Source organism: Dendropsophus ebraccatus, chromosome 4 (assembly GCF_027789765.1).
Source record: "Dendropsophus ebraccatus isolate aDenEbr1 chromosome 4, aDenEbr1.pat, whole genome shotgun sequence".
In the NCBI taxonomy this organism is placed as follows: Eukaryota; Metazoa; Chordata; class Amphibia; order Anura; family Hylidae; genus Dendropsophus; species Dendropsophus ebraccatus.
Window position 1 is genome coordinate 102,083,299 of NC_091457.1, and position 111,564 is coordinate 102,194,862.

General features: G+C 45.6%; 5 protein-coding genes across 11 annotated transcripts; 1 reads left to right on the forward strand and 4 right to left on the reverse strand.

Moving 5' to 3' along the window:
- Positions 1-936: 936 nt before the first annotated feature.
- On the forward strand, positions 937-39,485 carry RNF123 (ring finger protein 123). Of its 3 annotated transcripts, none has more exons than XM_069966502.1 (39): positions 937-955; positions 7,636-7,724; positions 9,030-9,114; positions 12,721-12,797; positions 13,179-13,282; positions 13,361-13,415; positions 13,787-13,872; positions 13,962-14,048; positions 14,135-14,202; positions 14,280-14,405; positions 16,164-16,278; positions 16,509-16,613; positions 17,667-17,792; positions 18,970-19,062; positions 19,145-19,218; positions 19,461-19,578; positions 19,938-20,037; positions 20,109-20,170; positions 20,533-20,604; positions 20,875-20,995; positions 21,081-21,182; positions 21,256-21,362; positions 21,453-21,645; positions 22,044-22,189; positions 22,262-22,345; positions 24,424-24,531; positions 24,784-24,961; positions 27,222-27,296; positions 27,380-27,467; positions 27,639-27,726; positions 27,962-28,046; positions 28,327-28,466; positions 28,570-28,758; positions 29,227-29,302; positions 29,381-29,465; positions 33,971-34,113; positions 38,486-38,580; positions 38,917-39,002; positions 39,099-39,485. In XM_069966502.1, the coding sequence occupies exons 2-39, from the start codon at positions 7,640-7,642 to the stop codon at positions 39,196-39,198; spliced, it is 3,927 nt and encodes a 1,308-aa protein (XP_069822603.1). In that variant the 5' UTR covers positions 937-955; positions 7,636-7,639; the 3' UTR covers positions 39,199-39,485. The 3 variants fall into 3 exon arrangements, with proteins under 3 accessions (XP_069822603.1, XP_069822601.1, XP_069822602.1); XM_069966500.1 differs by lacking the exon at positions 937-955 and adding an exon at positions 7,168-7,223; XM_069966501.1 differs by lacking the exon at positions 937-955 and adding an exon at positions 7,211-7,264.
- Positions 30,505-32,876, reverse strand: AMIGO3 (adhesion molecule with Ig like domain 3). Its single transcript, XM_069966508.1, has one exon. The coding sequence runs from the start codon at positions 32,687-32,689 to the stop codon at positions 31,115-31,117; it is 1,575 nt and encodes a 524-aa protein (XP_069822609.1). The 5' UTR covers positions 32,690-32,876; the 3' UTR covers positions 30,505-31,114.
- Positions 39,486-46,006: 6,521 nt separating the features above from the next.
- GMPPB (GDP-mannose pyrophosphorylase B) lies at positions 46,007-53,000 on the reverse strand. Of its 2 annotated transcripts, none has more exons than XM_069968655.1 (10): positions 52,841-53,000; positions 49,941-50,074; positions 49,771-49,851; positions 49,645-49,693; positions 49,289-49,431; positions 49,040-49,198; positions 48,688-48,766; positions 48,484-48,611; positions 48,153-48,335; positions 46,007-46,543 (listed from the first exon to the last, which is right to left on the reverse strand). In XM_069968655.1, the coding sequence occupies exons 2-10, from the start codon at positions 50,067-50,069 to the stop codon at positions 46,412-46,414; spliced, it is 1,083 nt and encodes a 360-aa protein (XP_069824756.1). In that variant the 5' UTR covers positions 50,070-50,074; positions 52,841-53,000; the 3' UTR covers positions 46,007-46,411. The 2 variants fall into 2 exon arrangements, with proteins under 2 accessions (XP_069824756.1, XP_069824755.1); XM_069968654.1 differs by lacking the exon at positions 52,841-53,000 and adding an exon at positions 52,654-52,824.
- Positions 53,001-55,882: 2,882 nt separating this feature from the next.
- On the reverse strand, positions 55,883-75,485 carry IP6K1 (inositol hexakisphosphate kinase 1). 4 transcript variants are annotated; one of them, XM_069966515.1, is made up of 6 exons: positions 75,388-75,485; positions 62,409-62,750; positions 61,664-61,871; positions 60,766-60,947; positions 60,494-60,669; positions 55,883-59,508 (listed from the first exon to the last, which is right to left on the reverse strand). In XM_069966515.1, exons 2-6 carry the CDS (start codon positions 62,629-62,631, stop codon positions 59,077-59,079), a joined length of 1,221 nt encoding a protein of 406 aa, XP_069822616.1. In that variant the 5' UTR covers positions 62,632-62,750; positions 75,388-75,485; the 3' UTR covers positions 55,883-59,076. The 4 variants fall into 4 exon arrangements, with proteins under 4 accessions (XP_069822616.1, XP_069822614.1, XP_069822617.1 ...); XM_069966513.1 differs by having other exon boundaries at positions 75,288-75,421; XM_069966516.1 differs by lacking the exon at positions 62,409-62,750 and having other exon boundaries at positions 75,288-75,396.
- Positions 75,486-86,357: 10,872 nt separating this feature from the next.
- Positions 86,358-109,324, reverse strand: CDHR4 (cadherin related family member 4). Its single transcript, XM_069968656.1, has 19 exons — positions 109,258-109,324; positions 103,671-103,864; positions 99,008-99,170; positions 98,673-98,764; positions 97,315-97,407; positions 96,827-96,930; positions 96,545-96,675; positions 96,266-96,449; positions 95,220-95,370; positions 92,120-92,222; positions 90,738-90,950; positions 90,038-90,183; positions 88,732-88,876; positions 88,332-88,546; positions 87,935-88,074; positions 87,544-87,600; positions 87,312-87,405; positions 86,617-86,644; positions 86,358-86,516 (listed from the first exon to the last, which is right to left on the reverse strand). Exons 1-19 carry the CDS (start codon positions 109,322-109,324, stop codon positions 86,461-86,463), a joined length of 2,376 nt encoding a protein of 791 aa, XP_069824757.1. The 3' UTR covers positions 86,358-86,460.
- Between the last annotated feature and the right edge of the window lie 2,240 nt (positions 109,325-111,564).

Sequence of the window (111,564 nt, forward strand, 5' to 3'; positions counted from 1 at the left end):
TACCACCATACTGTGACTGGATAACACCATCATATCAGACCTGACCAATACTGCCATACTGTGACTGGATAACACCGCTATACCAGACCTGACCAATACCACCATACCGTGACTGGATAACACCGCCACACCAGACCTGACCAATACCGCCATACTGTGACTGGATGACACCCCCATACCAGACATGACCAATACCGACACACTGTGACTGAATAACACTGCCACACGGGTAAATACAACCCTGCAGGTATACAGGACACTACAGGTATACAGGACCCCAAAACTATACACTACAAGTGCACGGGACCTCCACAAAACTATATACTACAGGTATACAGGACCCCAAACTTTACACTACAGGTATACAGGACCCCAAAACTATATACTACAGGTATACAGGACCTCCACCAACTATATACTTCAGGTATACAGGACCTCCACCAACTATATACTACAGGTTAACAGGACCCCAAACTATACACTACAGGTATACAGGACCCCAAAACTATACACTACAGGTATACAGGAACTCCACCAACTATATACTACAGGTATATAGGACCCCAAACTATACACTACAGGTATACAGCACCCCAAATATACTACAGGTATACAGGAACTCCACCAGCTATATACTACAGGTATATAGGACCCCAAACTATACACTACAGGTATACAGGACCTCCACCAACTCTATACTATAGTTATACAGAACCCATTAAACTATTTACTACAGGTATACAGGACCCCCCAACTATATACTACAGGTATACAAGACCTCCACCAATTATACACTACAGGTATCCAGGACCCTCAAACTATAAACTACAGGTATACAAGACCTCCACCAACTATACATTACAGGTATACAGCACCAACTATATACTACAGGTATACAGGACCCCCAAACTATACAGTACAGGTATACAGGACCGTCACCAACTGTACACTGCAGGTATACAGGACCTCCCTCAACTATACACTATAGGTATACAGCCCCCCAACTATGCACTACAGATATGCGAGACCCCTAAAAACTATAAATTGTGGGTATACAGAACCCCTCCAACTACAGGTATACACTAATTCCACTGATTAACTCAGATGAAACAATACCTTTAGCTTGGCCTCCTGGGCACCTTAGAACAAATCTAATTAACACACTGACACTTTAAACCCAGGCAGCGCCGGGTACATTTTCTAGTTGTACATAATTGTGGACTGTGCACAGAACGCATGAATGACCCCATATACTCTATCTATGCTAAGGAACCATACGTTGTACATTGTACACATCAGTTGGAGGACTATCTCGTTTTTTCAGCTGAGGTTTGCTAGACAAAATTATAAGTATTGAATCCATATTTGTGGATCTGCAAACAAAAGGGAAATGTGTTTACATAAAAATGAAATGATTGTAATGATGCCACAACCTGGAGTTGCCAGGTAAACGATACGCAAATATGGTTAGCATACAGAGTCTGTATGCCGTTCTCATTTTTTTGAGGACCCATTGACATAGACCCATTTGTTGAACAAATACAGTTAGCATAAGTGCATAAGCTATTTTTATGTGTGCAGACTGGACTTTCAAGAGCTAAAACAACAGGGGATGTGAAATAAGATTAAATTTTAAATGCTAACGTGTTGTCCCTTATTCAGTTTCTATGCAAGTAAAGCTTAGATAGAAGATGGCAAAAATGAAAAAAGATGGCAAAAAATGTAACAAAGTAAAGGATACAAATTCCAGAAGTCAATCTTTTCATTAGTATGCATAGACTTTATTCCGTATCGGTGGCAATGCAGGGAAGGGATGGGGTATGGTGCAGAACGTGTCTCCTAAGGCTACAGCCATTTCAGGCGTTAAGCCCTTCTTCCGACCAGGGGTGTGCAGAATGCCTAAAACAGCCGTAGCCTCAGGAAACGTGTCCTGCAACCTAACCCTTCCTATCCCTGCATTGCAAAGGATAAAGAATAAAGTCTATTACTACTAATGAAGAGTGGTGAATGCTGGATTTTGTCTCCTCTACTTTGTTACAATAATAGGGTATTCTAGTTCCTGTGTGCTAGCAGGACAAAAGGAATATTTAATAGTACAGGCTAATTAATACAGGTGTAAGCACCTACTCCTAGGCAATATAAACAATATATGGTGATTACTTCCCTTCAACAGTGAGTTAACTATAACATACAAGAAAACATAATAAGGGCAGGAAGCTTGTGCTGCTGATGGACTAAGGGAAAAATCATTAGCATTTCATATGCAATATTCCCATACGTCCAATCAACGGCAGAACAGGGATTTACCACATAAACCCCCTATGGGAGAGCATCATGCATTACTGAACTGAGTACAGAACTAGGAAAGGATTCCTCCACAGAAATTAAGGATCTGATCCAATAGTGAAGAAAAACGGTCCTAGGAGTTGACTAAGAAGCAGACTGACAGATCTATTCTAAAGATCTGTCTGACCGAGTAGTTGCCACAGCCTGAGTAGAGTAGGCCCTGGTAAATTCCAGAAGTTCTTGATTCTAAAGTCTATAGCAAATATAGCCTAAGGGGAAGGTGCTTACTCCTGTAGTAAAGTTTCACTGTCGTTATAATTTTCAAAATCTAAATCAACCTTAGATGTGATATAAAGAAATTTTTTTTTTTTTTTAGTTGTCATGGAAAACACGGCACAGGGCGCCAGGAGACTAAGGGACATGGGTCGCTGGGACAAAGGCGCCAGAGGGACATTGAGCATACCCCGGGGCAGAAGGGAACACTGCCACACTGTGAGACTGGCAATAGTATTTTCCCAGTGGAAGAGGATACCAGCACCACAACTGTGCCAGAGGCAGCAGCTGCTGGGCACACAGTTGCCTTGGTCACACACTTTGGTCCTCAGTTGCAGAGTCCAGTGCCCAGTCCTGCCATCATCCTCTCCAGCAGCCACCACACAGTTCTGGGAGTTACAGCGGGTCGTGATGTCACAATTTTAGCAGGACTACAAGACTTAATGCACTAGTAAGCGCAGGGAAAAGAGCACTTCATGTGCATCTCCTGTAATAAGTTTCTATTGGTAATTTGTATATCTTGGGGGGGGGGGGCAATACAATACTTTATTAAAAATGTTGGCTGAATTTCTCCTTTAAATATTCCTTTTATCCTGCTAGCACACAGAGGCAGGAATACCCAATATTGTGCCACTGACAGGGCCAAGGAAAAGCATGTTTGCAATTTGCAATGGTTGGGAAAAGAAGACAATAATTAATGTAAAGTGTAAACTTGCTTTATATCACATCACCTGTTGATTTAGATTTTGAAAGTTACAATAACAGTGACAGTCTAAAATATATGGAGCATGGAAAAACCTGTTGTGTGCATTGCTCTATAGAGATCAATAGGTTATATACTGTCTGTAATAACTAACAGTATACTGATAAAAATATACAATTATGTGAAGGAGGCCTCATATAGATTTACGCTGAAACTGATCCACAAGATCAGTTGCTCACTTGATTTGATGCTGCGCTTCAGGGTCACATGTATAATTTCCACACATCGGAGGTCCAACCGTAAAAGGCCAAGTGTCTCAAATAGTGGCCAATACAGCGTAAGGCTGGGTTCACACAAAGTATATTTCAGTCAGTATTGTGGTCCTCATATTGCAACCAAAACCAGGAGTGGATTGAAAACACAGAAAGGATCTGCTCACACAATGTTGAAATTGAGTGGATGGCCGCCATTTAATGGCAAATATTTGCTGTTATTTAAAATAATAATATTATTGACATAATGGCAGTTATTTACCGTTATATGGTGGCCATTCACTCAATTTCAACAGTTTGTGAACAGATTCGTTTTCAATCCACTCCTGGTTGACTGAAATATACTGTGTGTGAATCCAGCCTATGTCTCAATACTGTCCAAAATGTATCCTGATGTATACTGTGCTACAGCCATAGGATTCAGCTGCCTACTCGTCTCTGCATAGGCTAAGTTCACGTTAAGTTTTATGGGGGCCCCTAACCTGTAGTGATTGACAACTGGGTGGAGCTACTTTCTTAACCCCTTAACGACTGCGGGCGTATATTTACGCCCTGCGGTCGGTAAGGACGTTTAGAGCGGGGCCGCGCGGCGGCCGCGCTCTGAACCGCGGCGGTCCCGGGTGCCGCTTGTAGCCCGGGACCGCAGGTATTAGCGGGCACAGTCCGATCGCCGTGCCCGCTAATACAGTAATCGGATGCAGCTGTCAAAGTTGACAGCTGCATCCGATTACCGGACGCAGCGTCATCCCTGGTGTCTAGTGGGGAGATCGCTCCTCCGGGATGTTATCCCGGAGGAGCGATCTCCGTAAATGAAGCCGGCCGGGGACCGCTCCAAGATGGCGCCGTCCCCGGCAGCCGCCTTCCGTCAGCCGGAAGTAAACGAGTGCCTATCTCATGGATCTCTGCAGCATATGTATGCTGCAGAGATCTCTATGAGAGATCAGTGCACTTATACTAGAAGTCCCCCAGGGGGGCTTCTAGTATAAGTGTAAAAGTAAAAAAAAAGTGTTGTTATTAATAAAAAGCCCCCTCCCCTAATAAAAGTCTGAACCACCCCCCTTTTCCCAGGTTATTAATAAAAGTAAATAAATAAATAAATAAACAAACAAACATGTTTGGTATCACCGCATGCGTAATCGCCCGAACTATTAATTAATCACATTCCTGATCTCGCACGGTAAACGGCATCAGCGCAAAAAAATCCCAAAGTGCAAAATTGCACATTTTTGGTCGCATCAAATCCAGAAAAATGTTAATAAAAAGCGATCAAAAAGTCGTATATGCGCAATCAAGGTACCGATAGAAAGAACACATCATGGCACAAAAAAATTACACCTCACACAGCCCCATAGACCAAAGGATAAAAGTGCTATAAGCCTGGGAATGGAGCGATTTTAACCCCTAGACGACCCTGGACGTAGGGTTACGTCATGGAAGTCTGTCCCCAGACGACCCATGACGTAACCCTACGTCCTGGGTGTTTCTCCCGCTATGAAGCGCGCTCCAGAGCGGAGCGTGCTTCATAGCAGGTGGGGGCCGGCTGCAAACAGCAGCCGGGACCTCACCGGTAATGACACGCTGCAGCGATCGCGCTGCCGCGTGTCATTAACCCCTTAAACGCCGCGCGACCATGGCGTTTAAGTGTAAGTGACAGGGGGAGTCCCTTGTCACTTACCGATCGGGACCCCCGCAGTGTGACTGCGGGGGTCCCGATCGTTGAAACGGACTGCCGGAGGTCTCTTACCTGCCTCCATGCGGTCCGATCGGCGATCTGCTACACTGAGCCTGCACAGGCAGGCTCAATGAGCAGATCGCCGATAACACTGATCAATGCTATGTCTATGGCATAGCAATGGTCAGTGTAAAAATCAAACTAGTGTATGTACAAGTCCCCCAAAGGGACTTCAAATGTGTAAAAAAAAAAAAAGTTCAAAACACTATTACACTACCCCAAAACCCCTCCCCCAATAAAAGTCTAAATCACCCCCCTTTCCCATTATATAAATAAAACATATAAAAATAAATAAATAGATAAACATATAATATACCAAAGTGTGCGTAATTGTCCGATCTATTAAAATATAACAAGCGTCATTGTGATCGGTAAACGGCGTACACGAAAAGAGGGGAAAAAGTGCGCAGATTACCGATTTTATGTTACATTATATATTTAAAAAAATCAATAAAAAGTGATCAAAACGTCCGATCTTCACAAATATGGTATTAATAAAAACTAGAGATCATGGCGGAAATGACACCCCATACAGCCCCGTAGGTGAAAAAATAAAACCGTTATAAGCGTCACAATAGGCCCATTTTATTAATATTTAATTGCCAAAAAAAAGGATTTCATAAAAAAAAAAAATACATATATAACATTGGAGAATCTGTGTAACCTGCATATGGTTGTGTTCGGACTGACCTATAGAATAATAGTATCATGTCGCTGTTACCATATAGTGCATTACGTAGACACAGGAACCCCCCAAACATTACCATATTGCATTCTTTTTTATGATTTCACCTATTTATATCTTCATAAATAATATATTTGGGATTCCATCATACATGTTATGGTAAAATGAATGACGCCATTACAAAGTACAACTATTCCTGTAAAAAAACAAGCACTTACATGGCTTGTAGATAGAAAACTGAGAGTGCTAGAGCTCTTAGAAGGGGAGGAGGGAAAAACGAAAACACTAAGATCAAAATTTGCACGGTCCACTGGGTCATTTTGGGCCTGGTCCTCAAAGGGTTAAGGAACGTATATTTGTAAACAATGGTTTTATTTTTTTACAGGCCATCAGATACAAGAAAAGTTATACATGTTATATATCGTTTTAATCGTAACGACTTGTGAAACATATATAACAAGTCAGTTTTACCCCAGGGCGAACGGCGTAAAAACACATATCCACTAAAAACACAAAATGTGGGTTTTTTTTTCAATTTCACCACACATTGAATTTTTTCCTGCTTTTGCAGTCTACTTTCAGCAAAAATTCAGCCTGTCATTGCAAAGTACAATTAGTGGCGCAAAAAATAAGGGCTCATGTGGGTTTCTAGGTGAAAAAATGCAACTGCTATGGCCTTTTATGCACAAGGAGGAAAAAACGAAAACGCAAAAATCAAAATTGCCCCGGTCCTTAAGGGGTTAAAGGAAATATAAGATAAGAAGTGCAAACCAAAGAAGCAGCATTTTGCAAGCTGTGGCTCCCCAGCTACTGTATTAGTACAACTTCCCATGGTTGCTGTAGTCTTTACAGCTGGATTGCTGCAGGATGGGGGGATGACCGCAGTAAAGGAGGTACACAAAGCTGTGACATCTTTTGGGGCGCATAGCCTCCTCACATCTACATATAGCGCAGTGTTCCGACTCATTCAATATGTTCAGGGGTGAATTGGTTGTAGAACTACAAGAACTAGTTTGGAGCCTGTGTATCCACACACCGTACAACCGTCTATATCTACAGCAGCTACGAGCACCTGGCACGGCCCCAACGGGTGAGATGTATGGTGAGAAACGCACAGATACGTTTTTTGTCAAGTGCACAAGATGAATAAAGCTAGTTGAAAAAAAAAATAAAAACATCGAACAGGAAGTGAACGGAGGGGCGGGGATTGGGGAAGGGGGTGGGGTCAGACCTGTCTTGTGGAGAACATAGCGCTGGTTGACCCTGGAGAGGGTGAGTCACCCGGGGGGCGCTGGGCTCTGCTGCCCCTTGTAGTGAGTCGCAGTATATGTGTGTGAGAGCAGCTGCTGCTACATGGTGTCTCCCTCATATTGCGTGCAGCCATTACTGTTCCCTCACACCTGTTACATTGTTCCTCATCACTGTGCATACAGGGGGGTTAGCCATTGCATTGGGGGAGTAGGTAAATAGCATCAGGGGTTGTGACTGGTGCCACTAATGTGCCAGCCACACACAAGTAACAGGGTGTGTGGGAGGGACTGGTGAGGACTGTGCCCTGTCCTATAGAGAGTGTATTAAGGGGCTGTCAGTGTCACATGGGGCAGTTCATGCAGAGACCACTGTCATGTGTGACCCTCTATGCCCCTTGTGTGTCTGCTGATAGTAATGCTGATGTTTTCCTCAGGGTGATGGCTTCCAGGGGCTCTGGGGGGCCATCGCTGACTAGAAGGAATTACCGACTATCCACTGAGCCGGAGAAGACCAAAGTAACAGGTAACGCACACTGTGTGTACAGAATCCTCTGTAAGGGGGGAGCTGTCATTGAACACTGTGACAGGTGCTTCTCAGCATCCAAAGGCTGATATAGTCACTCATGTCATTTGCTGACTGTCAGTGAATATGAACATTTACATAGCTGAGGAGTTGTTACAGTGTATCACATAAACCCGATGAGTCCAGAGCAGAAGATAAATCTATGCTGCTGTTGTGAAAATCTGTCCAGTGAAAATTTTTATTAAAGTATTGTATTGCCCTCTAAAAGTTATACAAATCACCAATATACACTTATTACGGGAAATGCTTATAAAGTGCTTTTTTCCCTGCACTTACCACTGCATCAAGGCTTCACTTCCTGGATAAAATGGTGATGTCACGACCTGACTCCTAGAGCTGTGCGGGCTGTGGCTGCTGGAGAGGATGATGGCAGGGGGATGCTCAGTGTCCTTCCGGTGCCCTGTGTCCCTCTGTGTCCCCCTGCCATCATGTTTCCATAGACAGCAGCCACCATCTGGCTGGTATTGGTGAATATACCACAGAAATGAAGTATGGAAAAGCATAGTAGCATTACTATATTCCATTCCTCTGATCCTTTAAAGTGGTAGTCCTAGTTTGGTACTCGGCTATCTTTGGCAGCACTCCATGTTATGAAGAATGTTAGGGGTTTCCCAGCTGACAGACCTCCTGAAATCTGTGGACAGGGGATAAGAAATTTGAAAAGCCCTTAAAATCAGATATGTCACTCATCATGGGCATCCATCTAAAACAAAGATGGGGAACCTTCAGTCCTCCTTCTAAAACAGAGATGGGGAAACTATAACTCCCATCATGCCTGGACAGCTTTGGGCCAAAGGTTCCCCATCCCTGATCTAACAGAATCCTTAGGAAGCTCCAGTGATGTCGCTGTCTATTTACGGATATTATCGTATATAGCCAGTAACATCTTCAGAGCTTCCATGGGTCTTAACACTCAGAGGGGCTGTGGGGTACATTGTGGAGTACATTGCAACTTTAAATTAGAGTTATATTCAGGAGTCCACTCAATGTTTCTCTTCACCAGAAGGTTTAAAACGCAGTATGAATTGATCCTTACAGCTGAGGGTTTGTTACAGTGTACAAGGGTTGATAAAACTGTGTAAGCAAAATATTAGAGCAGCACAGGTGTATCTCCTGTCCTGGACTCCAGGTTTATACTACTTTCTTGTGTTGCGCGTGGCCCCTGAGATAACTGCTCCTTACAATGCTAGTTCTCATGTTTTCTGTCTAGTGGTCTCTGTGTCCTTGATGTTTCTTTTGTTTCAGGGATTGTAAATGAGAGGCTACTGAGTCAGTACCTGCACAGAATATTCCCGGGCAGTGACAAAGCACAACATGGAGCCACATACAGGTAACTGTACCCACAGCCTAGAAGAACATGAAGTGAATAGAGATTGGTAGCCAGGACACCTGGAACAAATGTTCTGCCACCAGCCTATATCTAAATATTCGGAACAAGGCTGGGTGACTGGTTTACACCTTCCGTCACATCTGAGCACGTACCCTGAGTGCCGCCTTTTCAGCTAAAGTCCCTACACTTTGGGTTACTGGTGGCTAATTGTTTGGCTGACAGGTGCCCTTACCCCAATACAATTGCATGCTCAGATTGGCTGAGCGTACATGTGTTCTCAGGGGGGAGAAAGCTGCCACTAGAAACCCCTAGTAGTGGTTTATCTACCATGACGATTAAAGGTTCAGGTATGTTAAAATTAAACTACTGGATCCTTCTTTTCCGCAACATTTGCTATCAGTTGGGATGCACCTATATACTTATAGTTAGTGGGCATGTACCTGCCAGCTTATCTCCCTGAGAACAAAAGAATATGGCAGTTGAAGTTGAACTTGCCATATTTTTGCTAAGGCCCTATTACACCAAACTATTATTGGCGGTAATTGCCAGATAATTGTTTGTTGTAATCGTTTGCATGTTAAAAGACTGTAATCAGCCAACGTGCACAATGTCAGTGAATTGTGGTTTTTTAACACGGCCTCATGTCAGCGGTGGTCTACTGCACAACGCTGCGTGTAATAGGGAGTGGGGCAGCAGACTGTTGCTGACTTCAGTGGGCTGCCTGGAAGATCCTTAGCTCCCTGCGGCCCCTCCCGCTCACTGTCTGTGCGTGTAATAGCGGGAATGAGGAGGAAGTGAGCACTAACCTGACAGGACTGTGCTGGCTTCCTTCTCAAAGTTGTGCCTTGTTATGGCCTTTACCCCAGACATTATCTGTTAGGGGAAAGATGGAATGCCCCATATATATCAGTCAGCATGTTCAGTGCGCACATGTCTAATATGTATGAAGGCTGAACCTGCCGACCGAGCATGTCTGGTTTCTTTAGTACCTGTCCCAATAAACTGCCCAGCTAAGTTCACGGTAACTGAGGTAAAAAAGGATTGAGGATGATGTTAGATATCATGGTTAGGTGCTGCCCTGCATGAGTGTACAAGGGTCACATACTGGCATTTGCTCCAAATTTAGTTGGCTGATAATTGGTCAGAGTTAGGGGTGTGGTCAGATGATTATTAATATACAGTGGTACCTTGGTTTAAGAGCGTTTTGCAAGAAGAGCCCAGTTTTTCAAAATTGTGACTTGGTTTAAGAGCTTTGCTTTAAAGGGGTACTCTGGCGGGGGGGGGGGATTTTTTTTCCTGGGACCCGCCGCTGGAACCGGGGAGATGAGTGGACGTAGTTTCCCTCAGCCACCTCCTCCCCGGTTCCAGCGGCGGGTCCCGCATCCCTGCGCTCCGGTCCCCGGTTCCCGCCTGCTTCCTGGTGTCTGACGCGGGCCCGAAACGATACGTCTCAGGTCTGCTCAGCAAGTCAGTGACAGAGGTGGGATCTGAGCGGATTTGAAACGGATCCCGCCTCTGTCACTGACTGGCTGAGCGGACCTGAGACGTCAAGTCTCGGGCCCGCGTCAGACACCAGGAAGTGGCTGGGGACCGGAGCGCCACGATGTGGGACCCGCCGCTGGAATTGGGGAGGTGAGTGGACGTCGTTTCCCTCAGCCACCTACTCCCCGCTGGACTACCCCTTTAAGAGCTCCCTGTACTGGGTGCGAGGGTGAGTGGGGGAGGGGTATGGTCTGCATAGTGGGGTCTTCAGCACTGTACTCGGGGGACAGGACTGTGGAGGTAATCTCTTCATAGCTGTAACCCCTCTCTCCCCGGACAGAGAGTGCTGCATGTATGTGCCCACATCTGCCCTGCTCATTCCTTCATGCTCCCTGCAGTCTCTCTCAGCCCCTGTGTTTCCCATCCTCTTTATTCCTGCAATAATGTGCCAGTACTTACTCTCTGCTATACACAGTGCTGCGATAATGTGCCTGCACTTGTACTCAGCTATACACACTGCTGCTATAATTTGCCTGCAATCACACTCAGCCATTCATACTGCTGTATAGAAAAGTTTCTTTCACTGTCCTCCTGCACAGTTCTGTGATTCTCACTTCCTGATTGGTCCATGCTGAACACCCCCCCCCCCCCCCTTCCCTATTGCTGTCATGTGTACTACACAACTGCATTGTGGTGATTTGCATCTCCATTCTCTATCTACAAACTGCTGCTGTGTTATCAGGTTTATGCGGTTACTATACATTATACTCCACATGCTGATTGCTATACTGTACAGGAACTTATAATATCACGTATTCAGCTGTTTCTCATTGTTTGTCTGTCACATCTGTCTACATGTTATTGAGGATAAAAAAAAATCATTATTTTTGTGGTGTGGAACCAATTGTCTGCATATCAGTGATTTCTTATGGGAAAATTTGCTTTGCTTTAAGAGTGGATTTGGATTACAAGCATGGTCCCAGAACAAATTATGCTCTTAATCCAAGGCACCACTGTATACATATAATTCTAGTTATAGCTTTGTATGTTTTACTGATGAACATTTAGATATGTGCCCCTAAAGGGTTTTGCAGTTTTTATGTCATTAACAGAGATGAGCAAACCTCGAGCATGCTCGAGTCGATCCGCACCCGAACGTTCGGCATTTGATTAGCGGTGGCTGCTGAAGTTGGATAAAGCCCTAAGGCTATGTGGAAAACATGGATAAAGTCATTGGCTGTATCCATGTTTTTCAGACAACCTTAGAGCTTTATCCAAGTTCAGCAGCCACCACTAATCAAATGCCGAACGTTCGGGTGCGGATCGACTCGAACCCGGTTCGCTCATCTCTAGTCATTAAAGGTAATTTCTATTGAAGTGAATTTAGCCGAGTTGTAATATCACACACAACCTGGGGACTGGTGTGGCGCTGTTTTAGGAAGAAAGCAACTACGTTTTAGTTTTGTGTGTTTTTTTTTTTTTTTTTAATCCTGGATAAACCTGTGCCCTCCGTCTTGACTCTTGTACTGTTTCCTCATGATGGGGTTCCTTCTTCTTAGGGCTGTGGCCTCATGACTGAATATGAGACGAAGTGTCTTGTATGTTCATAGAGATTGGCAGCTGCTCCACCTGTACTTTATAATCCTATAGCAGTTCTGCTCCCAGGAGAGGATGTTGGCTCCTCTATAAATAACCTACAGTGTCTAATCCTCTACTCCAGTTACAGAAATCTGCTCCTCCCTGTGTCCTCTTAACCCCTTGCTGCCCACAGCCACCTTGTTACCCTCTTCTGTTTTATAAGAATATGCCGACTTGCGAACTACTAGTTCCTTTTTGCATTATATTTAGACTATTTAGACTTGCCACAGAGTTACAGAAAGCTGAACTTTCGGAAGACATATTGTTGTCACCATCTTTTTACACCTAACTTATTTTTATTTTCGGGTAAATGCGCTGTAATAATATCTGAAGCCACTTTCCCTGCCTCGTGTCCAGACAGCCTCCATTTTATAATGTGTCTGGTCTAGTTGCTTCTCAGTCCATTTGAAAGTTATAACATGGCACTCATGAGAGGCACTTCTGTACATAGTACTTACTATGTCTCTTCTCTGGGTCTCCACACAGAAAACCTCTCACTTTCCAGAATCTGGAGGTGCGACTTGAGCGTCTACTGTCCACAGTGGAGACTGAGGAGAATGCAGGTAAGAGCCACAGTCGCACGTCTGGTGTGGGGTATGACTTAACTGGAATCTATGATATAATTGTACAAGACAAACCCATAAATCCTCAGCTCCCTTACTCCTGATACAGGATTAGTCTATTGCTACCGGCATTGGGAACGCAATGAAAACAGGTTTCAAAAAGCGCCAATTAACCTCAAAACTAGCAGCATATATGTGTATGTAAGTTAAGTTCCCTAGCTGTGGCTGCAGGCAGACAAAGGTTATTCTGTAGTTCTATGTCTATGGAGTGTATTGTTCCCTAACCTTAGCCTGACACCTGTTAGTCGGTCAGTCTCCTAGTGCAAAGTTGACATTCTCCAACACTTGATTGGCTGACATGTTTCCCTCTTCTCTCTCCAGCTACAGACCAGATTGTGGACGGGCGTCTCGGACCCTCCACGGTTGTTCTGGATCACACTAGCGGCTTTGAAGGGTTGTTATTAGTTGATGATGATCTTCTGGGGGTGAGTACATGTTTTTTGTCTGCACGTGGATCCCCTCTTCACTGATCTTTGGTGGCTAACATGGTTCTTTGCCTGCAGGTGATTGGACACAGCAACTTCAGCTCCATCAGAGCAACAACCTGTGTTTTTAAGGGTAAGACCTGTGGAAAGAGCAAAGTGTGAAGCAGCTGTTCGTTGTACAGTACACACCAGCTAAGTAAGCTGATTGACTGAAGGGGTTAACGTTTATCTGTTCAATAGACAATTAATTGGATACTACAGAGGTCTGCGGCCTGTGGCTATCCTATAATTGTCATATTACTCCTATTATGTTCTTATAGCCTAAACACCTGAAATACATGCTTGAAACTTCTGGGTAGCCAAAGGTTACAGCTCTCTGTTATACAACTTTATAATATAGGACTGTACTATCTTTTTTTTTGGGGGGGGGAGGGGGGTCCCAGTTATACATGTCGCAAGGTTATGAATTAATTTTCAATCTGCTTATTTTTCTTATATCTTCAGGGAAGTGGCTGTATGAGGTACTGATCTCTTCACAGGGCCTCATGCAGATTGGTTGGTGCACCCTGAGCTGCCGCTTCAACCAGGAGGTAAGCCCCAGATACTGTGCCTCAGTGGTGTCAAGGAAAGTGAGAGTTCTATGTGGGCAGGTGACAATGTTCCTTCTCATATCACACAGGAGGGGGTTGGTGACACACCCGATTCTTATGCCTATGATGGGAACAGGGTCCGAAAATGGAACGTGACTACTACCAACTATGGGAAGGTAAGAGCTTAGAATGTGTGTATATGGAGGTAATAGGGTGCTGCTCAAGCTTGTAATCTGTGTGTGATCCTAATCTGTTTCCTCAGTCCTGGGCGGCCGGGGACATTGTCAGCTGCCTCATAGACCTGGATGAAGGAACCATCTCCTTCTGCCTGTAAGAAGACACCGGTATCTGGTGAGAGCCCCATACTAATGACTGCCCAGCTACTTACCACTCTTCTGTCTTCACAGGAATGGTGTGAGTCTGGGCACTGCTTTCAGTGATATCTCCCGGGGATCTGGCATGGCGTACTTTCCTGCTATCAGCCTTTCTTTCAAGGAGTCTGTAGCATTTAATTTCGGATCCCGTCCTCTACGATATCCTTCACTGTGGATAGTGCAGTTACTTGGACAGTTAGAAAAGTTCCAATAAACTAGGAGTCCTCAAAGAGTCATACTGTAAAATCACCAACAGCTTTCCAATGTATCAGTGTAGACAGTATTCACACAGTCTGATACATGGTAACCAGCTGTAAGGGCATAAGAGAGATGTGTGCTGATACTGAGGGTGATTTCAGCCTTGTGGACTGGACTCATGATAAGCGCCAACAGATTCCGCAGTGCTTTTTTTTTTTCACAATACAGGGGTTGCATTTACAAAGACCTATAACAGAATTAAATGGTTAAAATAAAAAATACAAAAGGACTCAATTAGAACACAAATTTCTCCTATGATCAGCTGTGTGCCTCATAATTTGCCAAATGCGTGTTTTTTTTTTGTATTTTTTTATATTTGCAGTTAAGGTAACGCCTGTCAAGCTCAGAAAAGATTAACACCTGTTAGGATAGCCTCAAATGTGGTATTAGGGTGCATTCACATACACAGAATCCGCAGCAGATCTGGAGCAGATCCGCAGCAGGTTTGATGGTGCAGATTTAATGCTGTGTTCAGTTATTAAGATCAAATCTGCTGCAGATTCGCACCATCAACTCCGCTGTGATACCATATGTGTACTGGATATACAGTATTGGCTATAGAGTGTATAGTATATCAGACATGCAAGGTGATAGCTTCCCGGTGGATTCAGACAAAACCTCCCATAACTCAGGAGTTTATTGACAAGATGAATAATTTGATAAGGCTGGATTGTCTACATTAAGAGGAAATGTATGGCAAAGTTTGAAAGAATTTGGGGTAGATGGGTAGATACCCCGGGACTGCTGAGTAGGATATTAAGGGAATGTTATTAGAAACCGCATGCAGCGTTTCCTTAATCAGATGGCTAGCCGTTACTCTAAATGTGAAATATTTGTATAAGGAAGGAGACTTCCATAGTTCCCAAGGGTACCCTTGATTAAGAGTGCGTTCACTCATAAAGGATCTGCAGCAGATTTGAAGCTATGTTCAGTTATTTAGATCTGCACCATCAAACCTGCTGCAATACGGTATGTGTGAAGCTACAATAAGTCCTTTATCACTGTATTCTTTATGAACACACAGTAGCTGGGCAATGTACTATTTTAAACCAGGTTTTTTCTTCTCCCGTGATACATTATTTTTGTTGGAGCTGCTTGTTGTAGCTCTTCTATGTGTTGAGTATTACCGCTCCACTAATGTGTGTTAATTAATAGTATTATGAATGCTTTTAATTAGTATTATGACATGCTTTTGTAATCTAGCCATTGCATTGAGTATGCTATTACATTGGTGCAGAATGGACATGTAGAAATACATGGAACAAAATACATGGAATCATTTTTTTGTTTTATTTTTATTTTTTTGTAAAAATGCACAAAAATAAAGGGGTTGTCCAGTGAAAATCTTTTTCTTTCAAATCAAGTGGTGTGAGGAAGTTTTATACATTTGTAATTCACTTCAATAAAAAAAAAATCTCAAGGCTTCCCATTATGATTTTTTAATAGAAATAAATTACAAATCTATATAACTTTCTGACACCACTCGATTTGAAAGAAAAATCAAGTGGACAACCCCTTTTAATAATAAAAATTATCTGATAAAAATAATCACACATTTTTTTTAACAAAGTAGCAGTAAGTTTCATTGTACAGTAGTTGAACTTTATGTACAGGAGGCTGTGCCGGCCCTTTTAATTTTTCCTTAATGATCCACCTTACATATCCGGTGGAAGGATACCGTCCCCTACAGGATCCTCCCACTGTTGATCTACTCAAGGCCCAGAGGCTGCTGGGGTACCTAAAAAATGTCCTAAGCACTGGGATAGATTCGCAGGTAAATATCTATTACAAAGATGTTATACATTGATGCAGAAATTGTTAAACCGGGGTGAACTGAACCACCTCTGCATACAGCACTGACTGACAGTGACTGACAGGTCACATGACATGGTGACATCAACTACATATTATTTGGAGGGGATCATCACATGCTTCACCATAGCTGTTGTGTGTATCATGTAGAGAGGAAAATCTAATAAAATCTTTTCATGGTTTATCTGACAGGAGGGGAGGTTGCTAGACAAGGACCCTGCTACATGGCAGCTGCAGGGAGAGCCGACTGTCCTCATTACACTGGCACACATATTCAACCACTTTGCCCCATTAATGGTAAGTCTACTTTCTCTTTCTGGACAGAACCCGGGGATAACATGTAGGGTGCTGCCATGTTGTTACTTGCTATTATGTGTTTACAGTGAAATTCCACCATTATGGGAATCTGGCAGATGAAATTGATTCTCCAGACTGCTCATGCTGTTAGATAGCTATTAGAGCAATTAGATACCTGATACCTTTCATATATCAGTCTGTGCTTCTGTACCATGGAGAAATTAATTTCTTTGGTCTGGTGCAAAGTGTCAGAGATGCTTTCCCAAGCTCCTGAAGTGCTAAAGGCTGGAATATCTCTCCCCCCCCCTGCAATCTCTGTTCCTCCTTGATTGACGGTCAGAGGTCAACCTCCAAATCTTGTTTTAGGGCTATGCATATGAATTATGCAAGATTTCCGAACAGGGCTCAGCTTCCAGTTGACTGTCAGTCACATATAGGAAAGGAAGCATTACAGCCCTAAACACTTTAGGGGCTTGGGAATGCCTGTTTGACACTTTGCACCAGAGAAATAGAAGCATTTTTCTATGTTTTGGAAGCACAGACAGATATGAGTGGTATCATGTGTCTCCTTAACCTAATGTATTAATGTCAACAGAACCTGAATTACATCTGACAGAATAAGGCTGCATTCCCACGTTCCGTGATCCTGACGGATCACGGACGTGGAATGCATGTACCGGAGTCCCCCCGCGCCCGGACAGCATCTGTAATTAGATGCTGGGAGCGGGGGAGACTGTATTCATAAGCGCCGCGCTGTAATGAATCAGCCGCGCGGTGCTGTTGCTACAGCGCGGCGCTTATGAATACAGTCTCCACCGCTCCCAGCATCTAATTACAGACTCCGGTACATGCATTCCACGTCCGTGATCCGTCAGGATCACGGAACGTGGGAATGCAGCCTAACTTTTAAGTTCCATTAATTTAATTGTGGGTGTAAATATTCTACATATTACAGGTGCGTGCTGGCTCATTGGTGCCCACTGATATATTTACATGTTTAAATGCTCTGATGCCAGGAACTCCCTTATCTTATGACTCTGCTTTTCTCTGCAGTGTAAGGTTTATCTAGTGGAGGATGTCCTAATGAACTTTCTACTTGGGATTCTGGAGGGCGGGGGAGCTGTTGGGGAACACCCCCTCATTCAACATCTCCTGGACCTCATGTGGCTGCTGATGGAGGTGAGTATGTTCCCATGTAGTGGGACTAAGGGCCCTATTCCACGGGCCGATCAATAATGTAAACGAGCGCCGATCTGCTAGATCGGCGCTCGTTTACTGGGCCTATTCCATGGCCCGATGATCATTTAGTGAGGGCTACAGGGACGTTGTTACCGATGTCCTTGGAACCCCTTGCAGCATACATTACCTAGCAGGGCTTCTCCTTCGCTCCGTCTTCATCCCCGTCCCGCTCGCAGCATCAACACCGGAGCGGCCTGACTGAGCTGTCAGACCACTCAGCCAATCACTGGCCGCGGCAGTCCCGGCCTGTGATTGGCTGAGCGGTCTGACAGCTCAGTCAGACTGCACCGAAGCTGCTGCTGCGCTTTGGACCCGGGATGAAGACGGAGCGGAGGAGAAGCCCTGCTAGGTAATGTATGCTGCTCAAATCGCGGTTGCTATTCCACGCAGCAATGCGCTGTGGGTGACCGATGATTTTAGGTTTGGGCCTAAATAAACGATCAGACGATGACACAATCATCGGCTGATCGTTTTCTCTATTCCACCGAGCGCTAATCGGGACGATTTATAAGAGCCAAACGGATTCACAGTGATACTGCCTCCAATTGGTGGCACCAGAGGGCAAACTCTTTTACTTCTAGGAGCTACTTTGTGTGCCCTTTAGTGGGGAAGGTGGAGGTCCTGGTGGTTAAAGGATATTCCCATTTTAACTACTATAGTTAAACTTGTGAAAATTGTGAAATTTTTTATATTTTTGTAAATACATGTACTAGGCTAACTTGCATCCTACCCCTGCTATATGTGTGTATAATATATATATTAATTATGTACACACACAGCATATCAGGAGTATGATGCAAGTTTGCCAAGTGAATGTATTTGCCAAAATATTTGGCGATCACTGCTCCCTCTGCAGAGACTGCCAGACATCGAAATTGTGTCAGGCAGCCTCTTTCCCCTGTGTTCTGTATATAAGGATGGAGGAGGGGGTACAAAGTAATATAACTATAATAAGGCAATGTGCTGGCAAAAAAATAACACTTTTTTTACATCTCTGGAGTACACCTTTAAAGGCTTTCATTGAGTGGGTAATGAGAGAAGTGTTAGCAGTTAGTATGCCCTCTAGAGGCGGTTTGCTGCATTTATTTACTAAGCACCTCTTTTTATGTCCCTGTAGGACTATGAAATCCACGAGTTTCTCAAGCAGCTGATGATGTCTCTACTCCGAGCGTATCGCTTCTCACCTATAGTGCCTGACCTAGGACTGCAGGTACCTGGCTAAGAGCTGTAGCACTGTCACAGAGGGATAATGTGACTTTCATGCACAGTAACCTGCCATCTTGTTTACACAGATCCATTACCTGCGTCTTACTATTGCAATTCTAAGGCATGAAAAGTCACGGAAATATCTACTCAGCAATGTTCTGTATCCTTGTCTCTGCTCTCTGTGTAATGTGTAGTATTTAGATTCCAGCCTGTATTACTGATGTTTCTGTAAAGGGACTCTGAGAAATTTAGAGAATATCCTATGATGGGGCTTGAAGCATTCAGGAATAGGTGTTTTATTTGTATATGCATCAGGGTGCTAATGCTTGCATGTGTATGTTCAGTGCTCTCCACTATCTTGATAGAAGCTTGTTGGTTCTTCCTTAGTTTTTTGAACTGTAGATTTGATGTCCTTCGATCAGTCGTCTTTTTCTTCATTAAGAGCCCATTGCGGGTGGAGGAGGCCGGACTGCAGGAGCTGATTCCGACCACATGGTGGCCAAACCGCTTCAACAAAGAGGTGAGCAACTGCTTTAAACATCACATCTTGGACACATATTCCCCTCATGCAGCAATTCATTATCAGTGGAAGTTAGGGTAGCCTTTACACAGAGATTTATCTGACAGATTTTGGAAGCCAAAGCCAGGAATGGATTTGAAAAGAGGAGAAATCTGTCTTTCCTTTATGACCTGTTCTCTGTTTATAGTCTGTTCCTGGCTTTGGCTTCAAAGATCTGTCAGATAAATCTCTCTGCGTAAAGGCAACATTAGTCATTGATTTCTGTTCTTGCTCTGTATTTTTTGGATGTGGTTCATTGTCTGATTGCACTTATTTCTACATGTATGAGGCTAAAAAAGTTAGTAATTGTTCTTTTTAAGGGAAAAGAAATCAAGGACCCAACAGAGGAGAGCGGTGAGGAGCGGCTGAGGAGGAGAGCATATGAGAGGGGATGCATGAGATTGAAGAAGAGGATTGAAGGTAGTGGCTGATGATTAACAATTCCAGTCAGTTTCTTGTTGGGTAAATTCATTTCTGTATTTATATTTCAGTGGTGGAAGAGCTGCAGGTTCAGATTTTGAGACTTTTGCTAAACAACAAGGACAAAGGAGGGGTGAGTGTGTTCTGCCATGTCCCTACCTACACCAAGGGAGAGACTAAAGCTCCAGCCTAAGGACTGTATTACACGGCACAATGTGTAAGGTCGGCGCTTGCTTCCTTCTTATCAGGTCATCGCTCTTTCTCGTTTTCTGCTTGCTGTCTGAGCTATTAAACACACAGACATCAAGTGGGGGTGGCCCATTCAATAGAGCAATGGCAGCAGACCATTGCCATAGTGATCGTTTTCATAGGTCATGTCTGCTTATCGTTGCCTTTAAACACGACCTACGATTATCGGCCAGAATGGCTGATCATGTGGTGTACTGATCAAATGTTCCATATCACAGACTCTAAAAGGTTACTATGTCTCTGCAGGGTGAGGCATCTCGGTACATATTTCTCAACAAGTTTAGAAAGTTTCTCCAGGAAAATGCCAGTAACAGAGGGGTGAGTAGAGCATGTCCTTTCCTTTTTCTTGTATAAGATGCTGTCACCTAGTCTAGGCGAATAAAGTTATATAAATATCTCTGAGAAAGCAGACTGAACACATCATCATTAGCATTGCCAGGTATCTCTCACCATCATAATGGCTGTAAAGGTCATTTCTATGTTATAAACAGTGTCTGCCTATCATCAGGGAGGAATGTCTGACATCTCTTAATCTAATAATGGCAGTCTAGGTATCATTGGAGTTCTGATTCTAGCCTCTTCCCACAGAACCCAACCGTTTTGTGCCCCCCAGAGTACATGGTGTGTTTCCTGCACCGTCTCATCACTGCCCTAAGATCCTGCTGGGATGACTACCAGGCCCGATGTCAGTCGGCACTTTGCAGTGAGGGTATGATGAGGCTCTGGGTACATTGATGTGTTTTGTAGTACATTTTCGTTATATCAATTCTCATCTTGTGCTATATTCCCTACAGAAGCATATGTGCCACCCCAACTCTTTTACAATGGGAAAGTGGATTACTTTGATCTACAGAGGCTTGGGGGGCTTCTATCTCATCTACGAAAGACGCTAAAAGGTGGGAGTGTAGAACATGGGTCTTCCTGTTGTGGTCTGGGACATCCTACTCATTACTTTTGTTTACTTTTTAGATGACCTTGCCTCCAAGGCTAACATAGTAATTGACCCCTCTGAGTTGCAGGCAGTCACTATGGATGACCTGGAGGAGGAGGATGAGTCTGCAAGCACAACTGCCCAGGTGAGTGAGGGTGAATAGACTGACTGGAGCTCAACGTATAAGTCTTCTGCCCAACCACAATGAATCTATGAATCTTTCTTCCCAATTCAGAGGGCCTCCGCTGCACTAGCTATTGGTGGGGCATTGGCCCGACCCAGCTGGCTGAGCTCACCAACTCTAGGGAGAGCTAACCGGTTCTTGAGCACTGCAGCAGTGAGTTTGATGAACCCACGACGGCCGCTTGGAGCCCTGGAAAAAGTCAAAGTGCGAAGCCTCAGTGTAGAGCAGCGCACGGAAGATGATAGTAAGTTACAAGGAAATGGGGGTGGGGAGAGGTGTGTCAGGTGAGTATTCTATACTGTTTAAAGGTCATGTTGAATGTCCCAATCCTGTATGTAAATTAGCATCGATCTCTGTGATCAGCAATTCACAAGGCACAATCATCCAAGCAGCCAGGCTGTGCAAACCGTGCTGGATCATTCATGCATTTTGTGCTATCAGCTGTCAGCCACAATCAGCCAACAAACAATGAGTCTGCTTATTCATCAACTGAACGCTGGCTGTATTATACAGAGTGATATTGGCCTGTTTGGTTTACAATCATCACGTGTTATAGCATTTAAAGATATGATGACCCATCTTTGTCAGTAAGATGACATGCTCACTGCTGGAATGAGATTGCAATTTTTTCTTCTATTGCAGTTGAAGGGCATCATGGGAATGAGGGCCTGCTTCTAGGAAGACCCCTAGAGGAGGCTGAACTTCCCATCACTGAGAACTCTCTGCTGGAGATCTTGGATGGAGCTGTGATGATGTATAATCTGAGTGTGCACCAACAGCTGGGGAAGGTGAGTCCTGATCAGTCCTTATAAGCAGATTCCCATCCAGAGCACCTCTTTCCTAATGTCTTATCCCTGCAGATGGTTGGAGTATCAGATGATGTGAATGAATATGCCCTGGCTCTGAAAGACACTGAGGAGAAGATAAAACGCTGCCCCAAGAGAGTGAGTATATGGCTGGGCCTACTTTGCTTGTAGCGAAATGCTGGTGGCATTTCTAATAATATATAAAAATGAATGGAAAACAGGCAAAATATGTTATCACATAAGTTAGACAAGTTCCTAATATACACTAATTATGAGAAATGCACATATAGTGCTATTTCCATTGATTTAGTAGATTAGGCAGACGATATTTTCTACTTAAAAAAAGTGCCTGAAGTGTCCAGCAGGGGGCGCAGTATACGTAGAAGTCTATGTAGTGGAATCAGTGCAATCTCCCTCTGACGCGTCCTGTGCTGCCTGGTGCTTTTGTGATCTCCCTCCCGTCCCGTGCTGCCTGGTGCTTTTGTAATCTCCCTTTCTCCCTCCCTCCCTCCCTCCCTCCCTCCCGTCCTATGCTGCCCGGTGGTTTTGTGATCTCCCTCCCTCTCTCTCTCCCGTGCGATCTCCCTCCCAGCCCAAGCTGAACAGTGCAGTGCAGCGGTGTGAGCGCTCCTTATCTGCCGCTCACCCCGCTTCTCTGCATCAGGCAGCACGGGTCTGGAGGGAAAGAGGGAGATCACAAAATCACTTGGCAGCACGGGACGGGAGGGAGATAAAAAACAAACAAACACGGCAGCACAAGATGAGAGGGAGGGAAAGAGGGAGATCACAAAAGGACCTGGCAGCCCTGGATGGGAGGGAGGGAGGGGGAGAGCGCACTGATTTCCACTACATCGACTACATATACTGTGCCCCCAGCTGGACACTTTAGGCACATACACCCAAGTCGTGACATCACTTTTTTTTTGCATAAGCTAACAAAGTGTGGCATGTTACAACAACTCAGCTTAAACCAAAAAGACATCGCCTCCTATACAAGAGGCAGTGGGGCACCTAGAAACCCAGTCTGGGTGTTATAGCTTTCGTACTAGTAACACTGTTTATGAATTCAACAGACAGTTACTTCTTTGTGCAATAAAGCAACCTGCCGAGTAGTACTACGGTAATGCATGCCTTACACAGCAGACATACACATAGCCCTCTCAATCATACCATGATACACTGATAAAGACTATGTAAACTCACAAACAGACACGGGGGAGGGGGGATGAACTGGTTTGGATATTTTCTCTGTCAGGCAACATGTAATTTAGCTAAGCTCAGTTCTCTTTAGCGGCTTGCTTGAGTCGTCGTTCATTGGCATCCAGCCACTCCGTAGCTGGCTTTGATTCTTCATAGAAGTGGACAGAGCCCAATTCAACGATTCTGAGCCTTGCAGGGTAGATCATGGAATAGACACATTTAAGGTTCTCAGTCTCCCCTTAATGTCCAGAAACTGTACCCTACGCTTTTGGACGTCTATGGAAAAGTCAGGGAAGATAGAAATGCGAGACACATGGATGGTTAAATCAGGATGATCCCTTACAGCTTTCAATATGGACTCTTATAACTGAAATGAAGTATTCTCATCAGTAGTGGTCTAGGAGGGGCCCCCAGTGGTGGCTTACAGGATGGCACCCTAGGTGCCCGTTGAATAGCAAACAGTATTTTTCCTTTATCCAGTTTTCACAAATGTCAACCAGGTTCCTTCCCTCAGTTTTTTCTGGAACACCAATAAATCTCAGATTGTTCCTTTGCATCCGGTTCTCCAGATCATCAGATTTGCATATAAGTAAGGAAACAGCAGCACCATGTTGCTTCTGTGGCGTTTCTGTTCCGGCCTCCTTGTTGCGGGTGGATTTGGTGAACAGTGTTCTGCTGTGGGCAGGATGGTTGTGCAGATATTCGGCAGCAGCTCACTAGCATGCGACTGCTCACGCCCCGTCGCTTTTTTTTAGAGAAATTAAAGACTACCTGATTTACGAAATTGAGGGAAACAGCACTATATATGCATTTCCCAAAATTAGTGTATATTACATATTTCCTTATGTAATAACATATTGAAAAATACATTTTTGCCGGAGTTGTCCTTTAACACAGGGAGGGGGCAACAGGTGGTCAGGGTGCGGGTGCGTCTGCTGGAGTATCTCCAGGTGCCCATTACAACTCATCTGTGTCTGCTTTACTGCAAAATTCAAATAATATTGTGTCCTGAGCAGAGACCTGATATCCTGGAGGAACTACAAAAGAGTCAACAAGTGTTCTTGGAGAAGCTGAACCACCTGAGCCGGCGTCTGGCATGGATCAATGTCACCATCTACTCAAAGGTACCTAATTCTTGCTGAAATGTAGATAAAATATCTGTTGCCTCTACTCTCCTGTATTCAGATTGCCCACAGTAGAACTAGATAAAATGGTATTTACAGTTTTGCAGGGAGGGCAGCAGGGGAAGCATCATCATGTTTATTAAAGTGCATACAAATTTCCTACCATTGGCATAATTGTAAATCCACAATAAATTGGGCATTTGAGATAAATCATAAAAATGTGATAAATCTTACTGTGTCCTTTGCCCACAGGAGAAGATGCAGGATATTTACTGGTTGCTGCAGGTCTGTTTGCGCACCATAGAGCATGCTGATCGCACCGGATCACTGTTTGCCTTTATGCCAGAGTTCTACCTTAATGTGGCCATGAACAGCTACAACTCACTAAAGAACTACTTTAGCCCCGTCAGCAGCATGGAGGAGCTTCCTGGTATGTAATTTACATACACATTGATGCCACCAGCAGAATAAAGAGTGCTGGTCTGGAGTATAATACAAGCTGTATATTAGAATCAGTACAGGATAAGTAATGTATGTACTCCTTGGTTGTGTCAGAATGGGCTGAAAAGGGCCCACCAACACAAATGATTCTGGGGGCCCGCTTTACTTGATATATGTAAATGTTACTTGACTCCCCACCTGGCCAGTGCTTTCTCCATACACTTCAGTGGCAAGGTGGCTGCACATGTAGGTAGCCATGTCTCCACTGCAGTACATAGAGAATGTGGTGGAAATGGACCCCCATTCTCCTAAAAAAAAAAAAAAAAAAAAAAAATGAGCATCATGGTGAAAGGAGCTCTGCTGGGGAGGGGGAGACAGAAGCTTATCCTGTTAAAGTAGGGAATTTAAGGTGACAGGGGTGCTATAAGGGCTAATGGCCCTATTCCACGGGTCGTTTTAGAGGAGCAAACGAGCGCTATTAGCGCTCGTTTGCTCCTCGCTCGCTGCCGCCGCTATTCAACGCGGCTGCAGCGAGTGGGTGAGTGCGGGAGGGGCGGCGGGGAGCTGCGGGGGGGCTGCCCGGGGGATCGCTGATCGTCCGGGCAGCCCATAGGATATAGCAGCATCTGCTGCCGACGCTCCTATTCAACGGAGCGACGGCAGCAGATCGCTGCTATATCAGTCGCTTGTTTTTCAACATGTTGAAAAACAAGCGACTGCAACGATCAGCCGACATGAACGATGTCGGCTGATCGTTGCACTCTATTCCACGGAACGATTATCGTCCGTAGCGGTCGATATCGTCCGAAAACGAACGATAATCTTTCCGTGGAATAGGGCCTTAAAGGTACCAGGAATTTGAGAGTACTCTGAGGTGTGGCGGGTTAGGGTCATGGCTTTTGTGGAGGGAAGATGAGCCAAAGGTGCCAGAGCTCTGGAGGGGCAGAGACATAAAAGACAAAATGGCAGGGCCCATTTAGGACAGATGGCCCAGAAGTTTGTAGGGGGACTGTTTAAGGGCCCTATTTCACGGGACGATTATCGTTCGCATAATCGTTAAGGATAAACAATTTCAAACGACCGCTGTTGCGAACGGCCTATAATTGTTCACCCATTTACATGGAACGATAATCGTTACTTACGATCGTTCTTGAGGTCATCTTGTCGTTGCTATTGCATTCGTTGCTACTGCGAACGACCGAACGACATCTTATTCAATGCAAACAATTACTATTTGCGAACGAGCAATAATAAAAATAGGTCCAGGTCTTATTAAGCGATCAACGATTTCTCGTTCGTTGTTTAATCGTTAACTGCTATTCAAGCAAATGATTATCGTTTAGATCCGAACGATGTAACGATAATTCGAACAATAATCGTCCCGTGGAATAGGGCCCTAAGTCAGAAAATTGGGAAAAAGAACGTGGGTGGCAGAAGGTCAGCAGGTGCCAGACAATGTTAAAAGGAGGCAAGGCCTTGCCAAAAGGTAGGGGGTTGTTTTAGGTAAGGGGGGTTCTGTGGGAACACAAGCATTAGAGGGATAAAAGGGAAAGACACACAAAGTTGTCCTCTTTCGTGGTGATCTAATTCTATGATAACTAAGAATGTACATTTACATGTGCTGAAATTTGCTGAACAAATGAAGATTTAAGCATTTGCTTAAATAAGTGTTTCTTTTTGGAACAAAGCAGATAATTGTGAAAGCTGTGGAGTGGCTGTGGTAAAACAAACTCATACTTCTACATACTTATTATTTATTTTTAAAGTGCCCCAATTCCAAAATGTCAAAATGTCTTTCCCATGCCCCTGAAATGCTGCAAACTGGAACACCTCACTCCCCCTCCCATCGCTGTCCGTGTTTAGGGCTCTTTCCAGTTGACTGTCAATCAGGCAAGGATAGGGATGGGAGGGGGAGTGAGGAGGGGTTGCACAGGCACAATAGAAGCTTGGGAAATCCCCACTGACCTTTTGCACAGCAGAGTGACAGCATTTTACTAGGTTATAGAAGCACAGACGGATATTTGTAAGGTAAAGTGTCACCTTACCGTTACAGCTACCAAACAATCGTATCAGTTTGAAAAGCTGATGGATTCACTTTAAGTATGTACACAGTGACTTTTCTTTATTTAAAGTATGGTTCCACAGCAAGAAACATTTACTGCAGGAGTTGGCCTTGGTTGTTTTAGGGATGTTAATTAGACTGTATTGATCCCTAAATGTCCGATAACAAGATTTTTCACTGTCTGTAGGTTATGAGGAGACCCTGACGCGTTTGGCAGCAATTTTGGCCAAACATTTTGCTGATGCACGCATTGTAGGGACGGGTGAGTATAAGTAAATGCAGGCTTATTATGTGTTTCTTTCACTATCCATCTCCACCTCTGATTCTGTTTTCCATTCTCTATAGACATTAAGGACTCCTTGATGCAGGCACTGGCGAGCTATGTGTGTTACCCCCACTCGCTGCGAGCCGTGGAGCGGATACATGAGGAGCAGTGAGTCTGATTCCTTAGTCTATATGGGGGTCTTTTAAGGAGTTTAGTTTAATGCCCTTTGGGTCAGGGATGTTCAACAAGTTTATAAATGGTCTGGACTTAGGACCTCTCCTCCTACCCACCTATTACCTTCTGGGGCATACTTGTGAGTGACTGGCACCATCTCTCCAGGCAGATCAGCATGATGAAGAATCTCTTGGCGCCATATGAGCAGCGGCCATGGGCTCAGACAAACTGGATTCTCGTGAGACTTTGGAGAGTGAGTTGTGGGACGAGAAATAGGAAGACTATATTGGGGTGAGGGGTGGGAATGAGAGCATTTCATAATGTTTATTGGTGAGGGGAAGGCATAGCTTTTGTCTTAATGAATGTGGTTGCAGTAAGTTGTATTCTTTTGTTTTTAGGGTGTTGAGTTTTTTCAATTACCCCCCCCCCCCCCCACACACACACACACACCCTGTTCTTCTGTCTGACCAACACTTTATTCTTTCCAGGGCTGCGGCTTTGGTTACAGATACACAAGGCTCCCGCATCTGCTGAAAACCAAGCCAGAGGATGCAAACCTGCCCAGTCTGCAAAGTATGTATGTGAGAAAATCTGGGATGTATATTCTGAGCACTGTGTACAATGGCCCATATATTAAACTCTATTAAATTGGTCTAGAACCAGGTCATAGCAACCAATCACAGCTCCACTTTCATTTGACTAGAGCTGAAAGCTGAGCTGTGATTGGTTGTTGTGGGCAGTTTCTATTTTACACAGTTTGATAGGCCTAGATCTATGTATATTGCATTTTGCATGTTGTATTCTGTGTGACTGCCATGTCTTTGTTGTCTTGGACTCTTACCTGGTTTTGCAGAGCCTTGCCCATCCACGCTGCTGCAGAGTCATATGGCAGAGTTACTCCGGAGAGACCCAGAACTGGCATCCAGCTTTCTGAACAGTGTCCTGAACCAGCTAAACTGGGCATTTTCTGAGTTTATTGGTATGATTCAGGAGGTAAGGTCAGGGAAGGGGAGGGATAGGGGAGATATTGTGGGAAGGTTGGTCTAGGGCATTCTTGGTTCTTCTGGTAGTTATCTGAGCTGCACCTTCACCACAGATCCAGCAGGCTGCGGAGCGGCTAGAGAGGAACTTTGTTGACAGTCGACAGTTAAAAGTTTGCGCCACCTGCTTTGACCTGTCTGTCAGCCTACTGCGAGTCCTAGAGATGACTGTCACACTGGTCCCTGATATTTTCCTCGACTGGAGCCGGTCATCTTCTGAACTCCTCCTCCGCCGATTAGCTCAGGTAGGATACTGTACATTCTAAAAATCCTTCCAGTGGGCAGAAATTTGTGAAACCAAACTTCCCACCATGAGCAGTAGCTGATAACTGAGCAATAGATTTTGTTTTACTGTCCAACAGTCTGCCTCTCGCCAACATGGAATGGCCTTTGCTTGCTCTCTGTGAATAGGGAACATTGTTGTCTACATCCAAAGGCTGGAGACCTATGGTGATCGTGTAATGCTCTTGCATAAAAGTATAAACCATACAATCAGCTAGACAGCAGAAGCACAAATCTCTCCTGTTTTATAGCAGTAACAAGCCCTAAGCTATTTGCAGGAATAAAGTCAGGATGGATTTCAGCCATTTTTTTTCATGATTACAATGATGAAGCTTTATTTATGTTGGACTACACACGCTCTTTAACACTTGTATAATGTTCTGGTCTCAGGATTTGAGGCTTCAGGATTTAAATGTATCCTCTATTTACAGCTTCTCAATCAAGTCTTGAACAGAGTGACAGCTGAAAGGAACCTGTTTGACAGAGTGGTCACACTCCGGCTCCCAGGTCAGCAAAAACCCTTGCCCCAAGCTCCCCATTAACCCTCCACACCCAACTAATGCAGTGTCCTCCTTTTACTGCTAGGTCTAGAAAGCGTTGACCATTACCCAATTCTGGTGGCTGTGACTGGTATTCTTGTACGTCTGCTGGTTGAAGGTGAACCTCAAGGGTGAGTCTTGCCCTATGACCTGTTAGTGTAACAATTATTTATTTGTGGTGTTAAGCATAATTTATCCAGTCTGAAAATGGTGTATTGGAGTGCAGCTTTAACTCCTCTTGAGGTTCATATTCTTTATTTCACTATTTAAAATCTATTTATTTGCTTATCTCAGGAAGTCTGAACCAAGCAAAATGGTGACAATTGCTCCTTGGCATTAGTCTCTAGGCTGACCTAATCGGTGAACACACCATGACAGAAATGCATGCAACCTCAAATGGATCAGAATGGAGTTTGCACATATTTTTATTATGGTGTGTTCATAACCATAGATACTTCCACCCACAAAATGAAGTTCACCCCCAATTGGGAAAGCAATTGTGGTGACAGGTACACTTTAAGACGAGAATTAAGTCAGAATTTAAAGTGAGTCTGAACTTGCACTGTTTGTGACGATTTAAGTGAATGGAATATGAACTGGTTTCATACTCCCTACACATGCTGCCTGATAGATGATGTGTATGATGACTACATAACCAGAATGTGAATGTTGCAGTACCCAGCATCCTTTTTGGCCTTCAGAGCGTGCACATAGCTGTACGGTTTCTGTCTCCTTGATGCTGGGGAAGATGCAGGGTGAGGTCCTCCCCGGGGATTCATCCCTAATGTAGGAAAACACTTAAGCACTTAGAGCCTGAGCCACGGCTAAGGTGTGAGAAGGAGGATTATTGCTGACGCGGATTAGCACAGGGCTGTGAGCCAAACATCACCGGGGCGCCACCGACCAGGTGACTGCAAAATAAATAAATATATATATATAAAACATATAGACATTTTAATATAATCTAGCAGGAGAGTTGTTGCATATGACCTGATACCATGAAAAGACATAACACGTATTACTAGGGGCACACTCTTATATAACATGGCGGTATACATAACCCACCACTGGAGTCTTTTGTGACCCAGTACAGGAGGTACATATAACACCAGAGACATGTATGACTTTAGAGACTTATCTAATTAAACACAAGAAACTCTTCCAACCCATCACTGGGGGTACAGCTAAAACCAGGGGCACTTCCAGCATCACTGCAGGAACATATGTCACCAAGGGTACACATATAACAGCAGTGGCAAGTCTAACCCATCCCATTTCCTATTCTAGTTTTTACAAAAGTGCCCCAATGTATCTGCCATATACATGCATGTAATCTACCAGGGGGGTTCCCACCCTGTGTGACACATGTACCGCTGAGGGAGGGCCCAGGAAATAATCTGTATCAATTATCAACCAGCAGTGACATCACAGAGGCACACATGACTGCAGAGGCGTCTGTGCAGAAAGACTCAGAAACCTTTTATTAATGTGACAATCTCCAGGGCGAATGGCGCAGCCTAGGGATCACTGTGACCACAAAACCCCAACCTACCCCGGGGTCATCAACAGCCCCATGCTACATCTGCTGGGACCTGTGGCTACTTGTGCCATGGACTAGGGACCTGTCATGCAGGACATTGCTGCGTGCACCATGACCTTAAATTACAGTGTGGAACAGTTTGGGAGAGAACAGTTCAATGTCAATACCTGGTACAAAATGCAGCAAATCTGGAGAGGCGTGCACCCCTTGCCATGCAGCATGCCCACCATGGCCACGCATCTACGTCTGCATTATTGGGTAGTCTGAAAACACAGAGTTGGCAGAATCCGAGTCTGACCGCAGCTGTAGGATCTTTAAGTTCTTTTCAGATCGTCCTTCTTTTATTGGCTCCAAGAAAACAACATGACGACTGGCTCCCACTTTGCGGCTGTTGGGTCCTTCGCAGACTGGTGGGGTTCCGCACAGTATGGAAGACTGAGCACTGCTCTCCTGGGGAGGGCTGGGCGTCTGTGGGGGCTTGGAGCAGCAGCGGAAGCACCGACATGGAGTCATGTAGAGGTAAATGAAGACCAGGAGTAGACTGACCACACAGCCCAAAAGGGTGGTGAGGCCAGTATTAAAGGACTCTGCCTCATGCCTAGGGTAGTGCACGGTCACATTCACCTCATGGGTGGCATTATAACTTAGCTGCCTGTTCACTGCAATGCACAGATAGACCCCCGAATTCCAGGGCTGTGCCTTGTGGATCTCTAGGCTGCCATTTGGATGGATCCTAAAGCTTTGGTTACTGGTTCCAGGTGGTAAGATGAAGTCATAGGCAGGTGAGATCCAGAGGTAGGTAGTGTTCTCCTGGGGCAGGCTGGTGTTACATGTTACCAGGAGCCTCCTTCCTACCAGGACTTTCAGGCCAGGATCGCCAAGTTCTTGCCCAAGTCCAGTAGAGCAATTGTCCAGGCCATTCTGGGACTCAAGGATGCGGACCACAGCTCGAGGTTTGCCCATGTAGAGGCAGGTGTGCTCCTGGGAGAACTCCAGGACAGAGGAGAAGCCTCGCTGCCTCCACTGGCTGAGCAGGGTGTAGAGGCCACAGCTGCAGGTCAGGGGGTTACTGTGCAGGTAGAGGCCATTCTTGATGAAGGCTGGCAGGGAGGACACCTCGGCCATGGGCAGCTCCAGGAACTTGTTGCAGGACAGGTCCAGGGTGCGCAGGTGCGGGTGGCTCAGGTTGTGCAGGGAGCTGAAGGAGAAGTTGCTCAGGTGGTTCCAGCTCAGGTAGATCTTCCTCAGGTTGCCCAGCTTGGTGAAGGCCGCCTCCTCCACCTGGCTGATGTGGTTGTTGTAGAGCAGCAGCTCCTCCAGGCTGGGCAGCTGCTGGAAGAGGCCGCGGTGGATGCTGTGCAGCTTGTTGGAGGACAGGTCCAGGTGCCGGAGCCGGCTGGCGTTATGGAAAGCCCCGGGCAGCAGCCATCTCACCTCATTGTGGTGGAGCCGCAACACCTGCAGGACGGGGACGCCGGCCAGCCACTGACTGTGCAGGAGGCTGAGGCTGTTGTGGCTCAGGTCCACGGTGACGGATGTGGAGGGCAGAGTGTCGGGGACAGAGGTCAGGGCTGCCCGGGTGCAGCTCAGCAGGTCAGCGGCACAGATGCAGCTGGAGGGGCAGCCAGAAGCGGACGAGCCCCGTAGCAGCATCAGCAGGAGAAGCAGAGTCCGCGCCGGCCACCTCCTCACCATGGTGCCTGATGCTGGAGAGGCTGCTGCACATGGACACGGCTCCGGCCACCTCCTCACCATGGTGCCTGATGCTGGAGAGGCTGCTGCACATGGACACGGCTCCGGCCACCTCCTCACCATGGTGCCTGATGCTGGAGACGCTGCTGCACATGGACACCGGGCACAGGGCTGCTCCGATCACAGGCGGCTTCCTGACATTCCCCCGGTTCACATGGAGAACGTGAACTTGGGCAATGTGTGCCGGGCAGAGCGTGATCGATATGTGGCGGTAAGCGGCGGCTCCCGGGGATAGGAGACTGTTCGCACGGCGCTGTCAGAGCAGAAAGACTTTGTGGAGAGTTGAATCAATGCTGAAGCGGCTGACAGCCCCCTGCCCCCGCCCTGATTGGCTGCTCCGTAGTGGATGGCGGGGGGGTCAGTGCCTGATCACTTCTCAATGGCTGCTGCCTCCGCTCCCAGACGCTGCCGGGCACCGACCTCCTGCTGGGGGCAGCGTGGGAACTACCCGGGGGCCGGGGACGCTGCCAGGGACTAATGCCAGGACCAGGCCGCCCTGGGGGTGATGGCCGCTGTGCCATTGAGGTGTAATAAACTATTAGCCTGGGTGCTAAGCTGCCCACACTAATACTAACACTACTTTCATTTCCTTCTATTGCGGCTCTGAGGTTACAGGATAGATGGGGTTAAACTTCATGTGAGGTTGCATCTAAGGGGATTGAGGGAGGGTTGAGGCAGGGGTTAAAAGGCATGCGCCATCTCCTGGAAGGGGATAAAAGGCATGCGCCATCTCCTGGAAGGGGATAAAAAGCATGGGCCATCTTCTGGAAGGGGATAAAAGGCATGCGCCATCTCCTGGAAGGGGATAAAAGGCATGCGCCATCTCCTGGAAGGGGATAAAAGGCATGGGCCATCTCCTGGAAGGGGATAAAAGGCATGGGCCATCTCCTGGAAGGGGATAAAAGGCATGGGCCATCTCCTGGAAGGGGTTAATTGGAGTTGTCCCAGGGGTTACGGCTGAGTGTGTCTTCTGTAAAGGGTTAAGGATAGGACTGACTCCCAGAAGGGGTTAAGGCTGCGGTGGGCACTGCGCTGTAATGTGAGTATTGCTCTCTCGCTCCCGGCCTCACTCTGCGAGCAGATAATGGACAGGAGATCTGAGCGGCGGATCCCCTGGGCGTCATTTTATTTACTTTTGCTGCAGGAGAGAGACCCAGAGCAGGAAATGTGATCCGATCTCTGCCTGTCAGTGCCAGCTCTTGGCTGCTCACTCACTTTCTGTAATTCCTCTCTGCCTGCTCAGAGTTGTAGTCCAGCATATCCCGACTTTGATGTGTTTAGTTCATGAGGTGCTGTTACTCTCATCCCTCTTAATTGTTGGCAATGTCATCTGTTTCCTCCCAGGATCCAGCGAGCAACCAGCGTCTTACTGGCAGACCCTTGTTTTCAGCTGCGCTCCATCCACTACCTACTGGGACAGACTGAGCCGAGTACCGCAGGCAGTGGACACCCTCCTGCTGACAAGAAGCATTTCTCCCTGCAGGCTTGTAAGTACCCGGCCAATATGTTACTGACAGCTGTGCCTCTCTGGGGTTCACATCTAACTGCTGTGGACAAAGCGGTGCAGGTCTGGTGCAGAGTGCGGATCTAAGGGTCCTATTAGACTAAGCAATTTTTTATTTCCTTCAATTAACGATAAACGACTCCTTTTACCAATGACCAGAAATCATAAAACATGGAACAATAGTCATTAGTTACGATGGCAATTACGATTGCTTCTATACTCTAGTATACGAACAATAGTAATAATGAACGAATGGTGTGTACATACACCGAAAGATTTGCAAGTGATTAGCGAACAATTCTGATGTGATCAATGACACACAAACACATTTTTTTAGTTGTTGATCGTTGTCTGCATACACACAGGTCTGACATATAACGATTTTTCGTACAATAATCTTTCTCTGTAATGGGCCCTAACCCAGAAGAAAGGGGACCAAAATATGTGAACATAACCATCTACCAATATGTTAGAAGTTGGAAGGGCAGAGTGTCAGGGGTGCACCTAGCATTCCTACTGACTGAGGGAAGCCGTAAAATGACACCAAAATGAAATAAAATCAGAGCACCACTTTAAAGACACATTATATAATAACAGCCGTTGTTTTAAAATGACAGCAATTAATTGCCATTAAATGACAGCCATCCACTACATTTCAACAGTGTGTGAACCTAGCCTTTCTGTATTTTCAATCCTCCTGGTTTGGGTTGCAAAATACAGACCAAAATACTGAGCAAAAATACTGTGTGGGAACATGGCCTAAGGCTACATTCACACGTCTGTAAAATACGGACCCATACATTTGAATGGCCATGTTCACACGTCCGTATGTGTTACAGAGCCTTTATAAGGACTGTTATAGCGGCATAGATCACTACGGATGCATATTCTTAGTGCTGTCCATAGCTAGGGGTCCACAACTATGGAGATGTGAATGTACCGTAAGGCAGTGTTCCTACACGCATTTTCTTTTAATACATAATTAGACCCTAGATTTTCTGTCTGGGCTCCGCAATTTGATTAGCATTACCAGGATTGTCAGATGGTTTATAATAATAAGTCTGTGCTATGGCTGTTTTTACACATTTTCATTGCAAATGTGGCTGAAATCACACTCCCATTCTTTCCTAAATAGCTAGGCAATGTATATAAGTCCATCGATATTATGCAGCTAGTGGTGAAGAAATGGGGCTAGGCTGCAATGCACTTGGATGGTCGGGACCTTGGGGAGCGTTAAAGGGAATCTGTCAGCAGCCAGGCCCTACCATTATTGCTGGCAGTCCCCTAGGAGCATGGTACCTTTGTCCGTGCAGTGGATTATGCATAATCTTGCGTCTCCTACTGTAATGAAGAGTCAAAGAGGAGTTGTGGCTCAACGTTTGTGTAACATTCTGACACTCCTCACCACTCCTTCCTCTCCTTCATGAATAATCAATGCTGCTCAGCCTCCTGCTCACTGAGCTGTCAGTTGGTATCTGCCTACAGAGAACTGATCTTCAATCAGATATAGTTGAACCCCCTGCCTGTGTTGGAGCTGTGGTCTAGGGGTAAGTCACATGTTTAGAGACCACAGGAAGGTCTTTTTTTTTGGTTCGAATCCCCTGATGGAACTGAATTTTTTTAATATATATATATATATATATATATATATTTTTTTTTTTATTGTATCATTTTTATATATGCAAAAAATTCCCAATAAGGTCGAAATTAATTTAGTTTTTTTAATACAATGATGGAAAGAAAAGAAAAAAAAAAATTTCTAATACAATAATACAAAAATAATTTTAAACCCTCTTCGGACCTCTGGGAATTGATGAAGGGAAAAAAGAAAAAACAAAGACCTATATTTCATTTCCATGAGGGGATTCAAACAAAAGAAAAAACTGCTGGTGGGCTCTACACAGGTCATTTACCCCTAGACCACAGCTCCAACACATTTGGGCTGAGAGTCAACTATATCTGAGTGTTTCTTTCAGACATAAACTGCCTACAGAGGACTGCTCTGCAATCAGAGACACTGGCTGACAGCTTAGGTAGCAGGAGGTCGGGCAGCATTGATTATTCATGAAGAATAGGGAGGAGGAAACAGGTAAGGCATGCGAGAGTGTGGCACAAACACTTAGGTAGAACTCCTCATGGACCCTTCATTACAGTAGGAGACCTGAGATTGTGCATAATCCACTGCACGGACAAATTACCAAAAGTTACCATGCCCACTAGGGCTAACTGCAGCGCACTCAGGTAGGGCCACTGTGTGCCATCTTTAACACCACCTGAAAGTTCTGGGTCATGATGGATATGGTGACACAGCAAGACTGTAATGCATGTGACCCCCCAATTGCATCCAACAGGGTTCGCTCGTATTACAGTCTCTCCCTATTTGCATACAAGAGAAGACTTGTCAATCAAGCTGAGCTGGGCGGGGGGAAGATGACACATTTTTTCCATGCAGGTGTTTATTTAAATATTTTTGTTTTCAATACCTGTTGAATATTGAATATCCTTTTAAAAATATAGATCTAACAGGCTTGGGCCATCTCCTAAAATATAGATTGTCCCTGTATGACGTGGCTCTATTGTTTCAGCCCCGGCCCGGTACCCGTGGATAGAATGGCGTGGTACACTGGAACCGGGCTGCGGTTCCAAAAAACTTTTTTTGAACCGCGGCACCCGCTTCCTCGTGACAGCGCCATTCTGGGGTCACATTAAAGAGCATGTACCTTATGCTGCATCCTCTTTCATCTATGCTGTTGCCGGGGTGGGGGTAGGAAGACATAACAGTGCTATATATTTACATGTCCCCCGTTCTTGCAGTTTTCGTATCCACAGGAAATGCCGCTCAGCATAGACTGCATGGCAACCACGCCAATTAGCTGTTAAGCACCCGCACTACACAGTGAACAGGGTTTGTTCACAGTGTAGCGGTGCTGACCTGTGACTGCAGCTTGGTAACCGCTCACTTGAATGGGACTTGATCGGCAGTTGCACATCACAATCACTACACAGTGAATGGAGACAAATGGAGTCCAACCCCATTCACCAAACAGCGACTGTGGATAGCTTATCAGTCTATTTTGGAAAGAACACCCCTTTAACAACCAGGTCTTTTTGGGCCCTAATGAACAGGAGTTTTTTATGGTCTTGTGCGTATATACACTTGGCAGTGCCCACAAGATGATCAGTATGAATATATTTGTCATAATGCAGAAACTGATATCTGCTCATGATTGATGTATGCATTGGCCATCAAGCACAGAAGCAGAGCAGTGTTACAGAAAAATAAAGGTGAAGGGAGCAAGGAGGAGGGAATTTAACCCCAGGAGGGGTCAAGTGTTGGAGGCGCTATATGAGACATTAGGGTGCATAAGATAATGTACATTAGAGGTTCCCAAACTTTTGTCCCTTGTCAGCCACAATTTAACACAAGAACCACAATAAATGCAGAAGATGGATTAAATGTAGAGAAACTAAAAATTATGAATTTGAAATTATTTGCTGATTATTATTTAATACCAGTAGTATCATACAATGTTTGGTGGGTAGGATATGTGTTGGTTTACATTAACATATATCTAATCCATTGAAGATTTTGTGACTTAATCAATATAGATAGCTGAGATCTGTAGCAGATTACGTATGTGTGAACATACCCTTACACTGTATATTGCCAATGCATATAGTTATAAGTCACAGCTTCTATTGTGAGCACATGGCATGGGGTTGTGATCCATGCATGTCTCCTGAGCCACTAGGGAGCACTGATTTACAGGATAGAGGGGAGACACATTGGAGGAAGTTTAAGGCTGGGTTCATAGGTAGTATTTTGGTCAGTAGTATGATCAGTATTTTTTTGTCAACCAGAAGTGGGTCTGAAATGTTTCTAAATATTTCCATTATAGTTTAATACAGCTTTTTTTTTTTCTTTATAAGGACTAGGCTCATACGTTGTCAAACGTAATTTATCCACCCCTTTAGTTGGCTCTTCACTTCATTGTCTTGGGATGCACATCACTGTTCTCCATAGTTCGCCCTTCTCCCTCGAGTTCTCTTCATACCTTATCTGGGGAGTAGTGAAATTGAGGGATATTTTATTAATGTGCAGAGTATTTATAGGATCGACTATTTCTGGACACTAAATGACTAAAGGGAGATGAAAAATTCCCCAGAGCAAGAATGCAGCTCAGGGTCCGGCTCTTGATTTCTCTGTTAGTAACCCTTGAGTGTCTAAGGCTGGGGAGCAAGAATATTATGCAAATCAGATTAAAGACTGTTCTGGTGACAGCTCTAAGGGGTGTGATACATGGTGGCTCCCTGATGGGATTTTCTAGGACTGACAGCTTTTTTGTTTCCTGTAGACACTGATTACATTAATGCAGAAGAACTCAACAAAGTAGAGAAGATGCTAAGCCACCTGAATGAGGAGTCCAAACAGGCCGCTGCGACCACTCAGGTGCGTTTACATTCCCCTTCTGCGTTTTGATTCTTTCACAAGCTTGGTGGGCGGCTTGACTTGCGCTTACTTATGTAATGTGTCTGGACCGGATACGTCTTGGAGACGTACTGACCTTTCTTGCTGATGAAGCGATCAGTTTACTGCAGATCGGCATAAAAATAGTTTTCTGGACAGAATGTGATCCTCGCATGGGAAGTGACTGCTGCATTATTAATGGCCATCTGCATCACCTTCCAGCCTCTGTCCTGAATGTGCAGAGCTTGGGACATGCTGCTTATTAAGTAAACCCCAAAACACATGACTAATTATGCTTTCTTTCTTTATATGTTGAAGCCCACCAGTGAGGAAGATCTGTGCCCCATCTGCTATGCTCACCCTATTTCTGCCATATTTAGACCCTGCTCACACAAGTCCTGCAAGTGAGTATGACTCCACCCCCTGCGCTGCAGCCATGTCCTCTAGTTTTTCCAATCAGCCCCTTACTAATTTGTGTTGCTGGTTTTAATCTTTTGCAGAGCGTGCATCAATCAGCATCTCATGAATAACAAGGACTGTTTCTTCTGTAAAGCCACCATCACGGGTGTAGAGGACTATGAGAAACCCCCTGCCACCTAGCACTGCACAGCATCACAGATCGGAGGACAGCGGAGAAAGTTTACAGCTTTATTCTTTACATGTGCCGGTTTCCTGCGTGGTGGCAGTGACGTGAGAGCCAGGATTGGAGCGTGCTATATATTAACCCTCACAACACTGCTGCACAGGAACAGCCTGACAAACACCCAGTGCCCAGCCCGCACTGCTGGGAAATTTGCACCGTTTACAGCAAAGATGTGTTTTTATGATTTTTAACCGTGCCTAGTGAAAGGTCACAATAACAAGGATTAAATTATTTATCCACCCAACATGTCTGATACATTATACTTAATCCTTCCCTCAACTTCTGTCTGCATGTGGCTGTTGACATTGAGGGAGACCTGGATTTAGAAGTTTTATGGCGGGAAAATCCCAACTGGTCCTTCCTTATGTCTATCCAAAGATAACAATAAATAGGAAATATCATTTGTTTATCCATGGCCTGCTTAACCCCATTAATCTATGACATTACCTCTATACCTGGCGGCTGTCCACCATTAATAAGTGGCGTTACCATCATTTTAACTACTTAGATGTTGCTGTCAGCTTTTAAAAGTTACATTACACATTGGTGTGAAAATAAGATTCTGGGCCGCTGATCTGTTGTCAAGACAGCCTCTGTGGCTGCCATTACTGATCTGCTTTTACTGCCAAAATTACACCCCCCCCCCCCAAATAGTTCAAATCGACCCCCAAACATTTGGTATCGCTACATACAGAACTGCCAGAGGTTACAGAGGAATAAAGCAAAATGAACAAAAAATGGCAAAGTTGTGGTCTTTTTGTCACATTACATGCTTATTCTTTATATTTTATCTGTTTGTTTTTTATTCTTTTGTTAAATAATGTTAGATAATGTTGAAAAGAAATAAGCCCTATTTTTTTAAAGTAGTAAAAAAAAACTAAACAAGTTGGGTATTACTAACCACACTGACCAGAAGAATACAGATAATTTGTCAGTTTTACCGCATACTTGACTTCACCAGCTTAATGCTTATTATGCCATCTCTTTGTTGTATGAAAATTTGGATAAAGTAGGATTCTTTAAGCGCATTTTTGTTCAAAAATTGCAGTATGTTACATTTCTACAATACCATTATATCCAATGACAGGGATGTTTCGGTCACTGAGGACCTTTGTCAACCAGGTAAACTGGGTAGACAGAGGAAAAAAATAGTGCCTATGGAAGGAACCTGTATCATTCAGAGTATGTGGCAAATGGCGGCCAAAGCCACATCAGGCCTCTATAAGGAACCTGTATAATGAATAAGAGTATGTGGTTTTGGCCGCCATTTGCCACATACTCCTATTGATGATACAGGTACAGATAGCTGGTACAGATAGCTGGTTGACAAAAGTCCTCAGTGATGGAAACATCCCTGTGATTGGGTATACTGGTATTGTAGAAATGTAACATACTGTAATGTTTCAACAAAAATATGGCTACGGGTCCTATTCCACGGGCTGAGTAGGGCCCAATCAACGATGTAAACGATGTAAACGAGCGCCGATCTGCTAGATCGGCGCTCGTTTACTGGGCCTATTCCACGGCCCGACAATCGTTAACGAGGGCTGCAGGGACATCGTTACCGATGTCCTTGCAGCCCTTGTTTCATACATTACCTGTCCAGGCTGCAGGTCTTCTCCTTCTCCCGGTCCTGCGCTGCAGCAGCTTCGCAGCGGCTTGTCTGAACTGACAGACCACTAAGCCAATCACTGGCCGCAGCGGTTACGGCCAGTGATTGGCTGAGTGGTCTGTCAGCTCAGACAGGGCGCTCCGAAGCTGCTGCGGCGGCACAGGACCGGGAGAAGATCTGCACCTGGACAGGTAATGTATGATGATTTGAAATCATCGGTCGCCCGCTATTCCACGTAGCGATGCGCGGTTGGCGGACGATGATTTTAGGTTTGAACCTAAATGAACGATCAGCCGATGACACGATCATCGGCTGATCGTTCTCTCTATTCCACGGAGCGATAATCGCTCCGTGGAATAGGTCCCTAAAGAAGCCTACTGTATCTAACTTTTCTCACAATAAAGTGATGGCATAACAAACATTAAGCTGGTGGAGTCGAGTGTGGCTGTTACCGGCACCAATCAATGGAGTGCACATACTTGCTTCTTTCTATAGTACACAGGTCAAACAGGACCCTGCTCTGCATAGTGCTGTTCATCAGTGCTAGGACGGAGTAGGGTATGAGGAACTTCAGGGGAATAGCCCTGCTGTTCCCGACACAAACATTGGTGGCAACAGAAGGGCCCTGTCCCCACTTAACCCTTTGGGGACACAGCCAGTTTTGGTGTTTATGACAGCCAAATTTTTCAAATGACCTGTGTCACTTTATATATTAATAATTCTGGAATGCTTTTACCCATCCTTGTGGTTCCAAGATTGTTTTTCGTGACATGTTCCACTTTGTTAGTGGTACATTTTGGCCGATAACTTTTTTTGTGAAAAACTCCAAAATGTTGTGAAAAATTTTAAAAAATTGCATTTCTCCAAATTTGAAAGTCTCTGCCAATAAGGAAGATAGTTATACCACATAAATTATTGATTAATTCATATCTATAATATGTGTACTTTATGTTGGCAGCATTTGGTGAAGATGCTTTAACTTTTTTAGGATTTTAGAGACCATAATAGTTTAGTAGCAATTTTCTAAATTTTTGTGAAAATTTAAACTTGGAATTTTTTAGGGACCAGTTCAGTTTTGTAGCATATTCCAGAGGCCTGTATACTAGAAACCCCCATAAATCACCCCATTTTGAACTCTTCACCCTCTGAAGTATTCAAATTGACATTTTAAAAGTAAGTGTGAAAAGTAAAAATTTCCATTTTCTTTGCAGAGATTCCAATTCAATCCTATTTCTTTCATACCACACCAGCTATATAAAGTGAAATGCAATAAAACATTTATTCCTCTGAATCTGCAGTTTTTAAAAATACCCCATTTGTAGACATAGGGCCACATGTATCATCTTGTGAACGGATGATTTTCGGCGGAAAGTGCCGATTTGCGTGTTATTTTATACGCAAATGGGAGATTTGCGAATAAAATATTCACAAATCGGCATTTTCCGCCGAGTACGCCAGGGGGGCGGAAAGGGGTCGTGTAGTGGGCGGAACGGAGGGCGCGGACTCAGCGTCCGTGCGATTTACCATCCGTTCCGCCCAAATATACGCCGAAAACCTACTCCAGTCCTCAGCTGGCGTAGGTTTTCGGCGGTGCGCATGGGATTTATGTAGAGGCAGTCCGCCTCTACATAAATCTCCGTAGCGCCGGAGCTGCGGGGGCATTTTTAAGTCCGGCGTAAAAAACGCCGGACTTAATAAATGCCCCCCATAGTGTTGTGCGGGCGCACAACAGGGTTTAAAAGAGAAGGAGCACCCTTTAAATTTTGGAGTGTGGATTTGGCTGGAATAAATGTAGGAGACCATGTTACAGTTAAAGAACCCCCCCACAAGTGACCCCATTTTGAAAACTACACTACTAAACTACTATTATTAAGGAATGTAACAAGGGTTACAGTGAACATTTGGACCCTATAGGTTTTTCAAAGTTTATTGCAAAAGTGGTTGTGAAAATGAAAAATCAGATTTTTCACACTTATACATTGGTAAAACCCCAAATTTTTCAAATAGCTTGGAAAAGGAAAAGCCCCCCAATATTTGTAAAGCAATTTCTCCTGAGCACAGAAATACCTAATTTGTGAACGTAAAGTATTGTATGGGCGCACAACAGGGCTACGAAGAGAAGGAGCACCTCTGTCAGTGTCAGTAAACGTCTGAGCACACACAAACGGACACTGACTGATGCTTACTCACGGACGTTGACTGACTATTACTAACAGACGCTGATTGATGCTCAGTAACGGACACTGACGAACTCTTACTAACGGACGCTGACTGATGCTAGCTGACACTTACGGAAGGTGACTGACACTTATTGACACCTGCTAATGGATGCTGACTGACGGACACTAAGATCTCCCTTATTACTGGGAGATCACAGGGGAGGGGGTACTTTTTATTATATGTGTGTGTGTTTTACACTATATATGGATGCAGGCTCTGATTTCCTCACTCCTTCTCCCTCCTCCTCCTCGCAGCATTGGCTCTCTGGTCTCGGAACTCACTCTGAGCTCTGGGATCCGGCGAGCCAGTGCTGCCAGGAGGAGGGGGAAGGAGTGACCTCCTTCACTGGGGAGGGAGGAGAATCCGAAGACACTGCAGCAGGGGGCGGGGATTGTGCTGCAGCAGCTTCCCCCGGATCCCGAGAAGCAGGGAAGACCAGGACCGGGGGTTTACTGCTTGCTTCACCGAGATCAGTGGATCGTTACTAATGCCGGTGATCGCCTGTGCTAGACCCCTTCACGGGGTCCAGCAGCAGCTACATTAAGCTATCAGCTGACAGTTTAGTTTCGGCTCCCGGTCACTGTTTATGTAAACAGTGAGCACCAGGAGCCGGACAGTTATAGTACGTCCTGGTGCGGAAAGTAACCTCCTGCCAGGACGTACTATAACTTCCTGGTGTGGCTAAGGGTTAAAGGAGAAAACTCTGGCAAAACTTATTAAAGTATTGTATTGCCCCCCAAAAGTTATCCAAATCACCAATATTCACTTATTACGGTGAAATGCTTAAAATGCTTTTTTTCCCTGCACTTACAACTGCATCAAGGCTTCACTTCCTGGATAACATGGTGATGTCACGACCCGACTCCCAGAGCTGTGCAGGCTGTGGCTACTGGAGAGGATGATGGTAGGGGGATGCTCAGTGCCCTGTGTCCCTCAGTTTCCCCCTGCCATCATCCTTTCCAGCAGCCACAGCCCGCACAGCTCTGGGAGTCGGGTCGTGACATCACCATGTTATTAAGGAAGTGAAGCCTTAATGCAGTAGTAAGTGCAGGGAAAAAAGCACTTTGGACCAGATTTATCAACTTGGTGTAATTTAGAATTGGCTTAGTTGCCCCTAGCAACCAATCAGAATACACCTTTATATTCTTCACAGATTCTTTAGAGAATGAAAGTGGAAAGTTCTACTTTACACCAGTTTGATAAATCTCCCCCTTATGTGCATTTATCATATATAAGTATATATAAGAATAAAAGTGTTAAGGTAAATAAATAAAAAAAAATTCTTAAAGAAAAAAATATTATATGCTGTATATGAAAGTTCTAGCTCCCCTGCCCCCCCCCCACCCCCCAAAAAAAAAGTCTTGAGTATCCCTTTAATTAAGCAAAGTTGGATTAGGGGAACACTGAGGGAATTGATTTGTAGAAATTGTAATATTAAAAATGGATAGGGCCTCCTCTCAGTCATAAGAAAGCTCTGGTGTGTTCTGTCTATTAGTCAATAAGAAGCATGGTTCCCCAGATGCTATATAACACTGTGAATCTCTCCCCCAACCTTAAATAGATGTGCAGTTGTCAGGGAGTGAATGTGTTATATGACCCACTGGAACTGTTCCATATTCTGCAGTTAGATGAAGTACAGTAAGCCTCCCCTTGAAGACAACTACACTGCTTTACACCGCATGGTAGGTAATGAGCAGGGATTTAACAAACACATTCAAAGACAAAGCTGCTTTCACATTGCAATATTTGTTTAATGTAAGTACTGGGACCTATCCTGGCACTTACATAAAACAAATCCACAGAACCTGCCATTACCTGTGTGATTTTGCCCTCCATTTGGGTCATAGCTAGAGAGAATTAACAGTATAAACAAAGCAAAATGCTTTGTTAGCTAAGGAATCAGCTAAACAGCCAGCTGCCTATGAATTCCATGCCCCTCCATGCGCTCTTCTCCCAGTTTCCCAGGACTAGATCCAGCTTTTCCAGGCACCCGAAGAAGCACAGAGTTCAAAGGCAGCTAACAGTCAAGCTAACAAAGCGCTTTGCTTTGTTCCTACTGTAAAATTCGCTCATCTCTAGTCATATCCGTCAGTGTTTGCTGGTTGGGATAGCACAGACATCTGCACTATTCCAATTAGCTGAACTATTTTGTTTTTTTCTTTCCTTCTTTTAAACATGGTACTTCATGTACGTCAAACTCTAAGTGGCATAGGTATTTTATCTGTCAGGAAGTCCTCTGCCATATACAGCCACTGGATACTGTTTAACACACTGTGAAATAGGCCTAATCCATTAGTCTCTGTAGTAAATCATAGCATGTCTTGATACCAGAGGACGGAGTGAGAGCCTTATTACATGGCGTGACAATCTGCTGAATCGGATCCATTCGGGCAGATATCACTATGTATATAATAAAGACAGCGATTAGCCAAAAAGCTGATCATTGGCTGATTGTTGTTATTTAGCAAGTGTAATTGTGATGTGCAGCCAACAGTTGATGACTAGGTAAAAGTCAAATAATAAACATTATAGTTACCTGTTCACGCTCTCCGGTGTCCTGCTGCTCCCTGCTCTCCTCAGATGCCACTGAAGCTTCTAAAGTTGTCTCTGAAGCATTAGGCTGTGGCACTGTCCCATCTTGGCCAGTGATTGGCCTGTCAAAGCACAGAGCTTCAGTGGTGGCTGAGGGAAGGGGGGGGGGGGGGGTTGCAGGGAGCTGGACACCGGGGAGTGCTAAAAAGGTAAGTATAATTTTTAATTACTTTCTATGTAAAACAAGGGTTGCATGGACATTGGTAATGATGACTGCGCACCCCTTTCTGCATGATAATCGAGCACCGATCTAGATTGGTGTGCTAATTGTCCCATGTAATATAGCTGTAAAACCTTTAACCTCCCAGGACAGGTGCTGTCGTAAAATAAACAAACAAAGATTCCAATGAAAAAAATGTATTTGTAAGAAATCTCCTACTAGGAAACACAGAAGATGTCTGTAACATTGGGTAGGGTCGGTACAGCTTATCCCCAGAAGCATGGCAGTAGTGTTGATAATCCTTATGATGCTGGGGAGGTTCCCGATTATAGTCACATGATTCCTCTCCCCTAGCTTTACTAAAGGCAACACCTTGTATTATCATTGGGCATGTATACCCAAGCTGCTCTATCTTCATAGCACCACCCATGGAGAAGGCACAGGAGGGATATAAGAGCAGCGCTCCTCAACAATGGAGCGTACACTGTTTGGCATTGCAGGAGACATCACACCTTCAACAGGATCTTCACACTGTATCAGAATGATCTTAGTCTATTGTCCCAGCAAAGCAGCTGCTGCAGCACCTCTACATAATGATCCGGGGTTCTGGCACAGACTCAGAGATGCATTTGTGGGGTAACACATTGGCTCCATTGAGGTACAGCTCATCATTTACTATGACATCTTCTCCCAACACAGTTACATTCTCCATCCGCACCTGCAACAAAAACGCACAGTGAACAGGAAGCATGGAATATCAAAAACAGATACATTTAAATGGTCACTCTAGCTTCAAACAACTGTCCCCATTTTCAGGCACTATGTGCACCGCATCTACTCTGTAAGGGTGGCTTCACACTACGGAATTCTCGCGGATAAACTCTGTGGAATTCCGTCGGCTGTCCGTGCGCCTTTCCGCCAGCTCCATAGACACCATTCTATGGGCCGGCATATTCCGCTATCCGCCGAAAGAAGTGACATGTCACTTCTTTCAGCGGATAGCGGAATACTCCGGCCCATAGAATGGTGTCTATGGAGCCGGCGGACAGACAGCGGAATTCCGGATATTATCCGGGAGAATTCCTCAGTATGAACCCACCCTAATAGCCATACAAGGCATAGCAGAGGAGGCGGTCTTGTTAGTAGGTGCAGTCCTGTCATTGGCCATAGAAGTAAGGGAAAGGAAGCCCCTGTGTTAGTACTGCTGACAAAGAGATGAACTCTGGTCCTTCCTTGAAACGAACAGAATGAGAAACAGCTGTGTACCATAGGGGCTCAATAACAGCACTAGAACAGAGCTGGGGATTGGGAACTACAGGGGAACAGCCCTGCAGTTCCCGACACAAATGTTGGTGGCAGCAGAGGGACCCTGTTGCTCTGTACTGCTGCCACTAGAAATGTATAAAGAAGCAAATAAAAAAAAAACTAATATATCTATATATAGTAATATAACTTTATTAAATGGTTAATAGTAAAAATAGTAAAAGTAATTTACTAATCTGTTTAATTTGTTTCTGGTACGAATTAACTGGAAAAATAAATTACCCTCTAAATGAGGACAAGCCATCGCTGGGTCAATTGTTTTGCAGCAGCTGGACGAAAATTACTTCCCAGCAGCTGTAGGAGATCGGTGTTGCAGGGGCGCCAGTATTTAATAAGGAATGTGCGTGAAAAATACAAAGCAGAACCCTGTGTTAACATGTACTAACAGGAAAGTGCCCTGAACCCAAGTGAACAGTGTACCAATGGGAAAGAATAATGTCCTGCAACAGGAAAGAATTCAGACAATACGCCGAAAAGAATCCTGACCAACACTGCATCAACAGGAAAGAATCCTGACTCCTCCCAAACTAATAGTTCCACAAAAGGAAACAATTCTGAACTAATAATGCACCAAAAAAAAAAAAAGGAATTTCAAAGCGATTTTTCTTTTTTTTCGTTTAATAATGACACACAAGTACTTTTGGGAATTGCCTAATTATGATCGTTACTACGATTGTTTACCCCTTTCTGATCCCAGCAAAAGAACAGTGTACAGTATACATACACTGACCGATTAGCAAACCAATGATTTTACGGTCAGCTTAAAAAATTAGATTAACTTCACTAGAATGATTTTTTGATTGCTGCCTGCATACACACAGAAAGTATAAATTTGAACAATATAACTCCGATATAACCCCTAGACTAACCCTGCACTTACATGAAGGACTCCTACTTTTAGTAAGACGAAGTGCCAAGTATCCCATCCTTCCACTACAGAATCCCCCAAACCAGTAGGATTACTTGCAACCTCTGCCTTTTATATGATCAGAATTGCTTCTCACCCACTGTCCAACAGTTGAACTCCAGCCAACTATGGAAGACTCCAGCCAGGAATGGGATCGGATTCTGGAGTCCTTCATGACTGTGCAGCGCTTTATCCGCACCCCGTCCTCCACAGTCACTCCAGGGCCAATAATCACATTAGGGCCAATGCAGCAATTGACTCCAATCTTGGCAGTGGAATCCTAGAAAGATAAGTGAGAGAAAGAAAGAGGTGTTCCAGAAAAAGTAGAACAGAAGGACGCTAAAATGGGTGTGTACATGGGTGTGTACATCTGAACTGCAAACTGGAGCATCCAGCTAAATAAGTGCACACTTTTCCAATGCACTCACCACCAGGACATTCCCAGCAAAACCAGGTCCAACATGCAGCCACTCAGGGTGCTTCTGCTTCACAGACTGTAGGTACATGCACATTCCAGTCAGGAAATCCTTGGGCTGACCAATATCCATCCAGAAACCTAAGAGACAGTACACATGAAGGGGGCAGAGGTGGCTCTATAGTCAGTGAGATCAATACCCAAGACCACATCTCACCCTGCAGCTCCATAGCGAATAACTGCCCTTCCTGAGCCATGACTGGGAAGATCTCCTTCTCTATAGAGGTTGGACGCAACTGTGAGAGAAGCAGAGCAGGCTCAGAACACAACCACAGCGGCTGCACCCAAAGACACCCCAGTGTCTAAATACAATGCACTGCAGACCATATCACATGAGGAGGAAATGCCAGTCACCATGAACAATGCCACAGCAGACTGGGCACATGACTGCCCTGTGTGACCCATACCTTACCACCTCGTTGAATCACTATGAGGTCTAGCAGCTGCTGCGGTATATTATGTGTGAATAGACATACACCTCAAGTGACTGCAAACCCTGGAAGAAGCACCTGAATACGGTTCAACACAGAGGGGCTGAAGATGTACAATCCAGAGTTAATCTTATTGGACACAAACACTTGGGGCTTCTCCACAAAACGCTGAATTTGACCACTCTCTGCGTCATACACAACAACTCCGTACTTAGAGGGCTCCTCCACCTTTGTGACCTGCACATGAGTGTAGAACATAATGATTATAGTCTATTGTGACCTAAATAATTCTAAATAATCCTAAATATAATATCAGCCACCACTCACCACAATGGTGCCCTCTTTGCCATGGTGCTGATGGAAGCGGACCATGTCCTCAAAAGGAAAGTCACAGATGACATCGCTGTTTAATACGAAGAATGGCTCAGAGTTCTCAGTCAGTAGCTCTCTGGCCAGAGCCAGTGGACCCGCTGCAGATCATTAAGGTGAAACATGACACCACCATTACAAGTCATATGCTCCCCAATTCTATTAAGTCACCCAAATTATGAGACCCAGCAAACTATGGTTACACCACTGAAGACCCTAAAAACTGTGAAGTCCCTCTGACACACTGCAGACTTTTTAAAGGTCACCAGTCCCCCAATACTGACAGGACACCATAGTGGCGCCATACACCTCACCTGTTCCAAGAGGCTCCTTCTCGTGTGACATAGAGATGCGGATTCCCAGCTGCCAGGGAATAAAGTGATGGTAAGATAGAAGTTGAGGAAACACATGACAATTGAGAGAAAGCACAAGGCCCTTACCCGTTTCTCCTGCTCCTTCATCTCCTTCTCCAACATGTCTGACATGTAACTGACTGCTAGGATGACATGATTAACCCCTGCCTGTTCACAGGAGAGAGGACATTGCAGTTACACTGTATACAGGACACTAGTGGCTCCATGCACAGTGAGCTGCTGCCTGCGCCTCTTACCTTGACCAGAGCCTCCACCTGGTGCAGCAGGATAGGCTTGTTACAGAAATCCACCAGGGGTTTAGGGACACTGAGCGTCAGAGGCCGTAACCTTGTACCATAACCACCAACCAGGATTAAGGCCTTCATGTTTCCTGAGTGAAAGATAAGGGGTAATATGAGTAGCTGATGGCACGGCACCACCATGCCCAGGTTACCAGGATGCTGCACACAGAAAAGCAGAAAAAAAAAATAATCTGCATGACGGACTGAGCCAGCATACCCTGCCGACTGCAAACACTAAGGGTATAAAAGGCCATGGTCCTCCCTACTGTCAATAAAGTTGCATCATTCAATAAAGTTCTAAAAGTTTCTAATAGACTTTATGAAACTATTCTCAATCAAGTTCAAGATGTCTGCTTGCTGCATAATGAGAGCAAACATTCATTGTTCACATCTAGAGGCTCACAATCTGCCCCGACATCTGGAAGCAATTTCTTTTGGTGCAACTAAAGGTGTCCTGATCACTTTAAAAAACTTTTGACATTTCACAAGGTTTGACTGGTTAGGCCGCATTCACACATTCCGTGTTCTGCGCGGAACACCGTTGTGGAATGCCTGTAACGGACTTCCCCCTGCCTGGGCAGCATCTGTGATAAGATGCTGGGAGCGGGGAGAACTGTACAGATAGGCGCCACTCTGTAATGAAGCAGCCTGGTGGCGCTGTCATTCCAGCACGGTGTATATGCATACAGTTCCCCCGCTCCCAGCATCTTATCACAGATTCTGCCCAGGCAGGGGGAAGTCCGTTACAGGCATTCCTTGTCCGTGTTCCATGCAGAACACGGAATGTGTGAATGCGGCCTTAGGGTTTGAGCGTTCAGACTCCCACCTATCATTAGGGAGAAGTGCTTCAATGTGCACTTTATTCCCCGACCATGGTCACCGTGGTCTCATCCCCAGTGAGTGAAGCGCACATCCAAGGACTTCTGGCTCTAACAATCAGTGGGGCTTTAAACAGTTAGATCATTTCTCTAGGCCGTGTTAAATGTTTGGTTTTTTTAAGTGATAGTGGCCAATGAAGCAAATAGAAGTCCATGATCTTTTTATCCAACATGGTGACGGTGCAGAAATATCCCATGACAAAGATATCTGTCTGCAGCTCCGGCGAAACAGACTGGAAGGATTATTACAATCAGACTGGGTTGACATGTACTTTTCTGGTCAGTATTTGCTCAGTTATTTTTCCCCCAAACCAGGAGGGGAATCTACAAAGAGAAAACCTAGAATGGGAACACCAACACCTTTTCTGTATTTTGGACCCACCCTCTAAAACACACGGAGTGGACAGTGCCTGAAACATGTCATTTACTGAAGCACCAGACAAGCCAGCTCCACCTGTCACCTGTGACCCCCTCCATATTCAGAAGTTCACCTTTCACTCACCACACCCATTCTGATGATGACATCAGCCCATACCTCATAGCCCTGCCGCGCCTCAGAACCCTCCCGCACCTCATAGCCCTGCCGCGCCTCAGAACCCTCCCGCGCCTCATAGCCCTCCCCGCAGCCTCATAGCCTTCCCCCGCGCCTCAGAACCCTCCTCATATCTCAGAACCCTCCCATGCCTCATAGCCCTCCCCGCTCCTCATAGCCCTCCCCGCAGCCTCATAGCCCTCCCCGCTCCTCAGAACCCTCCCCCGCTCCTCAGAACCCTCCCAGCTTCTCATAGCCCTGCAGCGCCTCAGAACCCTCCTCATATCTCAGAACCCTCCCATGCCTCATAGCCCTCCCCGCTCCTCATAGCCCTCCCCGCAGCCTCATAGCCCTCCCCGCAGCCTCATAGCCCTCCCCGCAGCCTCATAGCCCTCCCCGCTCCTCAGAACCCTCCCCCGCTCCTCAGAACCCTCCCAGCTTCTCATAGCCCTGCAGCGCCTCAGAACCCTCCCAGCGCCTCATAGCCCTCCCCGCAGCCTCAGAACCCTCCCACGCCTCATAGCCCTCCCCACACCTCATAGCCCTCCCCGCAGCCTCAGAACCTTCCCCGCGCCTCATAGCCCTCCCCGCTCCTCATAGCCCTCCCCTGCGCCTCAGAACCCTCCCACGCCTCACAGCCCTCCCCGCTCCTCATAGCCCTCCCCCACCTCATAGCCCTCCCCGCAGCCTCATAGCCCTCCCACGCTCCTCAGAACCCTCCCCCGCTTCTCATAGCCCTGCAGCGCCTCAGAACCCTCCCAGCGCCTCATAACCCTCCCCCGCGCCTCATAGCCCTGCGTCACCCTAGTTTTCAGCACCTGCTTCTTCCCAGATGAGGCCGCAGTGATCACCAGTGACAGATCCATTTGATGGTGAGATCATCTGCAGTGAATGTTTGTTCTCTCATTGCTTGCTGGTGATAGATGCCAGCTCCCCTGACATAGTCCCTGGCCCTGATACCCCATCTATGGTTACAGACAACAGGGCTCTTACATGGGAGGCCCCACACAGCACTGGGCACAGACCCATGGCCACACAACTGATGCCGTGCCTATAGGGTGTACACCACCAGCCAATGGACTGGCAGCAGTATAACACAGCACACCCTTATTACTGGCAGGGAGAACGCTGCTGGCCACAATGGAACAGCGCACCGGCACTAGAACTACCACTCCCAGCATTCACCAGCAGCTGTCCCGGCTGTCTGTGGGTTGGACAGCTGCCCTCTCTGGAGCGGCGGTGCTGAGACGGGACTCACCTGCAGCCGGGGACTCCGGGACTGACCAGTTTCTGTCACTTGACTACTTCCAGCTCAGCAACCATTCAAACCACTGACGTCACAAGGGCAGAGGCCGAAAGGCGGGGCTACACGTTCACTTCCGCTTCCCGGAGGCGCTGGAGTGTCTTATAGACGCTCCGCTCTGTGCCCCGTGCGTCGCACTTACCTCCTGAGTGATGCAGCAACTGGAACCTGACTGAAGTGCCATCAAACGCGGCTCTATCTCTAAGCCACAAGCTGCGTTGTCGTTGCCAAGGCAACCGGCTCAACCAGTAATTGCTGAGCTAATGTTAGCTGAGCCCCTATTGGGTAATTACGATCACTTGATGAAAAGACTCCACCTCAAACGTGCAACAATGCTCCAATCAGCGAGTGACGCACTGCTTTAACGCTATTGGACAGCGAACCGCCCTATGGGACTTGAGGGTTTGGCTGCCATGGAGACACTTCCAGCAACGCGGAAATTAACAGTGGGCGTGGTTAGTGTCAGTAATGCTTCGTTAACGTTAGGAGGCACATGACCCGTTGGAGCCAATCACAGCCGATGTACTGTGCACGGCTTTGTAATTTGTCACATCAGGTGACTTTTCAGTGTAAGCATCACTAGTTCTGGCCATTCTGTCTCTAGTACAAGTGGTAGAGCGTTTTGGTTTAAGAGCTCACAGTTTTTCAAAATTGTGACTTGGTTTAAGAGTGCTGCTATACTGTGCCCATATCTGTCCTGCTCATTTCTTCATGCTCCCTGCAGACTCTGCAAAACAGGAGTCCGTGGAGCCTCGGTTGCGAGTCTCAAAACACGGGATAGCCAGATATCTCTCGCCTGTTACCACGGGGTGCCTCCATGATGGGGAGAGCACCACACCACCCTGATAAATAGCCCCTTAAGTCCCACTCGGTTGCGAGTATTGGAACATAGACAGGGAAACACCAGGGTGGCCCCTTTTGTCAATGTCTAACTCAAGGTGCGAGTATTGCGATCATGACAAGGGCTTGCCAAGGCAGGCTTCCATTCACAGACAGCCCTGGTGTTTCCCTATTTATGTTCCAATACTCGCAACCGAGTGGGACTTAAGGGGTTATTTATCAGGGTGGTGTGGTGCTCTCCCCATCATGGAGGCACCCCGTTGGCAACAGGCTAGAGATATCTGGCTATCCCGTGTTTTGAGACTTGCAACCGAGGCTCCACGGACTGTTGTTTTGCATATTTAAATTTTTAGGGGCATCAGTGGAGACTCTTGATTGAGTACTTCATTGGAATTTTTTTCACTGTTCTCCTTGAGTTCAGTGATTACTGTGTTTTGTTGGTCGATTTGCTATCGCCCCATCTAGCCAGAATCCTACTCCACACTGACGAGGGGCAAATACCCTGAAACGGCTGTCTGTGGGTGGAGGCCTGCCTTGGCAAGCCCTTGTCATGATCGCAATACTCGCACCTTGAGTTAAGGGGCCACCCTGGTGTTTCCCTATTTATGTTCCAATACTCGCAACCGAGTGGGACTTAAAGGGGTAGTCCACCCAAAAAAAATTTCTTTCAAATCAACTGGTGCCATAAAGTGCCAGAGATTTGTAATTCACTTCTATTAAAAAATCTTAAGTCTTCCAGTACTTATCAGCTGCTGTATGCCCAACAGGAAGTTGTATTATTTCCAGTCTGGAGAGCAGGGGAGGTTTTCTATGAGGATTTGCTGCTGCTTTGGACAGTTCCTGACATGGACAGAGGAGGCAACAAAGAGCACTGGGTCAGACAGGAAAGAAAACACCACTTCCTGCTGGACACACAGCAGCTGATAAGTACTGGAAGACTTAAGATTTTTTAATAGAAGTGAATTACAAATCTCTGGCACTTTATGGCACCAGTTGATTTGAAAGAAAAAAATTTTTTGTGGACTACCCCTTTAAGGGGCTATTTATCAGGGTGGTGTGGTGCTCTCCCTATCATGGAGACACCCCGTGGAAACAGGCGAGAGATATCTGGCTATCCCGTGTTTTGAGACTCGCAACCAAGGCTCCACGGACTCCTGTTTTGCATATTTAAATTTTTAGGGGCATCAGTGGAGACTCTTGATTGAGTACTTCATTGGAATTTTTTTCACTGTTCTCCCTGCAGACTCTGTCAGTCCTGATTGGTCCATGCTGAGCACACGCTCCTTCCCCATTGCTGTCATGTGACCACACAGACCTCTGACAGCAGCCCTGCTTCTCTATTCTAGCCTGTTGTACTACACTACTGTATTATGGGGATCTGCGGTTCCATCCTGTATCTACAAACTGCTGCTGTGTTATCAGGATACGTCATGGTGCTTGTTCAAGTAAAAAGTGTCCTTTTATCATCTGCAGATTGTATTAAGTGGGCGTGGCCTCGCGGGACTAGCGCCACATAACCCCGCCCACAACGGCACAATTGGCCCCGCCCCCTCGCCGGCCATTGGAACAGGCTGGCCGAAAGGTCTAGACTCCACCCCCTTTACGTTGGACAACCAATGGGCGTCAAGGGGGCGGGGCCAACCGTGCCGTTGTGGGCGGGGTTATGTGGCGCTAGTACCGCGAGGCCACGCCCACTTAATACAATCTGCAGTTGATAAAAGGACACTTTTTACTTGAACAAGCACCATGACGTATGATATGAAATAAGATATGAAAAACACTAAATTTACCCTTTACACCTGTGTAGAGATGTCAGAATGCACTAAGGGGGTGACAGTGTCACTTTAAACAAGTTATCCAGCGCTACAAAAACATGGCCACTTTTCCCCCTACTGTTGTCTCCAGTTCAGGTGCAGTTTGCAATTAAGCTCCATTTACTTCAATGGAACTGAGTTTCAAAACCCCACCCAAACTGGAGACAACAGTAGGGGGAAAGTGGTCATGTTTTTGTAGCGCTGGATAACTCGTTTAACTGAATCAATCCTGTTGTGTGGGCTAAAAGCGCACCATGCACAAAGGTAACACTACCATTCTGGAAAAATTACTCCGGAAATACACTACGGATCCTGATTAGAGCCTGTAATATCCTGCAGAACTGAACTTACTTTGTTGTTTGTTGTAACTTGACACAGAAACCTTATGGGCATAGCGCTATTGGTGGGAGGCAGTTGTTGCTCCATCAGGTGACTGTACAATGCCCAGTATAAAGATAACAGCAAAGAGCTCAGTGCAGACATAATATAACATTGATTTTTCCAGCTCATTGTGATTAATAATATCAACATTCAGTGATTGATTATTTAATAAAAAAAAAGGTGAAACGTAAACCAGTGACACATACAAATCTAAAGAACATTCAGTGCCGTGGCGCCAGGGGCCACACATCCAGACACTCTTGACCTTTGAATAGGCATGACCATGAAACATAAAACATGTCATAGAAAGGGGCGGAGCCAGGTTTACTGTACTCTTCTGCTCCTGGCACTCCTTGGTGCTAATTCACCCACAACCCATAGGGAATTAGGGCCACCCAGTGGTGTGAATAGCAGGGAAGCCCGTCCCTTCAGGGTTCATGCATTAAAGCTAACTTTAACGGGACACAGAATAACCCCACCGCTGTGTTATGGCTCCCGGTAGAGGCTGGGCTGTGGATGACATTCGCTGGCATTTATGGCTTTTTCTGGGGATGAAGCTGGTTGCTGCTGATCAATCATATGGTGCCTCTCAGGAATTCCCATATAATGATGAGGCTGCCGATAAACCAATGGTGGCAGAGACCTCAACCCCAGCTGTGCCAGTCAGAGTGGTGGAGTGTTAGTTATGGGGCATACACTAATGGGTACACTGTAGAGCAGTAAAAAGCTGCTCCACCACCACATACCAAGCTGCAATATAATCTATATACCGCTGAGGAACTCTGAAGACTTGGCTTTACTGATCCTGAGTTACATCATGTCTTATACGCAAGTAAAGTCTAAAAATACAGTGACAGTGTCAGATACATCTGCCACTAGCCCATCATGCATTATATATTGCTGAACTCCATTCTGGGAGTGTACAATGCCTGCTGTAAATGCTACAGCTCCCACAAGCTAAGGCGGTGCCACAACCCTAGAGCCATCAGGGATCTAGAACAGTGCCTGTAGCTCTGGCCAGAACTAGGGGATAGGATGCAACACAGGATACAAGCAAACAATTCACACTATTTCCCATTATTTAATGCAGATTTAGCTGTTGAAATGACAGACCTACAATGTAATGCTAGCCCTACACATTAGTGCTCCCTACCCATCCCTGCACCTACAGTCAGGGTATAACCTCCCCAGTTACTGCACTCTATATCTGAACTCCTCACTGCCTCTAAGAAATTGAGAAAGTTATTACCTCAAGACTGAAAACACAACCAGCCGAGGCCACGAGTGGTCAAGGGGCAAAAGACACCAACATCTGCCCTGCAGACCCTGGATCAATTATTGATACAAGGAATTATGGTGTGCCCCAACATTGATCACCTTAAAGCCCCTATTACACAGTGCGACAAGCGGGAGCAAATGAGCGCCGACCTGTCGTTCCCTGCTCACTGCTGGCATTAGCACACGCGTCGGCAGTGAGCAAGAGCCGGGGGGGCCGTGGGGAGCTGTAGGGGGCTGCCCGGGTGATCGCTACATCATCTGGGGAGCCCATAAAAGATAGCAGCGGTCTGCTGCCGCCACTCCTGTTACACGAAACGATGGCAGCATATGGTGCATATGGACATCGTGCATGTGCCGGCTGATCGTTGTCTTCTATTACACAAAGTGATTAACGGCTGTAACAGTCGGTATTGGTCGAATACGGCCAATAATTGCTTCGTGTAATAGGGGTTTAATGGTCTTCTTTTAACACTGAGAAATCAGCCAAAGTTAGAATAAACAAGCACAGTTTGGTGTTAGAATCAACTGCCCAAATACGCTATGACACCCCTGGGAACCTCAAGGGGACAGTGGCAGCACAGATTGATTGGGGAGAGGTGGGAGATCATTGCAGCAAATGGTAGGGTCTTTTCTACATTCTGATCTTTCAGGTTTTTCTACAAGCAGAACAATTTTCCATAGGAAAATGGACCCTAATGTAACAGACCCTGTGCTGTGGGGCCAGGGAGATGAGTGCTGCAGTCAGGATTCTATTTGGGAAGTGGCAGCAGTTACTTCTCCATTATCCCATCTTTAGTCTTCCTTAGGAAGAACATACTGCAACTGACACAGTCATTAATACAGCCTAGGCTCCTGGTGACAGCCATTGTGAGGACAGAAAGCAGCACTGATCCCGCTGTTTATTCTTCAGCCCAAAATATGGCCTGTCCACTAGCCACAAAATCCACTTCACCCTGCAACTGTCTTCTGCAGTAAAATATCAGCGGAAAAGAGAATATAAAGCGACAGCTTCAGCCACATCAGAAATGTACACAGATCATCCTGAGACACAGTGTCATCGGCAGCCATGTTGTCAGCATGCAGTGCCAATGTAGATTTTGGCTTTCAGATGCATAAACCTGCAATGTGAGACCCGATACAAAGTAGCAAAAACTAAAAGTAGAGTTTAAGGACACATGACAAATACAAAATGTGCATGCTACATTGTGTTGTCCAGTGCCCCTGGGCTATAGTCAGTGGACGGTCCATGTAACCCTCCTCCATTGTAAACGACATAACAAAGACACTCCCTGTTTTTGCATTAGAAAAAAAAGAAACAATGAACATTTAAGCTCTGTCGCTCCAGAGCGGGCAGACGCCATTGCACACAAACAAGCGTGGATAATATAGCTCTAATATATAGATTTCATCTGATATATACGGGTCTCTATATATGTATATTTTTATAGAAATATATACATTTATGTGGAATGGGGCCACAACTAGGGTCAGGCCCTGGGCAGCAAAAACGTACAGAAGTCAAGAGTCTGTCAGTCTGATCCGAGAGTGCTGGCTCCTGGAAAACTCAGCTCAAGTGCAAGGAAACACAAAAGAATCCAGTGGAGAGGCCAGCGCTGGGCAGGAAGCATTGGCAGGATGCAGTGATGTCACTTTCTTTTGCCATATTAATCTTGCCACAGCAATGAAATTATGGAAGAATGGCCCGAAAAGGGGAATTATCCCTTGTGTCTCCATTTTGTCATTTTATTTCTGTAGTCAGTTTTAGCTACAGCTCCACTGCACATTTAGTGGTTCCCGGTATAATTAAGGTCATAGTTTTGCAGCAGATGTGGAGGCAGCATGTCCACGACTGGGTACTGGGGGCAGAGAGAGCCAGCTTACCCCCAAATTTTTGATGCGGGGACAATGTTCAAGGTGAGTAAACTCCACGCTGCTTATTACTGTGCGTTTCTCAGCCATTTCCCATCATGACCCCCTCCCATGGGTGGACAGAACAAAGGTGTAGGGGGAGGGCTTCATGACACATTGCAGAGTACAAACAAAGATGCTTTGCTCCAGTCACCAACTACTGGTGCTCGTCTCTAATAAGCTCCAAGATACTGATCAGGTTATGCAGACCCAGCACATATCCCTTGTCCGGCCCATCGTGCACTGTGGTGTCATCTCGGAAGCCTTTGGACGTGCTGTGGGCAAAGTCTATCATGCGGACATCCACCTTGGGAGGGGTTTCCTGAGCCAGAGGGTCTGCCATCCTTGGGCGGTCTATTCCGTCATAGATAATAAGCAGAGAACTGGAATAGAAGCGATATGAAGCCTGGCTTTCCAGCACAGAGATCAGGCGTTTTAATTTGCTCAGAATTGGCTCAAACAGGTCTTTGCGGAGATTGACGCCATTGTGAAGATACTGGTACAAGGCTTGTCGGAAACCCTCAGTGCTCAGGCCACGTCCATAGTATTTATTCAGGCACAAATAATGCCCAGTGTTCATCTGGAAGACCTGGAGGAGAATCAGAATACAGAGATGCATAAAAGGATTGAAGGATTATGAATAATGAGCGTCTATAACAGGAGGTCCAAAATATTTTCTAAATATCACTGAGGACAATGCGAGCAGCAACCCAGACAGCGGAACGTCACACTTCTAACCAGCAGAGGATGCTCATGGTTCATCAATGGAACCACAGATATTTACTCTCTGCACATATCCACATGAGAGTTCCCAAAATAGAGACAATTCAGCATGCGACCCTCTTCCCAATCTTCCCCTGGACATTTATTACTACCTCTTAGAATGATCAGGGCATAAAACAAAGATGCAATGTCAGCCATTCTAATCCTAATGTGCTGAGATTCCTGATCCTTCCTGCAATGATGACATTTTAGCAGTACAATGACTCTCTTAAAGTGTCACTGTCATTATAACTTTCAAAATCTAAAAATCAACAGTAGATGTGATATAAAGTAAGTTTGCAATTTACATTGATTATTTTTTTTTCCAGTTATGGCACTTCCTGTTTTCTGACACTTTTTTTTCAAAAAACAGGAAACAGCCAGGCAACAGGAAGTCTTATGTATCCTAGGTCATCTGAGCACTCACAGACAGAAGGCAGTCATGAGAGTGAGGGACCCATTGACCGTGACTCTCTGTACTGGCCGGAATTCCTGTGTCTAGTCTGTTTTTTTTTTTTCAACCAGGACAAGTCAGAAAATGACTGGACCTGGATTTCTGGTAAGTTCAGCTTAGTTTTACAGCATAACAAATAAGAATAATAATGAATGTATATTGCAAACTTGCTTTATTGCACATCTACTGTTGATTTAGATTTTGAACGACAGTGACACTTTAAACACAGCCTCCCCCACTCTCCAATGTACATACTGGCACCATTCTGCAAAGTAATTCCAAACTCTGGCACCATTGTTGTCAGCCACACTATGAACTCATCTGCCCCACAATGCATTCTGGGAACACCCAACAGTACCTGCATGCCACACACCCTCACACCCAGGGTGGCTGATGTGCTCTGCTCACACTTCTTCATCTGTCGGGCTGCTTTCTCCTCAGAAGCATCGTCACCATGCTGCCGTGTTCCCATCTTTAGATCCAGGACACATGGGAACTTAAAATGGTGGACAACATTCTCAAGCAGGAGGAATTCTAAGAATTCTGAGTTAAGACATGACAACAGAGGGGAAGGAATACGCTCATCAGACTCTATCAGTTACATGCAGAGACTAAGCCACCAAAGGATACTGTACATCTTGCGCTCCTTAGACTCGGAGCGCATGCGGTTCAGCTGCTGCTTGTGACATCGCAGGCTCCAAGGGTTGTAGCTGATCCGCTCAGAGGTCATTTCACTGTTACCATCCAGCATCTGGAAGGGGACATCTGACTGTGTCAGAAGCTCCAGCCTGGGACTCTTCATCTCTGGGATGCTGAAGAAGGAAGGGGGTGTCAAAGAAGCCATATGCAGTGCAGCAAGTATACACCTTCTCTATGGGGAGTCCCATCATTCATACTGATAAAAACAGCAAGGGTAACAGCTCCCAATAACTGGAGACTAAGGGGAAAAAGGTGAAATCATAGGGGGCTTATCCAACAGGACGACTACATCAGGGTGAAAGGGTATCTTCAATATACTTTACATGAAAACACCATTAGGACCTGAGCAAGGAAACTACCATCCCAGCCTCTTAGTAAAAAAATGATACTAAGCTGAAATCACAGAGTCTGTGGATGGACGCCTGGCTTTGGTAATCCCTTGACATGTTGCAGTACTCGCAACCAAGTGGGACTAAAGGGGCTATGTATCAGTGTGGTTTGCTGATCTCCCCACTAGAAGGAACCCCTTGGCAACAGGTTTTCTTTCCCTGGAGATTTAGCTGTCTATTTCCGTGTTTTGAGACTTGCAACTGAGTGTCCATGGACTCATTTTTTTGCATATTGGGATCAGTGTAAAGCAAGACAGACAGCATCTTTAAGTTAAGGTTGAGATAATGTCTACCCTCTGGTAGCAGTTGTAAGTGATGTATAAGGCCTCAGATAACAGCTTTGAGGTCTCATTATAATAGACAGTGCTTACAAATATAAACCAGATGGGTCCCACTAAATCTAATATGTATAGGGCACCACTTCAGAATCCGACAGTCACCTCTCTGTGTTCTCCCCGGTTTGAGCTGGCCGTTCCTCCTTGTGGTCTGTACTGTTGGCGCGGTGCAGGCCACGGCGGGAGTGCTTGCGTCTTGGATGGTCCCTCTCAGGAAATTCTTCATGATCAGCTGCCTCGTTCTCCACATAGGGGTAAGCAACAAGATTGATGTAACCATCACTATCACCTTCAAAGCAGACGGACACAACACCTGTGTAGGAGAGGAGACAGCACCAGAGCATGAGAAACCTATAGGGATAACCACAGTAGAATTGTGCAATGCATGCAAACTTCTGCAATAGAAAACACAACACTTTCCCCACACTGGACCCTTACACCAAAAATCTGCAAGGTATATGGGACAAATGGAGGTGGTGGAGCCTGCAGCCCTATTATCAGACAAGCTATGAACCCTATTCAGTGAAGCTGCAGAAGATAAATGGTGCCACTGTAGTCTGAATCCCCAGCTATGTGTGTAAAGCAGAGCTGAGTGTATAGAGTAATGTGATAAAGTAGTACATGACTCTAAACTCCACTTATCACTGACATTAAAGAACATGACAATTTCCTGGCTCAGTTACCCCTTATTAAATTGAAGACCTTCGACACAAGCGCTTATAACACATCAAGTATCTTATAACACATCATGCTCTGAGTAATGTTAAAAAGGCTTGGATTGTCAGCTCCAGGCTGCAGTGTAATACAAGACTATAGATGTAACCAGCAGTGAGGTGTGTGGGAGTCTCACCTTTATACTCTGGGGTAAATTCCTTCATCTCCGGGGGAAGAGACTCATAGAAACGCTGCTCCCGAGAGATGAGGGGTTTGCAAACAGTGTGGTCATCATAGCGCATCATACTGCTGTGTCCTCCCACCTGATGGATGAATGGCTCCAGCAGGACCCCCCGGCCCCTGTCGCACACTGCAGTCTGGACGTACTTCCCCACTTCCATGGTTTGACAAACACACATTGCGTTACACGCCCTACGCTCGGACGGGGCATGGAAAGTGGCGCAGGAGCCGGGCAGAAGTAGCAGGGGGCAGAAGGGCAGCAGCCCTGGCTCCTTCACCTCTGAATCGTTCCTTGGATCTACAGAGAGGGGGGGGGGAAGAAAGTATGAGATAAAAGCAATAATACTGTAAACAATGGCAGTGGTGCATGCTGGTGCTTGTAGCTGCAGGGAAAATACAACCTTTCAGACTGCTGAGTACACCACCGATGGCTGTATGCTTCATGGAGGGATTCATTGTGCTGCTCAAATAAGGTGGCTCTTGGATATATCCCACACATCAGATCCTCCTCACACAGTGATCACATGACATATTAAATGTCTGCCAATGAACACTACAAACTGAGAAATGGAACCTCCTGGGAGATCAGGTTCTGTTCCATGGTGCTGATGCCATTCTACTGCCAAGCCAAGTGAACTTAAAGACACACAGATCATGTGACCAGATACAGGGTAACGGAATGACAGGATAGTGTGCGGGCAGGTAAATGGGACAATGTGGGGACCCCAAACTTCAGGCCACCAAAAATCACAACGTTGCCAGCTTTCCAAAGACCAAGTTCTCTGGATCTGTGGAAAGCTAAATGCATATACCATTTATTCAGGTCCCAGTAACATGTAAGTATGGCTGGTTCATTATTTTATGTCGAAGGGAGGGAGAGTTTGAGATTTCCCTGGATCACCACTGTACATACTAAAATTAAATCTGAAGCAAACATATAAATGCCTGCCGTCAGCAGTCTACAAAAACCTGTGTGACAGCTGCTATGAGACCTGTAGGGGGGCCATATTGGCTACCACTAAAGAGGAGCGAATCTTAAGCATGCTCAGGTTTGTTCAAACCCGAACCCTTGGCATTTGATTGCATAGGCTGAAGAAGTTGTATGCAGCCCTAGGGAGTCCAGGAAAACATGGATGCAGCCTATTTTAGAACAAAACTGAATTTTGTAAGCAGACAGAGTGAACCTCTATGCCCAGCCAGAGAAAGATCAAATACAACTGTCTGGAATATCTCAAGTTATATGGTGAACGAAAGCTGGAATACAGAAACATTGAATCATATACACTAAATGATCCAGACTAAAATGTGAAGAGACAGCACTTCCCCCCCAAAAAGTTCAGTTTTGATTTACACCTTCCTATGCCTGGTTGGTGAGGCGTGCTAAAGTTTTTCATTTCTTTTTGTATATATTTTCTTCTGCGCTGCTGGACTTTGTAATATATACACTAAATGGTCACTTTATAAGAGAATCCCAATAGTAGCATGTTGGACCTTCTTTGGTCTTTAGAACTGCAGTAATTTACTGTGGCATAAACTACAAGGTGTTGAAATCGCTCTGCAAGAATATCAGCCCATGCGGACATGATAAATTGTCCTAGAGATGAAATATAGGATAAAGATCTTAGGGCTATGGAGGCCTAGGAGACAAGAAAAGCCTCACTGTTATTTTCCTGAAACCAATCTATGACTATCCAACCCTTGTGGCAAGGTGCAATGCTGTGCTGAAAGTATATTTATGCCACAGGGTAAAAAGCTGCCGTAAAGGGACGAACTTAGTGGAACATAATGGATACGTAAGTCCTACTGTCCAAACAGGTGCCAGAGAACCTGAGGCTTGACAAAAACATGCCTCACCCCTCCTACCGCACAGGAAGGGTATGCACATTGCTTGTGCCAAATTCTGACCCTCCCATCAGCATGGTGCAACAGGGATCTGGATCAATTCGACCAGAAAATGGATTTTCACTGCTCAGTGATCCAATTTTGCCCAGAGGAGAATTCTTGACCTTGTTTCCCATAGACTGCATTTCCATATGCAGAGAAGGGCATACGGCCAAAACCATACCCAAATTTATTCACCAATACCAGCACGATGTAATAGATAATCATGGCAATGTTGTAGGGCTATCGGTAAATACATGGGGGTTGTTTTGATCTCATGTGTTTCTCTGCTTGTGGGAACGCAACCCTAGGCAACAATGGCAATTGGTTGTTACTGGCCATCCGTATTAAAGAGAAGCTGACAGCATGGATATGCACATATCAGTGCTGCCAGTTCCCCATTACTGAACCCGTGAGCAGTACATACATGCCATCAGCGCTGCTGTGTGATTCGGCATGTTGCTAAAAATGTTCTTCATCCCAGGCTGACAGCAGCGCTGATGGTATGTATGCATATCTGTGCTGTCAGTTTCCCTTTAAGGCATGATGAGTTGTGCGCTGGAGTAGCAGTGTTGTATTCGGCCGTGCCCTGTTGGCTGAACAATTTCTGATGTCCTTCTCTGATTTGTTGTTTACATCCAGCAGTTTTTTTTCCTGTGCCCCATTCTTTGTATACTCTCAACTGCAAGAAATCCCCACAAGGATGGCAGCATGTGATATCCTGTCCTCAACAAGTCTAGCACCGATGATAATGACATGTCCATAATCACAGAGATCACTTTTCTATTCTATTCATTTACAATGAAAGTGATCCACAGAACATGTGAACAATTATGTGCTGTGATCCAGGGTCATGTGTATAGTTTCCATACAGGGAAGCACCAATCATGGAAGGACAGGTGTCTCTAATAAAGAGCCCATTTAGTGTTAAATTTAAGGATTTGTTCTTACTACCCGATTCCAGAGGAAGTCTTTAAAGATTGCACCTACACTCATCTGATGTCCCTTGGTAATACACAATAACAAATGGATGCCCCACGATATCCACAACCCTAAAAGCATTATGGGAGGAGAACACTTGCACTGGAAAGCATTTACCAATACATCATCAATGTTCTAAATGGGTCACCAGGTGAAGAGTTGGATGGAAAAAGGAACCTGAGGCGGAAAGTGACTCCACTGAATTATTTAGAGTCTGGAGACAAGTTACAGGTCTTACAATCCTCATCCTGATAGGAACACCAGCAAAGATCCACAGCACTCTGTCTCCCATGTACCACAGGGCAGAGGAGAGTGAGAGGGGATCTAAAAGGGATATTCTGGAGAAACAAAATTATGTAAAGTTATTTTTATGTTTCCTTAGACTGGCAGCAGTAAGGGTGGTATTACACAGGACAATTATCATGCGAAAAATCGTTATATTGGTCGAATTTTAAGCAATATTTCCATGTGTATGCAAGCAATCATCAAACAACGAACAGAAATTTGTTTGTGCGTCGTTGATCACATCTTTTGAGCAGACCATAAAATCATTGTTATACAGTTTGCAAATCTTTCGGAGTATGTACACATCAAGTCTACAAATGATCATAATTGCGATCGTAACTAATGATTATCACTCCGAGTATTATGGTGAATGATTTCTGCCTGTTCCCAAAAGCTGTCTTTTACAATCATTTATCAGTGGAAACGAAAAAAAAAAACACGCTTTGTCTAATAGGACCCTAAGGGGTCACATGGCCCCTCTGTTGCCACCAATGACTGTCAGGAACTGCAGGGCTTCAGTAGCCCTGGTCCCATTACGGTTACATATAGTTAACGCTGCTGCACGTTATTTTAAAGCATGTCAGCATAGACATTACACTTGGGGAAGCAGCCTGTGTCAGGAGCGCTGCTGCTACAGTGAAGCAGAACGAGGATAACTGTCAATCCCTGCTAACTCCGCTTCATTGTGCAGTGGCTGCAGCACTCCTGACACAGTCAGCTTCCCCAACTCTAATGTCTATTCTAATGCTAATATCCATCAGCATTGATATTAGGGGAGGTTCAGTGTAACTAATGGTGCATACAGCAGCCCCTGGTGGCAGCACAGGGGCTTTGTCATCCCTTACTGCGGCCAGTTAATGGAAACATCTTAAAAAAAGTTTAGTGGTGCCTTGGATTATGAGCATAATTCGTTCCAGGACCATGCTTGTAATCCAAATTCACTCTTAAACCAATGCAAATGTTCCCATAAGAAATCACTGAAATGCAGACAATTGGTTCCACGCCCCAAAAATAATGATTTTGTATTGGGAATAATATGTAAAACTAATCAAACATTTAGAAACAGCTGAATATGTGATATTGTGAGCTACAGTACAGTATAGCAAACAGCATGTGGAGTATAATGTATAGTAACTGCATAAACCTGAAAAAGCAGCAGCAGTTTGTAGATACAGGATGGAACTGCAGATCCCCATAATGAAGTAGCGTAGTACAACAGGCTAGAATAGAGAAGCAGGGCTGCTGTCAGAGGTCTGTGTGGTCACATGATAGCAATGGGGGAGGGGCGTGTGTTCAGCATGGACCAATCAGGACTGACAGATTGCAGGGAGCATGAAGGAATGAGCAGGGCAGATGTGGGCACATACATGCAGCACTCTCTGTCCAGGGAGAGAGGGGTTACAGCTATGGGGAGATTACCTCCACAGTCCTGTCCCCTGATGCAAGCCCCAGCCTGAAGTGGATCTTCTATGATTTGAAAGGTGAGGGAGACTTCCTGGGTCAGAGTAAAGTACTGGAGACCCCGCTATGCAGACCATGTCCCTCCTTCACTTGTGTTCCCACCCAGTACAGGGAGCTCTTAAACCAAGTCACAATTTTTAAAAACTGTGAGCTCTTAAACCAAAATGCTCTCAACCCAGGTTACTCTTAAACCAGGCTACCACTGAATATATATTTTCTTAAATAAAGTAATATAACTATATGTTTGTCTGGAATAACTCTTTAATATACACTGACATTTTTATAGTGCAACCTCCACCACCTGATGCACGTTGGCTCATCACAATTGCCCAACTTCTGGTCCAGAAGACATGGTACTTTCAGATGTCCTTTACAGAACATTACACAATGCTTTTAGTCTCCAGAAAAAAAAAAAAAAGTGTCAAAGAAGCATTCCAAAGCTTCTGAAGTGCTGAGGGCTGTAACGCTTGCTCTCTCACCATTGCATACTTGGCCTTGTTTGATTGACAGTGAGGGCTTTGTTTACAGCTCTCAGCAGTTCTGGACCTTAGGAAAGCCTCTGATACTTTGCATAGGAGACAAAGCATTTTTATACATTTTGGAGGTCCAGATTGATATATTAAAGATACCATGTGTCTCCTTGCCCTAACAGCTATCTAACAGCGTCAGCAGCTTGGAATATAAATTGCAGCGGAGAGAATCATTTTAAGCCATCCAAAAAAGGAGTTAGCCAGAGAATTATTTTTATATTTAAAGGGAACCTGTCACCCCCCGTACCGGGGTGACAGGCTCCCGACCCCCCGTTAGAGACCCCTATACTTACCTCATCCCGCCGGGTCCCGCTTCTGGAGGTGGTCGGGTCCCGGAGATCTCAGCCGCTGCAGCCCGGTGCGCGCGCTGAGAGATGAGTCCAACGCTCATAGAGAATGACAGGAGAGTCCAGCGCTCCGTCATTCTCTATGAGCGTTGGACTCATCTGTCAGCGCGCGCGCCGGGCTGCAGCGGCTGAGATCTCCGGGACCCGACCGAATCCAGAAGCGGGACCCGGCGGGATTAGGTAAGTATAGGGGGCTCTAACGGGGGGTCGGGAGCCTTTCACCCCGGCACGGGGGGTGACAGGTTCCCTTTAAATGGGCAAGGTCGTTTAAAAAAAAAGAAAAAAAAACAAAACTTTGACAACCATGTCAAAAGTTTGGATCGGTCAGGTTCTGAATGTACAGATCACCACCGATCATTAGATAAAGCTGGGGGAACCACTTGGCTAAACACTTCCCTCCCTGGCTTCCTGCTTTTCAGGACAGGAGTGAAGCGCTTAGACAATTGATTTTCCCAATTTCAGACTTTTGACTTGCCTCATGGCATTTTTCACTAGTTTCACTGAAGATTGCATATACAAGTGTCAGCTTTCACTGAGCTCCATATATAATCGTCTTGTGTAATAGAAGACAATGATCAGCTGACACAAACGACGTCAGCAGAACTTGCAGTTGTTTGTCTTTCAACATGTTGAAAGACAAACCACTAATATAGCAGTAATCTGCTGCCGTCGCTCCATGGAATAGGTATGGCGGCAGCAGACCACTGCCATCTGCTATGAGCTGCCCGGACAATCTAGCGATCACCCGAGCAGCCCCCCGCGCCCCCCCCTGTACTCACCCGCTTGCTTCTTACGTGTGGAATAGCAGCGGCAGCAAGCTGGGAATGAGGAGCAAGCAAGCGCTGACAACGCTCGTTTGCTCATCCCTGTCACCCCGTGTAATAGGGGCTTAACTTTCTATAGTATACCAACAAGGTTAGCAGCAGCATGGAGGACAGTACACAGCAGTCCTGAGCAGAGTAAGGCTGCATTCCCATGTTCCGTGATCCTGACCGATCACGGATGTGGAATGCATGTACTGGAGTCAGGATCACGGAACGTGGGAATGCAGCCTAAACTGGGGTGTGACTGGGGTGTAACTATGACTTCTTTATTATGTCCCCCCCTTATCCTCCAACTTTAAACCCAAATCAAAGCTGAGACTTAAAGTGTCATTAAAAGAGTCAAAACATAGGAAGTGCTGTGTTTTCCATGATAACTAAAAATAAATAAATAAATGAAAATGGCTTTATATCACATCTGTCGATTTAGGTTTTAAAAGTTTTAACAACAGGTACACTTTAAGGGGGGGGGGATAAGGGTTAAGGAACACATGGGCTCTTTCACTACAGGAAAAGGTTGGCCCTGATTGACAGCCCATATGCCGCGATGAGGAATATTGCTGAAGGAATGCCTCACTTCCCTTCATGCCTTGAGAAAGCAATTGAGAGCACAAAACGACGTGAGCAGGGAGTGAGCATCCCGCAGCGTTCTGCTATGAACTGTTGAAAAGCAGTGAAAAGGTGAAACCTTTTTAGGGTGCGTTCACACCTACAGGATCCGCAGCAGATTTGATGGTGCAGATTTGATGCTGTGTTCCGTTATTTAAATGAAATCTGCTGCGGATCCGCAGCAGAAAATCAGCTGCGATCCAGTAAGTGTGAACGTACCCTAAAGGTGATATGCCGATGGATCTACAGTATATGTGTGCTGAGCACCACCTGAGTCACCTACAACAAGCAGTGTCATGAACCTGAAGGGGAATAGCCCTAGTAGGCACAAGTAGTGCTGGTGACACACACACACATACATATTTTATAATATATATTATACATACACACACACACACACACACATATATATATTATATATGCATACATACATACACTGCTCAAAAAAAATAAAGGGAACACTTAAACAACACAATATAACTCTAGTTATAAAGAAACACTGACGGTGAATCAACTTCTCCTGCTTTTGTGCAAATGGAACAATTAACAGGAAAAAAATGATAGACAAATAGCAGGAGAACCCCTTTAAAGGAGAGATCATGCAGGTGGTGACCACCAACCATTTCTCTCTTCTCATCCCTTTTGGCTGTTTTTTTTGGTCACTTTTGCATTTTGCCATTGCTCTCATCTATTGAGGTAGCATGAGGCGGTGTCTACAACCCACACAAGTGGCTCAGATAGTGCAGCTCATCCAGGATGGCACATCAATGCGAGCTGTGGCAAGAAGGTTAGCTGGGTCTGCCAGCTTAGTGTCCAGAGCCTGGAGCAGATACCAGGAGACAGGCCAGTACACCAGGAGACGTGGCGGGGCTGCAGGAAGGCAAAAACCCAGCAGCAGGACCGCTACCTCCTCCTTTGTGCAAGGAAGTGAAGTGCCAGAGCCCTGAAAAATGACCTCCAGCAGGCCACTAATATCCACGTCTCTGCTGAAACTATCAGAGACAGACTCCATGAGGATGGTATGAGGGCACAACTTGGTGTTGTCCTTACATCTCAACACTGTACAGAACGATTGGCATTTACCAGAGAACACCAAGATTGGCAGATTCAACACTGCCGCCCTGTGCTCTTCACTGATGAAAGTAGGTTCACACTGAGCACATGTGACAGACGTGAGTCTGGAGAAGCTGAGGAGAAAGTTCTGCTGTCTGCAACATTCTTCAGCATGAGCGTTTGGCAGTGGGTCAGTAATGATGTAGGAAGGCATTTCTTTGGAGGGCCGCACAGCCCTCTACGTGCTCGCTAGAGGTAGCCTGATTGCCATTAGGTACCGAGATGAGATCCTCAGACCACTTGTGAGACCATATGCTGGCGCAGTTGGCCCTGGGTTCCTCCTAATGCAGGATAATAATAGACCTCATGTGGCTGGAGGGTGATGAAGACATTGAAGCTATGGACTGGTCCCATTGTTCCACAAACCTGAATCCGATTGAGCACATCTGGGACATCATGTCTCGCTCCATCCACCAACGTCACGTTGCACCACAAACACTTTCCAGGAGTTGGCGGATGCTTCAGTCCAGATCTGGAGGAAAACCCTCAGGAGTCCATCCTCCACCTCATCAGGAGCATGACGGGGCGTTGAATGGAGGTCATACAGGCATGTGGAGACCACACACACTACCCAGCCTACATCAAAGTTGGATCAGCCTGGAGTGTGTTTTTCTACTTTTAATTTTGTGTGACTCCAAATCCAGGCCTCCATTGGTTAATACATTTTATTTCCATTCATGATTTTTGTGTGATTTTGATGTCAGCGCATACAGTTTTGTATTTCATTCAGTCAGATCTAGGATGTGTTATCTAAGTGTTCCCTTTAATTTTTGAGCAGTGTATATTTGTATAATCAAGAAATCTACCCCAGAAAACCTAGATTATTTTTGTGACACCACCCATTTAAATATTTCAATCAATGAAAATAATAAAATAATTCATTTCTAGAGATGAGCGAACCGGGTTCGGGTTCGAGTCGATCCGAACCCGAACATTCGGTATTTGATTATCTGGGACTGCTGAACTTGGATAAAGCTCTAAGGTTGTCTGGAAAACATGGATACAGCCAATGACTATATCCATGATTTACACATAGCCTTAGGGCTTTATCCAAGTTCAGCAGCCACCGCAAATCAAATGTTGAAAGTTTTGGTTCAGATCGACTCGAGCATGCTCCAGGTTCGCTCATCTCTATTCATTTCCTGTGTGTGAGGGGTGGGATATTAGGCAAGTAAAGATTTGAACCCATCTTAGCCTCCCATAATCAACAGTCCAGGCCTTAGAGCAGATATTACACTTCAAAGTGACTGAAAAGTTCTTTTATGGCAGCATTAGGGTTCACAAGTACATTATCTCTATGAAAGTGTAAAATCTGAGATTTTGTTATCCAGCAACTTCAATGGTTTTGCAGAAAGTCTTGAATAGTGGGGGATTTCCCGATTTGCTGCAGACTGACTGAAGTCAATGGGTAGCAAAAAACCACTCTATTCATTCTCTATGGGACCGCCGGAGAGAGCAGAGTACAGCACTAGGCTATTTCTGGGGTCTCCACAGAGAATGAGTAGAGCCAGTGGTCAAGTGCCAACCAATGGCTCCATTTCAAAACAAAGGAGCCGAGGGGCACGGAGGTCGGACCCCCACCATCTTTTACTTGTCCCCTAACCTGTGGCTGGGGACAAGTAAGGTTTAAAGCGACTCTGTACCAACAATTCCCCCCTCCCCCCAAACTACTTGTACCTTCGGATAGCTGCTTTTAATCCAAGATCTGTCCTGTGGTCTGTTCGGCAGGTGATGTAGTTATTGTCCTAAAAAACAACTTTTAAATTTGCAGCCCTGTGTCAAATTGGTGTGGCCTAGAGTACCCATGTCCTAGGACTGCGACACCCCTCCGTCCCTTCTCCCCGCCCTCTTCATCATTAGGAATGCCCCTAGAACAATTTCTCCTATTCATCACCTGTGTGAACACTGCCCATGAGCTGGATCGTTAAGGCACCTGTGCACTATTCAGACAGGTGATGAACAGGAAAAATCCTGCTCGGGGGCATTCCTAGTGATGAGGAGGGACAGATGGGCGTTTCAATCTTAGGGCATACACTCTAGGCCACGCCAACTTGACACAGGGCTGCAAGTTTAAAAGTTGTTTTTAAGGACAATAACAGCATCACCTGCCAAACGGACCCCAGGACAGATCTTGGATTAAAAGCAGCTATGCGAGGGTACAAGTGGTTTGGTGAGGCATATTGTGGGTACAAAGTCGCTTTAATTGGTAAACCCTTTAAAGAAGTATGCCCAGGAGCTGAGCCCTCTTCATACAACCACAGTGTACTGAAACCATATGTGGCAATAATTCTAGTTCTTGCCATTTAACCACATAGACGCCAAGATCAGTAGTAGAGTAGTAGATCAGTAGAGTCCATGGCATCTAGACATTTATATTCTGTATGCGAGTCCCCTCTGGCAAACAGGTGCCATTTAGTTGGCAGGGGCAGAGTGCAAAAGGAAATATATTGCTACTGCAGTGTGCCACCCTAATGACTAGTTACCCAGTGGTAACTAGTCTGTGGTAAAGGCTGAATAAAACAGGTGACAGGTTCCCTCTAACAGGCAGCATAAACTAGAAAAGTCCAAGGGTGGGTCACAGGTAGGAGTTTGTTCATTTTCAGACCTCATTTGGTACATATTTTTATCCAAAACCAGGAGTGGGACTGACACAGAAAAAAAAAAAAGCTATAAGGCCCCCTTCACACCTTCATGGTTATTTTTACGGTCAGAAGACACCAATCAGGAAGCGTCAGGAAACCATTAATGTTTCTTGATCATAAAAACTGAGAAGAAAAAAAAAAAAAAAAACATACCTGCCGCAGAAGAGTGATTGACAGGGTAGGGTGCCAATTAGAGATGAGTGAACCGGGTTCGGGTTCGAGTCCATCCGAACCCGAACGATCAGCATTTGATTAGCGGTGGCTGCTGAAGTTGGATAAAGCTCTAAGGTTGTCTGGAAAACATGGATACAGCCAATGACTATACCCATGTTTTCCACATAGCCTTAGGGCTTTATCCAAGTTCAGCAGCAACCGCTAATCAGATGCCGAAAGTTCAGGTTCGGATCGACTCGAGCATGCTTGAGGTTCTCTCATCTCTAGTGCCAATGACTCCTGGCCCTGTCAAACACAACGCCACATTTAACTGTATGCAGTGCTGATTAGGAGTGTGAATAGTTCAAAGGCCAATGTCAGCACCTGGCAGTACTGCGCACTTGGAGCTCTCCTGAATTCTGGATGCCCCCATAGGGTTTTAAATCTCCTGAAGGGTGTCTGTGCCCCATTGAACCCTGTGGGTGAAGTAATCTTTCCGGATTTTCTGATTCTCCCACTTATCAGAGGATGAGCCAGGACAAGTGTGCCGTAGAGCAGTGCCTCTCAAACTGTAAGGGGGGCCTCACCAGTGAGGCGCCCCCTAGTTGTTGGTGAGGCCCAGCGGATGAGCCAGTATTCTCAAAATTAACAATGATCTGCACAGTCCTTTTGCTTTTTGCAAAAATCTCCACTTTAGCAACATTATTAATTTATTTTGTACTTAATTTATTAGTATCTAGTATGGGAGATGGGTGAAAGGTAGCCCTAGCATTCTTTTCAGCTTTTAAATGGACTTTCACTACAGATGGTGAGGCCCAGGCACCCTCTTAGTCAGTCTGGTGAGGCCCAGGCATCGTCTTGGTCTGCTAGGTGAGGCTCCAGTGGAAAAAGTTTGAGAAGCGCTGCCGTAGAGCATTTCACACCCTGGTTTGCAGTGACCCCTACCCAGGCAGCTTCCCTGTAAGTCTATGGGGCTGGTGGACAGAGATCACTGACTGCTACTGCCTCTGTCCATTATACACACAGGGTGGTCCAAAGGTAGGTGGACAGTATGTGTAATAGGGTTAATCAAACATGGTGTAAAGTGAAGCTGGCTCAGTTGCCCAATCAGATTCTACTTTTCATTCCCCACAGACTCTTTGGAGAATGAAAGGTGGAATCTGATTGGTTGCTAGGGGCAACTGAGCCAGTTTCACAGATTCACCTACTTTTGGACCACCCTGTGTATTTGTTTTAATATTGGATTAAACATGAACTAAAAAGCAGCCAAAAAGTTGTGTGTACTCCAATATGCCATCAATACAAACTACAGCTCACCCCACAAAATAAAAATCAAGCTCTCTCATAGATTGTAGACAAAATATTAACAAAGGTTAGAGGGGTCAAAATACAGTGATGCAAAGCAATTATCCAGAGTTGAGGATTAAACCCCCTCCCCTTTTTTTTTGTTTCATTTTAGATTTTATGGTAATAAAAAAGCACACTATGAAAATGACAACTCATCCAGCAAAAAACCAACCCTCCCTTTCTCATGTCCGCACAGATCCGGGTCACTATGTGGCCTCTCTACAGATCCTGCTGCTATAGGATTGCTGATGGGTAATTTAAATGCCCTCATAAGCCTAAAATCATTAGCATACATAAGACAACCCCTAAACTGCCCCAAAGTCCCTCAATTATCTAAGCTCCTCCTACACACACGTCAAAGAACCCAATTCCCAATCTGTTTCTACTTACTAAGCTCCTCCCCTAGTGACTAGCCCCTCCCTAACAGCAGATTTATTAGCCCCGCCCCCGCTGCACATGCCCCTCCTATTACATAAGCCCCTCCCCACTGCAGTCTCCCCTCCCACACTCAGCCCTCCTCCCCTTATATGTACGTCCTTGATAAGTCTCCTCTGCAGCCATGGCTATAGCCGGTACCGCTGTGACCGGGGCAGCCTCCATCCTTCACCACGTCACCCCCGACAGCTCAATTCTGCCGCCTGGCGGCTCCCAACGCGTCCCCTCACCTGTTACCACCTCCCCGGGCGCTGCTCCCGATCGGGATTTGGGGGGCGGCTGCCCGCGGGTGTCACCTCCCAGACCCGGCTCCTCTCGCCCGCTACTGACCTGTTCAAATCAACAACAAGATGGCGACCAGCCGGGGAAGAGGCGGCTCGGGTACCCGCTGTCATGGCAACACGGCGCACCTGTCCAGCCCCTCGTAGCTGCTGCGCCAATCATAGGGATGTATGGCTTCTCCCACAACCCTGAGGCCGCCTCCTATTTGCTGGAGTTTGTGTCAATTACTTTTAATTGCGCCACCCATTAGACCTGCTGTCACTCGCTGACAGATCCACTCTCATAGTCACAGTCACGTGATGTGTGCTGGTGGCTTGCGATTGGATGACGGTGAAGACTGCGGGACATGAGATTACGCCCCACATTGGGTTCCGGCTCCCCCTGGTGGTGGACTGTGTATGTGATGCATAATCCAGGGTATGAGGTTAGGGCTTCTGTCCTGCAGGTGCCGTCATCACTGGGTACAAAAACCAAATCTGGGGAGACGCAGGGTATTCTCTGAGAAACTCCACTCTCCCTTGGTGCTCAAGAAAGACTTAAAGGGATTTTCCCTTAGTTAAAACTTTCTATTGATCCTATGTGCAACAGCAAAGCATTAACCCTTTAGCCTGTGACTTGGTCATTTAGATTGCAAAAAAAAGGCAAGCAGGGTTTAGTTCAATATGCCCCAATTTGGAATGATGCCCACTGGATGGCCACTATTCCCAGGTGGTAGCGTCATCACCTAGTAAAGAGTAAGAAGTCCAGCTGCATCCAGTAGTGGTGCAAAGTGTAGTCAGGAAGCCAGATACAAGAAAGCCACATATCCACCGTATAAGATCTTGCTAAAGTATATACGTAAGCCTGGATACCCCCTTTACATTTGTTATTATTAGAGAAAGAAGCATAATAAGGATGATAATTATAATAAGTACTTTATATGTAATAATTATTCCTACTATCACCCTAAAACGACACCCATCCTATCCTTATATTATCACTGCAAGTATACGTCTGTTACTATTATTACTCTAGTACTACAGGATCCCTAGAACTAAAACTGTTGATTCAAAAGAAGACAAAACTATGTCGCTGGGGGAAACTTCTGTCTTGGGGTACGTTCACACTGCGGAAAAGAGGCGGAGGTTCCAAGCGGAATCCGCTCTCCGCTCAAAGAATTAACATATCAGTTCTTTCAGCCGAGAGCCGCAAAGAACGGAGGCGCCCTATACTTAATATTGAGACGGTTAGGCGGGTGGAATTCTGAGCTTAGTCCACGACGGGGATTCCGCTCGATAAAGGCGCTGCCGAAACATATGTGGGGGCGGGGGCTGCATGTCGATACCATAGCTGTTACACATTCACAGGCAGGCTCGGACTGGGCCACCGGGGGGCCGGGGAAACCCCCGGTGGGCCCCGAGCTGGAGTGGGCCCCCTGCTCCTAGGGGGGGCCGGGGGCCGCACCTCCCTTTTTAACTGGAAGCGATCGCAACAATCGCTTCCAGTTAAATGTAAGGAAGTGTCCTGTCAATCACTCTTGTGACCGCAAGCAGAGATTTGCTTGCGATCACAAGAGTGTCGCAAGCTCCGTTGCGAAGTCCCGGCAGCGCCATCACTGACCTCAGTGTGCGCCGCGGCGGCTAGGACTTCCGGGTCATGGAGCGCATACCGGAAGTCCCAGCCACCGCGGCGCACACTAAGCTCAGTGATGGCGCTGCCGGGACTTCACATCGGAGCTGCTGATCTGGAGGAGGCCGGCGTCCGACGGGGGATCGGGTGGTTAGGTGAGTTGTCTTGTGTTTTTTTTTATTTTTATCAGAGGGGGCAAGATAAGGGAGAGGATATACAGGGGGAGGACAACAGAAAGGGGTCTGTATACAGGGGGAGGACAACAGAAGGGGGGCTGTATACAGGGGAAGGACAACATAAGGGGGTCTGTATACAGGGGGAGGACAACAGAAGGGGGTCTGTATACAGGGGGAGGACAACAGAAGGGGGGCTGTATACAGGGGGAGGACAACAGAAGGGGGGCTGTATACAGGGGGAGGACAACAGAAGGGGGGCTGTATACAGGGGGAGGACAACAGAAGGGGGTCTGTATACAGGGGGAGGACAACAGAAGGGGTCTGTATACAGGGGGAGGACAACAGAAGGGGGTCTATATACAGGGGGGAGGACAACAGAAGGGGGCTGTATACAGGGGGAGGACAACATAAGGGGGTATATACAGGGGAAGAACAACATAAGGGGGGTATATACAGGGGAAGGACAACATAAGGGGCTGTATACAGGGGAAGGACAACATAAGGGGGGCTGTATACAGGGGAAGGACAACATAAGGGGGGCTGGATACAGGGAAGGACAACATAAGGGGGGCTGGATACAGGGGGAGGACAACATAAGGGGGGCTATGTACAGGGGAGGAGAACATAAGGGGGGCTGTATACAGGGAAGGACAACATAAAGGGCTGTATGCAGGGAAGGACAACATAAGGGGCTGTATACAGGGAAGGATATATAATATATATACGCTACAAATAGTCAGGGCTAACCACTAAGAGAAGGTGTAAAGGGGACAGTACAGATGTGCAGTGTGTAGAGAGATGAGGATGGTGACAGAGCGAGGAGCCTAATATATTTCTCTGGCAGATTCTGTGGATTCGTGGCTTGGAGAAGTTCTCATAACGGCCCAGGACAGATGGAGAAGAAGATGAAAAGGGAAGAACTCCGATCAGAGAAGACGTCCCCTGTGAGTCACTAAATCTATGTGCACTGTAAAGTATATGGTGTAGAGCTGGGGCTACCTCTGTATGACTGCATGAGGGGATATTGATCTTTTGTTCAGAGGATTTTATTCAGTAGCAGCGGTGGTGTTAGTCAGTATGTGGTGGTATTATTTGTTACTTGTAATCTGGTGCGGTGTTCATTGGTCTTAGTATACCAGATTTGGTCAGTAACAATATAGTAGCAATGGTTGTGGTGTGGCGGTAATATTTCCCCCTTGTGTACTGGTAATATTGGTATACAGGATTTGGTCAGTAACAGTATAGCGGTAATATGTATGGTGATACTATTTCCCTCCTGTATACTGGTTTATTGGTAATATCGGTCTTGATAGACAGGATTCTTGGGGCCCGTGGGGATATTTGCTCTTTGTATACTGGTGTTATTGGTAGCTGTATGACTTGTATCTAAGTATACAGCGTTATCATACAAAAAAATTGTCTTATAGCCTAATTACACCGGCCAATAATCGGTAACAAGTGCTCCTAGGAAGTCTATTCAGCCGATGATCGGCCCATGTAAAAGTGCCAGAGATTGGCTAACATGCCAGCAAATTCCCCATAGTCGGCTGATTTGATCTTTTGTGCGGCTAAGATCATTGCTGTCGGCTGCACATCCCCTGCCCTGCTGATTAGCAATCATTTGCAGCCCTATGCTGCCCCATATCACCCCATGTTAATGTACCCTTATTAATGTTACCATAGATAAGTATGGTGGCAGAAGGGTGGGCCCCTAGAATGATTTCCCCTGGTGGGCCCAAGCACTCCAGTCCGACACTGTTCACAGGTATAAGCGCTGAGATTGCTTTGTTTGCTCTATATTTGTTTGTTGTAAGTAATTTGAGCAGTTTCCTTTAATTATATTCACTTATTTACTTGCACTATCATGCTGCTGGGCACTTGCACCTTATGTATACCTATTTTTGCAGCTAGTTATCCACTTGTAGCGGCCTCCCTTCTTTGTGTTGTTTTAACTATTTTCCAGTTGCGGATCATCATATATATATGTCCTGATCATGTTTTTAATTGTATGTATGTGCAGGCCCACTTCTGCCATGAGGCGGAATGAGCCTTCCGCCTCAGGCGGCATATTTTGCGGTCCGGCAGGGGGGCGGCATTATGTACCCCCTGCTGTCATTTTTGTTAAGTATCACTTAACAAAAATGACAGCGGCCGCTCACCTGTCCTGTCGCCCGCGCTCTCCACATCCCGTCAGGTCCCGCGACGTCACCCTGCAGCTGTCACGGACCTCCAGGCTGTGGTGAGTGCCCGGGGTCGGTGGGGGACGTGCTGGGGTGATCGGGTCGCGCGGGTCCACCCCGCGCGACCCGATCACCCTACTCACTCACCACAGCCTGGAGGTCCGTGACAGCTGCAGGGTGACGTCGCGGGACCTGACAGGATGTGGAGACAGCGGAGAGCGCGGGCCGGCTGCGGCGTGGGACAGGTTAGCGGCTGGCTGGGGGGGGGGGGGGGGGGGGGACATCAGAGGGGGGCGATGCCGGACATCACTCGGTGGCGGCCGCCTGAGGTTTGCCTCAGGCGGCAGAGACCCCAGAATCGGCCCTGTGTATGTGGTGTCGGCTCACCTGTTTATATCCGGGACCAAGTTTGTAAATTGGAGAGTGCACGGAACCTGGGTAGCCAGCACACTTGTAACAAGGATTCCAGGGGAAAAGGTGTGGATCCAGCACATCGAAAAGAAAAAAGGGGACTGTTAAAAACGTGAAACTTTATTCCTATTTGGATTAAAAACGAGACCCTCTCTAGGGAGTACTACAAATGGACGATGGGTTTCATGCTTGACTAAGCGTGCATGTGCGAAACGCGTCGTCAAGTCTTCGTACTCCCTAGAGAGGGTCTCGTTTTTAATCCAAATAGGAATTAAAGTTTCACGTTTTAACAGTCCCCTTTTTTCTTTTGGATGTGCTGGATCTACACCTTTTCCCCTAGAATCCTTGTTTTTAATCAATAAAATTTTCTATTTTGTCGTAATTTGAGTGGTTCACTATTTTTCTTTGTAGGTTAGTCTTTTTGTTAGAACCCAAGTGTATGGCGATTTGGCCTTAATTCTAATCTCCCTATTACAGTGACTTATTTTTTTTCCTGTTTGTGGGAGCTCTGCATGCTATATATTGGTGTATATATGTGTCAGAAAATTTTCAAGGCATGCTCTGTGACCTGCTCATTGTGCAAGGAAGTAGGGGTGAACTGTGACCATTATCTACTGTGAATAGTCTTATTCTGTCTTGTCTATATACTGCTGTCATCTTTCACCATAATCCTGTATAGGAATCCAATAAGGAGGACGCTGCTGGAAAGTTTCAGCTTATTATTTGGCTTAGTGGACAAAATAAAAACTGCAAGATTTTCAAATAATTTTGCAAAATAAATGGTAAAATAGAAAACTTGAAAAAAAAAAACCACATTTCTTGAAAATATGTTTAACAACTGTTCCACTTTGCGGATATTGTGAATCCGTGTGACCGAAGTCTGCGATCTTTCTCAAGTTTAGCCTCTGATTTTAGACTCCCTTCGGCGGCACAGTACCAACATCTTCAGATTAAGCACTATATTGCTGCGTTTACACGGAGCGATTATCGTGCGAATTTTCACGATAACAATTGAACTGGAACGATAATCGTGCTTGTAAACACAGCGAACGATCAAGCGACGAGCGAGAAATCATTCATTTTGATCTTACAACATGTTCTAAAATCGTCGTTCGTCATTCGCAAAAAATTCTCAGATCATTCAGATCGTTCACCGATTTTGTCTATGTGCCAGATAGGCTTAAGCGATCGCAAAACGATCGCAGCACGATTTTTCTGTATGATATATCGTTCCATCTAAACGCTGATTGTTCTAAAAAAAAAAAAATCGTTCTTTTGATATTGTTAATTGTACGATCGGGCGAATTATCGCTCCGTGTAAACGCAGCATATGTTCTCACTATTTTCCTCTACTACGGTATCACTTCCAACGGAGTTTGAGCGACTCTGTAAAGCAGGGGTATCCACTAAAGGCCTAATATCTGACATATATAGACTTCTTAACCCTTAGAGGACCGGGCCAATTGAAATTTTTGCGTTTTTTGTTTTTTCCTCCTTGTGCTTAAAAGGTCATAGCAGTTGCATTATTTTTTTACCTAGAAACCCACATGAGCCCTTATTTTTTGCACCACTAATTGTACTTTGCAATGACAGGCTGAATTTTTTCATAAAGTATACTGCAAAAGGAGAAAAAAATTAAATGTGTCGTGAAATTGAATTTGAATGAATGAAATGAATGAAATTGAATTTTTTGGGTGCTTAAGCCGTTTACCATGCGAGTCCAGGAATTAAATAAATTAATAGTTTGGGCGATTACGCACGCGGCAATAACAAACATGTTTATTTTTTTTATTTTTTTTTATAACCATGGGAAAAGGGGGGTGTTTCAAACTTTTATTAGGGGAGGGGGGGGGCTTTTTATTAATAAAAACACTTTTTTTTTTTTTTTTTTTGCACTTATACTAAAAAGCCCCCCTGCATAGATCGATGATATCGGCACTCGATTGCTTTCAGCTGCTTAGACATTTAGACATTAGACATTCCATTGGATCCTGTCTTTTATCTTTTTAATGTCATCTCCCTCAAGATAGGTGGCATGGCCCTGAAGTTACTGCTCCATATTCTCACAGCCGCTAGATGTTTAATACCTAAGTATTGGAAGCGTACTGCTCCTCCAACACTGGAAGACTTATACGCTCAAATCCTAGATGTGAGGAATATGGAGCAACTAACAGCTATGCTTGATAATAAATGGAGCACTTTAAGAAGCTTTGGCGCTTGTGGGATGTCTACTGGGAAGAGAGAAATGCCACCCGTCCTCCGCCGCTCCCATGACTGTAGCGCCCGGAGTCGTGGATCCACTGGACCGGCACCAGCGATGGCACAAACCTCACCAGGGAGCGGAGTCTAAGGGGCCGCTGGTTTTCACCAGAGCCCGCCGCAAGGCGGGATGGACTTGCTGCGGCAGGCGACCCCCAGGTCGCTACCCCTGGCTTGGTTGCTGGTGTCGGCAGGCGAGGCGTGGCAGGAGATGGCACAGGCAATGGTCTGCAGGTGAGAGCGCACGTGACAGGCTGGACACGGGAACAGGTGGAGTGACAGGGAAACAGGAACCAGGAACAGGGACTTGGGACCAGGTAACGGACAGGACTCAGGAACAGGGACTTGGGACCAGGTAACGGACAGGACTCAGGAACAACAGGGAGCTGGGCCAAACGCTATGGGAAGCATGTAGAGGCTCCAACACAGGGGACAGGGCATGCTGGGATTTATAGGGGAGTGATTAGGTGCAACTACCAATTAGGAGCGCACTGCCCCTTTAAATCTGAGACAGCCGGCGCGCGCGCGCCCGAGGAGGCGGGGGCGCGCGCGCCGGCCGGCACAGCGGGAGACAGGAGCGTGGAGAGGTGAGGCGCCCCCCGGGGCCGAGGTGATAGCAGCGCCGGGTCCCCGACTATGGACACCGGCTGCTGCATGGGGCAGGAAGCGGTCGCGGCGGCGGCCCGGAACGCGGGGCGCCGCCGCGGCCGTGACAGTACCCCCCCCCTTTGGCCTCCCCCTCTTTCTGGCCTGCAGATGGCACAGGAAGCCACAAAGTCTTTGACATCTTGAAACAGACTAGGCCACCAGTAGTGGCGAGAGATCCGTTGGCCGGTCTTACGGACTCCAGGGTGCCCGGCCTCCAACGAGGAATGACCCCACTTCAAAATACCTCTTCGAAGCGCAGGGTGAACATGAGTCTTTCCGGGGGGTACTCTCTGAGGCGAGGAGGTGACGACTGGTGCTAGGCGATCAGGCGGTAAAACAAGGCAAGGGACCGTGGGTCTGTGGACGAGGACCTTCTGTAAGTTCTCCCGGTGGTGAGAGGACACGACCTTAGTCTTGGGTACGGAGAGAGGGTACACCTCGGCAGAGAAGGCATCCGCCGAGTCTTGGTCTTCTGCCGGTAGGTCGGGTAGAGGCTTGGCTGGGACAGGAAACGACATAGTACACTTGGTCTGAGGTGACCTGAGACACTGGTTGGAACAGTCCTGACCCCAACTGAGAATCTCCCCGGTTCTCCAGTCCAGTTGAGGGGCATGTTCTTGCAGCCACGGGAGTCCCAGGAGGACCGCGGGGGAAGAATGGGGCAGGACGTAGAAGGATATCTCTTCTTGATGTAAAGGACCCACCTGGAGGACTAAAGGTGCGGTCTGGTAGTACACACGGTCGGTAAGAATTTCGCCTGTGACCGAGGAGATAGACAGAGGCCTGGCTAGTCGGGTCACGGGTAGCCGCCATCTTTGGACCAATGTTGCCGCAATAAAACTGCCTGCTGACCCAGAATCGAGGAAGGCAGTAGTCTGATGATTTCGTCCTGAGAGAGTCCGGATGGAAACTGGCATAGACAGACTTGGAATGGTGGCATTCACACCTAGGGACACCTGTCCCACCGGACCTAGGTGCGAGCATTCTCCGGATGTTTGGGGACGTAGGGGACATCCCAGCCGGAAGTGATCGGAACCACCGCAATAGAGACAGAGATTCTGCTCCAGGCGCCGGATTCTTTCATCAGGCGTCAGGTGAGCCCGTTCCACCTGCATAGGAATCTCAGGAGAGGGTTGGGACATCGAAAGGTCAGGATTCTGGAAAACCGGCGCCAGCTGGGGATGGCGACGGGAACGGGTTAGTAAATGTTCATGCCGAACCTCCTCCTCCCTCTCCGAAAAACGAGTATCAACTCGGGTGGCCAGTAGAATGAGTTCGTTCAGGGAGGTAGGCAGGTCTCGGGCAGCGAGCACGTCTCTCACACGACTAGACAGGCCCTTCTTGAAGGTGGCCAATAGGGCGGCCTCGTTCCAGTCCAATTCGGCTGCCAGGGTGCGGAACTGGATGGCGTAGTCACCAACAGAGGAGCTGCCTTGAGAGAGGTTGAGGAGAGCAGTCTCGGCTGAAGAAGCACGGGCAGGTTCCTCAAAGACGGAGCGAAACTCGAATAGGAAGGCCCGGAGATTGGCAGCAACTGGATCATCACGGTCCCACAGTGGCGTGGCCCAGGCCAGGGCTCTACCTTCTAATAGGCTGATGATGAAAGCCACTTTAGAGCGCTCGGTGGAAAACTGACTACTCAAAAGTTCAATGTGCATGGTGCACTGAGTCAAGAATCCTCTGCACAACTTAGAGTCCCCAGAGTACTTGCTTGGGAGGGCCAGTCGGAGTGAAGAAGAAGCGTCAGGAGGTGGTGTGCGCTGGGCAGTAGTCTGCTGCTGTAAGGCGGCAGTGAGTTGCTGGATCTGCTGTGACTGCTTCTGGATTTGTTGCGCCTGCTGAGTGACCACTCTGGCGACATCACGGAGATCAGGCACCTCGCCGGGATCCATGGTTGGAGCCTACTGTAGCGCCCGGAGTCGTGGATCCACTGGACCGGCACCAGCGATGGCACAAACCTCACCAGGGAGCGGAGTCTAAGGGGCCGCTGGTTTTCACCAGAGCCCGCCGCAAGGCGGGATGGACTTGCTGCGGCAGGCGACCCCCAGGTCGCTACCCCTGGCTTGGTTGCTGGTGTCGGCAGGCGAGGCGTGGCAGGAGATGGCACAGGCAATGGTCTGCAGGTGAGAGCGCACGTGACAGGCTGGACACGGGAACAGGTGGAGTGACAGGGAAACAGGAACCAGGAACAGGGACTTGGGACCAGGTAACGGACAGGACTCAGGAACAGGGACTTGGGACCAGGTAACGGACAGGACTCAGGAACAACAGGGAGCTGGGCCAAACGCTATGGGAAGCATGTAGAGGCTCCAACACAGGGGACAGGGCATGCTGGGATTTATAGGGGAGTGATTAGGTGCAACTACCAATTAGGAGCGCACTGCCCCTTTAAATCTGAGACAGCCGGCGCGCGCGCGCCCTAGGAGGCGGGGACGCGCGCGCCGGCCGGCACAGCGGGAGACAGGAGCGTGGAGAGGTGAGGCGCCCCCCGGGGCCGAGGTGATAGCAGCGCCGGGTCCCCGACTATGGACACCGGCTGCTGCATGGGGCAGGAAGCGGTCGCGGCGGCGGCCCGGAACGCGGGACGCCGCCGCGGCCGTGACAATGACACTAAATCTGGTCACTATACTACTTCCCATTCCTTCCCCGTCTCCTCGTGTACCCCCTTTTGTGTCTTGTCCGGTCTTGGTCTGTCTTACCCCCTTCTGGTTACTATTGTTTTTATTGACATATAGTTCTTGGTTCATTTTTGCTGAACACGTGTTCTTTATTGATGTCTGTGATTTTTTACCTATGGGCCTTTCACACATTATGGCCTCACCTTGTTTGCGGCTGCGTTCCTCTACTGTTTATTGACCATTATGCTTTCTCATTGTCTGTTCTCTTTTATTGAAAATATTTTAATAAAATACAATTATTAAAATATATATATATATATATATATATATATATATATATTGAACATAAAAGTTTGATTCAAATAATGTTATTTTTTTTAAATTACAAATTCCCTTAGATCCTGTAAATCAGTGATTTTCAACCTTTTTTGAGCCGCGGCACACTTTTTATACTTAAAAAATCCCGGGGCACACCACCAACCAAAATGGCACAAAATGACATATTATACATATAGTTAATAATATAGATTCTAAATGTATTTATACTCACTAAGTGTGAAACCTGGGCCTGTTTTCTTCTCCCCCATGCTTCTCTCCTGTGCTTCTCTCCCACATGCTTCTCTCCTGTGCTCTCCACCATACTTCTCCCCCCTACTTCTCACCTGTGCTTCTCTCCACCATACTTCTCCCCCCTACTTCTCACCTGTGCTTCTCTCCCCCATGCTTCTCTCCTGTGCTTCTCTCCACCATACTTCTCTCCCCCCTGCTTCTCTCCACCAAACTTCTCTCCCCCCTGATTCTCTCCGCTGTTTCTCTTCCCCATCCCCATGTTTCTCTCCCCCCTGCTTCTCTCCCCTGCTTCTCCCCCATCCCCAGGTTTCTCTCCCCCATTGTTTTCTCCTGTTTCATAGGGGCACCATAGTTTGGGGAACTTTCCCCACGGCACACCTGACCATGTGCCACGGCACACTGGTTGAAAATCACTGCTGTAAATGACCCTGTTATGATGCTTGTATACAGTGAACCCTAGTGACCCCTGCAGGATAAATCAGGAACTGCACAAATAACTCAAAACTGACTGATTTTCATCTGACGATTGACACACAGATAATCACAGTCTAATCTGCTATCGTAAATATTGATATGATATTTAGATTCATCCAGATAATCTTCATTTGGCTGTAAAAGGTGCACAACGCCAACTGTGGACGTCCTTCTTCTTCATAACCAGCGTCTTTCTCCTGTTTGACTGTTGAAGAGATATTCACGACCCGAAACTGTGACAGACCACAAACACATTACATGTAGATGTTTAGAACACAGAAGGCAAAAGGCACCTATACAAGCAGAGGGTTTCAGAGACTGATATACACCTACCTGGATCTTGTGCTCGGCCATCAAACTGCTGAAGGAAGAGAACAGAGACAGAGGTCACAGAAGGGGTCTTACATTGTAGTGTAAGGTAGAACAACCTCCACTGTCTCTGATCTGTAAACACCCTCTCTTCTGTACAGCACCCTCTCTTCTGTACAGAACACACAAGACTAAGGGCCCTATTACACGGATCAATAATCGGCTGCGGAACTTTCCCGGTTATTGGCTGAGCGGCTTGTGACTTTACTTTAGGGAGCGTGGAGAGGTATGTAGGAGTTTTTTTTTTTTTTTTTTTTACAAGTGCTGCATGGATATTGCTAATAATGTCCATGCAGTCCTTGCTGCCCGATTATCAGGCGGTGTATGGGCTTAGTAAGCATGTGCTGATCTAGGAGATCAGTGCTCGCTTACAGAAAGTCATTGGGCCGTGTATTAGGGCCTTAATACTGAGCTTTAGTGGAGAAATTCACTTCCTGTGCTCTTACAACTCCCCAACATCATGGATACTTAGGCCTCTCCATAATTCATCAGGACTATCTACATGGCATTCATGGTCTGATAGGAAGATGTAGGCCCTGGATCACTGTGGAGCCCATAGTGGTGCTCAGTGCTCAAACAAAACTATTTGTCTTGAAGGTTGGTCTGGTGTCATGTATTTTCATAGTTTACTTATTGCTAAGGGGAAAAAGCTTCCATACCAGGCTCAGGGGACTTAATGGGGCAACATCCTTCTTCTCTTTGGCGGGTGGTGGTGGTTGGGACTCAGGAACCGCTTCTTTATTAGGTAATGAGCTGTTAACAGGGGAACAAACATTAGCATAGGAGGGAGATGCAGCCCCACCCCATCTACTAACCCCTATCATGCATAATAAAAAAAGAAATCCAACAGGAACACTTGGGATTGGGTAAGTGACTTTCCTGGTCACTCACCTGTTGGGCAGAAGGGGCTGCGTTAAATCTTTTGTGCCTTGTGCACATAACGGGTATCTGGAAAAAAAAATATTAATGAGGTCACTTCATTTATCTGACACCACTGTAATATGATATCACCGCTGTATAGAGGCATTACTTGATTCTGTTGGCCCCAGTGCACAATCTGTAACAGGCCCCCACAGAATGGACCGGTGTCTTAATATTCAGAGGGGCTGCTGGTACATATGGCATATAAGGAGACAAGTGACATCACTGCTGTCTTATGTCACCAGTGGTGTAATATATGACATGTGGAGACAAGTGACATCAGTTCTGTTATTTACAAAGTGACCACAGTTACATATGTCACCTCTGTAATAAGTGACAGAGAAGGAAACAGAACATGTACCTTGTGCACAATGCCCACGTCAGTAATGCAATTGCAGACAATAAGAGAACGCCAGTGATTGTCAGGACAACCATGAACCAGATATCTGGCTGCCAGTATTCCAGGGTCTGAGTGACAATCCGTGTTTGCTTTGCTGGTGTCTGAAAGAAAGAGGATAAAAAGCAACATGTAGGTCAATATCTCCTTCCTCACTGCCGCCGCCATCATTATCACCTCAGTGACAGTCACTGGTACCAATGACAATGTGATGTGGTAAAATTAATCCTCTGATATGTTCATTGTTACCAAACCAGTGCTGGGGTCTGAGAGGACCCTACTAATGTCCTGCATCAGTGTGGTAGTCAATATATGATGGATACATATAATGCCTTTCCCCTCAAACACTGCGTCTCCTCACCGGGGTGGTTGTGGTTGTTGTTGGTTGTGTTGTGGTCCAGGGAATGACAGTTACAAACACGGTCGCTGTGACGGTGAACACCGGTGTCACTGAACTGTCCGTCACTTTAATAAGTAGCTCGTAGTTAACAGGATCCATCACTCCGTCCGGGTTAAATGAGAACGCATTATGCAGCACAGAGGGACCATTCAGACTAAAACGGCTGTTAGTGTTACCTGTGATACAGAGATGTCCCAGATATTATACAATGAAAACTCCACCCACAGAACAGCTCAGAATATTATAGGAAATATCTGCCATATCTGCCTCCATTACCAGAAATTTGTAATATGCTATACAGTATGAAGTATACCGATTATATAGATTACATGCCACATGCCTCCACTGCTCCCTTCCTTACCTCCCACAATGGTGTAAGATAGTTGAGCTGTGGCGTCTAGGTCGCTGCAGGTTAATGTCAGGAATGAGGTTGAGGTTGACAGGGTGGAGTATATTGTTGAGGAATAAAAAGGCGGTGTGCAGACTGGGGGATTATCATTAGCATCCTAAAAGATACAAGATAAATGGTGGACCATTTTAATAAAGAAATAAAAATAAAAAAGTTGAAATAAGTGAAAAACTAACATTTCTTAGCATACATATGTATAATGAAGCCTTCTATTATAGGTTCTGTTACTTCGTTGTTTTATTAAGTTTAATGGTTCTTAGGTTTACCTGTTACCTGCATAAGACATACCTTCCTTAACTTACAAGTATTAAACAGGTATTTCAGGAAAAATTTAGGAGGAGAGGTAAGGTAGGAGATCGTGAGGGGGCTGACCTCCCTCCATATCGGGCCCCGCCGACTCTGTTATAAATAGAGCCGCGAATATGGCGCGTGATTCACAGCTCTATTCGTTCCTATGGAGCCGACGGAAAGCACTCTTCCGCCATACTCGTCTCTTTCCATCGCTTCGTAGGAATGAATAGAGTTGTGGGTCACATGCCATATCTGCGTCTTTCCTCATAACAGAGTCGGTGCGGCCCCATATAGAGATCGGCAGGGGGTACAGAGTTAGGTAATGACAGTGCTTTATACAATGATGCCAGTGAACATGGTCTTTTGGACTGCTTCATATACATGGGCAATTTCATATGAAAACTGGACATCTTATCTCCTACATGTGTAGGTTTAGCAAGTATATTTGAATATTATGGGAAAAGAATGTCATTGTACTAACTTTCGAAAAACTGTTATATACGTATGTTTATTTTTATAGACATATACCAATAAAAAGTTTCAAACGAAAAACTAACATTTCTTTGCCTGTAATTACATACATCTGCCTATTTCGTACAAATCCCAGGTCTGAACTTCTCTACAGCTATATTCATTTCCACTAGAACCCCAGGAGGGGAGAAGGTAGCTAGTTCCTAGTTACTTAGGTCACAGCTAAACTATGGCTACCAAACCATGTCACTCTGGACTGTGAGAGGGACAGTGCCAGGCAGAGCTCAGGGAGGGCCGAATGCCCAGATGACAACAAAAGTAGTTACACGTCTCTATGGGGAAAGTCTATATGGGAGAAAGAAATTGGTGTTTTTTCCTAGAGATAAAAAATGCTAGAGATTGAAGCACCTATACTAATTTACACTAAAATGAGGAAATGCATATAAATTGCTCGATCTGTGGAGAAGCACCATGAGTGGACAGATAGACTTCTTACCGATACACTGACTGTGATGGTGCAGAAAGTAGTCTTCTGTGCAACAGGATCTGGTTTGATGTCATTGTTGAGGTCAACCACCATCATGTACAGTGAGTAGCTCCTTGTGGTCTCATAGTCCAGGGGTCCTAGCAGCTTAATCTCCCCTGTAACAGAGAATATTGCCAGGTAAGGCTCAAACTGTATTAAGTGGCAAGCATCGAACATATATGTCCAATGTATTACTGTGATGGATGCCAATTATTGTCATTGGTCATACATTGGATCCCATGTTAAAAAAATGTAAATCTCATGGTATATGATGTTTTATTGTATCCAGCTGAAATAAATAGTGTAGAGGTCTGAGCTATTTCTTCCAGCAAACCAATATGCATACAACTCAAAAGAAGCCAAAATGACACATATTTGGTCTCAGTCAGATAAAGGGGAGATTAAGGATCAGCCTAATGCATGATCTATCCCAGTGCTTGAACAGACGCCGCTGGAGACACATAGTGAACCCAGTATAACTTTCCATTATTGGATATGGCCTTAGTACCATCCACAGCTGTTTTGGTTTTATATGGTGTTCGCTCCCCTGGCATACTGTAAGTTTCACTCCCCACCGTGCTTTTGCATTATTTGACGCCTATCTTGCTGTCTCTTAAATGAGGGTGCCATACTTCTAGGTTACAATGGTGGGGTGTAATGTTTTACTTACCAGTTCGTGGAACAACGTAGAACACTGGTGGATTCTGGCCTCCTTGAATGGAGAACTGAACGTTGTTGAATGGGTAGTCGGCATCAGTGGCGTTTATCTGCCCCACAACTGTCCCAAATTGTGCATTCTCATTAACAGTAAAGGCAGTCGGCCCAACACATACAGGGGCATAGTTATTCACCGCAGTGACTGTGATGAAAACTGGAATATTGGCTGCAATGCAAAACACATTGTTACATGGAGTATCCCACAACTGCCCCTAGCCTATATTATGATGATGTCCCTTGTGGCTCAGCTTTATTGGCCAGGTTCTAAGTAAGGCAGGGTTCACATCACACATACATTGTGCCTTCGGAGGTATGGATACATTGGCACCCTATCAAAATCAGGTTACTATGTATCTATGCATGGCATGAGACCAATTTACTTCTATGCTCTGAATGTAGTTTGGTAGTAAATACATACCTCCCAAGTGTCCCTCTTTTGGTGGGACAGTCCCTACTTTTCAGCCAAGTCCATCTGTCCCTCTTTGCCCCTTACATGTCCCTCTTTTTTACCTAGTTTGAACCTAACCTAGGTAAATAAACTTTTATGTTGCTGTATAAAGTGTTTGGTTTCTTACTGCATAATTGACAGGATGTGACAGTATGGCCCCTTTCACACATCATATCACACATGCAGTTCATATGGCCCTATACACACATCTGTAGGTGTTCCAGTGCCATTGTGCCTCCGTGTCACCTATTTCACAGTGGGTTCCTGCAAATGCAGACAGTTACTGGAACACTTTTGTAATCCTGCCCGCAGTTGTGGGTCCGAAATTACAGACAGGGTTACTGATGTGTGAATGGGACCTAAGGATGCATTCACACATACATGATCTGCTATGATGTGAATGCTGTATGTGTGAATGGATCCTTGAATTAAAAAGTATAGAAATGCCAGTAAAATTTCTTAGAGTGAGCCACAAGTGTCCCTCTTTGGCCATCTAAAAAGTTGGGAGGTATACATGTATACAAGTTTTCATTTGTATGCGAGTTTTCATTTGCACTGACGGAAATAACATAAATGTGGTCACCATCTGACTACATTTGGGCCATATAAGTAAATAAGGCCCATGCCAGTCTGTGCACAGATACATAGCCACATGATTATTCCAGGGTGCCAATGTATCCATGGTTTAAAAGGCACAATCATGGTGTGAATGTGTGTATGTGTATGTGTATTTTGGGGGTGCTCCTATAAATACTGATGATGACTGATTCCTCTGAAGTTCACTTTAATTCCACAAGTCAGAAGGTAACATTACAGCTCCACACTAAACTCTAATCTTGTGAATTTTGAGGCTTGTAGTCCTCCATCATTATTAGCCTGGTACTCACTAGTCATTTGGGGCGTCCCGTTGTCTGTCACCACCACTGTGGCCGAGTACTGGAAGTTGAGGCTCGCCATCTCATAGGAGTCGTAATTCAGCGTATTATTAATCTGGGGAGAAAATTGCAGATTACAAGGGAGCCCAGACCTGCTCTTGTTTATTACCTGACATGGGACACAGAAAAAAAAATCATAGGCTCCATACACTGCATAGTTGCAAGGATTCATCCTAAATATTGCAACCCCATGGTGCCCCGATCACCTTACCCATCATCTCTTTCTTTATTTCCCTAGCTATTATGTTACTATTAAAGAGACAGTAATCTCCACAGTCCAGAGATGATAATAATGCTGGGGCATTATAAAGGATCAGCTGATTGGTCAAACATATGATGTAGTGCCGAGAGGCACTAGTGTCAGCCATAGGTGTGGGGTGCAGCACTCTTTTTCTTCCCTGAACCATATGATGTAAATGTTTCTGGAGGTTCTCAGATATGTGACTGACATATAGCATTGACTATGGGGATTATACACTTCTTGTCACTGCGGGCAGCAAAAGGCCCTATTCCACCAACAGATCTAACGACAGATTATCTGCCAAAAATTTGAAGCCAAACCCAGGAGTGGATTTGAAAAGAGGAGAAATCCAGTCTTTTCTTTATGACCTGATCTCTGTTTATAGTCTATTCCTGGTTTTGGCTTCAAATCTTTTGCAGATAATCTGTCGTCAGATCTGCTGGTGTAATAGGGCCTTTACTCTAGCCTAACATAGCTGATAGCAGAGGGCAATGGATTGTATTCCCTGGTAGCCACTCTCCCTGGCCTAAAATAGCTGATTCGCCTATCCTACAGTCAGTCCATACGACACTTTGAAATATCTAATACTATTGTGCAACAGATTCTAATCACCTGTCCTAAAGTTAGCCTCTTCCCGGCCTGAAATGGCTGATACAAGAGATTAGTAGATTATATTTATTTGCACAGAACATAGACTGGTGGCAGAATGCTAGGATAGTCTCTGGATAAGGCATGCTGTGTGCAAGGGTTGCCAACTGTCCAAAAATTTCTGGATCGTCCGTAAAAATAGGGAACTTTTTTCCAGCGAGAATTTAAATAAATATACAGTACATGTGTCTGTGATTTTTTTGTTGAGACTGTTGGTATGTTAGCATGTCATTGCGATTATAATTGTCATCACTTTAAAGCTCACAGTTAATGCTAGTAATGCTTTTATATCCATTTACTGGGTATTAGACATGTATATGTAGTGCCCCAGCACAGGTCTGTATGCACCTGGCAAAGTAACTCTCCAAGGTTCTCACAGTGGGATGAAGTGTCACTACTGTACTTCTTATGTGTCTGGTATTATGCACAGCTGAAATAAGCAATGGGTTTTTGTCACGTGTCATGTTTTGTCCTGTCACAGGCGCTGGTATTTTCCCTCCTTTCTTTCAGCCTATCACCTCTACTTTCTCTCTCACACACACAGCCCCACCAATCCTTCAGTAGCTAAGGGGACCTTATAAAAAGGAGCTAGTTCCTGGTGGGAGGGTCTTCTAGTTCAGTCAGTGGTGAGAGACACACAGAGACGGTTCCTGCTGCAGTGAAGCCAGGACCTGGGACAAGCCAATATCCTTGTCAGGGACCATATTTTTTATGCAAATAACCACCACTGGCATGCAGTGCTAGACCCTCAAGAGGAAGGACATCCTCTGAGGATCACCTTGTCCCCAGGGATACCTTCACACTATACAGGGCAGTATACCTGAGGCTAGGTATTGACCCCAGTAGGACAAAGCTGCAGTTAATACCTACGTATCCTACTGCAATGCACGGTTATTCTGGTAAACCCAGATAAATCTGCTTAACCCAGCGCGCAGGGACCTGGGACCTCATACTACCCTAGCAGGATGGGTCACCGGACACAATAGGGCATAAGGCGGTCAGATCAGGAAAGGGATCTATACAGGAGTAACTTCTTATTCTTATATCTTTAACTACGCTATCCTGGCAGAGTACACAGCTACATTGGACAGGGCCCACAAGACGCTCCACTACTCCACTCTATGCTTCCTCACACAGTCTATTTCCTTTTCCCTGCACCTGCAGTTACCAAAGTACTCCTATTGTATTGCACTGGAGATTTTAAGTAAACGGACATTATCCTGTTTAAGCTATTGGTGTCAGGACAGGGGAAGTAGGGACAAGACACGACAGTGAGCCCTAATGCTGAGCCCACCCACTGTCCCTTCCTACTTGCCTTAAACGGCCCTAGGTAGCCACGGACAACCACAAAGGCGGTCCCTTCTCTAGAATAGGTGTTACACATAACAAGACAGACAAACAAACACAAAGGAAAGTCGACAAGACAAACCAAACAGGCAACGCAATACAGAATTAGCAAACAATCGGATAGTAAGAGGTCAGGTGGGAGGTCAGATAACAGGTCAAGCAAGCAGAGGGATTAGGAACGAGGATTGCAGGAATAGAAAGGGGGAGCTCGGATCAGGGTGTGAACCTTAATAGTCAGTGCTGAGAGACTGGCTCAGCTTTCTTTTTTGAGGATCAAGAGCCCGGTCCGGATCCCCATTGGACTGGCGCTCTGATTCTCCAGGTTCTGGGCAGACAGAGGAACAAGTCAGTCAAAAGACTTGCTCAGCTGCAGTAATCAAGTCTAGCAGAGTTCTGAGTAACTCCTGCTTTACCAGATGCTGAGAAGCAATCGGGTGTGTCACACAAAAGCAAAAACAAGGCCCAGTTCACACCAGGCTACTGCACATTCCTGACAATTGGACTATCTATCATTGCGCACCTGCACCTACACCTACAAGCCAGGTTACAATTGGACAGTCAAAACCCTTGAATGCAGTGCCCGTTTGTCCGGGGGTGGGTCCCAGCGCCACTCCAGGCTACCGTGACAAGAGCCAAAGTGACCCTACACCCACAAAACTGCCACAACAACGCACAAGCTACCCCGGTATACGGCATATACATTATGGTCTTTTAGGGTTTTTCAGTTTTTTTGTAAAAATTTTTGGCTGCCTGTGATATGTGTTCAGAAAAAAATACAAATTTGGCAACCGTAGCTGTATGAGGCTGGCCTCTTACCTGTAGTGCTGAGCCCTGCATCCTGAAGGAGTACAGGGAGTTGGCATCAGGGACGATAGAATAGCTGAGCGCGGTGCTGTTGTAATCTGGATCTATGCAGGAGAAATCCGTAAATTGGTAACCAATAGGCTCAGTCTGAGGAACCACATCCCTAAGAGTGGAGCACAACCAGTGTTACTGGGCTCAGCTGGGATCATTCTCAGTTATAAATGTCCCAAGAAAATTCTATTGAAACAATTCTGTTTGCAGCTTTTATGTATATTATTATTGTGAGTTCATATGAACGCCGCACAATCCTGTTTTTTCTTTTTCTATATCAAGGAGCAATTCTATCTCTCGTTCTATATGTATACACACTGTACAGTTTCACTGTTCCTACTCTGTATAGAGACAAAGAACAGTACCACTCCCCTTGTTCTAAATGTATGTACATGGCATTGTACCACTTTTCTAGATTTCCGTGTACAAGCAGTGTACCATTTGTTTTGTTTTATATGTATGTATACTCCACAGTACCACTTCCCTTGTTTTCCTTATGGGCAATGCACAGTACCACTTCTTTTATTCTTGTTATATGGATGATAGAAAGTACAGCCTCTCTTGTTTTTATTATAGACAATGCACAGTACCACTTAAGCTTTTAATATATAAATATTGCATGTATAAAATATATGAAATATATAGACACCATCACCATTGATCTGTTTGTGTGAGCAATGTAAAGTACTAGTAAAGTAGTAACTCTCTTGTTCCCTATGTATGGACAGAGCACAGTACCACCCCTCTTGTTCTTTATATATGGACACTGCACAGTACCACATTTCTAGTTCTTTATATATGGACACTGCACAATACCACCTCTATTGTTCTCAATTTATGGACAGTGCACAGTACCACTTCTCTTGTCCCCTATGTAAGGACATTCCTATGTAAGTGCCATCTCTTTTGTAATCTTTGCAATGTCAGTGCCCTGTACCCCTTCTTTTGCCCTGTAGTCATAAACACAGCACAGTACAACTTTTCTTATTTACTATATGGACACTCACACAAAGATTGCTGGACTGCACTGTGGGGCAAAGTTGTTGACGTCCAGCACTGTGATGGTTACTGTGACGGTTGCACTGTTGCTTCTTTGAAAACGGTCATAAGCTCTGACCTGATGAATCGTTGTGACCAGAGATGGGAATTTTTCCAGATTCAGATTGTAGGTTGTTCTGATGGTTCCAGTTACTGTGAAAAGAAACCACTGTATGATTATTACACTGCCACAAGGCAGATGCACTGGTGACAATACATAATAATCATAGACCACTGGCGGTGGATACCTGACTCAATGTAGAATGCTGTGCTGGGGTTAATCATCTCATACAGGACATTATTGGCTTGTGTGTGCACCACAGTCACAAGTTGGTTAGGTCCACCATTCTCAGTGATAGTTACAGATACAGAAGAGCTCCTGAAAGACAAAATAAATGTAGCGGCTGCAGGTAACATCACCAGCGCCCACACTCCCTGATCACCCACAGGAACAGTGCTGGAGGGCCTCGCTCCTCAGCTCTGTCTCTGCCAATGACCTCTATATAACCCACTTGCCCTGCTAAGCTCACGTGAAGTTGATGGGGTTATTATAGACGGGGAGCACTTTGACATTAAGCGTCCCATTACACTTGTTTCCCAGGCTGTCGGTCACAGTGATCTGCAGCTGGTAGGTCTGTAGAAGAAAGAAACCACAACAAGACGCTGTCAAGTATGAAAGGTGCAAAGTTAGCAGTCTATAGTGACCGGACTATTAATAAAGGTGCGGGGCCAGGGAGTGGCAAAGCAGCTAGATATTATATTCACACAGCAGATCTTTTCCCATAGATTTCTGCTGCTTACTTTGACACAGCCAATTTAAATACAGTCATGGACACCTTTTAGCCCCATTCTATAGGGTTTTGCATCTCCAATGTGCATTCCTAAGGAATATCTTGTTTTTTTTTTAGCACACATAAAAGAGAGATGCAGTGTGAACTGTGGCATGTATTCCCCTGTAGTGATTACACACATGTAATCCACGGACAGACTGTTAGTATTAGAAATGCATCATACATACCGCCGCTGTATTGCTAAATCCTGCGGCTGGAGCAAGGACATTTCCATTCTGCATAATTGTAAATGGTGTCACACTGGGCTTTGTTATAGCATACTGGCAAGACACAGAAAACAAGTACAGGTCACAAATTCTGTTTCAGATGAGAAAAGACCAACAGGAACTTCCAATACTATGGTGCCTGACTTTAAAGTGATCACTGTGCAGAGGAATCATATGTGAACATGGGGTTCAAAGGGTGAAAAGCGCTTTTATTTCTATTCTATATATACACATTATACATTGTAAAGTTATCACTAGTCATAGAGGCTGAACATAGACTCATGTGCTGAAAATAACTTATGATAATATCAATTTAGTGAGAATACAGCCATATTCTGTAGATCTCTATGGAGAGGAGAACATGGCCACTTTTGCACCACTCTTGTCTCCAGACTAGGTGTGGTTTGACTGGGTCTGCTCCATTGAAGTAAATGGAACTTAAAGGGGTTATCCAGCGCTACATAATCATGGCCACTTTTCCCCCTACTGTTGTCTCCAGTTCAGGTGCAGTTTGCAATTAAGCTCCATTTACTTCAATGGAACTGAGTTTCAAAACTCCACCCAAACTGGAGACAACAGTAGGGGGAAAGTGGCCATGTTTTTGTAGCACTGGATAACCCCTTTAATTGCAAACTACACCTGAACTGGAGACAAGAGTGGGGGGAAAGGGGCCATGTTTTTGTAGAGCTGGACAACCCCTTTAACAGTGCTTGTTACTGCTGCATCAAGTTCTCCATGCTGCTTCTCCTTGTGTGAGTGTGTGTGTGCCTTAAAGGGTGGGAAGGGGGAGTAGGGAGCTGTTGTTTCAGAGAGATAGAGACACCAACAGTGGCACCTATAATTGCCCCCACTGGATATAACATGTATTAGTGACAACTCAAAAAAAAAAATAAAAAAAAATATTGTGTACAACACATGATAGTTGAATTAAAAATACACAATAATGCACCAGCACTAAGTCCCTAAGTACTAATTTGTAGTCATATCCCTATAAGAGGGTTCTATCAGACTGTTTCAGATCATTGCATTTAGTGTTCTCAGCTAAATGATCATACTTAGTTGCAGACTACTTAAAATGCTGGTGCATAGGTGAGGAATAAAACACTATTGGATTGTCCCACCAAGTAGTTGGGACTACTTCACCAGGAGCGTTTTCAGGCAGTAGGGCTATTGGGCCTATAGAGTTATGTGCACGCTCAGTTCAGTTGAGCATACATGTGTTTCAATAGGCAGAGGGAAGTAAATTGCTACCAGACATTTCTGGTGGCAGCATATCTCTCTTGAGCATGTTAGGCCTAGCCCATCTAGGCGTCACTTACCGTTACCGGTGTGTACTTTGGATTCCGCAAGACAATGATGTATATGGTGCTGGAAGCAGGAACATTGGAATACACCTGCACTGTATCTCCAGCTGGGGAGAGAACAGCACATCATCACATGATCCCAGATTACACATTACTGTGCACAAGGAAAGGTCCCATTTATTGACAACAAGCACAGAATTAAAGCACAATGTCCTTATATATTTGGCTCTGGGAAATACATTTATTGTATCCTAAAAAACTGTTATATTATCAGTAGGTTACACCAGTGATGTGTCAATGACCAAGAGTAATATAATATACAATCATCTTCATGCTGGTTCTCTTCTTACCTTGGCTGGAGAACTGTGGCTCACATTGTGGTTCTGGAATATCATCAAGAATATTGACATAGAGCCGATTGGAGATGGTTTCATTGCCACAGTCTGCGGTGATCTCCAGTACATACTCATTCACCACATTTGCATTTAGTATCGCCGAGCTGCTGAGTGTGATCTGACATAAGACACAAAGTTAGGCTGTGTGTACACAACAAGGCTATGTGGTATGATCAATTCCCAGTACCACTTCTCTAGTCCTGTTTACTAAGTACAAATCTTAGTAGCTGCTCTTATTCCGTGTATATGGACACTACATAGTACCACATCTCTTGTCCTTTGTGCTGCATCTAATTTCCAGCATCTGCTTTTATCCTGTATATATGGATATTATACAGTACTACTTCTCTTCTCTTATATGTATGCATGTAGTAATCAGTGAGTGGTCCGGTTCTTTTTACATGAATATGGCACAGTACCACTTTACTTGTTCTGTATATAGGCAAATTGCACAGTATCACACATCTTGTCCTGTATCCTGGGCGTAATTCTGTCTGCTTTGGTCGGGAGGTTGCACAGTGACAATTATCTTGTTCTCTATACATGAAGACTGCATAGTACTATGTTTCTTAGGCTGGGTTCACACACAGTATATTTCATGCAGTATTTGGTCCTCATGTCAGGTCCTCATAGCAACCAAAACCAGGAGTAGATTGAAAACACAGAAAGGCTATGATCACATAATGTTGTAACTGAGTGGATGGCCGTCATTTAAGGGTACAAACCCACTTGACGTATTTGCTGCGTGAATCAGTCTTAAAAATAAGCAGGCAAAATGCAGGTTGGCTATATACGATTGTTCTGCGTTCAAATACGCAATTGCGTATTTTTGAAGCGTGAAGCTTGTTGTTAGCAAAGCATCAGTTGTTAACAACCTGTGCGAAAAACGCATGTAGCTTCACGCTTCAAAAATACGCAATTGCGTATTTTAACGCAGAACAATTGTATAAAGCCAACCTGCGTTTTGCCTGCTTATTTTTAAGACTGATTCACGCAGCAAATACGTCAAGTGGGTTTGTACCCTTATGGCAAATATTTGCTGTTATCTTAAAACAACGGCTGTTGTATTGAAATAATGGCAGTTATTTACCGTTAAATGACGGCCATCCACTCAATTTCAACATTGTGTGATCATAGCCTTTCTGTGCTTTTAATCCACTCCTGGTTTTGGTTGCTATGAGGACCAAATACTGCATGAAATATACTGTGTGTGAACCCAGCCTTAATATGTATATAACACTGCACAGTGCCACCTCTCTTGTTCTTTATCTATGAACACTGCACTCTGCCACCTCTCTTGTTCTTTATCTATGAACACTGCACTCTGCCACCTCTCTTGTTCTTTATCTATGAACACTGCACAGTGCCACCTCTCTTGTTCTTTATCTATGAACACTGCACAGTGCCACCTCTCTTGTTCTTTATCTAAGGACGCTGCACAGTGCCACCTCTCTTGTTCTTTATCTATGCACGCTGCACAGTACCACCTCTCTTGTTCTTTATCTATGGACACTGCACAGTGCCACCTCTCTTGTTTTTTATCTATGCACGCTGCACAGTGCCACCTCTCTTGTTCTTTATCTATGGATGCTGCACAGTGCCACCTCTCGTTCTTTATCTATGGATGCTGCACAGTGCCACCTCTCTTGTTCTTTATCTGTCGACACTGCACTGTGCCACCTTTGTTCTTTATCTGTGGACACTGCTTAGTGCCAGCTCTCTTGTTCTTTATCTATGCACGCTGCACAGTGCCACCTCTCTTGTTCTTTATCTATGGACACTGCACAGTGCCACCTCTCTTGTTCTTTATCTATGGATGCTGCACAGTGCCACCTCTCGTTCTTTATCTATGGATGCTGCACAGTGCCACCTCTCTTGTTCTTTATCTGTCGACACTGCACTGTGCCACCTTTGTTCTTTATCTGTGGACACTGCTTAGTGCCAGCTCTCTTGTTCTTTATCTATGGACACTACACAGTGCCGCCTCTCTTGTTCTTTATCTAAGGAACGCTGCACAGTGCCACCTCTCTTGTTCTTTATCTGTGGACACTGCTTAGTGCTAGCTCTCTTGTTCTTTATCTAAGGACACTGCTCAGTGCCACCTCTCTTGTTCTTTATCAATGGGCACTGCTCACTGCAACCAGGGCCGATTCTGGGGTCTCTGCCGCCTGAGGCAAACCAGCCAGCAGCTCACCTGTCCCACGCCGCAGCCGGCCCGCGCACTCCGCTGTCTCCACATCCCGTCAGGTCCCGCGACGTCACCCTGCAGCTGTCACGGACCTCCAGGCTGTGGTGAGTGAGTGGGGTGATCGGGTCGCGCGGGGCAGCCCTGCGCGACCCGATCACCCCAGCGTGTCCCCCACCGACCCCGGGCACTCACCACAGCCTGGAGGTCCGTGACAGCTGCAGGGTGACGTTGCGGGACCTGACGGGATGTGGAGAGCATGGGCGACGGGACAGGTGAGCAGCCGCTGTCATTTTTGTTAAGTGATACTTAACTAAGATGACAGCAGGGGGGACATAATGCCGCCCCCCTGCCGGACCGCAAAATCTGCCGCCTGAGGTGGAAGGCTCATTCCGCCTCATGGCAGAAGCGGGATATTGCACAGTGCCACCTCTCCTGTTCTTTATCTATGGACACTGCACAGTGCCACCTTTCTTGTTCTTTACCTATGGATGCTGCACAGTGCCATCTCTTGTTCTTTATCTATGGATGCTGCACAGTGCCACCTCTCTTGTTCTTTAAGGACGCTGCCCAGTGCCATCTCTCTCGTTCTTTCTCTATGGATGTGCAGTGTCCCAGAACAGCCCTTCTTATGCTCATACTTTTATTATAACCAGTTCTGTTCTGGAAAGCTATGGTCCACTGCAAACTGCGTGTATTGTGTCACCCCTGCAGTATTCAGGTCTGCTATTTCATTCATTTATTGCATGTATATTCAGGTATCAGTGTCTGGTGGTGTTGTGTCGCCTCCCAGTGTTCCAAGTATGGTACTTCTCATGTATATTTCTCTGTATATGCCTAATGGTGTGATGATGCAATGGCTGGATGTCACGTGACTGTGCCCTGCTTCCATGGTAACACCAATGGTCATCGGCTGGGGTTACCATGTGACTTCCTGTTCTACCTCCGTCTATCTCCTGTCACAGAGGGGATAGGGTGTGTTGCTCTGCTGTTCCTGTGCAGTCTAGTCTTGTTCTCCACCTTCAGGAGACAAGTTCAGAGTCTATCTCCTATCCCATAGGGAATAGGTTGTGTGTTTGTCCTGTCCCTGCTAAGAGAGAGGCCTGCGTGTGCTCTGCTGCTCCAGTCCACTGGCTGTGTTCCTGTCTCAAGTCTCAAGATTCTCATCTGGGTGTCGATTCTTCAGTCATTCTTCAGTTCCTCTCATCATCATCTTCTCTAATCATCAACAGCAAGTATTTCATTCAAGTCTCATTCCACCCAGCATCTCAACTTTAGTTTCACTACTACTTCCATCATTCAGCACGCTACTCTCACAGCCTATTGCAGCATCACCCATTACTCTGCTTTATTCAAGTTTGCCTTATTTCCGGTTGCATCCGGAGAGACTGTTGCTACTAGTTACCACCGTTACAATAAATATACAACTACCGTTGTTTCTGAACCTTGGCATTGGTGTGATAATTGGTGCCCTGACTAAGGACAACGAAGAATCGCATGCCCAGTATCCCCGCATGGTCAGGAGCCCGGTTTCCAGCTGTATCACCCTTGTGCCTACACCATGACCACATTATCCTACAGCTTCCCCGGTTCCTGCCTGTTAGCACCATCTATACTGCGGAGTGGCCCCTAGGGGCCAGGGCATAGCAGATGCTGCACAGTGCCACCTCTAGTTCTTTATCTATGGATGCTGCACAGTGCCACCTTTCTTGTTCTTTACCTATGGACACTGCACAGTGCCACCTTTCTTGTTCTTTACCTATGGATGCTGCACAGTGCCACCTCTCTTGTTCTTTAAGGACGCTGCACAGTGCAATCTCTCTCGTTCTTTATCTATGGATGCTGCACAGTGCCACCTCTCGTTCTTTATCTATGGATGCTGCATAGTGCCACCTCTCTTGTTCTTTAAGGATGCTGCACAGTGCCACCTCTCGTTCTTTATCTATGGACACTGCACTGTGCCACCTCTCTTGTTCTTTATCTGTGGACACTGCTTAGTGCCAGCTCACTTGTTCTTTATCTATGGACACTACACAGTGCCGCCTCTCTTGTTCTTTATCTAAGGACGCTGCACAGTGCCACCTCTCTTGTTCTTTATCTAAGGACACTGCTCAGTGCAATTTCTCTTGTCCTTTATCTAAGGACGCTGCACAGTGCCACCTCTCTTGTTCTTTATCTATGGATATTGCCCAGTGCCACCTCTCCTGTTCCTTATCTATGGATATTGCACAGTGCCACCTCTCCTGTTCTTTATCTATGGATGCTGCACAGTGCCACCTCTCTTGTTCTTTAAGGACGCTGCACAGTGCCACCTCTCTTGTTATTTATCTATGGATGCTGCACAGTGCCACCTATCGTTCTTTATTTATGGATGCTGCACAGTGCCAGCTCTTTTGTTCTGTATACTGACACTTCAGAAATGCCCAAACTTACCTCTGAAGCAAATTCATCAGTTCCAGTTTTAGTCTGTGTTGGAATGTTGAAGTAATTGGAGGAAGGAGAAACATTGGTGATAGTGATGGTTGGGTTGCTGGTGCTGCAGTTTACCACAGAGAATTTGAAGACTGAGGCCCCAATGGATGAGCTCTCGGGCACAGACACTGTGTTTGGAAGAGTGAGGAATTCCGCTAGAAGATGAGAAGGGAACAACAATCACAGTCTCCTCCATTCTGTGTGAAAATAAATCCCTCCTACTGTGGGGTATGTGGAAGCATTATATGTTATAAAGTGTCTCTGAGCTTTTATAAGTACAATAGCTTGTCATTTCTGTCATTGCCCTTTTATCTCCCAGCTACTTCCTCCCTGCTGTTACAGATCACCACTAGATGTCTGTGTTTTGTATGTAAGCTTTTTTTTTTTATCTATTGCACAGCTGTAGTGAACAAGGGGTTACTGTTCTATATATATTATGTATTTTATTGTCCAATGGAGATACTCTTCTTATCTCCTTTTCTTCTTTGCACACAATCATTTCCACCACTCACAGGGTCGCTTACACACCCCTGTAGGAAGTAGTTACTTGATGGGAGAAAGTGTAGCTTCAGTCTTAGGGCGGGTTCACACTACGGAATTCTCGTGGACAATGTCCGCGGAATTCCGTCAGCTGTCCGCCCGCACATCTGGGCGCCTTTCCGCCGGCCCCATAGACACCATTCTATGGGCCGGCGTATTCCGCTATACGCTGAAAGAAGTGTCATGTCACTTCTTTTAGCGGATCGCGGAATACGCCGGCCCATAGAATGGTGTCTATGGAGCCGGCGGAAAAGCGCGTGCCCGTGCGGGCGGACAGCTGACGGAATTCCGCGGACATTGTCCGTGAGAATTCCGTAGTGTGAACCCGCCCCTACTCAAATTCATGTGGGAGGAAGAAACACAGAGCAGACGTCCCTGCTGTAGTCAAGCAAAGGCCTGGCTCTGCCAGGACCCCTGTCCGGTTGAGTACCACAGTAATAACTATAGACACCCCAAAAGATTAATCTTGTGTGGTTTTAAGTTTATGTCTCTCCTTTGTAAGTGATTGCAAGTATAATGCTTGTAGGCTGTAAACTCCTTTGGTGTCAGCATCTGGTCTATGTAAACTCATAAGAAGCACAAATGAAAGTTGTTTATTCTGTGTTAGTCCTCTTGTTGGGTTCAGTAAGTGATATGATACAGGCTCACTGAGCAACCCAGGATAATAACTTACCATGGCTATGTACACTGTATGTGTGGTGTCCCACCATGGGTGTTGCTACTGATTACACCCTTCATAAAAGCCTGTACTTTTTGAGTGTAAGTGGTGATGTAGTAGTACCAGAGTTTCGCCACAAGGTGTCGTTGTTGCAAGCATGTATATCCAGTTATTGCCCAGCTGTAGCATTTAGGGGGTTATGGTTTGTTTACATGTCATATGGATTTGTAAGCCAATGAGTGTTATTTCTTCTCTTCACCTATCATTTCTCTCTTTACTTTTCACATACGCACTCCTCACCCATTCACAGCACACCTTACAGGGGCTGTAGGAAGGAAGTCACATGGGTAGAGGACGTGTAGGGTCTTTTATCTTTAGACTCTGTAGAGATAGGACGCTCCCTACAATTTCTCCTCAAGCGACCTTACTCAACACTATGCAGTGTTAAACCTTCATTAGAGAGGACACGTCAAGGATCACCCTAACCCACGCCGTGGACAAGGAGAGACACAGTGCAGAACAGTATTCATAAAGAAAGTAAAGGAACTGATCCGGATAGAGCAAAGTTGCTAGAAGCCTCTGAACTCGCAGCACGGGTGTAACAGAGAACCCCCAGCATTCCTCTCATCCCAGGTAACAAGGTATGGGGTTTGTGTCACCTTCTAGGACGGGTCACACAAACGCTGGTGGGCAATAGATGATGCAAAGACCAGAGAGTCAAAACACAAGCACAAGTATTCTCTCTCTTCTCTAGTATTTTTCTATTTCTACCTCTGAAGTTCCGGCAGAGCACAGTCCTACTTGGGTTAAGACTCTCTCGACATCCTCCTCTCTACTCTTCTGATCCTCTTCCATATCTCTCAGCACGCAGCTCAGTCAGCATGACTGTACCACTCTCTCTACTTTCAATACAGATCTGGATCCTACAGTATTAAAGTGTCTTATCAAGTGTAAAGTATTGTATCAAGGCAAAGCTGTATGATCTACTGCCTACCTTAAGTATCTTCAGAGTAAATAAGATTTTATTTATGCTAAAAAGACTCTGATTCCTCATCAAGCACCGACACAGTACACACACACTCCTTGGGTCATCTCCCCTTTCTGTGGGTGGCAGTACCAATAGTCCAGGTGGATCACTATTCTACTCCGGACCACCTTGATAAGTACCCAGGGGACCCCGCAACAACCCGGCAGGTCACAGGGGAACAAGGTATAGCCGGCCCCTTAAAATAAAAGCAGGTGCACCACCATACCTGTGTGCCCGGCACTGGGGTCACAACATAACATAACTGGGCACGGCTATATCTCGGCCAACCACCATAGAGCTGGCGTCATGCCCGATCATCTGGCAAGTGACAGACTACACCTCCTCCCTACCACCGGAGGGGTACTCCACATATGGACACACGTATTGGTCTCGACCACCGTCATTGAATTCAGGTGCTTCAATCAGTCTTATTGCCACAGGTGAACGACATCCAGCCCCTCCCAATGCAGTCTTACTTTACTAACATTTTTGAATGAATAGGTCGTTCTAAAGAGCTTACTGAACTCCATTGTGGTACTATAAAAGGTTACCACCATTGCAACAAGTCATCTCACAAAATTTCTTATATACAAGTGGAAGCATTTAAGAACCACAGAAATTCAGCCATGAAGTAGTAGACCACGTAAAGTTACAGAGTGAGGTCAACGAGGCCTGAGGCACACAGTGCATAAAAGTCAGCAACTCTCTATGGACCGAACGACTGCAGTTATTCCGATAATTTAGAAATAAGATCAGCACAAAATCAGCAATTGTGCACCAAGAGCTTCATGGCAAGAGTCTCCATGCTCAAACAGCTGTACACACCTTTTACAATGCCAAGGATCAGATAAAGTGGTACAAAACAGATGCACATAGACTCTAGAGCAGTGAAAGCATGTTCTGTGGAGTGATAAACTACACCTCTATATCTGTCATGCTGATGGATTAGTCCGGGTTTGGTAAATGCCAGAACATTACCTACATGACTGCACTGTGCCAGCTGTAAAGTTTGGTGGATGAGGGATAATGAAATGGGACAGCTTTTAATGAGATAAGGCCCTATTACACCAACCGTATCTGGCCAATTACTGGCCTTTACAGACGATAATCTCTTGGTGTAATAGATAGTTAAAGGGGAACTCCGGATAAGAAAAACGTGTTTTCTATTAAAAGTACATTAAAAGTTATATAGATGTGTCTATACAATGTATTACCGTATCTGTACGGTTCTACCACACTGGTAGCTGAGAGAAATCGAGGAAGTGAAATATGGCCTCTGTGCCAATCCACATTGTCTCCTGCTCCCACTGCTCTCCCCACTTAGGAGACAAATCTTCCATGCCTCTGTCTCACATTGTGTGTGTTTGCTAGGCACAGGCTGATGATGCAGAGAGGGGGCAAGTTGTGATTCACTATCTCTGACTGGCCAGAAGCAGGTGTTTCGACTTTCGCTGATTGTGCAAAAGTCTACAGAGAAATTAGATTGCAGTACTGCAGCATCTGCACAAAAATGATGCAGTAACACAAATAGATAATGCTAAACAGCAGAGAGGATAAGAGCCGGCACTGCCAATCCCACCTGCACAAAAAACAAGGCATTAACAGTATATCCCATGTAAGATATCGGATAATTTCCTTATTGTGGAAATCAACTTCAAAGAAAAAAGATGCTTGATTATAATATGTGCTTGGAGATGAAAAGAAAAAAATATATAATTTAAAAAGTTCTTTGCTTTATTCCAATATCAGCGTTACAGGTAGAGAATACAGCGCTGTGTGAGTGGGACCACAATGAAATGATAAAGTACTGCAAATAATTCAGTAACACAATGAAACTGCAATGTGTGAACACAACCTAGATGTTCTGCAATAGAATTGGGCGGGGAATCTGTAAGGTGGGGGACTGTGATGAACAGCTGAGGGAAAGCAATGCATTCTGGAACCTGTAGTACTGTGTACATCTGCTCAACCAGGAAATACAGAACAAAACCCCTCAAAACAAATGGATTTTTGGTAGTTTCAAAACTGGGATAGACAGGTAAGTAATGCTTTATGCTTCTGCAAAAGTGTCATTTTTTTTTTTTACCTCTACCCGGAGTTCCCCTTTAAAAGCCAATGATAAGCTGACATGCCCAATGTCGGCTTATCGTTGTCTTTCAAGAGGCTGGGAGTAGCAGTAACAGAAATGATAAATGAAGTAGCAGTAGGGCTGGGAGTAGTAGTAACAGTAGTGATGGGAGTAGTAGTTGCTGTGGGGCTTGGAATAGTAGTAGCAGTAGTGATAGGAGTAGTTGTTTTAGGACTGGGAGTAGTAGTAGCAGGAAGGCTGGGGGTAGTAGTTTCAGTTACAGGCAGCTATGGTGGGGGAGGGACAGGGGGCAATGTTGGGTTTTTACCCGCTCTTTGGTGGTCCTCTGTATTTCTCCTGCTCCTCCCGCCGATCTTAGTCCTCCGGGCCTGTTACTACTGGATGCTGCAGCGCTGCTCTTCTGGGACAGGGGCTGAGGCGGTGATTAAAGTCTGGTTATGGGTGAGGTCAGCAGCGGCCTGGGGGTTGTCGGAGGTGACATAATAAGGTAGCAAGAGGGGGGTCCTACTCGAAACCATAAATGCTGTAGCTACACCACTGGATGCAGGGGGTCCCTGAAGCAAGTAGGCCGAGTGCAAATGCACCATTTATCCTTTGGTTAAAACTCCTGTTTGAGAAATGTGCAAGTGCCCAGTACTTTTGTCCATAAAGTTTACATTAGGATGTTGAAACATGAACAATAAAACTTCCCTTTACTATGTCTCTTGGGAATGTCATATCCTCTTATCTATGTGCTGAGATAGAGTATGTATGCATACAACTACTAATGGTGTTATAGAAACTAGGCAACAAGCAAAATAGGATTCTCACCATATTTTAAAGCATTTTTCTCATAACTTTAGCCCGCTTAATAGGATCATCACAATATACAACACAGTACTACTATATAATGTCCACATGAAGCCACATAGTGCCCACATGATACTCTCTTAAAGTGCTTACATATTAAAACTTAATTCCCAAATAATACCACCATATACTGATATTTAATACTGGCTGGTTTAGTCTGCTATTTGTTTCTGACATTAATTTCATTACCCAGTGCCAAAAAAAAAAATTGACATATCCAGACAGATTGCGCTATGCATAGCCTGAATGCTGATTACATAGGGCTAAACTATGTCCAAATCCATCTGATGATGTATCATAGTACTTCCTTTGCTGTCTATGTACAGGCATGTGACAGACACCGTGTTACATGCCTCACTCTGTATGTAGATTACAGCTCCATTACCTTGTCCGTGGACTGAATGGATGAAGCAGAGGACAGCAAAGTGCAGCACCAGGGCTACAGGCCCCATTTTTTCTGATACCCCCCTTTGAGGGTTTTTTTCCCCCACAGGACGTCTTCTGGAGGTGATGATTGACGTTGTTTCCTTAGGATGAGAATAGTAGTGACCTTCTTGTGTACAGGTAACTAACAACACTCTGCTCAGGCAGTTGTCCTGGGAACCCCTGGGGGTAAACACCTAGGGCAGGGAGTGGCATCAACTATACTGTTGTGTCCACCACTCCTGCCCCTGCACTGAACCTGTTGAAACTTCAGAGAGCTCTCACAGATGTAGGAACACAGAAGTAATGGAGCGAAGCAGCGCTGACAGGCTGGCAGCGTGATAAATGTTTACATTTACATTTGTGATTTGCTCATTTCTACTTATATCTATATCACTCGTACCTGATGGAGAGGCTTGCAGAGGAAATTCATCACCTGAGAACAGGACATAACAATAAAGGCAGTTGAGTAATACCTTGCAAGCATACTGATCCATGGGGTTCTGAAGGTTGTATCTTTGACCAAAACCACACTGCATTTGACAGCTTAATAATAGCCAGATTTACCTTTGGTGATGGCCCTCTATTTGTTAAAATAATCCTCACAGCTGGGAACCCGCTTAGAAAGGACAGGACCCTTTACAGCAGTGCTTCTCAAACTGTGAGGCGCCCCCTAGTTGCTGGTGAGGCACAGCTGGGGAGGCAGTTCTCACAAAAGTGACAATAAGATGCACAATCCTTTCCCTGACTCCAACAATCTCTGGTTTAGGGACATTATTGACTCATTTTATGTTATACACAGATTAGGAGACAAATGGAGGGTAGACTGAGCAATAGTTTTTATATTTGCATTCTATCATAGATGGTGAGGCCCCAGCATCCTCGTGGTCAGTCGCATGAGACTCCAGTAGAAAAAGTTTGATAAGCACTGCATTATAGGGTGCTTCCATTTCACCATCATGACTCATATTGAGTCTTATCTACATTGAAGGCCGTAGGGCTCCCCTAGATGTCAACTCAATAGCTTCCCCTGTTCCTGTATCAGATAGACCTAAGCAATTTCTGTGTCTTCTCCACAGAGTAGAAGTATCTTGCCAGTTCTTCCTTCTCAGAACTTAAAGAGACTCTGTACCCACAATCTGACCCCCCAAATCGCTTGTACCGTCAGATAGCTGCTTCATAGATCTGTCCTGGGGTCTGTTCAGCAGGTGATGCAGTTATTGTCCTAAAAAACAACTTTTAAACCTGCAGCCATGGGTCAAATTGGTGTGGCCTAGTGTGTCTGTGCCCTAGGCCTGGTAGGTTTTCTACCATTCATCACCTGTGTGAACCGTGCACATGAGTTGAATCGTTAGGGCACTTGTGCAGTGTTCAGACAAGTGACAAATAGGAGCCATTCCTAATGGTGAAGAGAACGGGGAGGAGGGATAGAGGGGTGGTGGAAGCCTAATGCACAAACACTCAAGACCACGCCAATTTGACACAGGCAGCAAGTTTAAAACGACTCTGTACCCACAATCTGACCCCCCTCCCCCAAACCACTTGTACCTTTGGATAGCTGCTTTTAATCCAAGATCTGTCCTGAAGTCCGTTCGGCAGGTGATGCAGTTATTGCAAAAAAAAAAAAACAACTTTTAAACTTGCAGCCCCATGCCCAACGGACGTGGCCTAGATTGTGTATGCATTAGGCTGACACACCCTCTCTGTCACTCCAGCCCACCCTCATCATCATTAGGAATGCTCCAGGCAGATTGACTCATATTTAATCACCTGGGTCAGCCCGACACATGGGCTGGATAGTTAAGCACCTGTGTAATGTTCAGACAGGAGAAAATGTTCCAGTGGCATTCCTAATGATGAAGAGGGTGGGGAGAAGGGACGGAGGGGTGGTGCAAAGTTAGGGCACAGATACTCCCTTTGGGCACAGGGCTGCAAGTTTAAAAGTTGTTTTTTTAGGACAATAACTGCATCACCTGCCGAACAAACCCCTAGGACAGATCTTGGATTAAAAGCCGCTATCTGAAGGTACAAGTGGTTGGGGGGGGGGGGGGGTCAAAATGTGGGTACAGAGTGGCTTTAAGAACTCCTCAGACATAGGCATGTATCTTTGTAACGACTGGCATCTAAATTTCTTCTGGGCAAAGGATTCGTTCAGCTCCTTCATGAGGCTCTGAACAAAGCTCTGAACAATGCTCAATTTAAATTAAATTTGTCTCAAAATTAGAGCATCGAGTGAAATTGTAGGCATCCAGAAGGGAATATCACATTA

Bases quoted from the DNA above. Each gene is read 5' to 3' on its own strand.
- RNF123 (XM_069966502.1), top strand. From the start codon at position 7,640: ATGGCTTCCAGGGGCTCTGGGGGGCCATCGCTGACTAGAAGGAATTAC. The intron at 19,219-19,460 runs GTATCCTTGTCT...TTTGAACTGTAG, and splicing joins TATCTACTCAGCAATGTTCT to ATTTGATGTCCTTCGATCAG. The intron at 20,605-20,874 runs GTGAGTAGAGCA...CTCTTCCCACAG, and splicing joins AAAATGCCAGTAACAGAGGG to AACCCAACCGTTTTGTGCCC.
- AMIGO3 (XM_069966508.1), bottom strand. From the start codon at position 32,689: ATGGTGAGGAGGTGGCCGGAGCCGTGTCCATGTGCAGCAGCCTCTCCA.
- GMPPB (XM_069968655.1), bottom strand. From the start codon at position 50,069: ATGAAGGCCTTAATCCTGGTTGGTGGTTATGGTACAAGGTTACGGCCT. The intron at 49,199-49,288 runs GTGAGTGGTGGC...ACTCATGTGCAG, and splicing joins GCAAAGAGGGCACCATTGTG to GTCACAAAGGTGGAGGAGCC. The intron at 48,612-48,687 runs GTGAGATGTGGT...ACTGTCTCTTAG, and splicing joins ATTCGCTATGGAGCTGCAGG to GTTTCTGGATGGATATTGGT.
- IP6K1 (XM_069966515.1), bottom strand. From the start codon at position 62,631: ATGTGTGTTTGTCAAACCATGGAAGTGGGGAAGTACGTCCAGACTGCA. The intron at 60,948-61,663 runs GTGACTGTCGGA...TTCCTTCTTCAG, and splicing joins ACCGGGGAGAACACAGAGAG to CATCCCAGAGATGAAGAGTC. The intron at 60,670-60,765 runs GTATCCTTTGGT...CAGAATTCTTAG, and splicing joins TAAGGAGCGCAAGATGTACA to AATTCCTCCTGCTTGAGAAT.
- CDHR4 (XM_069968656.1), bottom strand. From the start codon at position 109,324: ATGGGGCCTGTAGCCCTGGTGCTGCACTTTGCTGTCCTCTGCTTCATC. The intron at 98,765-99,007 runs GTAAGAAGAGAA...TTCTCTCCCCAG, and splicing joins GCCACAGTTCTCCAGCCAAG to CTGGAGATACAGTGCAGGTG. The intron at 87,601-87,934 runs GTACATGTTCTG...TTTTTTTTCCAG, and splicing joins ACGTGGGCATTGTGCACAAG to ATACCCGTTATGTGCACAAG.